This window comes from Aquarana catesbeiana, linkage group LG09 (genome assembly GCF_042186555.1).
Source record: "Aquarana catesbeiana isolate 2022-GZ linkage group LG09, ASM4218655v1, whole genome shotgun sequence".
Taxonomy (NCBI): Eukaryota; Metazoa; Chordata; class Amphibia; order Anura; family Ranidae; genus Aquarana; species Aquarana catesbeiana.
In genome coordinates this window covers 239264705-239408883 of record NC_133332.1, presented here as the reverse complement: position 1 = coordinate 239408883, position 144179 = coordinate 239264705, and the positions used below count along the sequence as shown (strand labels likewise).

The window sequence follows — 144179 nt, the reverse complement described above, 5'->3', positions numbered from 1 at the left end:
CTGAAAACCTCCTGGACAACAGCCTCGCTCGTCTGTGAAACAGTCCCGACATTTGCACCCTACAGCAGACTTGGTAATGGTCACTCCTTCCCCAACCCTGTACTCATTAATGTACACAAAGTCCTTGGGTGGACCCTCTAGATCCACTTCATTTTCTACTGTTATAAGACCTGGGTGGGCCCGTTTTGAATTCAGATGCTGTTCCCACAAACGAAGCCGTTGCCTTTGCTTGGCTTTAAGCACCACGTAGTGTGAGAGGCTGGAGTCTAGTCTGCGGGGGCAGCGTCCAACTACTTTTTTACTGGTTGATGTCCCAGCAGCCTTTGCTCTTCGTAACAGCTCCCGCTCCAAATCCCGGTGAAACTGCCGAATTAGGTTGAAACATCTGAGATGGCGACGCGGTTCCCACGAACAATCAGATTCCGGGTAGCCTTTCCACTTCACAAGGTAAAGTTCTTCCTCCTGAAGGGTGAAAACATCATAAATTATGTGAAGTCTCACTGCACTGCATACTCTAGTGCAGGGATATGCAATTAGCAGACCTCCAGCTGTTTCAAAACTACAAGTCCCATTATGCCTCTGCCCCTGGCTGTCAGATTCTTGTATGCCTCATGGGACTTGTAGTTCTGCAACAGCTGGGAGGTCCGCTAATTGCATATCCCTGATCTAGTGCCATCTGATTCCACTATGCTCTCTGCTGGTCTGAATTGAGTCTTCCCAGTCCTGGCACCATGTATTCTAAAACCTTTTATGCTGCTCTCATGGCAATGTCACAGGCAGTATAGCAAAAAAGAGAAGTGTTTACCACCACAGTCTCTAAACCACCACGAGTCCAACCTGCAGGTTCCTTTAATCTTTAAACACACACTAAATTTTTTTTTTTTGGAAAAGTTCAAACTACTTAAACACCCCCCCCCCAATGATATATTTTCTGAAACAGCAGAGGCCCTGGAGAATAAAATGGTGGCAAGTTGCAATATTTGCGCAGCCATTTAGCAAACACAAGTTCCCAGGAAAAAAAAAAAAACTACATTAAAATTTAATTTTAGTGCACACAAACACAATAGCATACCCAATTTTTTGGTAAAATATAATGTTGTGTCAAGTAAACAGATATGAAACCAGTCAAGATTAAAAATTATGTACACCTGTGTAATGGTGACAAACTTAAAAAAAGCTACCTAAAATTTTTCATAGGGGACACTGTTAAAGTTTTTACAAATTATCATTTTGGAGAGTCAATCATCAATCCAACATTTGCAGCGATACTTCATACTGTTTACATTACATGGGACCTATGAGTGTGTTTACATATATGTAATCCCCCATGTAACTTTGTACTTTACTGCCATCACAAGGGAACGAACAAGCCCCCTATGTGATAAAGCTTTGGGCAGGTGACATGCACGCTCTATGGAGACATCAGGGGTTTATTAGACGCCCAATGTTTACTCTGCTCTCCAATGAGCCTAATCAAGCACAAATCGGGGGGGGGGGGGGGGGGGGGGGGGGGGGGGGTGTTGGCACTAGCGTCTATAGAGCTGCCCAGATCACTTTTACTGAACTGGTCACCAGCTGCAAAAGAGGACACTCATCTCCTGACTGCTGCCTTGAGATTGTTATAACCACTTGCTGCCAGGACATTTTTCTTTCTTTTTTTTTTTTTTTTGCAATTATGTTCGGCAGTCAGCAAGCAGTTAACAATCAGGACACACATACTTTCTATAACCTGTTTGGACAGAAGCCAATTAATTACTTTTCCTAATAAAAGTAAATCTTTACAAAGGATCTGTAATAGTGCATTTACCTGCACCCTCTTATAGTCACACAGATATTCCACTTCAAAATTGCAGATATTTTTCCGGTTCACCCCAAGAGCAGCACAACATACACGCTGAAGTCGACATAACTCCTGAATATGAGACTCTGTGGACAGACATTCAACTGAACAACCTGAAGATAAATGAGAAAAAAAAACAAAAAAAAAAAAAAAACAAAAAAAAAAAAAAACACAAATTCTATCAGCAGTGCATTTCAAGTAATGGGTTACTAACTTACATCCAAAATAAAGCAACAAGAAAAATAAAAATACACAAACATAATGCATTCAGAGAGTTTTTCAAACTTTTTATGTGTATAAAACCCATCTATAGATAGCACATCATGTTACAAAACTATTGCACCATTTTGGAGAAATCTGACATTTTTAAAGTGGTGTTTCTCAAGACCAGAATGCACAATTACTGGCCACCAGGTTGCAAATGCTAATGAAAAACAACTGTGGTGACCAGTCCAATGCCAGTGGGTGGGAGGGCACTGATATACAGCCAGCCCCCTCCCAGGGTTTAGTTCTATTCCCCATGGCTTTTGAATAAATGGGCAAGTACAGACAGCACATCTTCCGCGGCCAGCCTGAGCTCTTGGAGGGACATGCACATCAGCTGGCTTAGGAGTCCCTGGACCTTATGCTGACACTTCCCAAGAAGTGTCGCAAAACAAGCCCTGCGGCTGTCCAGTGGCCTTGTTTGTATAGAGGTGGTGATCAGTCTGCTGTTGGGAAATGGGGAGCACTCCCCAGTGTGGGCAGGTTTTACATAATGTGCTAGTAGGCGATGTATACAAGCACATGACAACATTTTTTTTCTTCTTTTAACCTGAAAGGCAAAACGCCCACAAGGCGGTTTACTACCTTTTTAAGCCTATGTAGTCTGGGCCAAAAAGTTGTCTCCCACCATCTGTATTCCACTCAAGCATATACATTAACTCCGAATGTATGTACAAATATTTCATCAGTCAGATATTCTAACGCCACAAAGATCAGTTTGGTCAACTTCTGTTTTTAATCCCAATACTGCTACAATTAGTACATAGGAAGGTATATTTTAAATTTACTGTTTTAAACCCCCCATCCCCCACCCCTCTTCTTTAGTTGCTGCCTTGGTTTCTGGCCTAAATTGTCATACATCCCAGAAATCTTCATGGGTGTGTTTTTCATGGAGAGAAGGGACTCTCTCAGCCAAGCACACCCGCCCGCCTACATGTCTGAACAAAGGGCAGAGCAATACCAGGAAGTAAATGCTACATGAATCATCTGCCCTTACTCAAGATGGCCACAATTAGAAATGCTAGTGGATGTTGCTTTGAATATTTTAAAATTAAATAGCGTTTTTCAGTTTTTAGTGACGAGATATAATTATGCTGAACAGTTAAAACATTTGTCTTGTCAATTTTTACCGCTTCCGTACTGGGCCAATTCTAGCACTCCTCTCCTACAAGTAAAAATCATAATTTTTTTGCTAGAAAATTACTGAACCCCCAAACATCAGGTTTTTTTGTTAGCAGAGACCCTAGGGAATAAAATGGCTGTCTTGCAACTCTTTATGTCACACATTTTTTGCGCAGCAATTTTTCAAATGCCTCTTGGGGGGGGCGGATTAGGGGGACTGGATCCTGCAATTCCTCTACCAAACTGCAAGAATGACTTCCCTTAACATACTGTCCTGGAATACCAGGGGCTTAAATTCCCAGGTTAAGAGATCTCTGGTCTTTCAGTTCATTAAGGCCCATAGTCCTCATAGCTGTATCCTCCAGGAAACACACCTAGTGGGTAGTAAAACATTGGCCCTCAAAAAGCCATGGATAGGGCACCACTATCACTCCACACACTCAAATTTTGCAAGGGGCGTCAGAATCTTGATTCACAAGTCCCTCCCCTTCAGGCTGCTGGACTTGGTGTTGGACTCGGAGGGCAGATATGTATTAATACACGCACAGATCCATACTGTGAAATGGGTTATAGCGGGACTGTATTTGCCCCCTCCAGCTTCGATGGCTCTCCTAAACCAGATCACCTCTAAGATTGCAGAGCTAGCTAATGACAACATGATACTTCTGGGAGACTTTAACATGGTTCCAGATCTGGACATGGATAGGATGTCGACAAGTGGGCACTCCCATTCAGGACTGGCGGAGTGGGCTGAGCTCTACGGCCTGACAGATGTCTGGCGTTGGAGGAATCCCCACTCCAGTGCATACACCTGTATCTCCGCATCACACAGATCCTTCTCTAGGATTGATTTGGCTTATCTAGGAGGTCTGGCTTTGTCACGGCTGAAGGATATTAAGATACTCCCCAGGGGCATATCTGACCATGCGCTGCTTCTCCTGACCATGAACCTCACGTCGACCCCAGAGAATAATCTGTGGCGCCTGTCTAGGTTTTGGGTGTCGGATGAGGCGGTGGATGGTTACTTTAGAGGGGCACTCCAGGAATACTGGGAAGTTAATCTGGGCACGGCAGGTACACTGACGGTGTGGGATGCCTTTAAGGCATACTAGGGGGAGGTATCAGGCAATTATAGCTAAGGTTCATAGGGAGAGGAGAGCTGAAAAGAAGGCGGACTTGCAGGAGACACTATTCATAAGAATCAAAGACCCTAGAGACTATGCCACATTCCAGTCCCTGACCGGGGAGGTTGTTCGTATTCGCACCTCCCTCACACAGAAACGACTACTTGCCCATTCACACCGCATTTTTGAACCCAATTGACACCCCAGTCCTGACAGAAAAATGCAGTGAACAGCTCGATGCTCCCATAACCTCTGATGAAATAGCTAAAGCTCTAAAAACCATGCAATCTGGTAAGTCCCCAGGACCGGATGGCATACCGGTCGAGTTCTACAAACAGTACGCTGAAGTGCTGACGGGAGCCTTGCATGCAATGCTCTCGGAGACTCAGAAGCTCAAAAGAACTCCCGGACTCCCTGAGCGAGGCAGTGATAGTTGTGATCCCCAAACCAGGTAAAGATCCAACCCTATGCGCCTCATACCGCCCCATCTCCTCGATTAATGTTGATGCGAAACTCCTAGCCAAAGTGCTGGCTAACAGGCTCAACACGGTTATAACTGCCCTAATCCATCCGGACCAAACTGGGTTCATGCCGGGGAGGGGAACAGACATCAACATTAGACAGGGCTCAACCGGGGTCAGCAAGAGTGGTGGCGTCGCTCGACGCTGAAAAAGCCTTTGACTCAGTGGAATGGGGGGGGTTATCTGTGGGAGGTCCTTTCAAAATTTGGGTTTGGGCCTCAATTTATGTCCTGGTTAAAAATGCTCTATGCAAACCCCAAAGCAAGAATCCGTACGAATGGCACGCGCTGAAAGTTTTCCCCTGGGCAGAGGCACTCGACAGGGCTGCCCACTATCGCCTGGACTGTTTGCTCTGGCGGTGGAACCCCTGGCCATTGTTTTGAGGGCTGATCCAGGAGTGAGGGGCATAGAGGTAGGTACGATAGAGGAAAAGGTGTCCCTATATGCTGACGATGCCCTACTCTATCTTGCCGATGCCTCTCAGTCGCTACGGAGGTCACTGGACCTATTTGAGGAGTTCGGCCGATTCTCTGGCACTCGTATAAATTGGAGCAAGTCCGTTCTGTTTCCGCTGCATCCCACGCTTCCGCAGGGGGACACGGGAACCTCTCTTCAGTGGGTGAAGGAATTTACCTATCTGGGAATTGAGATCAGCAACACCACACGTGAATTCATAGACAAGAATGTACAGCCTCTTCTAACTCATCTTACCGTCAAGTGTACAGCTTGGCGCACCCTCCCGCTTACCCCTGTGGGTAGAGTCAATTAAAAATGGTGTTCCTCCCTAAGTTTTTATAGTTTTTTCGTAACATCCCATCCCACATGCTTAAATTTTTCTTTAGACACTTGGAAGACGCGATTGCCTCATTCATCTGGGCTGGGAGGCCGCCTAGGGTGTCGAAACGTATATTATATCTTCCCCTATCAAGTGGAGGCCTAGCTCTCCCCAACTTCTTAATCTATTACTGGGTGGCCGTCTTGGTCACGGTACACTGGTGGCTCTCCCAGCCCAGGCAGAACCCGGCGGTGAGACTGGAGGCGGCAATTTTGGGATCGTACGCAGCGCTGAGCAATTTAGTATACCGGGGATTGAAAGTTCCTTATCTATTGACGAGGTCCATGAAGACAACTATTAGAGCATGGAGGGAGGCCAGGGCTATTTTACTGCATCTCCCCACACACTCCACTGTGGGGAAATCCTATACTACCTCATCTCTGATATACCAGACCAGCACACTGGGCTAAAAGGGGGAGCACTGCCCTCAAACATGTCATGGTAAACGGGGAAATTATGCCCTTTAATGAAATGAAGAGACAATACTCCATACCTGGCTCCTTTGAGTTTGCCATACTGGCAGCTGAGACATGCATTGAGGGCTCAGTTCTCAGACACACTAACTCTGGAGCCGGACTCAGTTGAGCGACTACTGACTTCGAGTGAGATTGGGAAACCCCTCTCCACGCTATATCTTTATCTCACGGTAGCCCATGACGTTGAACCCACCCGCACAATGGATAAATGGAAGGAGAACATACCAGCTCTAGGGGAAGACGAATGGGAGGACTGTTTGTCCACCTTCATCCCCTCTATGATACCTGCCAAAGACAGAGTCCTTCAGCTCAAATTTATACACAGGGCATACTTCACACCACACAGAATTGCAAGAATATACCCCAACCTAGACCCAAACTGCCCCAGATGCAGGACTGAGGAGGGGACCTTCTGGCATATGGTTTGGGTCTGCCCCAGGCTCCGAACATACTGGGAGGGAGTGGCAGAGATACTCAGCGATATGGGGGATCTAGGGTGCCACCAGAGCCCATGGTGCTTCTATTAAGTTACCTGGACGAGGTTGAGGGGGACAGATATACGAAACTCTGCATAACGTTCTCCCTCTTTTATGCTAGGAGAGAGATATTGTTGCATTGGAAATCAGCCAAACCCCCCACCCTCACATCATGGAAAAAGGCTATAGACTCAGTACTTCCCCTCTATAAACTCACATACGAGAGCAGACAATGCCCGGCTAAATTTGATAAGGTATGGTGGGCGTGGGTGGACGCGCGGGGCTAGGGGACGGAGAGGAGGGGGACCAAGTGAGGGATTCTCCCCGTCTAGATGGGGGCATTTCTGCCCCCCCCCCCCCCCCCCCCCCCCCATGCTGGACAACGCCAGACTATGCCACTGAAGAGATCACTGGTGAGGAATACACTTCTGGGTGAGGGGTTCTCATCCACTCAACGGGGGAGAGTTTGTTTGCCCTATTGAGCAATAGGTAGAAACTGCAAACAACATCATCGGCTTTTTACTGGTAAAGGAATGTAAAGAAACGGCTATATTGACCTATAAGGTGCCACTCTCTGATATGAACATACTAACTGACTATGTAACAAAGGAATACTTGATTGTCGAATGCTGATTTGTTCAATAAACTTTTCTGTTGAAAAAAAAAAAAAAAAAATTCTGCTGCAGCTTCTCTCTAGATGGTGCAAAAAAAAAAAAAAAAAAAAAAAAAATAGGTCATCCAAAATAGGACACTACTGGGATTCCCTCTAGACAGAGGCACAAATTCCTCCAAAATGACCCAAGATAAAAAAAGCCTTCTGTGTGCAGAAGCTGCCTCAGCACACCCTGTCACTTATCTGAGGCCCATCTCTATCCAACGATGTCCGGAAATCTCCTCCTGATTGGCTGAGACAAAGCAGCAGTGCCTTTGGCTCCTGCTGCTGTCAGAGTCAGTGAGACAATCAGGAGAGAGAGGGGGTAGGGCTGATCTGGGGCTTTATGTCTGAATTGACACACAGAGCTGCGGCTCGGGTGCCCCCATAGCAAGCTGATTGCTGAGGGGACATTTGACAGGAGGGAGGGAGGGGCCAGGAGAGCCAAAGAGGGACCCGAGAAGTGGAGGATCTGGGCTGCACTGTGCAAAACCACTGGGCTTTACTGGTGCCTGAGCCTGTCCCCACTGCTGCTGATGCTCCCTCTTCCATCACAGAGTCCAGAGCAGAAAGGCTGGATAGGATGCCAGCCCAGTCATGCCTCTTTCCCCTGCGCTTGTGGGCGGAAATTACACTGCGCACCTGACCTGGGAGTACTGCCCCTTCTGGAAGGATTTCACATCCTCTGGATGTGGCTGAGGAGCTCCTCAGCCACCAGAAACATGGCACCCCAGGGAATGCACCAGCCCTCCCCCCACACGAGCAGAACAGAGCAGAAGCTCTGTAGATAGTGGCCAAACACACCAGTCCCTAGAGGGAAAAAAAAAAAAAATGATGGAGCAGCACCCTGCACCAGTACTGGCTCTCCCCAAGCACAGAACAGGGAAAAGGAGCCCATTACACCACAAAAGTATGGGCGGACCGAAGTCTCCCAAAAAAAACGTAAAGTAAAATTGAGGAGCTTATGTCTCTCAAGAGCCCTGAAAGATTCTAGTTCCGCTGGAGATGTTCCTGCCCCTCAGGAGGAAACACAGAAAATTAAAGATGCATGGATGGAGGCTGCCATTTACAGATCTGAGTGATGCTCTTCCTGTCACCTGGTGGGAGAAGCTATGATCTCTCAGGTGCTGTCCTGAAAGACGCTTTGGAAAATTATTCTGTCCTAACCTCAGAAATACTCCTACTGGTAGAGGCACGAGCCTTCTTTTTCCGCTGAGGAGAATACGCTTACCCTCTGATCTCCTTGATGTACCTGTAGGTCTTTGCACTTAACCTTGTTGCCATCACAAAGAGGCTAATAAGCCTTATATAGGTGACAGATTGTCTCTCCCACCCTCTGCTCCAGCCAAACAGACTGTGCTTGATCAGCGAGTAGTTAGGCTGCATTCGCACAGGCATTTAGACACTGTAAATCCTAGCGGTGAGAATCTGATTCCAGCAGCTGGGACTGACAGCTGTATGCCGATAGCTGCCGCCACCAACGTTAAAATAACTTATTATTAAAGTTTTTTTATTGCCATCACATGGAATGTAAACATCCTTGCGACAGCAATAGGGAATGACAGGCACTCTTTATGAAGAGTTCTGGGATCTATTAGACCCCAGATCTCTCCTGTGGCCTCCAATGCAGTCGATCAGACACAGATTGTCTGCTTCTCTGGCTGTTAACCGGCCAGTAAACACAGAACCAAAACAGGAAGTGACTAAATCCTTGTCACTTCCTGTTTCTGATGTCACACATTGGGAATATCAGTTACTCCCACTGTGTCCAGGGGAGTTGATGCCACTGGTTGCATGTTTACTGTGCTCCCCAATCGCACAGGAAAGCCTGGTAAAGGCCACCTGTAAATATAATCAAGCAGCTGCTTAGATTACTAGGGAATCTCCAGCTCTAAAGAATGATACTGGGATCATAGTTGTAGCCTCAACCACGATCCTGGAGTAACTACTTCCTTACCAGGCCGTATATACAGTGCCTTGAAAAAGCATTCATACCCCTTGAGATTTTCCACATTTTGTCAGGTTACAACTAAAAACGTAAGTATATTTTAAATGTGATGGACCAAAACAAAGTGGCATATAATTGTGAAGTGGAAGAAAAATTATCAAATGGTTTGACATTTTTTAGAAAATAAATGTGAAAAAGTGTGGCGTGCATTTGTATAGCGCCCCCCCCTGAGTTAATACTTTGTAGAACCACCTTTCACTGCAATTACAGCTGCAAGTCTTTTTGGGGATGTCACTACCAGCTTTGCACATCTAGAGAGTGACATTTTTTCCCCATTCTTCTTTTCAAAATAGCGCAAGCTCTGTCAGATTGGATAGGGAGCGTCTGAACAGCAATTTTCAAGTCTAGCCACAGATACTCAATTAGATTTAGGTCTGGACTTTGACTGGGCCATTCTAACACATGAATATGCTTTCATCTAAACCATTCCATTGTACCTCTGGCTGTATGTTTAGAGTCATTGTCCTGTTGGAAGGTGAACCTCCGCCCCAATCTCAAGTATTTGGCAGACTAAAAACGGTTTTCTTCTAAGATTGCCCTGTATTTGGCTCCATCCATCTTCCCATCAACTGACGAGTTTCCTTTTCCCTGCTGAAGAAAAGCATCCCCATAACATGATACTGCCATCACCATGTTTCACAGTGGGGATGGGGTGTTCAGGGTGATGTGCAGTGTTAGTTTTCTGCCACACATAGCATTTTACTTTTAGGCCAAAAAGTTACATTTTGGTCCCATCTGACCAGAGCACCTTCTTCCACATGTTTGCTGTGTCCCCCACATGGCTTCTCGCAAACTGCAAACGGAACTTCTTATGACTTTCTTCTTGCCTCTCTTCCATAAAGGCCAGATTTGTGGAGTGCATGACTAATAGTTGTCCTGTGGACAGATTCGCTCACTTGAGCTGTGGATCTCTGCAGCTCCTCCAGAGTTACCATGGGCCTCTTGGCTGCATTCTCTGATTAATGCTCTCCTTGCCCGGCCTGTCAGTTTAGGTGGACGGCTATGTCTTGGTATGTTTGCAGTTGTACCATACTCTTTCCATTTTCAGATGATGAATTGAACAGTGCTCCGTGAGATGTTAAAATGTTCAAAGCTTGGGATATTTTTTTTTTTTTTTTTTTTTATAACCTAACCCCGCTTTAAACTTCTCCACAACTTTATCCCTGACCTGTCTGCTTTTTTCGGCCTTCATGATGCTGCTTGTTCACTAAGGCTCTCCAACAAACCTGAGGGCTTCACAGAACAGCTGTATTTATACCAAGATTAAATTACACACAGGTGGACTATTTACTGATTAGGTGACTTCTGACGGCAATTGGTTCCACTAGATTTTAGTTAGGGGCATCAGGGTAAATGGGGCTGAATACAAATGGACGCCACACTTCAGATATTGTCACAAAATTTGAAAACCATTTATCATTTCCCTTTCACTTCACAATTATGTGCCACTTTGTGTCGGTCTATTACATAAAATCCCATTTACGTTTTTGGTTGCAACATGATAAAATGTGGAAGATTTCAAGGGGTATGAATACTTTTCAAGGCACTGTACATACAGTGGTAGGGAAGTGGCTAAAAGCCAAGAGGAATACAGCCTACAGTGCATCCGGAAAGTATTCAAAGCGCTTCACTTTTTCCACATTTTGTTATGTCACAGCCTTATTCTAAAATGGATTAAATTCATTATTAACCACTTCAGCCCCAGAAGGATTTACCCCCTTAATGACCAGGCCATTTTTTTGCGATTCGGCACTGTCACTTTTACCGACAAGTGCATCGCTGTACCCAAACAAAATTGATGTCTTTTTTTCCAACAAATAGAGCTTTCTTTTTGTGGCATTTGATCACCTCTGCAGTTTTAATTTTTTGCACTATAAACAAAAAAAGACCAAAGTAAAAACACAAAATGTATTCATCAGTTTAGGCCAATATGTATTGTGCTGCATATTTTTTTTCCCCCCAAAATAGCGTATATTGTGCATCCGATTCGACCTGCTGACGTGATGTGCGTCTGACGTCAGCACAGGGGAGGGGCCTAGCGCCGGCTCCACGGGAGGTGGGAGATGAGGCGTCCAGGACCTCGGAGATGCCGTGCGGAGTGAGAGACCGCGAGTGACCGGCATATGATTGAGCGTCCGGCTCTCCCCCGACACCGCTTCCCTTTCCCGCAAAGACCACTGAAGCTATGGCGGTAGCACCCATCCGCCACGGATAACAGGCAGGACCGGCTGGATGTGCCCTCTCCCTTCCTCAGCTCGGCGCTGCGTGCAGCTGACAACCCCAGTGTTCTATGAGCCTCCCTCAGAAGGGACACAGAACGGAGCTACTGCTGATTACTCAAACCGAGTGCGGGACGCTGCAACAGAGAACAAGACCTACGATCTAAAGGACTCAGTGTAGCGTTCAGCGGTACAAGAAGAAGCAAGGTAGGAGAAGCTTCTTTGATATAACTGGATCACTACTGACAAATGTTGGAACGAACAGTAAGGGTCTAACTGGGAAAACCTGAAGTGAGTCAGGGTGACCAGGAAAGCGGGATCAACTGGGGCGCATTGTTTTCCTGTTATTAGCCCAGTTTAAAAAGGACTGGATCACTGGGGGCCCTCTGGTTTCCCCCCCCCCGCCAAATAAACCAGGGGGGGCACCTGAGCCGAGGGGCTGAGATGTTGTAGAGAGGGCCCTATCCCTCCCCTCTCACCTCTCCCCCTCTTTGTTTTTTCCCTTTTCTGTGGGGGGCTCCCATTTATCTTTTCAAGTACGGTCCCAGATTGGGGAGCGGACCCACAAAGAGAAGCAGTCATAAGATTACCACCCAAGGCATCGGGCGGCCTGGAAGGAGGAAGAAAGTGGCATAGTCACCGCAGGGACCCTATACAGTACATAGACCCCAGAGGTACAGCGGACCATCTCCCATACTGTCTGAGGAGGGAGGGGGTCCCCAAAAGAGTAAAGCGTCAAGCGGGGCGACGGTGATACTTCTTAGCACCCAGTCACCATTAGGGGTGAACCGGGATTGGGATCGGAAGTATGAGAGGCCGGTCATCAAGAACAACAGAACCTCATAGCTCAAGAGAGAGTTTAAATACTAGCTCCATACAAAAATGCCTAAAAGAGGCAAGTATAAAGAGCCCAGGAATGGAGGCGAAACACACAGGTGCAAAGAAGAAGGAGCAACAGAAACAAAAGGGGGGACAGGGTGACAGAAATCACGAAGAGCCGGTCCTGGAGGGGGCATCTGCAAGCAGCATGGCTGAGGAGCAGAGAATGATGGCCCTAGCCCCGAGCAAGTTAGACATGAGCGAAATGCTCACCAAACTGGAAAATAGACTAGAAAGTGTGATAAAAGCAGAGATCTCAAATGTCCGCTTCGACATGGGTCATCTCCTCCGTAGGTTGGAAGAAGCTGAAGAGGCCTCTGGCCTCCAAGCCAAGGACATTTCAGATTTAAAAGAACAAGTCAGGAAGGTACAAAACGAAAATCGTCTACTGACGTTTAGACTGGAAGAACAGGAGAACCAGAGCCGTCGTCAAAATCTTCGTATTAGATCTATCCCGGAACAACAAAACGAAGATTTGGGAGAGAAGATGAGGAAGATCTTCAACCCTCTGCTGGGCAGACGAGTAGACGAAGTATTAAGGATTGATAGGGTCCACAGAATAAGGAAGCCCACCCATATAAAGCAAGACACCCCCAGGGACGTCATAGTAAAATTTCATCAATACGAGGACAAAGAAATAATATGGAAAAAATTAAAGGGGGCCCCTCCAATAAACTTCGAAGACAGAGAGCTGCAGATATTTACGGATCTTTCGGCTGGCACCCTGGAGAGGAGAAGACGGATGAGACCAATTCTTGATCAACTTAGGAGGGCAAATCTAAAATATAGCTGGGGGTTCCCAACATCCCTGATAGTAACTAAAGACGGAAGATCCTACAGAATGAGATATATGGAAGAAATGCAGGACTTCTGTAACAATCTGGGCATTCCTGTCCCTGACTTGTTATAGTTATCGTTGGTGGAATGAGGGGGGGGGGGCGCAGGAGGAGAGAGGAGAGTGTGCGGGAGTGGGGGAGGGGGTTTTTCCCTTTTTTTTTTTTTTGATCTGTTTTTGTGTTTCGTTCCCGTTCCCTCTCTCTCTCCTTCTCCGCCTCCTCCCTCTACCATTCACCTTTAAAGGGACGTTTATTCTTCAGAGGCATGAGACTAACGCATTTTGGCTGACACTGAATAATGGGAGGGGTTCGGGAGGGGCCGCCCGCTGGACAGCCCCGAATAAATAGAATAGAATAGAATAGAAGAGAAGGGGGAAAGAAGAAGAGAAGGGGGAAAGAAGAAGAGAAGGGGGAAAGAAGAAGAGAAGGGGGAAAGAAGAAGAGAAGGGGGAAAGAAGAAGAGAAGGGGGAAAGAAGAAGAGAAGGGGGAAAGAAGAAGAGAAGGGGGAAAGAAGAAGAGAAGGGGGAAAGAAGAAGAGAAGGGGGAAAGAAGAAGAGAAGGGGGAAAGAAGAAGAGAAGGGGGAAAGAAGAAGAGAAGGGGGAAAGAAGAAGAGAAGGGGGAAAGAAGAAGAGAAGGGGGAAAGAAGAAGAGAAGGGGGAAAGAAGAAGAGAAGGGGGAAAGAAGAAGAGAAGGGGGAAAGAAGAAGAGAAGGGGGAAAGAAGAAGAGAAGGGGGAAAGAAGAAGAGAAGGGGGAAAGAAGAAGAGAAGGGGGAAAGAAGAAGAGAAGGGGGAAAGAAGAAGAGAAGGGGGAAAGAAGAAGAGAAGGGGGAAAGAAGAAGAGAAGGGGGAAAGAAGAAGAGAAGGGGGAAAGAAGAAGAGAAGGGGGAAAGAAGAAGAGAAGGGGGAAAGAAGAAGAGAAGGGGGAAAGAAGAAGAGAAGGGGGAAAGAAGAAGAGAAGGGGGAAAGAAGAAGAGAAGGGGGAAAGAAGAAAGAGAAGGGGGAAAGAAGAAAGAGAAGGGGGAAAGAAGAAAGAGAAGGGGGAAAGAAGAAAGAGAAGGGGGAAAGAAGAAAGAGAAGGGGGAAAGAAGAAAGAGAAGGGGGAAAGAAGAAAGAGAAGGGGGAAAGAAGAAAGAGGAGGGGGAAAGAAGAAGAGGAGGGGGAAAGAAGAAGAGGAAGGAGGGGAAAAGGAGAAGGAGAAGGGAGAAAAGGAAAGGGAAGGGAAAGGAAGAGAAGGAGAAAAGAAAAGAAAGAAAAAACATGTTCAGGGTCTGGGCGGGGGGAGAGCGGTGGGGGTTGGGGTACATCTCCGAGGGAGGCGCTTCGTGTTTCCATCTCCTATGCCTCCCCCCCCCTTTGGGGGTGGGTGGGTGACGGAGGCCGGTGCTGGAGCTCACCCCTGAGAGAGAAGCCCTGCAGTGTGGAATGGGTAAATTTCCATATGGACGGGCTTTTGGCGAAATGAGCGCCATGGGGTGGTGGGGGGGTGACTGGGTGGAGGGGGAGGTGGGCATCAGGGGAGGGGGAAGGGAAGGGGAGTTAGGGGGTGGAGGGGTATAGGTGGGGGGAGGGATCAGAGGTGGGCGGGGGAGCCGGCAGGATGTGTTCGAGAGGAGCAGAAGACAGACGAACGTTCGCCCTATTAGTTATGCCTGAGATCAAATTTATATCCTACAAATGTTAAAGGGTTAAACTCACCAAGGAAAAGACACAAAATAATGGGGGAACTGAGTCTCCTGCGCGGGGATATAGTCTTCTTACAGGAGACCCATCTGACTCACGACACAAGGGTCAGGTTGTTCTCCTCTAGGATCCCTCAATGGATATATGGGGACTCCCCTACCAAGGGGTCAAGGGGAGTCGCCATAGGGCTGTCCAAGGCATCGAATTTCTCGGTGAGGGATAGATTGGTAGACCCTGATGGTCGTTATATTTTTTTTTAAAAGGTTCAATTGGACCAAGATCGTTTACATTGGCTAATGTCTACTGCCCTAACAGAAGCTCAACTATCTTCCTGGGACAAGTTCTGGAGAAGTTGCTAGCATTCGGAGAAGGGGAGGTGATATTAGCGGGAGATTTAAACTTCTGTTTGGACCCCGTCCTGGACAGTGCGTCCCGTGCCCAGGGGATAAAGAAGGTGTCATTAGGGGCAATTAGGCGAAAACTATTCCACAGCCAGTTAATGGATGTGTGGAGAGTGCAACATGCCAACGAGAGGGATTTCACCTTCTTCTCCCCTGTGCACGGGACGTACTCTAGACTGGACTACATTCTTGTGGATCATAATTTATTGGAGGAGGTCTTAGAAACCAAAATAGAGATAATGTCCCTCTCAGACCACTCCCCAGTTACGATGAGGATGAAGTTACCAGAAGTGGTGACAAGTCCGTTCTCGTGGAAGCTGAACGAGGATTTGTTCAGGGATCCCGAAGTGGTAGAGCAGATCCAGAACGAGGTGAATTTTTTCTTCAAGACAAATGATACGGGAGAGGTATCTCCTGCTATTCTATGGGAGGCGCACAAAGCTTACATCCGAGGCACCCTTATAGCCATAGGTGCAGGCCGGAAAAAGAAAAGGAAGGAAGAAAGGGAAAAACTGATCGAGGCCCTATTCGGATTGGAACAAGCACATAAAAAGACCAATGGGCAGGATCAGGACTGTTACCGTTTATTGGTTGCCAGGAGAGAGGAGTTGAGGGACATGATGGAGCAGGACGCCAGGAGAACCTTCAATTTAATAGCAAGGGACAAATACCTCTGGGCAAATAAATCAAGCAAACACTAGATTAATAAGGATAAAAAGAGGGCGGAATTTTATCGATAAAATAAAAAGCTCAGGAGAGAAAGAGATAGCGACCAGCAGAGGCATGGCAGAGGAGTTTAGAAAATTTTACGCAGATCTCTACTCTCTAGGGCAAAAGAGGGGGGGAGTTAGGGACCGGGCAGCCAGGAGCAAGGAATTCCTAAAAGAAGCAGGTTTAAAGATGCTGCCCACTGAGGATAGGGACTTCCTGGAAAAACCAATCGAGGAAGAGGAAATCATATCAGCTCTAAGAGATTCCCCGAAGGGTAAGAGCCCTGGCCCTGATGGTTTCTCCACTATCTATCTAGAGAAAATGAAACACATACTAGTCCCCAGGTTGTGTCAATACTGGAATGAACTGGGCACCAGGTGTGAGATGGAAGGCGAGGCATTGTCCGCCACGATAACCCTGATACTGAAAGAAGGGAAGGATGCCGGGCTATGCTCCAGCTACCGGCCCATCTCCTTGCTAAACGCAGATGTTAAACTATACGCCAAGGTCATGGCCAATAGACTGAAGAGATACATGGTGGATCTGGTACACCCGGACCAGTTCGGCTTCGTCCCTGGAAGACAGTGCAGGGACAATGGGGTGCGGGCAGTCCTGCTCTCGGAGTTCTGTAGATGCAGGGGACCCCCAGCTCTATTCCTGTCGATAGACGCCGAAAAGGCGTTCGACAGGGTAGACTGGGGGTTCTTGATGAATACTCTGGAAGCCATGGGGTTCGGGCCTAGGTTTATTTCCTGGGTCAAGGTCCTATACAGTAGCCCAACAGCAGTAGTAAGGGTGAACGGAGCTATCTCTAAACCTTTCGGGATGGTAAATGGTACAAGGCAGGGCTGCCCGCTCTCCCCCCTCCTGTTCATCCTGTCTCTCGAACCTCTCCTGGCCTCCATTCGGAACAGTCCGGACTGTAGCGGGGTGAGGGTGGGAACGGAGGAGCATAAGTTGTCGGCATTCGCCGACGACGTTCTATTCTTTATCACAAACCCCAGGATAACACTCCCTAATGTGCTCCGTATCCTTAGAACATATGGAGAAGTCTCCAATTTTAAAATAAACCCCGGTAAGTCCGAAATCTTGAACATCAGCCTACCTAAGCAGGAAGAAGCCCATTTAGCTGCAGTGTTTCCCTTTCCCTGGAAGAGAGTGATTAGGTATCTGGGAATTATGCTAGCCAATACCATTAAAGAGTTATTTCAAAAAAATTATATACCATTGTTAGACGATATTAGGCAAGAGGTTAGAAGTCTGCGGTCTAGGCCGCTCTCATGGTTTGGACGAGCAAACACGGTTAAAATGATGATTACCCCGAAAATCCTGTATAAATTCCAACTGCTGCCGATCCCTTTACCAAGGTATTATCTGAAGGCTTTGAGGAAGTTAATCAGTGAAGCTGTCTGGGGTGGCAGAAAACCACGTATTGCCCTTTCAACACTGAGCAGAGGTAAAAAAAAAAAAAAAAAAGGGGGGAATAGCAGTACCAGACTTAAATAGGTATTATATTGCAGTGGTGCTTTCACGGGTCACGGAATGGAGTAAGAAAGGGACGGATAAACGGTGGGTGGACATCGAGTTTTCTTTAAGTAATAATAATCTAGCACAGTCACTATGGAACCCTCCAAAATTCAGAGCACTTAGCACCAACACATCTTTATTAACGCTAAACACCTTTAAACATTGGGATAAAATACATACACAGCACAAATGAACATATAACTCACCGTTGATACACATGAAAAACAACTTATTTTTTGAACCAGGGAGGAGGGAGGTGGGGGGGAATTGGTTAAAGGAGGATTCCATTCAACTGAAAAACTTCACTGATAAGGGTAAAATACGCACCTTCACGGAATTGAGTAGAGAGTCAGAACTCTGGGTGATTGATAGATGGAGGTACCTCCAGCTCTCCCATTTTATTGGCAACCTACCGAAGCCACCCAGAAGTATGGATGAGCTTAGACCGCTGGAGCAACTCTGTACGAAAGAGCACGCAGGGGGTGTTGTCGCCCAAATATATAGAATATTGGGAGCAGAGCTGGAGGGGGTAGTGCCTCCATATGTTAAAAGGTGGGAGCAGGAACTGGGGACACAGTGTAACAGGAATATGGTAGAAAAAATTTTGAGATTGGCTCACTACACTTCATTAGATAATAGGAGAACGGAAATTCACTACAAAAGTTTTAGCAAGATGGTACGCCACTTCAGAGTAAGTAAAATGGATGGAACAAAGGCTAACACCTGCTGGAGGGGGTGCTCAACTGTGGGCACAATGGCCCACATCTGGTGGGAATGCCCCATCATAAAGGCCTTCTGGAAAAAAATTCTGTCATTGACAAAGGACATTACTGGGAGGGAAATTGAGGAAGATCCATGGGCTTGCCTCCTCCATGGGACTCAGGAACCAGTTAAGAGTTATAGATCCTCACTGGTCCCTATAATATTAGATGAGGCCAAGAGGCAGATCGCCTTAAACTGGGGGAAACCATCGAGCCCCAACACGCGAGATTGGCTCTATGGCCTCAATGAAATATTTAATGTCGAGTGTCTAGATCGGCGGGGAATGGAACCTGACGAGGATTCGGAGGATACAGGGAAGTGGTCAGGCTGGATCAAATTTAAAGGATCATGGTCTTACTTAAAGGAGATTACATAAATTGATATAACAAGAAAGGGATTTATGGTCCGATAGGAGCGACTTAGATGTGATTCGTTCCTAAACGAGCCACGTCCTGCGGGGTGGGGGGGTTCCAGGGGTTAAGTTTGTTTAATCTTTGAGTTTATAAATTGTTTTGTATCTAGAATTGCCCCTGGCGGGAAAAGATTTGTTATGAAAAACGAGAAATAAATATTTAAAAAAAAAAAAAAAAAAAATAGCGTATATTGATTGGTTTGCGCAAAAGTTATTGCGTCTACAAAATAGGGGATCGATTTAAAGACTTAATTTTTTTTAATTGTTTTACTGGTAATGGCGATCTGCGATTTTAGCAGGACTGAGACATTGTGGCAGACAAATCTGACCCCAAGTGACAATTTTTGGTGACCAATGACACCAATACAGTGATCAGTGCAAAAAAAAAAAATGCACTGATCACTGTATAAATATACTGGCAGGGAAGGGGTTAACACTAGGGGTTAAGCGTTCCCTAGGGAGGTGCTTTCTTACTGTTGGGGGGGGGGGGTGTTGGGCTAACAGGAGTAGAGAGATTGCTGTTCCGGATCATTAGGAACAGATTTCTCTCCTCCCCTGTCAGAACGGGGATCAACCTCGGTTACATTGGCAGATCCGCGTTCCGCCTCTGTGAGGAGCAACCACGGGTGGCCAGCGGACAAAGGGTCCGCGGGACGGCGCCCACATGCACAGACCAACGCACGGGTACGTCAGTTCGCGCAGCCAAGCTGCCTTGCCGCAGTATCTGCAGTGGGCGGTTAACAAGTAGTTAAAAAGTAAAAAAAAAAAAAAAAAAAAAAAAACTATGTACATAAAGTATACACAGCCTTTGCTTAATACTTTGTAGTACCTGTGGCATCAATTACAGCATCAAGTCTTTTTGAGTATGATGCTACAAGCTTGGCACACCTATTTTTGGGTAGTTTCTCCCATTCCTCTCGAGCTCCATCAGGTTGGATGGGGAGCATCGATGTACAGCCATTTTTCAGATCTCTCCAGAGAGATTTAATCGGATTCAAGTCTGGGCTCTGGCTGGGCCACTCAAGGACATTCGCAGAGTTGCCCCAGAGCAACTCCTTTTTTATCTTGATTAATAAAAGTGATGCGCTTGTATTATCCATTGGTTAATGTGCTGCCTCTTGTGCCTATTTAATACTTCTAAAAGAGTGAAACATTGCGTCAAACTTTTGTTAAATAGTAGCTTGTGTTTAAGTCATAACAACTCCATAACATACACATATAAAGATATATTCAGGAGAAAATGTGTTCCGAGCCTTTTCTTATTTAACACTCCCATAAACTTTCAGCCAGTGAGTAATAAGATTTTCCAATATATAAAGCTTGTAATTTCAAGATCAAAGTGAAAACATAATTATTAATCCACCAAATTGTATTAGAACGATACCTCCTCCTCTATTAAGCCCAGGTTCAGTGAGACTGTCAGCGGTGGAGCGGCTTGTATATAGTCAGCCGTCAGCATAGACAAGTAGTTTGCTCAGCTCCTTCTCCTCCTATTACCACTCCCAGAAACTTTCAGCCAGTAAAATGAACATTTCCAATATATAAGGCTTATAAATCTTAAGATCAAAAGTCAAAACATAATTATTAATCCACCAGATTAAATTAGCTCCGTGCTGCTGCTCACACACCAAGCAGAGCGTCACAGGCTAATTCTCCTGTGACGCTCTGCTTGGAGTGCGATCTGCCTGTGATTGTGTGAGCAGCAGCACGGAGCTGGATGTGACTATTATCCTGTAGATACGCAATCTATATCCTAGGGAGCATGCGAGTGGAATCAAATTGCTCTTTATGGTATCTAATATTTTGCTGATATCTGCGCAATGGTGTTTTCTTCTTAATTTTATCCTGTATATGGGGCAAGACCAGTAGAAAGAGCTGAGCAAACTACTCTTCTATGCCGGAGGCTGACTATAGACAAGCTCCACCGCTGACAGTCTTACTGAACCTGGGCTTATCAGAGGAGGAGGTATCGTTCTAATTTAATCTGGTGGATTAATAATTATGTTTTGACTTTTGATTTTAAGATTATAAGCCTTATATATTGGAAATGTTCATTTCACTGGCTGAACGTTTCTGGGAGTGTTAACCACTTGACAACTGGGCACTTAAACCCCCTTCCTAACCAGACCAATTTTCAGCTTTTGGTGCTCTCACATTTTGAATGACAATTACTCAGTCATGCAACATTGTATCTTTATGAAATTTTTGTCCTTTTTTTCACACAAATAGAGCTTTCTTTTGGTGGTATTTAATCACTGCTGGGTTCTTTATTTTTTGCGCCGTAAAAGAAAGAAAGACCGAAAAATCTGTAAAAAAATACATTTTTCTTCATTTCTGTTATAATATTTTGCAAATTAGTAATTTTTCTTCATATATTTTGGCCAAAATTTATACCGCTACATATCTTTGGTAAAAATAACCCAAATCGGTGGATATTATTTGGTCTTTTTGAAAGTTATAGAGTCCAAAATCTATGGTGCGAATATCTGAAAATTGATCACACCTGAAGTACTGACGGCCTAGCTCATTTCTTGAGACCCTAACATGCCAGAAAAGTACAAATACCCCCCAAATGACCCCTTTTTGGAAAGAAGACATTCCAAGGTATTTAGAAAGATGCATGGTGAGTTTTTTGAAGTTGTCATTTTTTCCCACAATTCTTTGAAAATCAAGGTTTTTTTTTTACTTTTTTTTTTTCCACAAAATTGTCATATTAGCAGGGTATTTCTCACAGACCGCATATGCATACCACAAATTACACCACAAAACACATTCTGCTATTACTCCCGAGTATGGTGATACCACATGTGTGAGACTTTTACACAGCTTGGCCACATACAGAGGCCCAACATGCAGGGGAGCACCTTCAGGCGTTCTGGAGCACCCAGGCCAATTCTGACATTTCTCTCCTACATGTAAAAATCATAATTTATTAGCTAGAAAATTACTTAGAACCCCAAAACATTATATATGTTTTTTAGCAAAGACCCTAGAGAATACAATGGCGGTCGTTGCAACTTTTTATCTCGCACGGTATTTGCGCAGCAATTTTTTTAACGCGTTTTTTTTTGGAAAAAAAACTGTTTTGTGCTTGACAAAAACCAAAAAATTAAAGTTAGCCCAATGTTTTTGCATAATGTGAAAGATGAAGTTACGCCGAGTAAATAGATACCCAACATGTCACCCTTCAAAATTGCACGCGCTTGTGGAATGGCGCCAAACTTTGCTACTCAAAAATCCCCATAGGCGACGCTTTAAAATTTCTTACTGGTTACATGTTTTGAGTTACAGAGGAGGTCTAGGGCCAAAATTATTGCTCTCGCTCTACCGATCGCAGCGATACCTCACATGTGTGGTTTGAACACCGTTTTCATATGTGGGCGGGACTTACGTATGCGTTCGCTTCTGCATGCGAGCACACAGGGACAGGGGCGCTTTAAAAATTTTTTTTTTTTTTTTTTTTTGTTCATTTTACTTTATTTATTTTAGTTTGATGCTTTTTTCCCAAAAAAAAAAAAAATTGACCACTTTTATTCCTATTACAAGGAATATAAACATCCTTGTAATAGGAATATGGCATGACAGGTCCTCTTTACAGTGAGATATGGGGTCAATAAGACCCCACATCTCACCTCTAGGCTGGGAAGCCTGAAATAAAAAAAAAAAAAAAAAAAAAAAGATCCTGGCTTCGATCGTAGCGGTGAGTTGGTAGAAGCACCGCAAGGCGGCGGGAAGGGGGGACATCCCCTCTCGCCTCCCGTAAGAACGATCAAGCAGTGGAACAGCTGCTATGATCATTCTTATGATGTAGGGAATCGCCGGCTGAAAAAGCTGATATCTGAATGATGCCTGTAGCTGCAACCATCATTCAGATATCTCCGCACAAAGTCAAGGACGTTGTATGACGGCCGGCGGGCGGGAAGTGGTTAAAACGCTTTTTTTTTTTTTTTTTTAACACAAAGTTGTCCATTTATACAATATTTCTACCACATAACATGTACATACCAAAAATGACACCCCAAAATAGATTCTCCTGCTCCTCCTGAGTATGGCGATACCACATGTGTGAGACTTCCACAGCCTGGCCACATACAGAGGGCGAGTACGGCGGGGGCATGGCAGAGTACGGCGGGGGCATGGCAGAGTATTGCACAGCATTGCAGAGTATGGTGGGGGCATTGCAGAGTATTGCACAGCATTGCAGAGTATTGTGGGGGTATTGCAAAGTATTGCACAGCATTGCAGAGTATTGTGGGGGCATTGCAGAGTATTGCACAGCATTGCAGAGTATTGTGGGGGTATTGCAGAGTATTGTGAGGGTATTGCAGAGTATTGTGAGGGTATTGCACAGCATTAGTAGTGAGGGATGGCTGAGCATGGATGGATGGATGTCTCTGTGCAGCGCTGTGGGCACTACACATACAGCCCACAGCGCTGCAGACATCCATCCATCTCCCTCCCCGCTCACTGTGTACCGATCGGTACACAGGAGGGGAGGAGAGGAACCGGCGTCAGATGACGCCGGTCTGTTTACATGTGATCGCGCCGTCATTTGACGGCTCGATCACATGGTAAACGGCCGCGATCAGCAGCCATTTACCGGGATCCGTGATGCGCCGGGTCCCCTGGACCCGGCGGTCACGGATGTGTTCGGGTGCGTGCCCCAGGGGGCGCGCGAGAGGGGAATTCTGGGAGGACGTCATAGTACGTCCTCCCAGAGTTATCCAACCGCCCTGCAGCCGTCATTCGGCTATGGGCCGGTTGGTAACTGGTTAAATAAGAAAAGGCTCGGAACACATTTTCTCCTGAATATATCTTTATGTGTCTCTATGTAATGGAGTTGTTATGACTTAAACACAAGCTACTATTTAACAAAAGTTTGACACAATGTTTCACTCTTTTAGAAGTATTAAATAGGCACAAGAGGCAGCACATTAACCAATAGATAATTCAAGCGCATCACTTTATTTATTTATCTTAACTAATTGTGGGGTGTCACTAATTGATTGCAGCTGTATTACCTTCTATTTATTTATTTTTCACTATTGGATTTTTTTCACTATTGTATTATTTCTAAAAAAATCTTTAGTCCACTTCAGCGCTTTAGGAATTTTATAATTTCCTTTTTTATCTTGGCTGTGTGCTTACAGTCATTGTCCTGTTAGAGGATAAACCTTCGCCCCAGTCTGAGGTCCAGGTCTCAGGAGCAGGTTTTCGTCAAGGATATCTCTGTACATTGCTGCATTCATCTATCCCTCGATCCTGACTAGTCTCCCAATTCCTGCCACTACCATGGTTTACTGTAGGGATGGTATTGGCCAAGTGATGAGCGGTGCCTGGTTTCCTCCAGACATGACGCTTGCCATTCAGACCAAAGAGCTCAATTTTTGTTTCATCAGACCAGAGAATTTTGTTTCTCATAGTCTGAGAGTCCTTCAGGTGCCTTTTGGCAAACTCCAGGTGGACTGTCATGTGCATTTCACTGAGGAGTGGCTTCCGTCTGGCCACTCTTCCATACAGTGTGCGCGACCCGCCTATCAAACCAAATGTTCTTTCAGAACACGATAGGATTTTATAAGTGCAAAAAAAAAAATTATATGTTCTCTTAATGGAGTTAGTAATAAAAAAAAAAAAAGACTACTCAATTTAGCTCTCATAGTACAGCCCAGGTCATTCAAACTTGAACTTTCATTACATGTTCCACTCCTAATGTGGTATATCTTATCTTCCCCTGCGGATTCCAGCAAATTGGACGTACCATATGTACATTACAGGTTAGGCTCAATGAGCATATTGGTAACACAACATTAAGAGAGGTTTCAAAGTCCATCCGGTTTCCAGACATTATCTGGAAGTTCATGATAAAATTCGGTACCAGTTTTCTCAGATTTAATAAGCTGGAAAAACTGCATTGGAGGGGAAGATCAAGGGGATGCAAAATCTCTAAACTTAAAATGAGTTGGATCTATAAAGGTTAAAGGTTTCAGACCATTGGGTCTAAACGCTAATGTAGAAGTGAACACTTGTATTGATCACGTTTGAATTATCAGAATAGCTCATTCAATCTTATCTAGTCATATACTGATTTTTATCTGTATTGGTAATATTACCTTAGTCTTTGGTTGTAGAGGTTATTTTCTTCTTGTTTTTAAATTCTCTTTTTGCCTTTTTTCTGTTCTTGTAATTTGAAGGTTATGTAAACTTTGTAACCAGTTTGTTAGTTGCAAGTCTTACCATTCACTTGTTTTGAATATATTTTTGGTCAATACCCAAGATATCCTCCAGAGGTCCTTGATGTCCTCCATTTGATTTAGGCCGCTTTGAAAGCTAATAATTTCACCATTTGTTTTTATCAATTTTATAAACATTTTTATTAATATATAGTTTGATTTCCCCCTTGAGGTTATTTTTCAATAATAACTACATATGTTTTGATTTGGCGAATAAGCACCAAGTTTTACATGTGAAAGTGGGGTTGAACAGAGGATGGAAAATAGGAAGGAGGCTTGAAGTTGAGCATTATGGATGCCGCATGATAGCGAGGCCTGGTTTCTTCAGGTTCTATTTATAGCGATGGCTCAGTGCATAGCCCGTGCCCCAGGAAGGCGTCACGTGTGACAAAACATGTTGGGCGGTGCTACGCGTTGACGACATCGCGCCCCACATGATCCCAGAGATTTGGGTGTTCCGCTTTGCCGGCGATTGATTTTATACATGTGCATACAGTTTTTTTTTTTTTACTTTGGAAAAAGACATTTTTTTTTTTTTTTAAAGAAAGCCAAACAAACAAAAAACTACTTTAATAGTATTACACTATTGGAGCTTCTTTCTTTGTATGATCATTCTCTGCTCCTGGATGGTTGGGATGTCCCACTGTGAGGGGAGATTACAGTGAAGGATCCATCTACTATCTCATCGCTTGATTTTTGCTACCCCGCAGAGGTCAGTCTGCTTGCCCGTTTGACCAGCCTAGAGATAGGTGGTCCCAACTATCTGGTAAGAGTCCTTGACTACCATGTGTGGTGTACCACAGAAAACTCTGCATCAAGTCATTTGGTGGTGGATATTTGCATTTGAATTTTCATCATATTTAAAAAGGACTCATTTCACATTCATATTTCAAAGTTTTTTTTTTTTTTACTATTTGTTTGTCCTTTTCTGCACAATGCACTTTATGTTTCACCTAATTAGTGTGTCGTGGCACTATTAGTACTTATTCATATCTATTGAGTAGCACGATTTTATTTTTATTTATTTTTGCTCTACGGTTTATATCTCCTAGTTAATCGCTGCAGTCTTCATTTCACATTGTAACACATTATATAATTTAGCGTGGTATACACTCTCTTTTTATGTCCTCTGTTCTAGAGGGTACACCTCTCTTCACAGAGAAATGCTGGAGCTCTGTCAGAGTGATCAGCAGGTTCTTTGCCCTTCTCTTTGGCCCTTCTCCCTCGATCACCCAGTTTGGCCAGGCGGCCCGCCATAGGAAGAGTCCTGGTAGTTCCAAACGTCTTCCATTTACGTATGATGGAGGCCACTATGCTCATTGGGATCTTCTATGCTGCAGACATTTTTCTGTACCCATCCCCAGATCTGTGCCTCGAAACAATCCTGTTTCCGAGGTCTACAGACATTTTTTTTTTACTTCGCAGCTTGGTTTGTGCTCTGACATGCACTGGTAACTGTGGGACCTTATATAGACAGGTGTGTGCCTTTCCAAATCATGTCCAATCACCTGACTTTACCACAGGTGGACTCCAATCAAGTTGTAAAAACATCTCAAGGACGATCATTAGAAACAGGATGCACCAGAGATAAATTTTGAATCTCATGGCAAAGGCTGTGAAAACTTGTGTACATGTGATTTTTAATATATGTACAAAGATTTCAAAACAAAACTTCTTTCATGTCATTATGGGGTATTCTTTGTAGAATCTTGAGGAAAATAATTAATTAAATCCATTTTGGAATAAGGCTGTAACATAAGATGTGGAAAAAGTGAAGCGCTGTGAATACTTTCCGAATTTCCGCACAATGAAGCACCTCTTTCTTTTAAAACACACTATCTTATTCTGCGAGGGGTCTTGCTGGACGGGGGAGATTGTTCCCGATTGCCGCCTTGGAAATTTGAATTACCTGACGTGGAGGGAAGTCCGTCTCTATTCAAAGACCAGCTGTTCCTGACATGGAGGGGAATTTGTTCAGGCTCGTATGATCTGTGGTGGGGATCCATCAATTCTGGTAAGCAGCCCCCCCCCTTTTTTCCTATTGTTACACTGACTCAGAAGATCCAGAGAAGATTCATTGAAGACATTGTGAGGAATTACACCTCCGGTTTTTGATACTATCAATTTCCATATGAACTATATACTTTTATTCACATACTAATTTTGTTCCAATTTGGGTAGCGCACTGAACTTTTTCTTTATATAATACTTCCGAATGCACTGTAAAAAGCGATCATGTGGCTCTGAAGCTACCAAGATCACTTTTAGGCCTTATGCACACCGGGCATTTTTACAGCTGATTTTAGCAGCTTCAGACTTTTTTTTCAGCTTAAAAACGCCTCTCCGTGTTATTCTATGGCCTCGTGCACACACAGGCTTTTAGGAGCTGTAAGTGGCATAGGCATTTTTAAGCTGCAAAAAAAAAAAAAAATCCCAGGACCAGCATGTTCTGAGGCATAGTGTTAGAGCTGTAAAAACGCCTGCCGCTGTTAAAAGCTGCTTAACGCTGGATAAAGCTGCATTGAAGCTTGTCAAGCGTCTCTCATGCCTCTATTCAAAAATTAAGGTTTCCCTATGGGAGCCCATTGATTTGAATAGAAGTCGTACCAGAAGTCAGATCATGGTGATCCAACTTGCGGTGCGGTTTGTGTGCCAAGGATCTTTAAGGGGAACCCCCACATCCATACCAGACCCTTTTCTGAGCATGCAGCCTGGCAGGCCAGGAAAGGGGGGGCAGGCGTGAGCGGGGCCCCCCCATAGCAGGCCACATGCCCCTCAACATGGGGGGGGGGGGAAGCTGCACCCTCCCACCCCAAAGCACCTTGTCTCCATGTTGATGAGGACAAGGGCCTCTCTCTAACAGCCCTGGCCGGTGGTTGTCAGGGTCTGCGGGCGGAGGGGCTTATTGGAATCTGGAAGCCCACCCTTTAACAAGGGGGCCCCCAGATCCCCCACCCTATGAGAATGAGTAAGGGGTACATTGTACCCATACACCCAAAAAAGTGTCAAGAATGAAAACACTACTCATGTTTTTAAAAGTATTTTATTAAGGCTGCTCTGGTGTCTCCTGATTTCTTCTCCCTCCAGCGATGTCTTCAAGGTCCTGTTTTTCTCCCTCCGCTGCTGATGTCTTCTACCCCCTCTGCTGAGTCTCCTCCCTTCGATGTTGTCTTGAGGCGCTCACCCGGTGTAATGCTAGGGCTGCCGTGTGCTATTACTTATATAGACATGGGGCGGGGCCATACGGTGACATCATCCAGAGGCCCTGCCCCCTTGTGACATCACCGTCCGATGCATGATGGGGCACTGAAGTGACAAGGGGGCAGGGCCTCCGCATGATGTCACCAGATGTCCCCGCCCCATGTCTATATAAGTAACAGCACATGGCGGCCCTAGCATTACACCAGGAGAGCGCATCGAGACATTGGAGGAAGAACAGAGGGAGAAGACAGTGGAGAGAGGAGACCCAGTCGAGGGAGAAGAACTGGACGATGAAGACATTGCTGGAGGGAGAAGAAATCGGAAGAGACGCCGGAGCTGCCTTAATAAAAACACTTTAAAAACCTGTGTAAGATTTTCATTCTTGACACTTTTTGGGTGAATGGGTAGGAGTAAAACATAACCCATACTCAGTCACATAGGGTGGGGGGCCGGAATCTGGCCGCCCCTCCCCCCTTGTTAAAGGGGGCTTCCAGATTACGATAAGCCCCCCCCGCAGACCCCAACAACCAGTGGCCAGGGTTGTCAGGAAGAGGTCCTTGTCCCCATCAACATGTTGAGGGCATGTGTGGCCTGGTATGGTCCAGGAGGCGCGCCCCCCCCCCCCCCTTTCCTGACCTGCATGCTCGGATAAGGGTCCGGTATGGATCTCAAGGTGGGGGGTTCCCCTTAAAATGTATACCAGACCGAAGGGTCTGATATTGTCTTGGGGGGAACCCCTCGCCAGTTTCTCTTCATTTTGCCGAGGGGTTCCACTTCAAGATCCTCAGCACACAAGCCGCGCCGCAAGTCAGATCATCATGATCCAACTTCTGGTGCGACTTCTACTGAAATCAATGGGATTCCATAGGGAACCACTGATTTTGAATAGAGGCAGGGAAACGCTGCTAAAAGTTAGTGTGGCTAAACATGCATTAACGCTAATGAAAAAAGCTACTAAAAGCACATTTTTACAGCCACTTTTTCCTGGCGTTGGTAGTGGCTTTGCAACTCGTTTTTTTCTAACGCCCCGTGTGCATGAGGCCTTACACAAATGCTCAGAGCCTGCTGAGCAACACAAGAACAAAGCTCACAGCTGCTACTGCAGCCATGGGTTTGTTTCAATTCCTTCAGATTTTAGATGTACTAGATATGTTCAAAATGCTGACCTAGCTAACCCAAAAGGATCCTGCTCATGCAGATGAGGAGAAGACTTACTCTTGAGATTTGCCAAAGAGTAAGGCTATAGGTAAAGGGTCTTGCCTATGGACCAAGCCATCTGTTAGGATAGGCCATATGAACAAGAAGCACAATCCTCCTGAGGTAAAAACTTCCTTCAGTAAAACTTCTTATTATGGAACAGAAAGATTCTCCGCTAAAGGTGCATATGATATGCTTACCAGATAGTAGAATCTTACAGGCATGGATTCCATACACTCAGGGTCCCCACTGCTCCGATCCTCTGGTTGACATCACTGATTCCCCACCGGTGACTCTCCACAGCACACATGGAAATCCAATGCAATATGATAAGAGACAAGGGGGAAAAAAAAGGCATCTAAGAGCGGTCCGTATAATCCAACTTCGTTGGAAGGAGAGAGTGCCAGCACCTGCCTAACGAAGTTGGATTATACGGACCGCTCTTAGATGCCTTTTTTCTCCTTGTCTCCTATCATATTGCATTGGATTTCCATGTGTGGAGTGTGCTGTGGAGAATCACCGGTGGGGAATCAGTGATGTCAACCAGAGGATCGGAGCAGTGGGGACCCTGAGTGTATGGAATCCATGCCTGTAAGATTCTACTATCTGGTAAGCATATCATATGCACCTTTAGCAGAGAAGCTTTCTGTTCCATAATAAGAAGAAGTTTTACTGAAGGAAGTTTTTAACTCAGGAGGATTGTGCTTCTTGTTCATATGGACTATCATTTCCAGTACATATCATATAGTTTTATAATATTTGCGCTGCACTTAATTTAGTTTTTAAATATGATTTATGGGCTTGGTGTTAACCCTAAGTGTTCAGCTTGCATTTTTCTCTAAATCTTTCTTGTGTGTTTGCGTTGATTGTTCCCAATTTTGGTAATCTGTTAGGATAGAACTATGATTTAAGGCCATGCGTTTGGTCCAGACAGCAATCATCTAGTGGACCACCATAGAAATACAGGTTGCATGACAGGGTCCAAGGTAAAGAACACGGGATTATCCTTGAGGCGGGCTGTAGGGATCTTAAGTTAAATGGTAGGCTCTACCAAAGAAACTGCTACATTTGTAGGAAATTTTATTCATAAGGATATTGTTGAGCAAAGCTCCTGGTGAAGCCAGTCCCCATACAAGAGAGGCTGCACCACGGAGTGGACCAGAAAAGTCTTTGCTAGTTTAAAGTGATATTAAGACTTTTTTTAAACAAACATGTTATACTTACCTGCTCTGTGCAGTGGTTTTGCACAGAGCAGCCCAGATCCTCTTTTTGGGTCCCCCGCCAGCGCTCCTGGCCCCCTCCCTCCTGCCAAGTATCCCCACAGCAAGCAGCTTGTAATGGGGGCACTCAAGCAGGCTCACACCCGAGTCGCTGCACTGCATACCCATACATACACACACACACACGCGACTCGACTCTGCTCCCTCTTTCCCCTCACTGGCTGTGACTGAAAGCAGCAGAAGCCAATGAGGGGAGAGAGTTCCTGGAGAGCCGGGGCTCTCATGCACATTACTGGATCGTGATGGGGCTCAGATAAGTATGGGGGGGGGGGCTGCTGCTGCACACAGAAGGTTTTTTACCTTTATGCATAAAATTCATGAAGGTAAAAACCCTTGAGCTTTTAGAATCACTAAGTATTTTCAGGGACTTTATGCTTCACACCTTGGAATGAGTGTACAACGCAAGCATTGTTATGCTTGGAATAAATCTCAGCTACAAGAACATCACACTAATCTAATATCCCAGAAGGGGAGCATCAGCCTCACTGCCACTTCCTTAGGCAACATGTGTGGCTCAAGGACAAAATCAAAGACCAATCTAGGAGGGGAGGTAGAAGGGGAAGGGCTGTGACCCTTGCTACCTATGGCTTTGCTACAGCCAGAAACTGTGTCCACGATGGCTGACATTAAGGCAGAAAACTCCTCTTTGGAGAGAGAAAGAAAAAAAAAAAAAAAAAAAAAAAAAAAAAAGGGGGGGGGGGGGGAGCTAATGTGGTAGATGGCCCAGCAGAATAACTAGAGGATAGCAGGGAGTAGAGATTGGGGGCAACCATCCAAGTAAAGCCTCTTTCACATGACTGATTCCGATCAGGTCCACATGTCAGTTTTCAAGGCAGACCTGATCGGATGGTCCATTCACCCCTGTGGACTGGCATATAAACAGACTTGTGTCCATTTACACCCACATACCTCAGATCCAGTCCCCTAAAAACAAACAGGAGGGAATCCCTTCTCTATGTAGGCAGATCAAGGTGGTCGGGTGTAAACAGACAGGCTGATAAACACACACAGTCTCCCCCAACCACTCAAATCGAGGTGAATGGGGGAATCCTCCCTGCTGTGCCATTCAAGGGGTGTCAATCATTAAATCAACTCCTCTTGAATGGGAATGGCCATAGATGAATCAAACTTTGGCCAGTTCCTGCTAAACAGGTCGAATTTCAATCCATCTATCGCAAGCATTCACACTGATCAGTTTTTGCATTACAAAAAGCATGACCATTAAATCCTATGGAACTTTTTTTTACACCAGTCAGTTCCATTTTTAAAACTACTTTCACACTGGGGCGGGGAGGCATTAGCGGTAAAGCACCGCTAGTTTTAGCGGCACTTTACTGTAGTTTTAGCAGCACTTTTTGTCCGCTAGCCGGGCGCTTTTAACCCCCGCTACCAGCCAAAAAAGGGTTAAAAGCACCACTGCTGAAGCACTTTGCAGGTGCTTCGGCAGCGCTGGCCATTGACTTGGCAGGGGCGTTTTAGGAGCGGTGTACTCACCGCAAAGCCCCAAAAATGCTGCTTGCAGGACTCTTTTCTGTCAGCGCACCGTTCCAGTATGAAAGCACTCAGGCTCTCACACTGGGGCTGCAGGGGAGGCGTTTCTCAGGCGCTATTTTTAGCCCAAAAGCGCCTGGAAAACATCTCAGTTTTAAAGTAGCCTAAAAGTCTGATACAAACAAGGTTCTAATGAAGAGAGGGGTATTTTCCTCAAAATGTGTAGGCCGGTGAGGTCTAGATGGCTGCTTCCCAATATTGGGACAGCCGATTTGGAAGCATGGATTGCGTTTCACTCTGTTAAGCTTGCGATATACAGCCGTTTATAAATCTTTTTATTGACATTATAAAAATAAGATACAAAGGAATGTAGACTTTCATCTTTATCCCAAAATGTTCCCATTAGGTTTGCTAAGAAGTTGCTTGCCAAGAAGTTGGTGCGCTATAGTCTCACGGCTACTGGATGTTTAGTGGCCCTCCACTGGAAAAGACATTTTACCCACCACTGTTGAGTTTTATGCCAGGATTAAGGATGTAGAACTTATGGAGTCTCTTACAGCACGCCTCTCTGACAAGCTGAAGTCAGAGTGGTATAGGAACCATGGCACCTGCGGGAGGACCCCCGTGAGGTCCTTAGAGTAAGTGTGTGTGTCATATATATTTTATTTATTTTAAGAGACGATGGTCAGCTCTCTAGTAATAACCAGCTCAGCTGTTATTACCAGCAGCAGGAGGGGGACTCCTCCCCCCCCCACCCCTCTCCGGCCTCTCCCATTCCACCGGGAGACCTGAGCGACCAGCTGGCTGGAGACCTGAACAAACCTGGAAATCGGCTTCGATAGGGCCTCAGATGTAGCAACCTCACTTCCGGTTTACGTGGGAGCCAATGGCGCTAGTATTTAAAAAAAGCCAATCTTGGCGTTTTGAATACTTTCAAGTGCAGAGGCGGGGTTTGGGGTCTTATAGACCCACGATCCCTCAATAATAATATATATAAAAAAAATAAATAAAAAGGGGGGGGTTGGGGGGAGTACCTGTCACAAGGGATGTTTACATTTATTACTGTCAAAAACAAAGTGATCAAAAGATTTATTTTTTTAACCACTTCCCGCCCTATAGCGGATTGACGTCCGGGAAGTGGTTCTGTTATCCTGACTGGACGTCATATGACGTCCAGCAGGATAACATGCCGCAGCGCGCCCCCGGGGGCGCGCTTCGCAGCGATCGGTGGAGCGGTGTGTCAGTCTGACACACCGATCTTGGTAAAAAGCCTCCGGCGGAGGCTCTTTACCACGTGATCAGCCGTGTCCAATCACGGCTGATCACGCTGTCAATAGGAAGAGCCGTTGATCGGCTCTTCCTCACTCGCGTCTGACAGACGCAAGTAGAGGAGAGCCGATCGGCGGCTCTCCTGGCAGGGGGGGGTCTGCGCTGATTGTTTATCAGCGCAGCCCCCCCCCGCAGATCACCACACTGGACCACCAGGGATCGCCACTAGGACCACCAGGGAAGGGGCAACATGTGGATGGCCAGGTATGTACCTCATGGCCATCCACATGTGCCCAGTGTGCCAAATCTGTGCCCACAAATGGGCACTGATTGGCACAATTATGCTGCAGTGATGCCCAGCAATGCCACCCTTAGGGGCATCACTGCAAACAAGTAATGCCATCAGTGCCACCCATCAGTGTCCATTCATGCCACCTGTCAGTGCCCATCTGTGCCAACTATCAGTGCCACCTACGAGTGCCCATCCGTGCCACCTACGAGTGCCCATCCGTGCCACCTACGAGTGCCGCCATATCAGTGCCCCTCAGTGCCGCCATATCAGTGCCCCTCAGTGCCGCCATATCAGTGCCCATCATTGAAGAAGAAAACGAACTTATTTACAAAAAGTTTTAACAGAAACAAAGAAAAACTTGTTTTTTTTCAAAATTTTCGGTCTTTTTTTATTTGTTGCGCAAAAAATAAAAACCGCAAAGGTGATCAAATACCACCAAAAGAAAGCTCTATTTGTGGGAACAAAATGATAAAAAATTTGTTTGGGTACAGTGTAGCATGACCGCGCAATTGTCATTCAAATTGCGACAGCGCTGAAAGCTGAAAATTGGGCTGGGCGGGAAGGTGTCTAAGTGCCTGGTATTGAAGTGGTTAAAGCACCCCACACCTCCGTGCTCGTGTGCCAAAGCAAATGCATACGCAAGTCGCACCCGCATATATAAACAGTGTTCAAACCACACAAGGTATTGCCATGATCGTTAGAGAAGGAGAGCAATAATTCTAGCCAAGACCTCCTCCGTAACTCTAAACTGATAACCGTTAAATTTTTAAAGCACCGCCTATGGAGATTTTTTTTTTTTTTTTTTTTTTTTTTTAAATGTACCATAGTTTGTCACCTATCCACGAGTGTGTACAATTTTAAAGCATGACATGTTCAGTGTCTATTCACTCAGCATAACATCATCTTTCACATTATAGAAATTGGGCTAACTTTACGGTTTTTTATATATATATATATATATATATATATATATATATATATATATATATATATATATATATATATACACACACACATATACACACACATACACATACATACATACACACACACACACACACATACGTAGGTTCTAAGTAATTTTTAAGCAAAAGATACTGATTTTAACTTGTAAGAAACAAAAATGGCAGAAAAAGGCCTGGTCTTCAGATGGTTAAAGCCGCACCTCCCCACAGAAATGCATTGAAAATATATCAATAACACCCCCGCTGTTACGTTTTGAGCCACTTCCCCCCCCCCCCCCCCCCCCCCCCCCCTTTCTTTGAAGATGCTGACTGATGTAAGGCAACCAAAGAACAAAGCAAAAAAAAAAAAAAAAAAAATTTATTTTTTGCAACAGAGCAGCGCTAAAGCAGCCGGAATCCTATGCCCACGTAGGGCCGTTTACCCTTGCCATGATGCGAGGGCAGACGCTGCTCCCCAATCTGCCATCCACGCAGGTGCATTCAAGGACATGTCAGATTAGGAGAAGTGTCTGTCCAGCCACTGAACCCCAAACAACATCAATTGGGCCGCCTGAATGGGACACCTGTGCCCCACCCTCCACAGACATACACTTTAGTACGCCCCGTGTGAAGCGTGTGTGTGTGTGTGTGTGTGTGTGTGTAACTTTGCACATTATGTCTCCCTGATGTGCTGGGGAAATCATTTCCATTTCCAATCCCCTCCTGGAGCTCTGGATTCCTTGCCTGGAACATGGCTGAGATCAGCACCAGGGAAAGGGGAGTCCTGGATGACCCAGGAATACAAACAGCTGCTTTTCTTCCAGCACAGCAATGCCCAGACCCCACACTGAGGACTATGGGAGCACAAGGTTTACTCTGAGGGCCCCCTTTATAAGCACCCCCCTGGTCTCCAGTAAAAGGGTGACAACCCCACCACCCTCCTGGGAGATGTGCCTTGTCCTGTCACAGGTGACCCCACACCATGGAGACCCTGCAGACCAGGAACTGAGGGTGAGGATTAGAAGCCTCAGTCCTTCACACGCCCCTCTCCCTGGAGGTCCCCCCTGAAACCAGCCGCCACCTCCCCTCCTTCCTCTCCCTCACAGCACCCCAAACACCACACCTTGCTCCCCGGGACACTCACCACGGACAGCGTTTAAATTCTCCGCCATGTTGCGCGGGACAGTCTCTGCGCCCCCGGTTGCAGTCTTTATTCTGATTGGCCCCTGAGCCCCGGCGCGGGCAGCATGGCCGGCCTCCGATTGGCCGCGGCCGGCGTGACGTCGCCAAAGAGGCGGGTACGTGAAAATGCGCGCCATTTCATTAGGCTCGGCAAACAGGCGGGAAAAGCGCTTGCGTCCGCCTCAAGGTTGTTGGCAGCCGCAAGAAGCCGAGAGCAAAGTGTCTCCACCCCTGGCGGCCATTTTCGTTAAGCCTTAACATTTAGCGTTGCGGATAGTGGGCTACAGTACGATGGCGGCTATGCAAAATACTGGGTACATGTTGTTAAAAAGTGATTGTATTGTATAAGACTCTAGGAGCCAGGAGAACTTTTATACTAGCGTTATATGTTAAATGTCTGGCCAGACGTAGAAGGGTGTATCGCTGGTGGGCATCTCTCATTATGACAGCTGGTCGTGCTTTGTGTTAGCACTGACAGCCCACTGATTCCCCACCTATAGCCTCTACCCTCAGTGTATTCTTCATGAAAGGGCTGTCAGGGGGCTACCACAGCACTCTTCATTCATACATTTGTGTTACGTCTAAATGACCAAAAAACATTTTTCCAATAAAACGTTTCCATTTGTTAAAGCAGAACTAAGCTGTAACAGAGCACCATAAACTGAAAGCACCGTTTCATTCATTTGTGTTATTCAAAGCAAACCCACCAATCCATCCATGTCTCCGTGCTTTTTGAGAAAAAACACCCTCTTAGCATTTCTGACCACAGCAATCATGAGTGATGCATCTTGAGCAGATAATTCATGGTGCATTTACTTCCTGCAATCCACCTTCCCCTAGCTCAGGCAGGCAGGAGTGTGTGCTTAGCAGAGAAAAAACTCTTCCCCTCCTCCAGATAAATGAAAAAAATGTCCATGAAGACTCCCAGGATGTATGACATCATTTTGGTCTAGGTCAGAAACCAGGAAGCAACTGAAGAAATGTAAAAGAAAACATCCAAACAAGTAAACGCAGTATAACATACCTTCCTATCTATCTACTGTTAGCAGCATAAAGATTTAGGCTGGGTTCGCACTACTGCAACTTGGATGTGGGTTTTCTGCATCCAATTCACATGTTAGGAGATTGTGATTGGCTCTCTGTGGAGCCGGTTCACACATCTCCTGGGCAGCTCTGGTGCAAATTGCACAAGAGTCCTGTGCGTCTTCTGGTTCATTTCCAAATTCAGCCCAAAAAAATCGGACCTGAAACGGTGAACAGCACTTTGGGGCAGTGTGAACCTAACCTGAAAATAATGAAAGGCATAGTTCACCTTTACCAAAAAACTGCCTTTGCAGAAAGGGACATCTGTAGCCCTTGCTATAAGTGTAGGCCATTCCTCTCACCTTGACTGGAATACTTCCAGGACGTTGCTAAGTGAGGCCTAGTCATCACTTCTCACCTCCGCCATCACAGGAGTGAGCGCTTTCTCTTATTCAAACCACCTCACTAAGGCCCCATACACATTATAAATCCTCGTACACAATATACGATTGTTGGCCAACCAAGCGTCTGATTTTTGTCTTAAGGGCATGTGCCAGGATCTTGTATTGCATACTAACGGTACACGGACGACAACACAAAAGTAGTGACGTACTAGATGTACTACAAGACTATAAAGAGGGAGTTAATTTCTCAAGCTCCACCCTTTGGGCTCTTTCTGCTAATTTCGTGTTAGTAGAAGTTTGGTGAGCGTTGATTCGCGCTTTTCAGTTCGTGCTTTTCAGTTAGTTTCTGAACTCGTCAACCAGCCATGTTGCATATTCGGAGGAGAAAACATGTTATTATTGGGCTAGGAGTTATTGCTTTGACCCAAGTCCAGTCCAGGAACAGGAGAAGGAGGAGTTCTTGGACCAAAAACTTGCTTAATCGTGACCAATTATGTCATATGCCATTGCTGCGGGAGCTCCAGGAGAATAATCCGGATGATTTTCGGAATTATCTCCAGATGACGGACCCCTGCTTTCACCAACTCTTGGCATTGGTGATATATATTAAGAAGCAGGATACATGCATTAGGCTTTCCATCACTCCAGAGCAAAGGCTCATAGCCACCTCGCAGTACTTGGAGACGGGGAGAAGTATCCAGAACCTCAAGTTTACCACTGGGATCTCCCCCTAGGGCTCTGGGAGTCATTATTCCAGAAACCTGCTCAGCCATTATTCAAGTCATGCAGAAGGACTATATTAGGGTAAGTTTTTACCTTTATTTTGGCCACTTGCTCCAATAGTGCAAATGTACCTTAATTGCTTCATGAGGTGACAATATCTTCTTCACCTAACTATTATGGTGTGCTGTGGGTCTGCTACACACACACAATGTTTTTGTTCTTAATGGATCTAATGCATGAAGTTCAAAAACATTATGTCTTTACAACTCCTTTATTTTTTTGAGGCCTAAAAATTTCAGGAGTTGTCCACATTTAAGAGCACAATGTCACTGTAACTACAACAACTTACGAAATACACTGGTATAGAGCAATGAAATAATAAGCCACACATTGTTTAGTAAAAAACATTTTACTCAAAGCTCATTCACATGTGTGTTTTAAGGTTTTAAAACAAACCAACATCTTGGTGTATAACATGTATGTTTTGCATTATTTCTCCTTTTTTTGTGGCTAAACAGGCATGTTCTAAAACATTAGATACACATCCCAAACTCAGTAACTTACAAAGTTCGAGTCAAGTAAAGTGAAGGCCAAACGAGACATTAGTATCCCAAGACTGTGTGGATGTTGCCTTCCTCAGATGTGGTGATCTCACCCTTCTAAAAGCCAAAATTTGAAGCCATGTACACGTAGAGGCATAACAATTAAATGTCCCTTATGATCCCATGCCTAAAATGTATTTAGTTACAAACATCAATTTTTCTAAACACACACAACACACAGTGTGTCAACATGTGCTATCTCCCATCACAGGGTATTCATGGATGCGTTTCCGAGGTGCAACCCCTTCCTCTGAGCAACTTTAGTTATGAGGAAGGGGTTGCACCCCCAAAACGCGTCCAATGATACCCTGTGATGGGAGATAGCACATGTTGACACACTGTATGTTTTGGGGTTTTTGAAAAATAGATGTATGGAACTACACACATTTTAGGTATGGGATCATGGGGGAAATAAGAATGTTAAGGCCCAATTTGGGGGCACCTTCAAATTTGGGGTTTTAGATTCTAAAAAACACAAAAACATTACAATTCACATTAGTTAGGGCAGTGTTTCCCAACTCTCCTCCTCAAGATGCAAACCCAGGTCATGTTTTTCATGATTTCTTGAATTTGGCACAGGTGATGTTGTCATTTTCACTGTTAGTAATTTGCACAGTCATTTTTAGACTAAGGAAAATCTAGAAAACAGGACCTGGTGGTGCACCTAGAGGATTGGAGTGTAGAAACACTGGGTTCTGTCACTAAACTTTCACATTAAAAAGTCATAAAAACATGGTAATTATTAAAAGGGCAAACAGGAGCCAACAAGTGAAACAATAAACTTCAGACCAGGCAAGAGGAAATTAAAATTTGGCAAGCATGTCCACAAAATCTCTTATTCTTCGCTGTAAAGCAGTGGTAGGCTCCTTGATTTGCTCCAGGTCCTTCAAACAATGCAACATATCTGCACTCATTCTGCCAACAGTACATCGTGGAAGATCATGACCTAGTAAGAAGAGTAAAAAGTATTAAGGGAACGATGGTCAAGTGGCTGAGGCACTACATAGTGAGTTATGGCCAAGTTACTAGTCAAATTCAGGAAATACTTACCTACCCAATCTATTGTTGCTTGCAACCTGCTTGCCCTTCAGACACCTACACTACTAGGAATGTACACACTGAAACTACTCTATAATCTTGGCCCTGGTGCCTGGGTCTTCCAAATTCGGGTACCTAGCAACACTGCCAGCTCCTTCCACCTCTTCCTTCTCCATGCTTATATTAAGGCACTACATACTTTGGTAATGTGTGGAGTGGGTGTTTGGTTTGGACATCCAAACACTTGACGTGTATGCACATTTGAAGCAAGATTCCAAGAAAACTTACTTGTGCAAACAAAAGGCTCCCGAATACTTTCTTCCTCTTCTGGTTCGCTTTGGCCCTCACTGTGACTCACATCTGGGGATTTGACGACCACAATTGCAATGTCTGTACTGGGTCCAGGAGTTAGATCCCATGGCTCCAAAGAAACACCCTGGGTGAGCTGACCACACTCACTTTCCTCTAAAAAGAGACAATACACCATTCATTAAGCCACCCCAAGTCACATCTGTTTCTAGCATCCATTTTGCTACATTAGTTGACCAACCTTGCACTTGGTCTGATGTCAATGTTTGCTACTGACTAGCGGACTCCACCATGCTGCACTCTGTTTTTTTTTTACTGTGAAAAATGCATAGAAAAGGAAAGGTGATGGCATTTTCCAGAGGGCAAACACTTGGCAAGTGCCAACATTGAAAAAGTCCTGCAGTTGCCCCCCACCCCTCTTGTCTCCTGTGGAATACGGGATATATGATGACCATCCTAGAAGGCGTGACTCTGTGTGACTGGGAGCCCTGGGGCCTCTCCTCTACCCATGTCTACACTGGCAAGGCTGCATTAATGGGCACTGATGAGCCAGGCAGCAACCAGAAAGTGTTCTTTACCCCTTAAGTTCTGCCCTAAGCCCATGGCCTTTGGCCCACCTAGAAACACCCCTGTCGGTGGCTAAATGAGTGTGTTTGAAGTTGGCACTTACTTTTTTGGGGGGGAAGATGGCCTTGTTGCCTCCCCTGTTGGGGCCCGAGCCAGAGTAGCCTCCCTTCGTCCCTTGCAGTGGCTTGGCTGGAGCCTCCTTTTTTGGTGCCTCCCTGTTAAAAAAGAAAAAAACAATAAATTCCAAAAAAAAAAGGAATATCCAAAAACATAACCAAATAAGAATGTTCATATATGCTTTATATTTACCTTCATCTTTGGAATCCCAAGTCATACAAAGATTTAAGTAAAGCTTGTATAGAATTCTCTAGATCTACTTGTTTAAAGAACATATACAGACAGCTAATTTCCACATATACATATAGTTTAGATACAAATATTGCTAACTTTCTTTTATGAGCTGATGTACGTACTCCATCTGGTCTTGTTCATGGTGTTTGAGATCAGACCATCATTTTCGGATTTGGTCCTTTGATCGTTCCACCAAAAATTTGCACTGCAAAACAGCGATCACCTTCTCCAAAATGAGGTCCTTTCGGCTGTTGGGCCTTTCGTAATTGCGTAGCTTGCAGTCGTAATCGTGCTTCTCTAGGATGTGCACCATCTCACCCTTGCTCATGCGGTTTGCTTTGTACCTCCTATGAGCTCCACCACCACTGTAATCTGCCATGTTGTCCCTCCCGAATGTTCCGCCATCTGTGTCGCATGCAGAAGAGAGATGGTCACGCCCCAGCGTCATGATGCAATGAGTGTGGAGTTTTACGCATGTGCAGTGTATATAAAGCCAGAACGCCCGGTCGATGGAACGGCCATCTTGGAGTGAAGGATGAACGATCGCCAACGCAAGAAAAGAGGCATAAAACTAAGGTACAATTGGAAATTGGGGCATCAGTGGGTAGTGGCCTATACTGCTTAGATTGAGGCCTATATTAGGACCAGCTTATGGGTTAAGCCAGACATTATGGTTTGTCTTGTGTTCTGTCTTGCAGGTATCATTTATCATGAAGGACAAATTTACTTCCCCTGAATTTCTACCCCAATTCATTGACTTATACTGGGAGCTGCCCTGTCTCTGGAAGGTCAAGAGTAGAGACTACTGCAATAAAATATTGAGGAAGGCAGCTTTGGAGAAAATGGTCGAGTTGGTCAAACCAGTGTACCCCAGGGCAGAAATCAACTATGTAAAGCGAAAAATTGCTAACCTGAGGACTACATTTAAAAGGAAGCTGAACAAGGTCCTGGAATCTGAGAGATCTGGAGCAGTAGCAGATGACCTATGTGTCCCCAGGCTGTGGTATTACCACAGCCTGCGGTTTTTGACTGACCAGACAGAACCCAGGCCATCGCTGTCTACACTGCCTTCGACATCTGCTGAGGCCACAGCTCCTGAGGTCCGCACAGGTCCTGATGCACAGGATGAAGATGTGGAGGATCCCAGCTTGACCCAGGTATAGCATTGTTGAACATATTTGTATCCAAAAATACAATGATGAAAACTAGACATTATTGGTAAAATATTTCTGCCTTAACAAAGTGGTTTCCATATCAATAGACAGTAGTGATCAAAAAGTATTTGAACAAGAATGAAAAATGCTGTGGTCAGAATGATAGTCTTTTCTATTTCTCCACATTCAATTTGCAACAGTGAGGAGATCAAAACTGTGTGTGACTGATGACCAAACCCTAAAAAAGATTCTAATTATGTCTCATTTTCATACACAGGAAAGTGTTAGTCTGGAGGAGCTAGCGGCCAGCAGCCAGACGGAGTCTCAGTTCCCTCTTTTACGCCCTCCTGCTGCTAAAAGGGCCAGGAAGAGCAGGAATCTGGAGGAGGCCACAGCTTCCTTCCACAGCCAGGCCACTACTGCACTCTGTACAGACCCAGATGAGGCTGAGGCATTTGGGTGTGTGACTGCCAATAAATTAAGGCAGATGGCCGGTGAGCAAAGGAACAGGTGTGCGGAACTCATCCTGCAGCTCCTCAACAAGGGGGTGAGGGGCCAAATTTCTGAAAGCACACACATTTTGGAGTTTGTGGCCCCACTCCCACAGCCAGCCCACACACCACAGCCACCCCACCCACCACAGCAGCATGGCAGTCAGTGTCAATACCAGCCACAAGACCCCCAACAAGGCCACTGGACTGGGGATTTTCACCCCTTCACCAGTTACTAATTTTTTTTTTTTAATAATAATTGTATTTGTTATATTTTCTATAATTTGTATGCATAGAATGCACTTTTTGGTTAAGTTCTTTGTATTTAGATGACAGATAGCATCTCTAATTTAATTTGTTTTATTTTTTTTCTGCACAATAAAAAGAATTTGTAGAATAATACTTGGCTATGTGTTTTACTTCAAATGACAGTTTGGGAGTAGGCAGTTACATTTTAAAAAATACAACGTACAGTGGAACCTTGGATTATGAGCATAATCTGTTCCAGGAGAATGCTTGTAATCCAAAGCACTCGCATATCCGTTTCCCCATTTCCGAATATCGTTTCCCCATTGAAGTCAATGGAAACGAAGATAATTTGTTCTGCATTGACTTCTATTGCATGCAATACCGCATGTGGCCAGAGGTGGGGGGGCGCCGGAGAGCCTTGGAAATACTCGGGGACAGCTCGACTGAACTCGGAAAGGCTCGTAAACACTCGGGAACTGAGAGTTTCCGTGTATTTCCGAAACCGTTCCGAGTGTCACCGGTACCCCTGCACCTCTGGGCAAATGCGGTACCCCATTAGCTTGAATACTGCTCATTTTGCGAGACAACACTTGCAAACCGAGAATTTTATAAAGTTGCTCTTCTTTCAAAACGCTCGTTAACCGCGTTACTCGTTAACCAAGGTTCCACTGTAAAATTAACAAGGGACACCAAGATAGTTGTATCTTTGATCTTAAAAACTACAGGATAATGGTGTTGCGGTAACTTGCCCAACAAAACAAACAACAAGCATTATAATAATATTCTTGATATCACTAGAAAGCAAAAGCTTTTTAAAATACATTTGCCATAACTCCATCAGTATCACCAGTAAAGCAGCTTCATTATTATCCCATTAAAGAAGAAGAGAATGTGCACTGCATTTCGACAATTCATAATTTGCCACGTCACGAATGTTAATTCTCCATTACGAAAGCTAGTTTACAAGACCAACCGCTTCCAGCTCGTTCCTTGCTTCAGATCATGCGTGTTTTGTACGTTCGACTTTTGTATGACGGTCTTGTGTACTGACCATACGAAAATCAGACAACAGACTAGCCTGCCATCCAACATTTGTTAGCCGAAAGTTGGACAACAATTGTCAAAAGGAGTGTACTAAGGGTAAGATTTTAGGACAACAGTCTGTCAATTGACAATCCCCTGCCAACAATCGCATTGTGTGTACGAGGCATTCGATTTTCTGCTGATTTTTGTCTTCAGATTTACCAAAACTATATAATATGCGGTCAAACCTTAATGCCGCGTACACACGGTCGGACTTTTCAGCTACAAAAGTCCGACAGCCCGTCCGACAGACTTTCGACTGACTTTTGGCAGACTTTCAACAGATTTTCTAACGACCGGACTTGCCTACACACGATCACACCAAAGTCCAACGGATTCGTACGTGATGACGAACACCGGACTAAAATAAGGAAGTTGATAGTCAGTAGACAATAGCTGCCCTAACGTCGGTTTTTGTCCGTCGGACTAGCATACAGACGAGCGGATTTCTGGGTCCGGCGTAGTTACGACGTAAAGATTTGAAGCATGTTCCAAATCTAAAGTCCGTCAGATTTGCGACTGGAAAAGTCCGCTGAAGGTCCGGTGAAGCCCACACACGATCGGATTGTCCGCAGGATTTGGTCCGTCGGCGTCCGTTGGACAAGTCCGGTCAAAAAGTTCGACCGTGTGTACGCGGCATAAGAGTTTCAATTTGTATGCAATCAGGCAGGCCCTTGCACTACATGTTTTGGTAAATCTGAAGACGAAAATCTAATACTGTGTATTTCTCTCCCCTGATGCAATAGCCCATTCCTGTGATAGCGAAGGTGAACAGTAACAGCTGGGAGTCTCTTAGCAAAATCCTGGAAGTTTGGCCTACACCTATATCGAGGGCATTATTCAATCTTTATCAATGCTACACAGTTTGTTTTTATCTACAGGCACCACTTATCTGCATAGGCATTTTATTTTGGTAAAGGTGAACTAATTCTTTAGGCTCGGTTGACACTTGTGCGATGTGGGAACCAGCGCGATTCCAGTGCGGGTTCCGGCATCGCACCTGAATCGCCGGCGGTTCACATTGCCCTTGCAAACCGCTTAGGGTTGCCACCTCATCCCTTTAAACCTGAATACATATTAATTATACAGGTTATGTGGCTGATTAAGGTGGTAATTAAACTCACTTGATGCCTTATCTGCATTAAATTAGCCCCAGAACCTGTGTCATTCATATGTGTTCGGGTTTAAATGGATGAGGTGGCAACCCTAGCTGCAGGTATCAATACAAAGGTAATGACACCCCCAGATCGATTCGCAGATTGCAGTGCGAACTGTGAAATGGTGCAAGAATCGGATCGCAGGGTCCTGCACCATTTTGGTGCGAATGCAATGCGAATTCAGCCATACAAACTATATGGCTGAATTTGCATCGCACAGACATCGCATGCGATCTGCACAGCAATGTGTTGCGAATCACATGCGATGTCTGGCATTGCACAAGTGTGAACCGAGCCTTAAAGTGGTTGTATACCCGCTGTCTTTTTTTTTTTCTACACCTGCAAGGGAAAAGACATAATGAGCTAGTATGCACCGCATACTAGCTCATTATGAGGTACTTACCTTAGAACGAGGCGCCGGCATCTCACCTGGTCCACGCCGAGGGAGCTAACATCTCCCCTCGGCGTGTCTTCTGGGTATCGGGGCTCCGGCGCTGTGAGTGGCCGGAGCCGCGATGTCGTCACTGCCGCGCATGCGCGCGGGAGACTTCTGCCAGGCAAGCGCCGGAGTTTGCTGGGCTGTCAGCCGAGAATCCCCTGTGCGCATGCGCCGCTGCAGTCAGCGGCTCATTGCGAGGGGAATATCTCCTAAACCTTACAGGTTTAGGAGATATTTTTTTTACCTACAGGTAAGCCTTATTATAACCGGCCAGTGTGAAAGGGGGTATCTACACTGATAATCAGGGCACTGATCATCAGTGTCTTGATTATCAGTGCAGCCCCAAGAGTGCCCATCAGTGTCGCCTATCATTGTCACCTATGAGTGCCGCCTCATCAGTACCACCTCATAAGTGCAGCCTATCGTTGCCCATCAGTGCAGCCTATCAGTGCCCATCAGTGAAGGAGAAAAATTACTTATTTACAAAACTTTATAACAGAAACTGACAGCATGTGAGAGCCGGTAACTGGCCAGTTTGAAAGGGGAAATCTACACTTATAATCAGGGCACTGATCATAAGTGTCCTGATGATCAGTGCAGCCCCAACAGTGTCCATCAATGCTGCCTATCATTGCTGCCTATCAGTGCCACGTATTAGTGCAGCCCCAACAGTGCCTCCTCATCAGTGCCTATCAGTGCCTCTTCATCAGTGCAGCCTATCAGAGCTCATCAGTGCAGCCTATCAGTGCCCATCAGTGCAGCCTCTTCAGTGCACATTAGTGAAGGACAAAAATTACTTATTTACAGAATTTTATAACAGAAACTAAGAAAAACTTCTTTTTCCCCCAAATTTTCAATCTTTTTTAGTTTGTTTAGCAAAAAATAAAATCCAGTGCTGATTAAATACCACCAAACGAAAGCTCTATTTGTGTGAAAAAAAATGATGAAAGTTTCATATGGGTACAGTGTTGCATGACCAAGCAATTGTCATTCAAACTGTGACATACTGAAAGCTGAATATTGGACTGGGCAGGAAGGGGGTGGTAGTGCCCATTAGGAAAGTGGTTAAAGAGGAATTTTCTTCTTCCCTTCCCTTCCTATCTGCCCCCCCCCCCCCATTACTTCTATAGTCCGGTTTTGCACAAGGAACATACACATCCAGCGATCTGGCGGTGTTCTCTAGGGATCTACACCAAGTCCTGTGCTGCTAATGTCTACTGACATCCTTGGGAGGAGGGGTTGTATGCTCCAGTCTTTGCAGACACCCCCACAGTGCATCATCATGGGACTGGCTACAAAAACAAGGAAGTGACAGCCCTCCCAATAATGTAATGCCATGCATGCATAGTAGAGTACTCTGCGGCCTCCTGGGTTGTGTGTCATGTGTATCCCAGATGACCCTAGGGGAAGTGCAACATCTTACTCACCTAGACCAGAATACAGGAAGTGCAGGGATGGGTCTCTGAAAATGATACTTAACCACTTCCATACCGGGCCATAGTAAAATGACACCGGCAGGAACACTCTCCCGTCCTGGGCGGGGGTGTCATATGACGCCCTCCTGTTCTCGACGCTCCTGGGGGCTCCTGGGGGACCCCCAGCTCGGCGATCGGGGATGAGGCGTGTCTCTCTGGAAACAACCCAGCCCAGATCAGTGTAAAAAGGCAATAAAAATGGCTCTTTACCATGTGACCGGGTGTGTCCAATCACAGCCGGTCACATGCACTGTCCTTTTGCGCGCCCCTAGGGGGGCGCAGAGCATCGATTGGGGACGAGGTTTTCAAACTGACACAGCCCATCCCCGATCGCGGTAAAGAGCCAATTTCATTGGCTCTTTACCACGTGACCGACTGTGTCCAATCACAGCCGGTCACAGAATGTAAACAAACCGCACTAACGAGCTGTTACCGGGTTCTCCTCCTCACACACCGATCGTGTATGAGGAGGAGATTGCGGTAAGAGCTCATTACAGCTTACAGTTCACACCAACATACACTGATTGCCCCCCCCCCCAGTAATAAAGAGGACCTGTCACCAGCCCATCAAAGTACCTGTCACCAGCCCATCAAAGTACCTGTCACCAGCCCATCTGAGTACCTGAGTACCTGTCACCAGCCCATCAGAGTACCCAAGTACCTGCCACAACCCCTCAGATTAGGCAATATATTTACCACCACTCAGGACGATCCAAACCAAGAAATATGTGTCCTCCACCTCCAGGAAAGAGAGAGCCCCAGGTGCTGGCAATTGCTAATGCAGGTATGGATGGATGAAGAGATCTGGACAGCCGCACCCCGGAATAAATTATGTTCGTCTTTATTTGTAAAACAGGATCATGGGGTACACAGGGCACCACTGTGGGTGGTACAGGACAACAGCTCAACAGCTTGTCCTGTACCACCCACAGTGGTGCCCTGTGTACTCTATAATCCTGTTTTACGAATAAAGACGAACATAATTTATTCCGGTGTGCGGCTGTCCAGATCTCTTCATCCATCCCTAACCCCTCAGATTAACCGAGTACCTGTCACCAGCCCATCAGAGTACCTGAGTACCTGTCACCAGCCCATAAGAGTACCCAAGTACCTGTCACCAGCCCATCAGATTACCCGAGTACCTCTCACCAGCCCATCAGATTACCCAAGTACCTGTCACCAGCCCATCAGAGTACCCCAGTATCTGTTACAACCGCTCAAATTACCCGAGTACCTGTCCACAACCCCTCAGATTACCCGAGTACCTGTCACCAGCCTGTCAGAGTTCCTCTGAAAATCGACTTGTCCCATGTCACTACACACTGTAACTTGTATGTTGCATTAGCAGGGGACATGCTGAGCCACTCCACCAGTCCAGCCTATCTCTGTTACCTTAATCCCAGTAACAGAATGGGGTCCCGCCATGCACATAGCGTGGACCTCATGGGTTCACTTATTAACTCTTTCACTTCATGTACCTCATGATCAGGCCATAGATCTCCTTAACATGGGTTTGGATCTGGTTGCTATGGGATACCAACTTTTAGGGAGGGAGCCAGACAACGACCCCTCACTATTGGAGGACCTGTCACCTTTAAAGTGAAACAATAAAAGTGTAATATTCCTTTAAATTTTGTACCTAGGGGGTGTCTATAGTATGCCTGGGGCGCATGTTTCCCGTGTTTAGAACAGTCTGACAGCAAAATGACATTTCTAATGGAAAAAAAGTCATGTAAAACTACTATCGCTACTAGCACTACTACCTGGGGGGCGTCTATAGTATGCCTGTAAAGGGGCGCATGTTTCATGTGTTTAAAACAGTCTGACAACAAAATGACATTTCTAATGGAAAAAAAGTCATGTAAAACTACTATCGCTACTAGCACTACTACCTGGGGGGCGTCTATAGTATGCCTGTAAAGGGGTGCATGTTTCATGTGTTTAGAAACAGTCTGACAACAAAATGACATTTCTAAAGGAAAAAAGTCATGTAAAACTACTATCGCTACCATCACTACTAACTACTGTAAAACTACTATCGCTAGCGCCGGTTATAATGAATTGTCGGTCCGGCAATACACATAAAAGTTCATTGATAAAAACGGCATGGGATTCACCCACAGGGGAACCCTGAACCAAAATTTAAAAAAAAAATGCGTGGGGGTCCCCCTAAATTCCATATCAGGCCCCTCAGGTCTGGTATGGATATTAAGGGGAACCCCGCGCCAAAATTAAAAAAAAAATGGCGTGGGGGTCCCCCTCAAAATTCATACCAGACCCTTCAGGTCTGGTATGGATTTTAAGGGGAACCCCACGCCAAAATTAAAAAAAAGTGGCGTGGGGTCCCCCCAAAAATCCATACCAGACCCTTATCCGAGCACGCAACCTGGCAGGCCGTAGGAAAAGAGGGGGGGACGAGAGAGCACCCCCCCGAACCGTACCAGGCCACTTGCCCTCAACATTGGGAGGGTGCTTTGGGGTATCCCCCCAAAGCACCTTGTCCCTATGTTGATGGGAAGGGCCTCATCCCCACAACCCTTGCCTTGTGGTTGTGGGGGTCTGCGGGCGGGGGGCTTATCGGAATCTGGAAGCCCCCTTTAACGAGTGTCCCTTCCTGTGTGAATTGGTAATGGGGAACACGGGACAAGCCACAGGGAAGTCCCCGTGAAGTCCCCGTGCGTCAGAGGAGGGCGGGGTCACCGGGTGGCCCCGCCCTCCATTATATAAGAAGTGTCAGAAGAACCGAAGCGTCACACGGCGGAAGACTCCCACTGAGGCGGATCGTGCGGACGGAGCGGAGCAGAAGCCAGAGAAAGATGCGGGATGAGAAGAGCAGAGGAAGAAGAAGATGGAGAAGAAGAAGATGGAGAAGAAGATGGAGGAAGAAGAAGAACACCGAAGGAAAACCAGAAGAAAGAAGATGGAAGAAGAAGCGGAAAGAAGAAGAAATGAATAATTAATTTTGGCGCGGGGTTCCCCTTAATACCCATACCAGACCTGAAGTGCCTGGTATGGAATTTAGGGGGACCCCCACGCATTTTTTTTTTAAATTTTGGTTCGGGGTTCCCCTGTGGGGAATCCCATGCCGTTTTCATCAATGAACTTTTATGTGTATTGCCGGACCGACAATTCATTATAGCCGGTGCTAGCGATAGTAGTTTTACAGTAGTTAGTAGTGATAGTAGCGATAGTAGTTTTACATGACTTTTTTTTCTTTAGAAATGTCATTTTGCTGTCAGACTGTTCTAAACATGGGAAACATGCGCCCCTTTACAGGCATACTATAGACACCCCCCAGTCAGAAGTGATAGTAGCAATAGTAGTTTTACATGACTTTTTTTCATTTAGAAATGTCATTTTGCTGTCAGACTGTTCTAAACACGGGAAACATGCGCCCTTTTACAGGCATACTATAGACACTCTCCAGGTACGAAATTTAAAAGAACATTGCACTTGTTTCACTTTAAGCATTATTAAAATCACTGCTCCCGAAAAAACGGCAGTTTTTAATACTTTTTTTTGCATTGATACATGTCCCCTTTGGCAGGACCCAGGTCCCCAAACACTTTTTATGACAATACCATGCATATAAGCCTTTAAAATTAACACTTTTGATTTCTCCCATAGACTTTTAAAGGGTGTTCCGCAGCTTTCGAATTTGTCGTGAACACCCAAAATGGTTCGCTGTTCGGCGAACGGGCGAACAGCCAATGTTCGAGTCGAACTCATGTTCGACCCGAACATAAAGCCCATCCCTATTGGTTACCCTTAGAAACGGTTTTACTCTTCCTTGCCTTGCTGAGTTAACCCCTTGCGACTGACCTGCTTCATACCCTGTATGTGCTTTACTGACCCAAAGTAGTGTAGTGTATCTGCCATAGGACACTCATGCACCCCTTTAGTGACTTCAGGCAAGGCTCAGGAAACAGTTAACAAACTTTATTGAAATTCTACAGCACAACATAATTACTAACATAACTTGCAAGCAAAATTCAATGCATTTATCCCTAACTAGCTACTCTAGCGTATGACTGCCCAGGCATATCTTGCAAAATTGGAAGTCCATTACTTGGTACAAGTCCATGCTGTGGCAGGAGATCGCCAGGGAGCTCCTGGGTGGCTACTGGCAGTAAAGGGTAACATCTTCTTTTGTGAGCCTCTTGCTTCTGTTCTCATGTGGCTGGAGCTGGAGCACAGCCTTGTTTGTAAAGCAGCTGGAGATTACATGTTTATGGATAGTCTTTGTCTTCTTCCTATGCAGACCTCCTGTGTGAGCAGAGCCCTCCCCGCTTTTATAACAGCACAGGGAGAGAGGCAGAGCCCAGAAAGAGTGGAAACTGCAGAACTAGCAATAACTCTTCCCTAACCTTGGCAGACTAGCTAGTTTACTAACATGGTAGATTCCCTTTGTAGGCAGCTGCCTACAGCCTGCCTATATGCTGATTAGTGTATTTTGTCAGGGGGGCGTCCTGCTGTCGGAATACAATCGCACAGTGGGGGAGATCACTGCACCAACATTGTGTTAATACAGCAAACTTTGAGTCCTTTTTTCATTCAACCTGCAGAGTTGAAAAGGAAAACTTGCAGTGTGTACCAGCCTTTAAAAGCGAGGTTTCTTCTAAATGAGAATCTTCGGTCCCACCAAAAAAAAATAAAAATCAGCAGCTACGATACTATAGCTGCAGACTTTTAATAAAAGGGCACTCCCCTGTCCAGGACTCCAGCACTGCACTCACCCAAGCCGGTTCTTTGCCGGTCTTCGGATCCCTGGCTCCAGCATAGTTACTAAGGGAAGCTGGCTGTTATGCCCTGTACACACGGTCGGATTTTCTGATGGAAAAAGTGCAAGAATACTTCTGAAGCTGTGTACATACATGTAAAAATGTCTGTTATGCATTCTGTATAATATTTGTTATATTACTACTGTTTAATGTTGAAATTTAATAAATTACATTGGTATTAATATTTTGTAATATTTTCTCCAAGTGCCTTAAAAGTCCACCATTAGGGGATCCATTGTTTTATTGATGGAAAAAGTGCGATCGGATTGTGTTGTCTGAAATTCCGATCGTGTGTGGGCTCCATCGGACTTTTTCCGTCGGAATTTCCGACACACAAAGTTTGGGAGCAGGATATAAAATTTTCCGACAACAAAATCCGATCGGTTAAATTCCGATCGTGTGTACACAAATCCGATGCACAAAGTGCCACGCATTCTCAGAATAAAAAGAGACGAAAGCTATTGGCTACTGCCCTGTTTATAGTCCCGGCGTACGTGTTTTACGTCACCGCGTTCAGAACGATCGGATTTTCCGACAACTTTGTGCGACCATGTGTATGCAATACAAGTTTGGGCCAAAATCCGTCGGGAAAAAATCAGACGGATTTTGTGGTCGGAATATCCGATCAATGTCCGATCGTGTGTACAGGGCATTACTCTTTGCTGCTTCACAGCTGGCTTCTAACTGGGTGAGCTGAACTGTGCTTTGTGAATGGTCCACAGCCTTCTGTAGGGATAGAGAGATTTCGCGCATAAAATCTATCATAAAAACTATAATCGCATCAGATAAAAATCATAATAATAATGTGCAGGTGTGCAAAACAACAGACGTGGCAGAGAGCAGACTTTACCGGAAGTCACGTAAGGAGGCGCCTTGGACGCCGCTCCTTCTGTTTTTATGCAATTTTTATCTGTTTTTATGTAAGAGACCACTCGTTACAATACTTAATAAATATTTTATCTGAAATACTACACCATCAGAGGCCTCCTCTCTCCTCCCCCTCCTCCCACCGGGCTGGTGCAGCCTAGGTGGAAAAATTCCCCTTTTTATTTCAATAGGTGCCTGTCATAAGCAGAGGGGAACACAGTCATCACTATATCTGCATGCGACAATGTACAACATTTAAAGATATATATCGATGCCTGCTATTTCTTTATCTAAGGTGAGAGTCTAGAGAGCCTGTTTGAGTCGGCAGTTGTTATATGAAGAAGAACACTAGTATCATCTACATCTGCATCTCTATTTATCCCAGCGGTCACTATTTCCTATGAACTTTTTATTGTCTTATTTATGAACTTTTTCATTGCTATATTTACCCATTTGAATCATCCTGCACTTTGGTTTTTTGCAGTTTTGCACACTTGTTGCACGTTTTTTGCATTTTTGCACATTTATTACAGTTTTCCTTTTGTGATTCAATATTGAGATTTATGAATGTTTAACACATTTTTTCCGATTGATGAATTTTTATTATTTCTCTGAGCTGGACTTTAAGATTTGTTGTTTTGCACACCTGCACATTATTATTATGATTTTTATCTGATGCGATTATAGTTTTTATGATAGATTTTATGCGCAAAATCTCTCTATCCCTATTTATCTTTCGAGTGCCATGTGTACACTTGTTGATTTCGCTGCAATCGGTATAGATATCATCATAAACATCACTCATTTTAAGTTTATATACTATTAGGCTATTTACTTGATTTATTTTGTTATTGTCACCACATTCACCTTTTATCTCACTTAAGCGCGAAGGATCATAGCAGTTATATTTTGTCACCACAGCCTTCTGTGACGTGTCCCAGAATGCTGCAGGGGACTAACTTTTGTTTTTTTGTTCAGATTGCCTAGTGAGAGCAGGTACCTATCACTGCCCCCCCCCCCCCCCCCCATAAAAATTTGTCCAAAAGTGTATAGCAGTGTAGTTGCCACTAGTAACAAACATCTACCAAATCACCCCGCTGCCAGACCTTCATATATCACCTCAGAGACAATGAACAGTCATTTGCTTTGTTTTGTTTTTGTTTATTGGGGAAAGGGGTATATGGGATGCCCATAGATCAAATGCTTTGCCATCATATTTATAGATTAGAACATAATTTAAGCCTGAAAAAACGCCTTTGTCCGGGAAAACCGGGAATGTTTTAGGAAAAAACGGCCAGCGGGCTGCAAAGAGATGGCCACCGCCGCCGTCACGAGGATTATTTCCCCTTGTATTCAGTGTAGAGGGGAGGGGCAGCCAATCAGCTTCTTCACTGAACACACACACGAGAAAGCCGGGAACTGCCGGGAACTGTAGCTTCCGCGCCTCTAGGGGACACAGATCGCTCTGTAAGGAGGGCTCCGCTGCTGCTGCCAGGGACACTGAAGTAAGGAGAGCTCTGTTGCTGGGGGACACAGATCGCTCTGAAAGGAGGCCTCAGCTGCTGCTGCCAGGGACACTGAAGTAAGGAGGGCTCTGTTGCTTGGGGACACAGATCGCTCTGTAAGGAGGGCTCAGCTGCTGCTGCCAGGGACACTGAAGTAAGGAGGGCTCTGTTGCTTGGTGACACAGATCGCTCTGTTATGAGGGCTCCGCTGCTGGGGACACTGACGTAAGGAGGGCTCTGTTGCTGGGGAGCAACAGATCTGTAAGGAAGGCTCCGCTGCTGGGGGACACTAGATGTAAAGGAGGGCTCCGCTGCCAGGGACACCGGATGTAAAGGAGGGCTCCGCTGCTGGGAGACACCAGATGTAAAGGAGGGCTCCGCTGCTGGGGGACACCAGATGTAAAGGAGGGCTCCGCTGCTGGGTGACACCAGATGTAAAGGAGGGCTCCGCTGCTGGGGACACCAGATGTAAGGGGGGGCTCCGCTGCCAGGGACACAGATCTGTAAGGAGGGCCTCTTCTTCTGGGGGCACCTGATGTAAGGACGGACTCTGTTGGGGGCACCTGATGTAAGGACGGACTCTGCTGGGGGCACCTGATGTAAGGATGGACTCTGCTGGGGGCACCTGATGTAAGGACAGACTCTGCTGGGGGCACCTGATGCAAGGACGGACTCTGCTGGGGGCACCTGATGGCATCTGGTGGCAGGTGACATGCTCAGGGGTCCCAATGATTCTGGATTATGGTGAGTTGAATGATTTCATTCTATATTACAATGTAATAATAGTAATAATGTGCTTCAATCATCCTGACACCACAACAACCATGGTGCTGGGATGATTGAAGCGCTAAAACCAAGTGTTTGGAGTATCTTTATCTGCTGATTTGTTAAACTCTGGAATACACATTTCTATTGTGGTGTAGAATCTGGGCCTGCTGTCCCTCCATCCCTCTTTCCTTCCTTCTCTCTCCTTCCCTCCTTCTTTCCTTCTTTCTCTCTCCCTCCCTCCCTCCCTCTTTTCTCCTTTCTTTCTCCATCTCTCATTTATCTCAGACTCTAACCACACCCCCATTTAAACCACGCCCATATATGCCACACCCACTATTTGTGTAAACCACGCCCACTTTTTGGCTCCCCACGCATTTTTCTTTTTTGCTATGTCATGCCTACAAACGCATGCCCCACCCCCTAATTATACTAGGACTCCGCCTACAGCCAAAAAGTGTCCCTATAATTTTTTATACAATGTTGGCAACGATGGAAATGATGCACATGTATAACAGCTACAATCTCTTCCCTGCATCACCATGCAGATTATTGCTCCTCCTCTGCGTTACTCCTGCAGACTATTGCTCCTAGGACTTCCTCATCAATGACCTTGTAAAGACAAGGATTTCACCCATGACTGTGTAAGGGTGAAGTTCCCAGAAATCCTTCCCTCCTGCACAAAACTTATACTGAAGCACATCAATTTCTTGTCACATCTTCTTCTATGTGCAAAAGATCCCACTCTGAATAGTCTCTTATGCTGACTCTGATTGGTTGCTGCTACTAGGCCAGAGGCCTGCAGTACCTCTCCCCGGAGGCCTAGTAGTTTAATAGAATGTGTTAAACGGTGGACTACTGCCCAGCCAGTCCAGCTTGCAAATCCTGCGCTCTCAGGCCGCATCGATTTGACACTATTCCCCACAATCTCTTCTCTGATCCAGGACTCTGTAACAACCGTCTGTAAATTTATGGACAGTTTGGAAATTTCAACCCATTTATGGGCTGTCTGTAAATGTCCATTATGGACAGCGGCTATATCTAAAAACATGGCTGCAGGCCGACTTTGGAACTGTGCATGTGCAGCCGGGCTCGGGCAAGCTCAGACATGCTTGGACATTTTCGGCCAGGCAGGCGCATGCACAATGTGTCAGTGATGTCATCGCGCTGCCTGGCGCAATTTTTGAATGATCAGCAGCACATTAACGGGCATGCCTCCTGTCCCGGAGAGCAGACCCCGGATCACACAATCCATCCATGGCTGGAGCCAAGACTCGGTGGTCAGTGAACCTCCGCCTGAACCATGCACTCTGCCACTGTGAGCACGGCGGCTTCTTCTGGACTGCTTCAGAAGGACATTGGAACTGGCACTGCTATGGATGGATTTGAGGAGGCATAGACAGGCCAGCAGACTATTACATTGGACTGACAGGAGGCGGCAGGGCAGGCAGTGGTGAGATTTTATGTCCATCGTCCCTAATCTTCACCTGTATCAACTCCTCCACAGCCTCTAACGATCTCCTGTATCATGTTCTCTGCAGTCTCTAACCATCTCCTGTATCATGTCCTCCACAACCTCCAACCATCTCCTGTATCATGTCATCCACAGCCTCTAACCATCCCCTGTATCATGTCCTCCACAGCAGTGGTCATCAACCCTGTCCTCAGGGCCCACTAACAGGCCAGGTTTGCAAGATAACTGAAATACATCATAGGTGATATCATTTGCTTCTCAGTGATTGCGGTATTCTAGTCTGCATCTCCCCAAGGTAATACATAAAACCTGGCCTGTTAGTGGGCCCTGAGGACAGGGTTGATGACCACTGCTCCACAGCCTCTACGCATCTCCTGTACCATGTCCTCTGCAGCCCCTAACCAACGCCTGTATCATGTCCTCAGCAGCCCCTAACCACCTCCTGTATCATGTCCACTGCAGCCTCTAACCATCTCCTGTATCATGTCTGCAGTCTCTGACCATCTCTTGTATCATATTCACAATCTCTGACCATCTTTTGTATCGTACCTGCAATCTCTGACCATCTTTTGTATCATGTCCACAGTCTCTGACTATCTCTTGTCTTGTATCATGTCTGCAGTCTCTGTGGGAGGGCCTGGAGTGGAGTCAAGAGCAGGAGGGCTACCTAGATGGGGGTCATGGGAGGAGTCAGACGTGTGTGGACTGTGGAGAGGAGACTATAGGATAATACCAGAGCCACCAAGATGGAGCCCAGAAAGGACCGTATGACAGAGCCCTGCACGGTGCACCTGAGAGGAGGTCAGTGACAGTGCCACAAGGCCAGTCTGAGGGAGGGGGTCACTGATGTATGGAGAGAATGAATACAGTAAGGTAAGGGGGGCACTGATATAAAGTTTCCTCATTATATCTGTATCAAAGCCCCCTTTACACAAAAGTCTGCAGCATTCCCCCTTACTCCATGATTCGCAGCGTTCCACTTTACATCAGAGTTCCCCCTCGCACTGTAGGGGGGAATCCTGCAGACTCTGATGTAAGGGGGAACTCTGTGTTGGCTGAGTTATATTGAACTGACCTTCATGTAAATGGAGAAATATGTTTTTTGACTTTTGTTATACCGTAAACGCATTGCTAATAGCACTCGCTACATGTTTGTAGCTTAAATATTGATATTTGCACTTAAAGTGGCCATTTTATGTACTTTTTTCGAGTGTCAGTAAAAAACCATGGCTGTCAGTAAATGGCATGATTTTTGTCAGTAAAAAAATTGTTGCTGTTAGTAAATTTCAGTAAATTTCGGAGGAAAAAATTACATAGAGAGCTTGGACTTTTTAGGCACGACAAAACATAATGTAGGAAAATAATAACTTTAATACAGAAAAAACAGGGGAAACATACATTAAAATCCACGCTAATAGAACAGCCAGTGGTTAAAGTATTGCAACTATGACATAAACCTCATGCACTACATGGAATGGAAAAGAACTTATTTCATAATACAGTAGATCCCAGCCACCGCTGCACAAGAACGCCAGGGAGATGATAGCAAATAGGACAATGAAAGCAGCATCCATTTGTATGCACGTCCCGCCCGTAGTCAACCAATCAGCGTCTGCCGTGGATGACATCATCCGAACCGACCGCAAAACGTCATTGAGCATGCGCCCAGACCCGTGCATGCGTGATGGCCAGTTGGTAAACAGCGCAGTGCAAACAGCAAGGCACCAGGCTGGATATGACAATGGAGGACCAGAAAAGAGGACAAGCGCCCTCTAGCTGGTCCTCCAAGCGCCACAGCCCAAACACCTGTATAGGTGAAATGGAATAAACAGGATGTGGTGCTGGGCAGCCGCATTGTGATGGGATCTAGCCAATTGCCACCAATGAGGAATCCTACCACAGTGACCACCAGGGGGAGAGAGAGCAGAAAGTTAATACTACCATAGAACTACTAACAAATACATAGTAACTTTAATAGAAATATCGTGTAAAGCAGAAAAGCATCCAATATAGAAAAAACAACCCGCATGTTGTATAAATAGTTAATGCGATCATAAAATAGGTTCATATTGCAATGAGCAGAAACATGGATAGAAACTATTTTTGGAGCATGAATGCACACAGAGAAAGAGAGAGATTTGTAAGTATAGGATATGTAGTGCTGTTTTTTTTAATACAGACGCTATAAGTAAAAATGTAGTTGTCTGAAGCTGTAGTTTAGCTCAGACTGCAATTATTGTAAATTCTGGTTCTGTTTCAGCTTGGCTGGTTGTGTGGTTTTCCCCTTGGCCTAGGGATGGCACCCTATTATTTTGGCCAAGGTTGGAAATTGCAACAAGCTGGGTGTATTGAGTGCCTCCTTGCCCAGAAACAGTCAGTGGGTGTGATCTGCCTGCTGTGCATTCTGGGAGAGGGTACTTAAGGGACAGACGCCGTGACACGGAGTAGTTCCGATCTGATGGCCCTCCTGGCCTAAGGTGTGTCGCTGCCATCAAATTGTCTCGGGGCCGGCTGGCCCGAGGCGTCGTTACTGAAGGTAGGCCCAAAAGTCTTGGGGCCTACCGATCCAGGGATGGTCCTGTGCTGTCCTGCCTGCGGGAAGAAGCCGAGCGACTGGAGGATCCATGGGAGGACTTTTCAGGAGAGGACTGCGCAATAAGGCCGGTGCCTCTAGAAGAGCCTGGAGACTCAGTTGGAGGATGCATCCCGGGTCATCTACCATACAGTACCATAGGTTCCAAATAAGGGAACTGGTACTGTGTGATCAAGCCTTGATATTGCAACAAGTCGCTAATTACCCAATCCTGTGGCAGAGGATTGTGTAACAGTTACACCCAATCCTAAAGTCTGTGGCAGAGAATATGACTGAGCATCACATCGGCTGCTAGGTCAGTAAGAGAGGCCTGTCTGGTGGTTGCTGAATCCAGTTGTGGAGCTGTTGCCCTCTGGATCAAAGAGAGTGTTCCTGATCTGAAAATTCAAGGTACCTGAATTCCCCTAAACCTTCCATCCCTCTATTGCATGTGTCTTTCTTAAATAAATCATTGAAGAAAGAGACTGTGTGTCGGAGCTAAAAATACTAAAAAGAAGTCTTTCATGGGACCCCTATGACGGATATGGTGAAACAGTAAAGGAACGGTAAGCCCAATCAAATACCAGCAGCTCCTTTGGGGGTAAGTGCTACAATATATTAGCTCAACATGTTAAACATGAAATGAGCAACATTGCTAGATAAAAATAGAGCTTTCTATGTGGGGGAAAACAGCCAGACAATTTAGTCGATGGATAAAAGACCATATATACTATTCGGCTAACGATAAAATTTTGACTGCTGTCAGTAGGCGTTTGGATCACTCCCTAGAGGGGGGAGTGGAACAAACATATTCTTCATAAGGAAACAACATGGATTGAGCGTCTTAATGCCACACATGCTCCTGGCATCAACGAAGCCCAATCCTACAAACACTTTTTATAAATAGACTACAGCAAATTCCCTTAGAGGTTTGTAGGGTGTCTGGTGCTTTAAGTTCATTTCTTATTTTCATGATTCTTGGACCCATCTGCTTATTGTCTGGTTGGTGTTGGTGCTACCTTCGCTAAAATGTCATATATGGTTTGCTATTAATGTAGCAATGTTTCTCATTTTATGTTAGCATGTTGAGCTAATATTTCATATACTTACAAATCTCTCTCTTTTTCTATATTTTTCTTTATATAACATGCTGGTTGTTTTTTTCTATATTGGATTCTTTTCTGCTTTACACAATATTTCTATCAAAGTTTCTATGTATTTGTTAGTAGTTCTATGGTAGTATTAACTTTCTGCTCTCTCTCCCCCTGGGGGTCACTGTGATAGGATTCCTCATTGGTGTAATCGGTTCGATCCCATCACTATGCAGCCGCCCAGCGCCACATCTTGTTTATTCCATCTCACTTATACAGATGTTCGGGCTGTGGCGCTTGGAGGACCAGCTAGAGGGCGCTCATCCTCTTTTCTGGTATGAAACGTATTTACTGTGGCTTCCTATTACCCCCCTCTCATATCTGTTTTGCACTTTGGAGCTAAGTAAGTTTTACCTGTTGGGCTCAGACAGACTGTCTGAATGATTTCCAATAGTCATTTTACAATATCTTTTGTTTGCTCTTTTCATGATCTTTTAAAGATCCACTTTATATTAATAATACTCTCTGACGGGATTATTTGACTCTTCAGCAGCCGCCCTGCTTCTTTGTTTTTAGCTGCATTACATATCTTTTTACTATACAGTAAGTGTATTTTAGATACATTTTTTAAAATTATTATATATATATGTACATCTTTGTATATACTCTATCTGCAGCTAATTCATTGGGTATTATTTGTATATACATTTGTTCAATAGGCAAATTTAGCCCCGCCTTTTTTGATCTATATATGCTGTTACAATATTAGGGCTATGTAATGCACGCCCCCATAGTTGTTTGGTTTGCCTTTTCCGCTTGTTTGAGTACCTCCTATTTGACCACTTTGGGGTAAGAGAGATGGAATGTTTTAAATATATGGTGTGTATATTATATGTGTAAGTTGTATATATATATTTATGTTTTTTCTTTGCACACTTAATAGTTACCTAAATTCTCCTGAAGAAGCGTTTGGCATGTAACATGTAGAGCAAGATCCAGTTTACATCGCAACGCTGCATCATAACTGCACTCTGGTATCTACTATATTATGAAGTAAGTTCCTTTCCATTCCATGTAGTGCATGAGGTTTATGTCATAGTTGCAATATTTTAACCACTGGCTGTTCTATTAGCGTGGATTTTTAATGTATGTTTCCCCTGTTTTTTCTATATTAAAGTTATTATTTTTCTACATTATGTTTTGTCATGCCTAAAAAGTCCAAGCTCTCTATGCATTTTTTTCCTCCAATCCCAATAGGACGTGGCACTTTTTACTATATGGACTATCCACAGTACCACTCTTTGATGATACATAATTTGTTTAATTTTAGTAAATTTTACTTTGGGGGGTTGGCAACACTGCCGGGCCAGCAAACACTGACTTCAGGATAGAGAGTGGAGAGAGAACGAGGCAAATCCATGCTTCGATTTCACATGTAAACAAAGAATCAATGATTTAGTTACTTCAGGTTTCAGATCAACCATTTCCTAGACAGTACAGCCAGGGGACACATGTAACCAAGCAGATCTGTAGAAGAAGATTTTTACGTGTGTAAAATATAAAAAAATTACTCTAGAGCCGAATTGGTTAAATGTAAAAAATGAGCAGTTCAACAAGTTATCTTCACTACACATTCCTGTACATAATCTTTTAAGTGCCCCTTAGTTATTTTCCTGGTGACCCTGGATGCCCCACAAGGAAGTCATACCTTAAGTAGGTGAGGAAGTCCTTTTTAAGTACAAAGCATAAGTCCATATTCCTGGAACCCTGACCGGGCTCCTACAGGCGGTGGTCAAGTGTAAGAAGTAGTTCACATTCTGTGGGGGAACTGGAACCATAGCTCCAGCTGTCTTTGTCTTGCTGACTACGGTGCCCCCGAGAGGTGGTTCCATCCCTTTTTATGTGTTTGCCCCAGCAGAGGGCAGTACTTCCCTATATATATCCCAGTAAAACCTGGCCAGCAGTGTTAACCCTTACCTCTCAGGGAGTACCACCCCAGCAGCGAAACACAACTACAATAGTGCAATATTCTAACATAGAAATCTAACCATAGAAATCAATTAAAAACACTAGAACCTTTAAATAAAACATATAACATCCATCTGCTTGCACCCTTCCTCCTGTTGGTGATCACTATAGTGATAGCTAAGGATCTACAGTATCTCACAAAAGTGAGTAAACCCCTCACATTTTTGGTAATATTTTCTTCTTTCTTTTCATGTGACAACACTGAAGAAATTACATTTTGCTACAATGTAAAGTAGTGAGTGTACAGCTTGTATAACAGTGTAAATTTGCTGTCCCCTCAAAATAACTCAACACGCAGCCATTAATGTCTAAACCGCTGGCAACAAAAGTGAGTACACCCCTAAGTGAAAATGTCCAAATTGAGCCCAATTAGCCATTTTTCCTCCCCGGTGTCATGTGACTCGTTAGTGTTACAAGGTCTCAGGTGTGAATGGAGAGCAGGTGTGTTAAATTTGGTGTTATCGCTCTCACTCTCTCATACTGGTCACTGGAAGTTCAACATGGCACCTCATGGCAAAGAACACTCTGAGGATCTGAAAAAAAGACTTGTTGCTTTATATAAAGATGGCCTAGGCTATAAGAAGATTGGCAAGACCCTGAAACTGGGCTGCAGCACGGTGGCCAAGACCATACAGCGGTTTAACAGGACAGGTTCTAATCAGAACAGGCCTCACCATGGTCGACCAAAGAAGTTGAGTGCACGTGCTCAGCGTCATATCCAGAGGTTGTCTATGAGAAATAGACGTATGAGTGCTGCCAGCATTGCTGCAGAGGTTGAAGGGGTGGGGGGTCAGCCTGTCAGTGCTCAGACCATACGCCGCACACTGCATCAAATTGGTCTGCATGGCTGTTGTCCCAGAAGGAAGTTTCTTCTAAAGATGATGCACAAGAAAGCCCGCAACAGTTTGCTGAAAACAAGCAGATTAAGGACATGGATTACTGGAAGCGTGTCCTGTGGTCTGATGAGACCAAGATAAACTTATTTGGTTCAGATGGTGTCAAGCGTGTGTCATGGCAACCAGGTGAGGAGTACAAAGACAAGTGTGTCTTGCCTACAGTCAAGCATGGTGGTGGGATTGTCATGGTCTGGGGCTGCATGAGTGATGCCGGCACTGGGGAGCTACAGTTCATTGAGGGAACCATGAATGCCAGCATGTACTGTGACATACTGAAGCAGAGCATGGTCCCCTCCCTTTGGAGACTGGGCCGCAGGGCAGTATTTTCCCAACATGATAACGACCCCAAACACACCTCTAAGACGACCACTGCCTTGCTAAAGAAGCTGAGTAAAGGTGATGGACTGGCCAAGCATGTTTTAAGACCTAATCCCTATTGAGCATCTGTGGGGCATCCTAAAATGGAAGGTGGAGGAGTGCAAGGTCTCTAACATCTACCAGCTCTGTGATGTGGTCATGGAGGAGTGGAAGAGGACTCCGGGGCAACCTGTGAAGCTCTGTTGAACTCCATGCCCAAGAGGGTTAAAGCAGTGCTGGAAAATAATGGTAGCCACACAAAATATTGACACTTTGGGCCCAATTTGGACATTTTCTCTTATGGGTGTACTCACTTTTGTTGTCAGCGGTTTAGACATTAATGGCTGTGTGTTGAGTTATTTTGAGGGGACAGAAAATTTACACTGTAATACAAACTGTACACTCACTACTTTACATTGTAGCAAAGTATAATTTCTTCAGTGTTGTCACATGAAAAGATATAATAAAATATTTACAAAAATGTGAGGTGTGTACTCACTTTTGTGAAATACTGTATATCAGAAAATCAGGACCTCCTTCCTTCAACTGGAGATCCCTCAACAATAAGGTCATGAATAATATATACAGGGAGTGTATAGAGGTATACAGGTGATGAATGGGGGTTTACAGGTGGTGTATGGAGATATACAGGTAATCATGATGGTATATGGGGAGTGTATTGGGGTATATGGGTGATGAAAAGGAGTATAAAGGGGGTGTATGTGGGTAAACAGAGTTTATTGAGGTGTCAAGGTAACTAATGGGGGTACAAAGGTAATAATTGGGGGTGTATTGGTGTTTATAGGAGGCGTAAGGTGGTGTAAAGGTAAAAAATAGGAATATAGAAAGGATGTATTAAAGTATATAGTTAAAGAAATACACAGGAGGTGTATGGGGGTATATAGGTGATGAATAGGGATAAACAGGGGGTTTATAAGGGTATACAGATGATGCATGGGGGTATACAGGGGATGGATGGGGTTATAAGGGTGATGAAGGGGGGTATACGGGGAGTGTATGAAGGTATACAAGTAATGATTGAGGGCATACAGGGGGTGTATGGAGGTATACATGTGATGGATGGGGGTATACAGTGGGTGTATGGAGGTATATAGGTGATCAGTGGGGGTATAAGAATGGTCTATGGAGGTATACAGCTGATGAATGGTGGTTTACAAGGGGTATATGGAGGTATACAGGTGATTTTCAGGGGGTGTATGCATGTATACAGGTGATGGATGGGGGTATACAGGGAGTGTATTAAGGTATGCGGGTGATGAATGGGGTACAGAGGAGGTGTACAAGTGCTTAATGGGGTATACATGTGGTGTATGGAGGTATACAGGTGATGGATGGGGGTATACGGGAGGTGTATGCAGGTTTACAGGGGATGAATGGGGGTGTACAGGGGGTATATGGAGGTATACAGGGTATGAATGGGGGTGAACAAGGTATGTACTAAGGTGAACAGTTAATATATAGGGGGTGTATGGAGGTAAGCAGGTGATGGATGGATGGGGGTATAAGGGGAGTGTGTGAGGTATACAGGTGATGAATAAGGGAACAGAGGTGGTGTATGGAGGTATACAGGTGATTAATGGGTTAAACAGGGAGTGTAAGGAGGTGTACAGGTGATCGATGGGGGTAAACAGCAGGTGTATGGAGGTATACAAGTGATGGATAGGGGTATACAGGGGGTGTATGGAAGTATACAGGTGATCATGGTGGTATACAGGGAGTGTATTGTGGTATATAGGTGATGAAAGGGGGTATAAAGGGGGTGTATGTGGCTAAACAGGGAGCTTATGTGTATAGAGGTGTACAGGTGATAAATGGGAGTATACAAGGGGTGTATGGAGGTATACAGGTGATGGATAGGAGTTTACAGTGGGTGTATGGAGTTATACAATTGATGGATAGGGGTATACAGGGGATGTATGGAGGTATACAATTGATGGATAGGGGTATACAGGGGATGTATGGAGGTATACAGGTGATGGATGGGGATATTTAGAGGGTGTATGGAGGTATATGGATAATGAATTGGGGTATACGGGGGGTGTATGGAGGCTTACAGCTGATAAATGGGGGTATACTAGGAGTGTATGGCGTTATACAGGGGGAGTATGGAAGTATACAGGTGATGAATTGGGTATACAGTGGGTGTATAGAGGAATACTGGTGATGGATGGGGGTATAGAGGGGCTGTATAGAGCTATACAGGCTGTATACAGGTGATGAATGGGAGTACTAAAGAGGTTGTTGTGGTATACAGGTGATGAATGGTGGAATGCATCTTCTGGACAGTTATAACAGATACCCCAGTTAAAAGATTTCTACAATCACTTGTTTCAGTGGCAACAGTGACATTTTAGTCTTCTTCTCACTTTCTGTTTAAATGATAGTGGTCACAAGGACAAATAGAGAGGGGGGAAGCTCATCTGCAGGGACGCAGACAGCAGTGAAACCTTGCAGGGGTTTCAGCTTCTCTCTGCCTCTATCAGATTAAAAAGTTTTGACTTTAGAAAACTTTGAAGGAGATTGAATGAAAATTGAACAATCAGATTCTAGCTTTTATTTAGCCAACTTTTAGGACCACAAATTAATTTAGGCCAATAGAGAGGGCTGGAAAAGGTGAATGACAGACTTTGGTGCTGACTTATCATGGGGAAAGCAACAGTAACTATGATCTAGAATCTTTGTATCTCTGAAGAAGAAGCAGAGTCCCAGCCAAAATTGCATCATATTTTATTAAACATATTTTTTATTTCATTCCAGGTGAAGGGCCTTTGTCAGGACCTGAGTTCCCCTTCCGGCACTGTGTTTTCCAGGGCATAGAGTTGTAATTCCAGTGTTCACCAGCAGGTGTCTCCCAGCAGCCAACAGACCCCAGTTTCCACCTGATGCTGGCTACTGGGAGGATTTTTAGGTGCTTTCCTGCTAAGTGCCTCTCGCTCCAGTGTTTTGCTTGCTGCCAGACACTGCTAGCCATTATCTTGTTCCTGCGCTGTTCTCTGTACCCAGTATCCTGCTGTCCTTTACCTGTTCTCTCTTGTTCCCAGTGTTATTCTGTGTTCTGTGATCCCAGTGTTAGTTCCACCTTGCCATCTGCTCTCTGCACCTCCAATTTTCCTTGCTTCTCTGTGTTCCCTATTGTATATATTGTATGTAGTTAGTTGTAAGTTAGGCTTCTGTTTGTTAGTTATTAGTCAGGTATTCTGTCACTGCGTTTTTTGGTTAACTTATATTTTAATGTTTGCAGTGTGCTGTTGTTTGGAAGGATTTTGTTTCACTGTAGATAAATCTCACTTAGGCCACTTTCACACTGAGGCGTTTTACAGGTGTTTTTGCGCTAAAAACAGCGCCTAAAAAGTGCCTGTAAACTGCCTCTTCTGTAGCCCCAGTGTGAAAGCCTCAGTGCTTTCACACTGGGGTGGTGTGCTTGCAGGACGGGAAAAAAAGTCCTGCAAGCGGCATGTTTGGCGCGGTGCGGGAGCAGTGTATACACCGCTCGATCACTGCCCCTGCCATTGAATGCACTAAAACTAGTGGCGTTTTTCTGCTAACGCCCCCCCCCCCCCTCCGCCCCAGTGTGAAAGAAGCCTATAAGCATATACAGTCTGGTCCCAGTTTCTTGAGTGTAGCCACGCAGATTTGGCCATCTCTGCTACTGATTCCTGACAGTCTGTTGCTAATGTTAATTTTGCACTGTCTGGCTGTTGGAAGAGGAAAAAAAAACAAGAGGCAAATTGCAAAAAGTCTATTTGTATCTAAAAGCTATATAATATTTTATGGCAATTTATGTACTGTTTTCAGATGGATTATATTCACAATTGATAACATTTGTGCATTGTACAAATGGACCCTATTCTGAAGAAGCAGATGCATGAAACGCATTGATAAAGGTTTCGTTACACTGCTGCATATGCGATTATATCTTTGCAAAAAAATTAGTTGTGAAGGACACCTTTATAAAAATCTGTTTTTAAATTCCAATAAGGCCAACACTATTATGATGTGTATACAGTATAAATATTGGTATGTTTTTATATTGTTGTTTTTCTCTGTTGCATAAACTCCTAGTGCTGCCTATAAAGCCCCATACCTTTTAGCTACAGGTAGAGTTTATATATTTCGGGATGCCACTCCTCAATTGTCCACCGGCAGAACTAATCTTCTGTTGAGGGAGTTTGGATTGTACATACATGTTACTAGAAATGTGACATAATAATTTCTGTGGGACATTTTTCATTACTCATTTTATTTCTGTTTATTAGAAAACACTATAAAGCGTGAATCTCAGAGATTCACTCCAAGTCACTTGGCGCAAAGATCTGCAAATGAATATTTGGATGAGAGGATGAAACTCAAGATATAGAAACCCATTGTGCCATAGTTATACGGCAGGTGATCCAGTGATGGCTTGTCATGGAGTCAGTCATCCCATTCGTCATCATCATCGTCATCCCCTGGATCATCTTCATCATCATCTGAAGATACAGAAAGCACAGAAATTTATAAGGGAATATGGGAATGGAAGCAAAGTAATGGAGTAAAAATGCTTATTAGCCTTCATTCTCCAGACAAAGTTTTTTTTTTAGTTTTGGATAGAGGCGGGCGGATTAAAACCTCTGTTGGGATTTCTAATGGTTTAAGAGACGTACAAGACGACGCGGTTCCAGATGTGCATTGACTTTTTCATTGCTCTTATTGCTATGTACCTTTTGACTATCATTGTTCTGCCATGTTTGGCAGACTACTTTCTGTTGTACTGTACCATGTGCTTTGCTGTAGAGCGAAATAAAAACTATAAATGAAAAAAACAAAAAACCTCTGTTGGGTTTTTATTGCTTTCTAAAACCTTGTTGTGGAGTTTCCCCCTATTTCTTGTCCAAAATTGCTACCAAAACAGGAAAAAGTGGAAGTCTTTGAGGCTGCTCAACTTGCAGAGGGGTCCTGATTGGTCCCTTTGGCCTTATTCACATGGGCTTATGAGGTAACGTACAAAGTAACATGAGGCGTACTTCTGCTCTCTGGGTAGCCCTGGTGCTCTGTAAAGCAGCCCATAGGCATGAATGGCTGTGTATTTTGTTTACTGCACAGGGAAGCCATTAGAAATGTTGGGAACTGTTACACAGCTTAAGACCTGCCAAGCCTGACCACCAGCATTTCCCAAGGCCTGCCTACTGGCCATCCCACCGAATCCACCCATTGGCCATCCAGTCTGTTAGTGCACCAACTTTTATTTTAACACTTTTACAACTTAATATTCTCCATCCCATGTCTTCCTCCTCTTCTAGTCTCATCTCCTCCTCCACGAGTCCCATCTCCTCCATCCCATGTCCTTCTCCTCCTCCAGTCCCGTCTCCTCCATCCCATGTCCTCCTTCTGTTCCATCTCCTCCATCCCATGTCCTCCTCCTTCTCCATCCCATGTGCTCCTTCTGTCCCATCTCCTCCATCCCATGTCCTCCTCCTTCTCCATCCCATGTCCTCCTCTTCCAGTCTCATCTCTCCCATTCCATGTCCTCCTCCTCCATTCCATGTCCCCTTCCTCCTCCAGTCCCATTTCCTCCACCCCATGTCCTCCTCCTCCCCCAGTCTCATGTCCTCTATCTCCTCGAGTACCATGTCGTCCTCCTCCTCCTCCTTCAGTCCCATGTCCTCCATATGATGTCCTCCTCCTCCTCCAGTCCCATCCCACCCATCCATGTCCTCCTCTTCCAGTCCCATCTCCTCCACCTCATATCCTCCTCCAGTCCCATCCCATGTTCTCCATGGGGGGTGGTGAGAGACAGAGCGGTAGGGGGATGAAGGGGGGGGGGTGAGAGATATCGGGGGAAGGGTGAGAGAGGGAGGGGGTGAGAGAGAGAGAAAAAGAAGGTGGTGAGAGAGAGGGGGTGAGAGAAAGGGAAGGGGTTAAGAGAGAGAGGGTGGTGAGAGAGAGGAGAGAGAGAGAGAGATGGGGCGTGAGAGAGAGAGGGCAGAGACAGAGAGAGGGGGATGAGAGCGTGGGCAATAGAGAGAGAGGGGAGAGAGAAAGAGAGGGCAGAGAGAGAAAGGGGGTGAGAGCAGGGGGTAAGTGAGAGAGAGAGCAGGGGGGCAATAGAGAGGGGAGATAGATAGAGGGGTGAGAGAGGGAGGGGAGAGAGAGAGAGAGGGGAAGAGAGAGGGGGTATGAGAGAGAGAAAAGAAAGAGCGGGGGTAAAAGAGAGAGGTGAGAGAGAGAGGAAAGAAAAAGAGGGTGGTGAGAGAGGGGGGTGTGAGAAAGGGAAGGGGGTAAGAGAGGGAGGTGGGAGAGGGGGAGAGAGAGAGGACAAAGAAAAAGAGAGAGATGGGGTGTGAGAGAGAGAGAGGGCAGAGAGAGTGGGGGTGATAGCGGGGGGGGGGGGCAAAAGAGACAGAGGGGAGAGAGAGAGGGAATCATAGAGAGAGAGAGGGTTGAGAGCAGGGGGCAAGAGAGAGAGGGGGTGAGAGAGAGAGGAGAGTGAGAGATAGCCCCCTAGCCCTGTCTGCAGTCACTCCTGTGCCCCATGTCCCAGTCCCTGTCTGCGGGTAGGTGACTGTGTGTGATGCCTACCCTGTTTCCCCGAAAATAAGACCTAGCGTGATTGTCAGTGATGGCTGCAATATAAGCCCTAACCCCCAAATAAGCCCTACCCTGTTTCCCTGAAAATAAGCCCTACAAGGACTTTAACTAGGGCTTATTTGGGGGGTAGGGCTTATATTGCAGCCATCACCAACAATCACGCTAGGTCTTATTTTCGGGGAAACAGGGTAGTACCTTCCATGCCAGCAGTAGGATGTTAATGCTGGCCAGCAGCGGGCAGGACTCTTTCTCCTAATGGGTGATGATGAGGGTGCTCTACTCCCTGCAGCAGACCCCAGGCTGCCTGTGCCTCCTGCCAGTCCTCATCTTCCAGGCCGCCGTCACTGTTGATGTTGGAGCAGGGAGCAGAGAGGGGGTTGGAGAGGTCCAAGCTTTGGGAGCTGTTGCTGCTCACCTCTTTGGGTGTCAGGGAGGTCTTCTTCCTCCCCAGGACTAGGTCCTAGCTGCCCTCGCTGTCCTGCTTGCCTTCCCCGCGGCTGGCCGCTCGCTGTGTGGAGATGAACAGCAAGGCACTATCCTGCCCGCATCCCATCATCAAAGACTGCCCTGATTGGGACCTCGTCCCTCGGGACGCCTACATTTGTATGGGCTGTCCACCCCTGATGGTGGCCCTGTTGCTGTATGTTTTATTCTCAGAATGCCTGCCAATGCAGTGTGTACACAATGTTTCTCCAGAGAGGAGCTATAAGCAGGCCTTACCTGAGGAATGGATCACTTTGCTTCTTTTCTGCATGACGTGCATGAGAGCACCCACTAAGCCCTCAGAACTAGCCTCTGGGAGAGGAGAGGATGGGGGTTCCATCTGTTCTGTTACCTAATGTTATAAAGAATAATTTATAGAGAAAACATGCTTGGTTAAAATGTGCCACATTAGACAGCAGCATTTAATGTCAACCTATCACAAACCTGGGAGATTTAAAATAGATACATGAGGAAAATGCACATGCATATGTTACCATCAGTGAAAACAGCAAAACTTTCGGTACATCAAGAGATGTAGGTGACTAAACTTATACCAAAGAGGCTGTTTTACATGATTTAGATGTGTTATGTTTGTGAAAAAACAGGATGTTGGATGTATTGGAACCAATGGAACCCGGGATTTGGGGAAAACGTGGCCAACTTGGAGAGAATTATACTATCAGCGCTTTAAAGTGGAACTTTAGTAAAAAAATTAAGTACTGATAGGTCACTTCAGGCTGGCCCCTTTTGCAGGTATAGCTGTGTAAAACATCAAAAATAAGTGTCTATACTGTTTAAAATCCATTAATACACTGTCTCACCCTGCTCTGCACATGCTCAGTTATTTTCTATTTTCAGCACTGTGCCTAAAATCAGAGCCAGGAGAGGCCAATCTGCTGACAGAATAAAATATTTTCTAATGCTTAGGGGCTGTGGGCTTTAACAAAATGGCAGCCTCCAGCAAGAAGAAACAGGAGCAATGCTAGAGGCAATTTACAGCACACACTAATTTTGGTAGTATAATTATTAATGTGGAATATATGTTCCCTGCTAAAGAAAATAATTTTTTATCATGATGTTATGGGTAAAGTTCCGCTTTAAGACCTTCTGTCTACATAGGGGAGTTCTAAAGAATCAATGTCTGTATGATAGGAGTGCACAGGTGGAAGAGTACATCAAAGTGCATTATTCATAGCACATTATTAATATATGTAGAACATCACTGGGACTGTTTTTAAAATTAAAGTGATACTAAAGTCTCTTTTTTATTTCTTTAAAAAAACAAAACATGTTATACTTACCTGCCCTGTGTAGTGGTTTTGCACAGAGCAGCCCGGATCCTCCTCTTCTCAGGTCCCTCTTCGGCACTCCTGGCCCCTCCCTCCTGTTGAGTGCCCCCACAGCAAGATCACTGGATCGAGATGGGGCACAGGTAAGTATTAGAGGGGCTGAGGGGGGCTGCTGCGCTCAGAAGGTTTTTTATCTTAATGCATAGAATGCATTAACCACTTGCCAACTGCGCCATAGCTAAATGACGGCTACAGCGTGGTTGGCTAATTCTGGAAGGGTGTACAATGGTTTGCCAGAGCCAGCGCATCACAGATCAGGGTAAAGGACCGGGGGACCCTTTACTACGTGATCACTCCATCCAATGACGGAGCGATCACTTGTCAACAAACCAGCACATGTCTGGTTCAGCTTTCTCCTCAAATGCAATCGGTATAGTGTGTGAGGAGAGGAGGGAGTCGGTGCAGCAGCTCTTGTGGGCTGGATCTGAATTGCCAACAGCTCTGATCTGTGCCAATTGACACCTCATCTGTGCCTCAAACATGCCCATCTGTACCTTAAACATGCCAATCCATGCCTCAAACATAATGATACAAAATAAGATCTCACAACGTGCCACAACCCTAGATCTTATCACTGCGCTACAGAGAAACCTAATATAAATAATAAAAGCAGCCACTTTAAAGGAATACTGAAAATAAACAAATACTACCAAACATAACCTCAAGGTAAATAGTAGCGCTGAACACACAATAATGTGAACAATACACGTTACACACCCAGTGAATAGTAGTGCATAAAAAATGAACATAAACATAAATAGTCCACAATAAATGATGTCCAATAATGGAAAAATAATCCGTGATAAAGGTCAGTTCATTGAGTGATTTTACACCACACCACGTGATAGAAAACGTGTCTCTACTTCCCCAATTGGATGTACACTCGCCGCCGACACTATTTGCCTCACACTAGCATAAAATTTGCCGTAATTATAAGTTATTATTGTGCATTTATATAGTATACATTGCATTAGACTAAGTGTATTTTGATTATTGGACATGATATATACTGTAATTGTTATTATGTTTTTTGATCATATGTACAGTGTATGTTTGCTAACCTGTGACAGATGCTAAGCGTATCTCTGCCGCGGGGACTCAGTTTTGGGCAAATAAGCAATTATTCGAAATTTACATATGTGGGAGTATTTAAACATTGTTGCCGTGCCGTACAGCCAATCCCAGGATGAAGTCGTAATGATGAAATGCGTCGGTACGTGGCTGTACGGCAACTGCAAGTGACGTTTATGTATTACCGTAAGTGACGCTCCTTGTGTACTGGCTTCTTGGTCGGGTGAGATACGGTGCCCATCCTTATGTCCGCCGTGACTGGAATATACTTGGTGTCTGTTTACCATACCAATGCGCTTGTAAGAGTCCAGGGCTTACTACACATGCACCAATAGCGCATTACCGCAAGAGGAAATCCGTGCCAACTGAGCATGCACCAAAGACGCCTCAGTGTGCCAACCCACACCTGAGCAGAAGACCTGATGGAAAAAGGCAGGAAAATGCCCAGGAAGTGACCTCATCCTGGTGGAAAGAGGCAGGAAAATGTCCAGGAGGCACACAGGAAGTGACCTCAACTTGATAGAAAAAGGCAGGAAAATACCCAGGAGGCGCACAGGAAGTGACCTCAAACTTCCCTATATAAGCCCAGCCCAGACACTGCAAAATTGCTGGATTATCTTCAGTCCCCCCTTGTTCCTGTGCTAGTGTGTGACTTGTCTGAACTTGTTGTGACCTGGAAACCTATTTGACTACTCTTGATTGCTGCTTGCCATTGACCTCGGATTTGTACCTTGACCATTCTACTTCTTTGCCCCTTTTGTACTCAGCTGCCAGATTGGAACTGACCCCTGCTTGGATCTCGACCATTCTTCTCTGATTAACCCTTTTATACTTTGTTGCCAAACTGGACTTGACCTTGGTTCGGATCTCGGACTAAGGCTTGCACAGTGCTCCGCACCCCTGGCACCTGTGCCAATAGGTGTCCACCAAGTCTCCATCTCCAGAGGCTTCAAGGACCCGAGGTGCAAGGGAGACCTCCCCACAACTTCGGTCTCACCTCAGGTAGGTGGCCCTCGTGACAGAGCTTTTTATTTTGCCTTCTTGTAAGTGTATTACCATTAGGCCTCTTTGGTTTTAATAAATTACGTTTTATTGATGTTATTGCACTATTTGGAGTTCTTTTTCCTTTACATATTATTGATTCCTATTGGTCTTTGGATGCTTGGATCGATTGATGGGATATCCACAACCCTGAGGGGTGCAATGCTCTATTTGCCGAACATGAGAGTGTGATTTGTTTCTTTGGATGTTAATGAGCTGAGTTCTAAGTATAAAATTGATGCGCTTTAAATAAATAGTGCACAATATGCTGCTGCGACTAAGCTTAAATCCAGGAATAAAAAATGCATACATGTGAATAAAATAAATTAATAATTATGGTGCTAATACATGTGTTAAAATTGCCAAAATAAATCTTCAAATTGGTGATGTGACGGTGAGTATAAATAAAATAATAATGACACTCTGAGTACAATGTCCAGGCAGAGATAAATAGTGGGAGAAAGTAAAAAAAAAAAAAAAAAAAAATTTTAAACAGTTCCTTCCCTTAATCCAGATTGATTGACTCACTGGGTTAGATCGTTTGTACCAGGATATTTAGTTTTTCTTGCATCCCACTTCAGCAATTACACTGCTGGTGATTCGGCTCTCAGGATAAAGGTTTGCAGGATAAAGGTGTGCAGTGAACTTACTAGATAGTACATAAGCAAAACAGGGACAAGAGATACACTCACACACTCCCGGTCTATTAGAAGCAAAATAAGCAGATTGCAGTCAGCCGCTGTGGACGAGGTTTCCCATAGAGAAACAGCTGCTGTTAACCTTCAGGTGTATTGCAGCACTGAACGTCCTAAGCTCCTCCCACGCGTTACATCACTGACACGTGAAATTCCGATCGTGTGTGGGCTCCATCGGACTTTTTCCGTCGGAATTTCCGACACACAAAGTTTGAGAGCAGGATATAAAATTTATATATTTATGTTCATTTTTTATGCACTATTATTCACTGGGTGTGTAAAACATATGTGTATTGTTCACATTATTGTGTGTTCAGCGCCACTATTTACCTTGAGGTTATGTTTGGTAAATTTCGAGCCTCAAACATGCCAATACATGCCTCAAACATGCCAATACGTGCCTCAAACATGCCTCATTTGTGCCTCAAACATACCAATCTGTGCCCCAAACATGCCCATCCGTGCCTCAAGCATGCCCATCCATGCCTCAAACATGCCCATTCGTGCTTCATACATGCCCATCCGTGCCTCATACATGCCCATGCATGCTTCACCCGCTGCGTCATCCGTGCCCATTTATGTCTCATCCGTGCCCATCCATGCCTCATCCGTGCTCATCCATGCCTCATCCATGCTCCATCCATGCCACATTAGTGCTCATCCGTGCCTCGTCCATGCCACATCCATGCCTTATTCATGCTAATCCATACCTCATCTGTGCCACATCAGTGCTCATCCATGCCCATCCATGCCACATCAGTGCTCATCCATGCCACATCCATGCCACATCAGTGCTCATCCTGATGATGCTCCCTGCATGTTGGCCTCTGTCTGTGGCCAGGCTGTGTAAAAGTCTCACACATGTGGTATCGCCATACTCAGGAGGAGTAGCAGAATATATTTTGGGGTGTAATTTTTGCTATGTACATGCTATGTGTTAGAAATATTTTATACAGTGACCATTGTGTAAAAAAAAAAAATTTCTTTCCACATTTTCCAAAAACTTGTGGAAAAAAAATGACATGTTCAAAAGACTCATTATGCTTCCTAGGTTATACATTGGGGTGTTTGCTTTCCAAAATCGGGTCATTTTGTGGGCGTTTCCATTGTCCTGGTGCTCCAGGGCCTTCAAAAGTGTATAGGAAGTCAAGAAATTAAATGTGTAATTTATGTTCCTAGAACACCTGACGGTGCTCCCTACATGTTGGGCCTTTGCATGTGTGCTGTGTAAAAAAGTCTCACATGTGGTATCGCCATACTCAGGAGGAGTACAGAATGTGTTTTGGGGTGTAGTTGCAAGAATGCATATGCCATGTGAGTGAAAAAAACTGTTAATTTGACAATTTTGTGAAAAACACATCTGTTCTTTTGTGAAAAGAACTATGGAAAAAAATGACAACTTCAAAAAACTCACCATATACCTTGGAGTGTTTACTTTCTAAAAAGGTGTCATTTGGGGGGTATTTGTACTGTCCTGGCTTGTTAGTGTCTCAAGAAGCCCAGGTTAACACTGAGCTGTGGGAATGAAGCCGTTCGAGTTCAGCTGAACTCGCACAATTTCACTCCCGCATGTCAGTCTCGATTTTGGCTGCGATTTCAGAGACATCTGTGCAGGTGCATGTAAATCGCAGCCCGAAATCGCAAAAAGTAATACAGAAACTACTTTTTGAAATCAGTGCAGCTCCGCAATTAGGACGGTGCCATTGACAGCAATTGCATGTCAAATCGCATGTCAAAATGCTCCAGTGGGAACCAAGGCGAAATGAGGCCGTCAGTACATCAGGTGTGATCAATTTTCAGTGATTGGCACTATAGCTTGTAGACTCTATAACTTTCACACCGACCAAATAATATATACTTATTTTGGTTATTTTTACCAAAGTTATGTAGCAGTAAAAATTTTGGGCAAAATTTATGAAGAAAAATTACCAAATTTGCAAAATGTTATAACAGAAACGAAGAAAAAACAATTTTTTTACAAAGTTTTCGGTCTTTTTTCCTTATATAGTGCAAAAAAATAAAAAACCCAGTGGTGATTAAATACCACCAAAAGAAAGTTCTATTTGTGTGAAAATAAGGACAAAAATTTCATATGGGTACAGTGTAGCATGACTGAGTAATTGTCATTCAAAATGTCAGAGCACTGAAAGCTGAAAATTGGCCTGGTTAGGAAGGGGGTTTAAAGTGATTGTAAAGTGTTGTTTTTGAAAAAAAAACAAAAAGGGGGGCAGGAGGCGGAGCCTAGCAGAGCAGACATGCATTGTTAGAGCTCCACACCGCTGAGGAGAGAAGAGAAGGACAAAGCGGAGCCTGCAGGCTCAAAAGGTATCCATTTGAACCTTTTTGCCCCAGGGAACAAACTGTGAAAGTTTGGGCAGGAAATATGGTACTGGGAGGAAACCGTGGCAGAAATAAAAATCACCTCACAAAGAACTCACAGGCACTCACTGCAGCTGAAGCAGCTCCAGTCACCTCACAAGATACAGCATCAGGGCGCTCTCACAGACAGAAAATGTCACAGCAAGACTCTCCATTTGAGTCAGATACAGAACAAATCCTCTCACAAACTTCTCCACAAGCCTCCTCAGTATCCCCAGTAATATTATTACAATTTGAAAAGATGCTTCATAAGGCTTTAAAACAAACCTCAGACCAAATAACAAAAAGCCTAACCAAAGAAACAAGAGAGCTGGGAAACCGCACCGCAGCCTTAGAAATAAAAATGGATGAAATTGAAATTACAACCCAAGAAAATATAACAGAATTGGAACAATTAAAAAAAGAGAATTTAATACTTCAAACTAAGCTCGAAGATTACGAAAATAGAGCCAGACGTTCAAACTTGCGCATAAGGGGAATACCTGAAACTGTGACAGACCTGCAATCTACTATTACTGCTCTATTACAAGAACTAAAGCCAGATATCCCTATTGAACGTTTAGAACTGGACAGAGTACACAGAGCCCTCACAGCCAAAAAGAAAGATGGACCCCCACGTGATATAATCACAAAATTTCATTATTACAGAACGAAAGAGCAAATACTAATTGCTGCAAGAGAAAAAAAGGAACTTAATTTTCAAGGACACAATTATCAAATTTTTGCTGACCTATCCCAACTTACTATTACTAAAAGACGATCCATGAAACCCCAACTAATGGAACTGCAACGCCACAACATTATGTATCAGTGGGGCTTCCCCTTTTCAGTCAGATTTAACTACCAAGGTACAATTTACAGAAGCAGATCAGCAGATGAACTACAACAAACCCTTTTAAAATTAAATCTGACAGAACCCACAAGCAGCAACACTCCCACACGCAGAAGAATGGCGTCATCTTCACCTTCAGGCAGCACCCAGAAAATTTCAGAACAAAATGGGAATCATCATTCTCACAAAAGAGGCCGTTATGCCACATCATCCATGGACCAAGAAGATTCAATGGACTGACATCCTAATTCCTGATATCTCTTCATTTATTATACTAAGAGATGGTTCTCTATAAAAAACCTGTATTTATAACTGAATGTGACTGCATTCTGATAGTCACACACTGTGCGGGATCATGTTACATTCCAGTTATATTTCTTATTACTTCTGATTCATATAGCCTTAGAATATATAAGTGAAATAAGGAAATTCTTGTTCAGTTATATATTATCAGGTAATAACAATAGATTTATTACTTTTTAGGACAAATATGTTCAATAATCCAGAAGTAATGGAAGCTTTTTCTTTCTTTTCTTAAAACAAATATGTTATTACCTAACTAGTTCCTAGAATTATGTTTTTGTTTATTCTAATCTGAAGCAATACAACCTCGATTTTATGAGTTAACATATCTAAACAGTTGCATATGAATAAAATATGTAATTGTTTACTCTAAAAGGGTTAAAATCCCAAAATAATTCAAACTATCTTCATCAATACCAAAGTTATTAACAGTACCTTTCTAACTGAATTATTTAGGCTAGGGCAAGACTAACCATATACAACCACCCTGGAATAAATAATTTCAACAAAAACTATATTCTGCACTCCAATTAATGAAACATCATTTTGATGTCTTTTGACATAGCACTTCTCTCCTGTAAGCGGAAGATCCGTGTACCCCCATTAGCCCTCCTCATTCTCCCAACCATATTATGTGGGAGTGTGACGAAGGCACTTATTCCCCTGAGAGAGATATTTATTCTCTTTCACGGGTAAATTGTGATTACTTGCAAAAAATAATTTATACAATGTATCATCTAATTTCATATGTTTTTTGTTTACTCTTTACTCCAGAATTCACTGGTTTCTTTTCTATCTATTCATCTCTTCAGTCCACACAGGTTGATCTGCGCAGCCAGCTCTGCACAACAAAAAGTAAGTCAAAACTATTTGATCTATTGCCATGGCACCACTGAATATACTTTCCCTGAATGTTCAGGGAATAAATGTCCCTCAAAAAAGGACCAAAGCCTTCCGTACTTTCCATAACAAGAAGGCTCACATAGTATGCCTCCAAGAAACACACTTCACCAAAGATTCTACTCCAAAATATATTTCTCCTTTTTTTCAACAAATTTACATGGCTTCTGCCTGTACCAAGCAAAGGGGAACTCTAATTGCATTTCACCGATCCACACCATTCACCTTATCATCAGAAATTAAAGACCCAGAAGGTAGATACCTGATACTCATGGGTTATATAATGGATACAGCAATCACTGTGATTTCCTACTACGCTCCTAACAAACAACCTACACCATTCCTCTCACATATATTACAAGTGATTAATACACACAAAATAGGAACAGTGATAATGTGTGGGGATTCGAACCAGGTCCTCCTCCCATTTCTAGATAAATCACCTTTTACACCATCCAAAATAACCTCTAGATTACCTTTTTCTCAACTTCTTTCCAAATACAATCTGGTAGATTCGTGGAGAGAAAGTAACCCAATGAAAAAGAAATTCACTTATTTCTCGCACCCTCATCAAACCTTCACCAGAATAGATCATATTTTTCTAACAATAGGAATGATACCAGAAATTATTGCATCAGATATAATTCCGATTCCGTGGTCTGACCATAATGCAGTATACACTACTATAGAATCAGCCATACCAAAAGCGCATGACCCAACGTGGTACTTACCGGACATAATGCTCAAACACCCACTACATCAGATGGCCATTGAACAAGCTTTAAAGGAATACATATCAATTAATAATACAACAGACATCTCCCCAATAACACTGTGGGAAGCTCATAAGCCTGTCTTGCGTGGTACAATACAAATACAAATGGCACTATTTAAACGGGAACGCAAAAATCTAGCAAAAAAACTAGAACTCAATTTTAATGCAGCCTACATATCATTTCAAGATAATCCATCTCAGAGTACAAAATCTCATCTGGAAAAATCTAGATTGGAATACAATCTATTTCTCACTGAGTCAGTTGATAAATCCCTCAAACGCTCCAAACACAATTTCTACATGAATACAAACAAACCAGGTACATATTTGGCTCGGGCATTAAATTCAACTAACAAATCTTTCAAACCAATACGTTTGAAATTATCAAAAAATGTTTACACTTGTAATCCAGTTAAAATAGTCCATAAATTTCACTCACATCTCGCAACTTTATACAAGACAAACAATGAATTTAATCCTACAGAAGCTGAATCCTTCTTCTCAAAAATAACCTTACCTGAGTTATCGCAGAATCAAAAAAGCAGTTTGGATGAGCCTATAACTATAGATGAAGTTGCTAACGCCATAAAAGACCTAAAACTTAACAAAAGACCAGGCCCAGACGGCTACTCGGCTTTATACTATAAAACATTCTCAGAAATACTCTCTCCCATTCTCACTGAAACTTTTAACAAACTTCTAGATGGACATTCTTTTCGGCAAGAAACACTAATGGCAATTGTTTGTATGATCCCAAAACCCCTTTCTGATGATACTTCCTGTGTGAATTATCGGCCTATCTCTCTGTTAAACCTCGATATTAAATTATTAGCAAAAATAATAGCAAAACGCCTCAATAGCATTATAGGAAAATTAATACATAGAGATCAAGTAGGCTTCATGCCAAATAGACAGGCAGGCGATAATATACGCAGGGCAGTGTTATTGGCACATATTGCTAAAAAACGGAAAATCCCTTTATGTTTTCTATCTCTCGATATTAAGAGGGCATTTGACACAGTATCCTGGCAATATATGCAATATTCATTACAAAAATGGGGTTTTGGACCCCACTTTTTAACATGGATCAAAGCATTATATAATAAACCCAAAGCCTATATAAAATATGCTGGATACAAATCTGAAGCCTTTAATATCGAAAGAGGTACCCGACAGGGTTGCCCACTATCTCCCTTATTATTTGCCCTTATACTCGAACCCATGGCCCAATACATCAGAACAAACCAAACTATAACTGGCATTGAAGTAGGAGGTATTACACACAAATTATGTATATTTGCAGACGATATATTACTTTTTCTATCATCACCACAGGTCTCTGGTCCTAACTTAATACCAGCTCTTGATGGATTTGCAGCCCTATCCGGCCTTATGATTAATCCTAAGAAATGCCTAGTGCTTAATATTTCACTCACAAACATGGAATTGATCCCGGCTAGGGCTGCACTCCCATTCACATGGGCAGAAAAATCAATCCCATATCTTGGAATTCATTTAACAGCATCTCATTCTGACTTATTCTCAACCAATTATCCTCCTGTATTAAGACAGATCACAAATCTAATAAAACAATGGTCGCAACTTCCTTTATCCTGGATAGGGAAGATTAATGCAATCAAAATGACTATTCTACCCAAATTGCTTTATCTATTCAGAGTCCTCCCTATTCCAATTCCTTCCTATTTTTTGAGAATAGTACAAAAAAGAGCAACTTCGTTTATATGGGGCTCTTCTAAACCACGTATACCTATACACACACTACATCTTCCCAAAAATAAAGGAGGCCTGGGATACCCTAATTTTACTAACTACTACAGAGCAGCACATTTGGCCAGTCTGTCCAAATACCATGCAAAACAGGAAATCCCATTATGGGTATTTATAGAGGCTTCAGAAAATGACCCTCTATTAATATCAAATTTATTATGGCTTGATCCTAAAGACCGCTTTAAAATTCATAATCCCATAACTAAACACTTCTTATCTCTCTGGGATAAACTAAAAAACAAATATCAGTTACAATCTCCACACAATCCTGTCCTTTCTTTTATCAGAAATCCGGCCTTTTATCCGGCATGGATCTACCCAAATTCTTTTAAAGCTTGGACAACATCAGGCATTCAGACGCTAAATGACTTCATAGCATCTAAATCATTCCTTTCATTCCCATCGCTTAGAGAAAAATATGATCTACCAAACTCTGAGATATTTAGATATCTCCAAATCAAAAATTTCTATACACCATTCCTAAAGGGGGATACACCATTATCCCAACTATCCATTTTTGAATCAATCTGTACAAAAGATCCATTTGCTAAAAGTACAATTTCATCACTTTATAATCAATTATATGGAGTAGCAAATCTTAATAGACCCTCTTACGTTCAGAGGTGGGAGGAGGACCTGGGACGAACTTTAGAAGACACGGACTGGTCTAATATATGGCTCACATCTAAGTCATCTTCACCCAACATCTTAGCACTGGAGACAAATTATAAAGTCCTAACTCGCTGGTACCTTGTACCCACTAGAGTGGCAAAATATTCACCTAATACCTCAACTCTTTGTTTTCGAGGATGCCCAGAAATAGGCACATATTTACACATATGGTGGATGTGCCCAGTAATCCAAACCTTCTGGAAGGAAGTCTTCGTGATTGCATCTAAAATATTTAAAAAAATAATTCAACCAGATCCATATTTAACTTTACTTAATCTAAAACCGGAATGGTTAACACTCTCTCAATTCAAACTTATGATCCAACTAATAACGGCTGCAAAACAAACAGTGGCCAAGGCATGGAAATCTCCTACATTGGTACTAGCAGAAACAATTCACAGAATGAATAATACAATGTCCCATGCTAAGATGGTAGCCATCGATCAAAATCAAATTCCAAAATTTGAAAAACTTTGGCATCCTTGGATAAAACAACAGTTCCTGTCAAATTTCAATGACTCTGTCCTGTTGCCATGGTAACAGATTAAATGACTTACAGAGACACCCATTCTAAGGCTTCAAAGAGAACTAAAAAGAATAATAAACTGACGAGCGGGACAACCTTGTGGACCATACCTCTACCTTTCAACCCTTTTTCTTCTTTCTCTTTCCTTTTCTCCACCTTACGATTAAAGCTCATTATCAGAATTTATTTGACCTATATACACTCTACTTGTAAACAATATGTATAGTAGGTATAAATCATTTAAATACCTACAAAAGTAACTAAGGAAATTATATATATCTTTAATTTAGGTTTACGTGAACCCAATGTTTAATATTTGAAATTTCATGATATTTACCTATATAAACCCTACTGTAAAACAATGAGCTTACTTTATAGATCCTTGTAAACTTACTTTATGTATCTTTATGTATCTTTATAACATTGTATACTCAATAAACTTCTTTTGACAAGGAAAAAAAAACAAAAAAATAACAAACATGTTATACTTACCTCATCTTTGCAGTTGGTTTTGCACAGAGCAGCCCGGATCCTCCTCTTCTCGGGTCCCTCTTTGCTGCTCCTGGCCCCTCGCTCCTATCGATTGCCCCCTCAGCCAGCAGCTTGCTATGGGGGTACCCGAGCCGAGTCAGAGCTCCGAGTATCCATTCAGACATGGAGCCCCGACCTGGCCCCACCCCTTTTCTCTCCTAATTGGCTGACCAACTTTGATTGACAGCAGCGGGAGCCAATGGCGCCGCTGCTGTGTCTCAGCCAATCAGGAGGAGTGTCCCGGACAGCCGAGGGACTCGTGAACCTCGCTGGAGAGAGAAGGGGCTCAGGGTGCAAGGGAGTGCTGGGGAGGCTGCTACACACAAAAGGTTTTTTTATCTTAATGCATATAATGCATTAAGATAAAAAACCTTCTGCCTTTACAACTCCTTTAAGTGCCCAGTGGGCAAGTGGTTAAAATAAAAAAACCTTCTGAGTTTACAACCACTTTAAGAACTTTTTCACATGGTACTGTGATAAGTTATATTCACAACGTTGTTTGTTATGTGATTCTACAAATGACACTGTATTTATTTATTTGTATATATATATATATATATATATATATATATATATATATATATATATATATATATATATATATATATATATATATTGTATCTTGCATGTAGCTTTGCTGGTTTTAGGGATTGGGGTCGTTGCTTAGTTAAAGCGTTTGTTAACCTAAAAAACAAAAAATATTGATCCTGTTCTCCTAAAGCATGTTATACAGCACAGTACTTGTGCTGTGTAATATGGCCCTGGCTGATCCTGCCTGGCTATGTCCTCCCCTCTGTAAACTGATCATGGTTTATCATGACTGCTGAGCCCTGACACAGTGGTCAGTTTACGTGCCTCCATCATGCGCAGCTCTTCTGTCCTCCTCTGTCCTCTCTCCCCCCTCCCTCCCTGCCTGTCTGTTCCTGTGTCAGTGCCCGCCCCCTCTCCCCTCTTGCTGTTGAAGTTACATTTAAACTTTATACCATCCTGTCTGTTTAATAATCCTATGTGCCTGTGTTTTATAAAAATAAGCCGTTCTTTACCAGTTTTCGGAGCGTCGATCACCGCTCACGTGACCCACCGTCTCTCTCCTCCTCTCCTCCTCCCCCTCGGACTGACGTCAGCGGGGAATCCCTGGCCAGGCCCGCTGCAGCTGTCAGACGGGGAGAGGAGAGAGGCGGCGGGTCACGTGAGCGGCGATCGGCGCTCTGAAAACTGATAAAGAACGGCTTATTTTTATAAAACACAGACATGGGCACATAGGATTATTAAACAGATAGGATGGTATAAAGTTGTAGGACTAGCCTCGTTTTGAGATTTTGATGTTTACAAGTTTAAAAGAGTTTTGTTTGCTAGAAAATTACTTAGAACCCCCAAACATTATATATTTTTTTTTCTAACACCCTAGAGAATAAAATGGCGGTCATTGCAATACTTTTTTTCACACCGTATTTGCGCAGCGGTCTTACAAGCGCACTATTTTTGGAAAAAATTCACTTTTTTTAATAAAAAATAAGACAACAGTAAAGTTAGCCCAATTTTTTTTTATATTGTGAAAGATAATGTTACGGCAAGTAAATTGATGCCCAACATGTCATGCTTCAAAATTGCGCCCGCTCGTGGAATGGCGTCAAACTTTTACCCTTAAAAATCTCCATAGGCGACATTTAAAAAATTCTACAGGTTGCATGTTTTGAGTTACAGAGGAGGTTTAGGGCTAGAATTATTGCTCTCGCTCTAACAATTGCGGCGATATCTAACGTGTGGTTTGACCACCGTTTTCATATGCAGGCGCTACTCACGTATGCATTCGCTTCTGCGCGCGAGCTCGTCGGAGAGCCTACGTCAGGATAACTTAACCACTTTCCAGTGGTCATTCTGCTTTATGGCAGGCAGGAAGTGGTTAACTATACAATTTACGACTATATTAGGGGCAAAAGAGCTGGAGCCAGGTTTAGTTTAATATGAAAAGTCATCATTTGCATACAAAATTAAGCTGCCTGTATTTAGGGTGGCTCTAGGGGACCAATTTAAAATGAAGAGCGGATACCAAAATATATACACAAAATTCTTGTTATATCCCATTCATAAAAGGAACATATACCAAAAATGCATTTTATATCCCAATCATAAAATGAACATTTGTAAAGCACAATGACTTTTTTTTTAAATAAGGCCACACAGCTGCTTTACAAGTGGAGCCCGAGGTCTTTGAAAATGGGTTTTCTAGTTATATCCAGAAGGAGGTGTATTTGTTGAAAAATATTCATATTAGTTACAGTATGTAAGAGATAGAGAGAGAAGATGGTAATAGGGCATGAGAGACAAGAGTGCAGTGGCGGAATTACCAGGGTCGCAACAGTCGCACTTGCGATGGGGCCCTGGCACTCCGTCACTGTCGGGGGGCCCCAGCGGGGTTGCTATTCGCATGGCTCTGAGTGGAGAGCATGTCTCTCATGGAACAGTAGCACAGAACTGGCATTGACAGTTCTATCTCCCCCTCCGTCCGTCCTCTCTCGCATGGGATGACAGAGGACACAGCTCACAGCTGATCTGCTCCCCCTTCTCCCCCCTCCCCTCTCCTGTGTGTGCTCCGCGGGAGATGTGAGCTTGTTAGCTTCGCACTTGACTGCCTGTGGAGCACACACAGGAGAGGGAATGTGGGAAAGGGGGAGCGAGAGAGGATGGACGACGGGGGAGATAGAACTGTCAATGCCGGCTCTGTGCTGCTGTTCCATGAGAGACGGACTCTCCGCTCAGAGCCGTGCTGTCTTGAGAAGGAAGATGGCACGGATAGGATTCAATGATTGGCACTGATAGAAGACACTGATGGGCACTGTTAAGAGGCACTGATCGGCACTGATAAGAGGCACTGATGGGAGACACTGATAAGAGGCACTGATGGGCACTGATAGGATTCACTAATGAGCACTGAGAGAAGGTACTGATAGAAGGCACTGATGGGCACTGATAGGAGGCACTGATGGGCATTGGTAGGAGGCACTGATGAGCACTGATAGGAGGCATTGATGGGCACTGATAAGAGGTACTGATGGGCACTGATGGGGCACTGATAGGAGGCATTGATGGGCACTGATGGGAGGCACTAATGGGCACAGATAGGCTGCATTGATGAGCACTGATAGGAGACACTAATGTGCACTGATAGGCTGCACTGATAGGTGGTATAGGTGGCACTGATGGGCATTGATGAGCACTGATGGGCACTGAGGAACACTGATAGGCAGAACTTAGGCAGTATTGATGAGCACTGATAGATGGCACTGATGGGCAGCATTAAAGAGCACTGATAGGTGGCACTGATGAATGTTGTTAGGTGGCATTAATGAGCACCGATAGGTGGTGCTGATAGGCAGAATTTATGGGCACTAATAGGCGGCATTAATGAGCACTGATAGGTAACACTTGTAGGCGGAATTGATAGGCACTGATGGGCACTAATAGGTGGCATTGATTAGCACCGATTGATGGCACTGATGATTGGGGCACTGATTATCAGTGTGAACAATTTATTGACATTCTTGACGGTTAACGGCAGTCCTTTCCTCACACAGACACAGCGTGGGAGGAAACGGCTGCAGATAACCAGCAAGTCTGTTTACATGTGATCAGCTGATGCGGGAGGCAGGGTTCTGGGATGATTTCCATGGACACCCTACCAAAATTGGAAAGCCTCAGATGGAAGGGGGGCCCATCATGGTTTCTTGCACTAAGGCCCTGAAGGTTCTAGTTACGCCTCTGGCAATGTCTCTACACATCCATGTACTGTATACGTTCTGTTCAGGTAGAAAATGCAGAATTAGTGATATGAAACATGTATCCTCCATGTCTCCTAAGCCATCTCTCACACATACACATCTCAATCTACTGTATAACAAAGGCAACACTGAGACATTCCTTCACAATACTTATTAGGCCCAGCGTATTGTTTTGAAGTTGTGTTCACAGGAAGAAGTGACCGCATGAGACCAGGACCTCTATCAAAGTGTTTTTTTAATTCTAGAATAGATAGATAGCTAAACCCCAGCCAGCACTTATAATAATCAGGTTACCTTTATGTTCATGTAGCACCCTCCTAGGTAGGTGCTAGGAATTAGATAAGTTAGACTTTTGTGTTTTGATAGGAAAATTTAGTTGCCTCACTGTAGTCAGTGTGGCTTATTTGGTTTGACAGGCAAAAGCATATTCTGCTCTTGTAATCAGTGAAGCTGCAATCTGCTAGTGAGGTCTGCTCGGTGTGTTCAGCTACTGCCAGTCTGGTCTATAGCTTCCTCTGTATACATGAGACTTGAGAAGTTTCTGGATAGTAGGTGTGAAGCTATGCAGATGGTAGCTTGAATATGTATACCGCCCCAGCCTATCCAGAGAGGCAGGCTCTGATGGCATGCTGAAAGAATGTATTTATTCAGTGAACACACTGAGCTCTAGGTCCTGTCCCAGAGTAGAGGAATCCAGCCTGAGAGGGGCACACTGCCCTCTCAGGCACAGGCTGCCACGTGGAGGCCTCAGGTAGGCCACCTTGATGGAGGAAAGAAGAGACCCAGGTGCTTAGAAGAAGCTCACCTGGGGTAGCTGTCTGCCATAGATTTGACTGGCATCACTGGAGGGCATCACTTCGAAGATTGGAAGGAGGAATCCATCTGTCCTTGGGCCTTGTGGGTACAGACATTGGGAAGATCTTGGGGACCTTGTGCTCTAGCTATCCCTCTGGTGCCTAGTTATAGTCAGCTGTGGGTCTATTAAATGGGACACTGGTGTCCAGAAGAGCGCTGTCCAGATAGTGTTGACTAAAGAGAAAAGATTTTACTCTACTTGTTCTATTAATACTTAAAGAAGGAAGTCCTTAAGTCCTAAGTCCTCAGCGTACATAGTTTTCATTCTTGGAGTATCCCACCACTACCCTCACCCCTATTCAAGTTCTCCAAAAATAAAAACAACAAAAACAACATCCCCTAGACTGGTCTTTGGAGAAAGAGTGAATGAGCCTGTTGTGTGTCTGGCTGCGGTTCTGAGATTGGGTAGACCTGGACAAGTAATCCCTGTGGCTTCTACAGGAGTAGCGCTACATTCACATAAAACAGGGCTTACTAGATTTGTGAACCACCTTTTTTGTACAAAAGAAAGTTCTCTAAGGCGTACTTAAATATACACCGTGTGAGGTCCGTCTTTGCACAGAGATACACAGTTGCCCAACCGCTATCAGATTGGTTACAGTGGCTGTGTCCATGCAGCCATTGCGTCCCAAATGTCATGAATGGGACTGCCTGCACAGGGATGCATGGAACATCTGTGCATCTCCGTGAGGGCAAACATGGCCCTTGTGTGGGTGTACACTTAAATATGCCCGAGTGAATACAGCCTAAACATTATTAGTCTTCTTGCTGCAAAAAAACTATTTGTAAATTTCAAATGCAATGGTGGCAAATAACTTTGAAACTAGGCTTCCAGGTATCAGAAATAACCATGCATATTCCGTGTTAAGCTTTGATTATCTTACAGGAAAAATGCACCCAGTGAATTATGAAGGCTGCTAATGCTTAAATCGATTTGAAAGAAAATTCGAAAGATTCGCACCTACTATGAACAGCACCAAAGGGTAGTATCCCTATGGGCTACACTAGAGGCTTAGTCCACTAGTTAGCCACTGATTGTGTCATTATAATCCTCCACTGTGTCCAGTGCTCTGGTCATGTGTTATTATTAGTGTGATAGAATTGTAATGTGATCCTGTCTAATGGCCAGTTAATGCTGTGCTCTATGTCTGTAATTATCTGCAGATTTAGGAAGTACATAAAAATAAAAATTCTGATGGTTACTGAATAAAGAATGTAGTGGCACAGGTCAATGTATTAAATATGCTTTCTACCTGTAGCGCAATGAGAAGCCTCTCCTTACCTTGTTCAGCTGCTTCCCTTGCCTTATCTGGTCCAGAAGTGCCCCTCTACCAGAAGGGATGGAGGGCATCGCCACTGGACTTGCCATTGGACTTACTAATCCAGGAGGTGGCAGAGGTGGAGGACCACCACTGATCTGTGGTGATGGAACTGCCGGTGGAGGTGGTGGAGGCGGGGGAGCAGGTGGATTGGGACTCCCTCGAGGTGGTGGAGGTACTCTTGGTGAGCCAGAAGGTGGTGGAGGAGTGACACGAGTTGGAGGAGGTGGTGGAGGAGCAGTTGACCTGTTTGGTGGAGGAGGCAAGGGACCAGTTCTACTTCTTCCTTGTGATGGTGGAGGTGGCAGTGGAGCATGGCGGGAAGGTGGAGGGGGAGGAGCAGAATCTGTTACATCTGTAGAGAAAGAACATAGAATCATTAGTCTCTAACAGTGTTTTCCAAACTGTGTCCTGGGAGCCAGATGCGGCCCTTTGCATGCTTTTACCTGGCTCTTGGGGCACTATCCCCCCCCCCTCCAAAATCTGAAGGACAGGAAACTGGCCCTCTGTTTAGAAAGTTTGGAGACTCCTGCTCTCTAAGGTGAATCTATCACTTTAAACCCCCTGATAGATTTACTGCCTGTGTGGCCCTGGTAATGTGTCAAGATGACTGACAGCAGATTTGGTAAAGCATAATAAAGAAACCTTTTTTTATTTGGCCACCCCAGCATTCCTCTTATGTAACCCATTTGCTAATACCTGAAGGAGCTGTTAGAGCAGTGAATAGGTAATTGGTCATTATAGTGGATGTACTTATTTTACTTTACACATTTAAAGCCAGGGCAGTGTCAGTGGCGGATACCACCAGAGGCCATTTTTTAACCCCCCCCCCATCTCTCAAGAAGTGTAACTTGGACTTGGACATATGTTATTTGGTCTCACCTCCCTGTCTCATCTCCTGCTTCACAGCTTCAACTCCACCATGCTGCTCAATAAAGTCGTAGATTAGTTTGGATGTCTCTGCATCCTTCAATTGTGCTTCGCTGATTCCTGCTTTAGAAAAGAGGTTCAGCAGTTCTGGGTCCAGAGCATTCACCTTAAAGGAAGTAGAAATATTTGTGACTCTGAGGAGCTGTATGCTTATAAAAGGCTCACTGAATAAGGGGTGAGTAGAGGAAGGAAGAGAAAAAGGGCAATTGGCACAGTGGGCAGTTGTAATGAAGCTCTTTAAGGAGTAACTCCACATTCCCCTCTGTGTGATCTATGTACTGTACATTGCAAGGATTTTAACAAACTTTGTTGCAGATTCCTACCTGTTGTTATTCTGAAGATATAGCTGTGTGTTTGTTTATGCCCATGTGCAAAGTGAATCTAATGGGATGGGGTTTCATAATTATCAGCCAGATGCTGCACCTGCATGGCTCTAATGAGGTAAATTACAGGGTCTGCATCCCTTTAGATGTGATTTCTTATTGGGAGTATCTCACCAAAACTGACATTTTTGTTGCAGGGAATTCCTGAAATCTGACTTGTACCTTAGTGAAGACTTCTTGGAAAGTAAGTATAACCAATCACACAAGTAGGAAATGGTGTTTCTGGTGGGCATTCTGTACACATTCTGTGTATAGAACACTTCCAGGTAGCCATATTGCATTGGAATTTTTAATAACATTCAATTACAATATGACTTGTGTCGCAATTGTATATACTATAATATTATGTTTTTTTATTCGCATGAAAGTGGAGTTACCCTTTAAATATGCTGCTCAGGGACTATAAAATATGATGCTAAAGCTTGACTCCACACAATTTTTTTTTTGTAGTTTTTGGATATAGAGGGGAATGTTTAGAAATTATTTCAGTTTTGTTTTTTTTGTTTTTTTTTAAGCAATCTATGGCTGCATTTGGAAGATTTCCTCTTGCTTCCTGTGTGGGTATTTCAGTGGAAACTTTATTGTGTGTTCTTATTTTGTTATACGGGTCTATAGTGCTGTATATACATTACTTACATCAAAACCATTATTAGGATCCCAACCAATGTGACTCACATGCCTGTAAATGTCAAACAGTTTGATTGAGAAAACATAGAAAATTAGCATTAGACATAGAAGACAAAAAAAAACAACATTTTTTTCTGGGGTATAACAATACTCAAATACGCAAACATCATTTTATTGTGAAAGTGTCATTCCAGTCCAATATTTCTTTAGCTTTGCATAGAATAGGAAAGGCTTAAAACAGGCCCTACCAATCCCCAACTTGGGTTGTCAGAGGGCAACTCAGGGTCAGCCCAGCTGGGGAGGAGAGTTTTGGGTGGAAGCTGGAGATGGAGTGTTAGGCTGTTGTGGCCTTTGGGGGGGCCTTGGACCTGGGCTCAGGTGCGGACCGGACCTTCTCAAAACCCACAGAGGTGTCCTGGCCAGGAGACACTGGGAGCAAGGAGAGGACAGTGGAAGAACACTGTCAAACTAACCTCGCTTTAAGGCTAACTACCCTTGCAGTGGGGCTTCCCCTGCACTGCAAGGGTTGAATGTTGGTTTTGAGTCAGAGTGCCATCAGGATGAATGGCACTCAAACACACGCTTTTTCTGCAATTTGGAAAAGCGGGCATAATGGCGCCAATTTAGCCCACGATTTCTATTCGCCCAAATGTGAACAAGGCCCTAGGCTGGTCTCCCAGAGCTGCTTCTCTTCAGTGCTCTGTCTGTCAGTCACACTCTGACACCAACACGTGCAATGCAGAACCAGCAGTCATTCATAGGAAGGAGGGTGTGGAGAGCCTGCCCACCAACCCAGAGCGCCAGAGAGAAGAGGAGAGAGCTGGGTACTGAGGGAGCAAGGGATAACATAAGAAAAACTGATTTTTAATGGTACTCTAGACAAAAACAAGCTTTTATCCATTCAGTGCGACAAAAGCTCCACTGCAACGGTAGTTTTAAACTTTCTCTGGAGTTCAGCTTTAAAATAGTTAGACCTTGCCACTGAGTTATGCCTGAGCTCTGATAAATATCTTAATAGTATCTTAATCGATATGTTCTTATGATAAGACTATGAATTTAAAAACAAAAAAACTTCAGTAACCCAGATGTCTACATGCATACTTACTTGAAGCCGCTAGGTGCACCAATATCGGCTTTGGAGAACTTCTTCTTGCCCTTTTTGCTTTTGGACTTTTCAGAGGGAAGAGGCAGAGCCCGGTACCTGGCAGAAGTGATGTCTGGATTTTGGATGTTGATGGCAGGCATGCTGAGGCTGGGAGATGGGATTTGGTGCAGTGGACTCTGAGGACCTGGGGCGAAATGCATTATCTTGTCATAAATATAAAGCAGACTGCAATTTACCTAAATGGTGAGTTTCTGCACTTAAATGACACTGTTGTATGTAAAGAAAGGTCACAAATTTGTGGAGAAGACTGTAAAATTCACATAATTCTTTAATCAACCTCATTCTGTAGATCAAAAATATAATTTTAAATCACACAAACTTTCCGTCACTGATCACTACATTGGCTTATTTATGTATATGTTTGCAATGTACCATTGGAGACTGATCCAGGAGGTGGCGGGAGGGGTAAGGTGCTTCTTCTTTCTGAAGGTAGCAGAGATAGAATTAATTAGGATGTAGCCGGACAATCATACAGACAGTAAGCAAAGCACAAACTTACCATCTAAAACTGGCGGAGGTGGTGGAAGATTCTGGCGTTTGTCTGCAAATAGAATAGACAAAATTAGATAGTTTTCAGGGTTGCTTCGCACTGCTCTTTTCATGTATTGAAAACTTTTCAAACAGCAATGTGGAAAATACAGTCCGAGCAGTGCTAACAGATAACAGACTAGGTCTTACACCAATCAGGATTACTGGAGTTTTACTTTACAGTGGAATTGAACGCAAACAGTGAAGGTTAGCTATGTTGTAGGGTAATTTAGAAATGTTAATTATGATTAAGCAATGCCCTGAAAAATCTACCCTTTGTCCGGAATTCCTCCTGAAAAATAGCAATGCATTTCCTGGTATGTGAAGGTGCCTAGGCACTCTTGTGCATACAGCCTCATAGTTGTACATCTGCAGTGTGAGATAACCTAAAGAACTGCTGCTTCTGTGTCCTAATCTTAGGTAATTTGGAGTGAGAGTTGGTAACATCAGTATTTTCTCCTCATTGTTTTTTATTCTGGAGGCTCCTACATGAGGAATTAAAGCCCTGCTTCTACCAAGATGGCCACCTCCATACAAAAAGAGTGTGGAACAAGGCATGGAAAGTCAATAAAGGGAAAAGATCTGCTGCAGGAAGCCCACAGGTAAAACTGGAGCTAAGCCCTTTGCCCTCTGTCTGGCATTTTTGGGCATAGATTTCAGAATTTAGTTCTTCTTTAACATTCACTGAAGACTTAAAGCGTTTGTTACCCTAAATGAAAAAAAAAATTGATCCTGTCCCTTTAAAGCACGAATAACAGCACAGTGCTTGTGCTGTGTCATTTGGCCCCCTGTATCACCTGAAATACTTGGCTGATCCTGCCTGGTTCTGCCCTCCCCCCTGTAAACTGACCACGGTATATCATGGCTGCTGAGCCCTGACACCGTGGTCAGTTTACGTGCCTCTGCCATCCGCTCTCTCCTCTGTCCTCCTCTCCCCCCTCCCTCCCTGCCTGTCAGCTCGTGACAGTGCCCGTCCCTCTCCTCCTGCTGCTATAATAACTTTATAATTTTCTGACAATGCCCCATGTGTTAGATAATGCAATGTCTCTAGTGTATATGCTTTATTAAAAAAATGCCTCTGTATACCTTATTTTCGAGCGCCGCTCACGTGACCAGCCACCTCTCTCCTCTTCTCCTTCCGACTGATGTCAGCAGCGGGGATTCTTGCCCCCTCCTGCTGTAGCTGTCAGATCGGTAGACGGAGCGGCGTCCAGTCATGCGAGCGGCGGTCGAAAATAAGGTATACAGGGACATTTTTTTTATTAAAGCATATACACTGGAGACATTGCATTATTTAACACAGGGGATTGCCAGAAAATGATAAAGTGGGTTTACAACCACTATAAAGTGGTTCTAAAGTCATAATGTATTTTAACCTTAATGCATTCTATGCATTAAGGTAAAAAAAATCTTCCAATAGCTGTTTCTATCCCCATTTCTCTTGGGGGGCTATTTCTTGCTTTTTACATATTCTTTTCTGAGTAGCTCATCCTCCAACCAACATTCTGGCCATTCTAGGACAGAACAACATGTTCTGCTCCAGCAGCTCACTGGTAGACCCCCATCACAAATCCTAGGAGGCTGCAGGTGCCCATTCACAGAGCAACTGGGGGCGGAGCCTCCCACGTCATTGGGGCAAAGCTGCCTGAACCTGGAAGAGGCATCTAGCTGATCTGTGGATCGCTGCAGGACAATGCTGGATCCACTGGGGAGGTAAGTTTGTATTTTCAGGAGAATGCAGCGTAACAGGTAAGGAGGGATGGATGGAAGAAATATAAGGGAAAGTGTGAAGTTCCTCTTTAATGCTTGCAGCATGTTACATGAGAAAAATTAGAAGGACCAGGTTTATACAATAAGGGGATATAGGTAAGTGTAGGGGAGGGATAATACAAAATAGGTTTTAAAGTAGTGTTTTTCACTCCAACAGTGAGCTCATTGTAATCCTCCAGATAAAAAAAACAGTTTTGAAAGCTGTCTGTCCCCAGATTTCAATTGCAGCCTCACTGTACCATCAATCACAGCCACTGTACCATCAATCGCCGCCACTGTGCCCATCAATTGCTTCCACTGTGCCCATCAAACGCAGCCACTGTGCCCCATAAAATGCAGCCACTGTGCCCCATAAAACGCAGCCACTGTGCCCCATAAAATGCAGCCACTGTGCCCCATAAAATGCAGCCACTGTGCCATCAAACGCAGCCACTGTGCCCATCAATTGCCGCCACTGTGCCCATCAATTGCTTCCACTGTGCCCCATCAAACGCAGCCACTGTGCCTTATCGAATGCTGCCAGTGTGCCCCCCGCCGGCCTGCCGTCTGCACTTACCTGTCTTGGTGGGACAGCTCCTCGATGTCTTCTCTCGTCCTCTCTTCCCGTCCTCTGCTATGATTGGACGCCTGGCGTCCAATCACAGCACCTGTCGTTTCAGCCAATCAGGTGACGGGTAACAGATCCGAGCACCTGATTGGTGGAGAGGCGGTTTAGGGTTAGGAAAGCGAATATTCATTCGCTTTTCTAACACAATTGAGTGACCTGCGAGCGCCCTATGGCTCTAATCAGGTGCTTCAAAAACACCCCCCACCGCTGTATTTCAGGCACCCTGTGCCCGAAAAGGGTCCGGGCGCTTGAATAGGGGGTGGCAGCAGTGGCCATAGATGCAATGCATGATGCAATGCATGAATCTATCTATTGGTGCTAGAGGGGGTGGCAGGAGAGAAGGGGCGGCGCCCATGCGCCCTTATGGATGCACCGCCACTGGGTGGCTGTCTTATCTTTGTACCTTGTCTGTGCTGCCGTTTTTGTAACTTCTCCTCCACGACAGAGTGAAATGCGTCAGCTTCTTCCTCATTTGCAAAATTAAGTCCAGCCTGGCAGTCCTGCAGATAGGATGCAAAGGGTAAAAGGTTTATGCATTGCGACAACTAATTCAGTCTTCCCTCTGCAGACAGACTGGGGTTGATTTAATAAAGACAAATTATCTGTTCACTTTTTAAGGGGAGTTGAACTTTGCGAGGGAATTGACCCCAGAACTTAGTGAATATCGTGAAATTTCACTTTGCAAATATTACCCAGTCATGTGCAAGGAAAATAAAGCATTTTTGCTTGCATGTGATTGGATGAATGGAAGTCAGCAGAGCTTCACCTCATTTACTAATTTCTGGGAGTCTATTTGCCCTCAATAAATCAATCCCACTGTGTCCTATAGTGACACAGGGGCAGGTGGATGGGACCACAGCCTACTTTCGCAAAACCGGGATTCTGATACACCGGGAAGTGTGTCAGATATAAAGATTTTGCTGGAGGCCGTAGCTCTTGAATAGAGATACAAGGACAGGTCAACGTTAATGATATTTGAACAAGGTGCAGAGTTTTTATTCACTGATCATGCATTGGTATGATGTTTAAAGTGTTACTAAACCCACAACAGTAAAATCAGCCTGTATATGCAGTAAAGCATGCTTGTTATACTCACTGTGGAACCTAAGGGGTTATTGCTCTGCATTGTGTAAAGAGGCTATTTGATCCTGTTTTCTTTGATCCTACCCTTCTTCCACTGTCCCCAATCCATCTCCTGATAAAACAGAGCCTTGGGGACAAGCTGCACATGCTCAGTTTGGTGTGTATTGCTAGAGAGTTGTTTTTTTTTTTTTTTTTTTTTGGGAGAGTGCATAAGATCAGCACAGGGCCAGTCAGCACTGCTCATACAGAGGGTCAGGGTCCTGCAGCCTCATAGGACAATCAGGGAAGAATGAAAACTCCTCTTACAAGCTTTAACCAGACACTGATAGAAGTCACAAGACTGCTCTAACTGCTGATGAGAAAAGGTATTTAACAGTTTACATTTACTAAAACTATTTACTAAAACCAGGGCTCAAAATTTCAAGTCCTGAGCTACTAGCCAGGCCTTAAGGGTTACTTGCCACCAGTTGCCCCACCCAACCCCTACCCTGCCCCGCTCCTAATTCCACCCCCTAAACATGCCCCTTTATAAATTATCTTATGAAATTACACTTAAATGTTTTATGCAGACTTAAGTTACAAAAATAAATATTAACAACAACTTTATCAGTGCCCAACAATGCAGCCTACCTGTGTCCATCAATGCAGCCTACCTGTGCCCAACAATGCAGCCTACCTGTGCCCAACAATGCAGCCTACCTGTGCCCAACAATGCAGCCTACCTGTGCCCAACAATGCAGCCTACCTGTGCCCAACAATGCAGCCTACCTGTGTCCATTAATGCAGCCTAACTATGTCCATTAATGCAGCCTACCTGTGCCCAACAATGCAGCCTACCTGTGTCCATCAATGCAGCCTACCTGTGCCCAACAATGCAGCCTACCTGTGCCCAACAATGCAGCCTACCTGTGCCCAACAATGCAGCCTCACCTGTGCAGGGGAAGAGAGGAGAGGAAGAGAGCGGGGAACATCACTGTAACTGAATTTCCAAGTGTTCCCGCCACTCGCCGTCACATACAGCCCCGCCTCCTTGCCCGGGTACTTTGATATACGTCACACATCCCGGCATTGGACGGTGATCTGTCTTTCAAAGCACGGGGGCTAGGAGGCGGGGCTGGGTGTGATGGTGAGTGTGGGGAATATTCTGTAATTCTAATGAAAGCTTTTACAACGATGTTCCCTGCTCTCTGATGATCCATCCGCCTGCTCTCCTCTCTCTTCCCCTTTGTAATTGCAGGGAGAACAGCTCCCATTCAACCCCACATGCTGGTGGTGCTCCCCCCCTTTCCGAGGCAGCCCACGCTCGCCAGCCATCATTTTTCCATTGCAAAATGCAAGTAGGCAAGTGGAAAATTTGAAGGCTGCTAAAACTTTTGCATTTCCATGTTCTGTGTACTGTGGAGACCAGATATAGTGAATGCAGGGTAGGGTTGCCACCTTATCCCTTTAAACCTGAACACATATGAATTACACATTTTCAGAGGCTAATTAAATGCAGACAAGGCACCAAGTGAGTTTAATTACCATCTTACAGAACCTGTGTAATTAATATGTGTTCGGTATTAAAGGAATGAGGTGGCAACCCTAATGCAGGGTCCTGGGTTTAGTAACACTTTAAGCGAAATAGTTCATGGTTGGCAGTGGTTTCTGTAACAGTGGTAAAAGAAAGTTAATTGAAGGTATGAAATATATACTTTCAATGCAGAAAGCACTGCTCTGCCTATAACAAAATGTCTAGTCATTTGGTCGTTTGACTTCTACTGCTGGGAAGGTTTAGAGCTTATCAACTAATCCCTCGCTTTTGCAGAGATCATATGACCGAATAGTGGTCAACTGGCCAGCCTCTATGACATCCAAGGCCTACGGTTTCTGCAGCCGAGGTTCCAGGGTGGTGAAATTGAGTTTAAAAAGCAGATAGAATGAGGCATCAAAGAGGATGGGAGAATATGTGGCCTAGTTCAGGGTCTGAATCTGGCTGCTTATTAACAATTGCATCGCATATCATAAAATAAAAATACTACTGCATGTATCCATATGAAAGCATATTTGACACGGGTCATACATAACAAAAAGACACAGGCCTCCCAACACACATGACCCCTCACATCAGTCATTACAAGGAATGTAAAGAAACTCACCTCTGCTGGAAAAGTGTGGAAATATGGACGAGGAGTTTGGTAGGTGAGCTGCTGGTATATTTCCTGTTCCCAAACCAGCTTCTCTTCCTGCAAAACAAAATGTTAGCCTAGTGGAGCTGTGATCACAGACTAGAAACATCCAACACTGTAAGATTTGATCAGGCATAGGACTGCTCATTCACCCCTGCTGCCCAGCCTGTGGCCCTTTGTCACTTTTTATGTGGTCTTTGGGATCTCTGACTCTGAATACAATAATCTGAGTTTTTCTGACCTCTGTGCTTACTCAGGAAACTGAAAATAAAATATTCTTTATCATCTGGCTTCTTGTAGTTAAATGGTTTGGTTTATTTCTTTTATGCTGTCTTATGTTTTTTCAGCTGCCCCTTCCTTTTCTATTTTTATGTTTTTGTATAATTGTATACAGTAATTGATCTTGTTGAAAGAAACATCAAATGTGGCAAACAATTTTAGTGGAAGCATTGATTTGTAAAGGGGCTGTAATAGCAGTGATTTCCAGCAATCTCATATTAAGGGGTTGATTTATTAAAACTAACGAGTGCGAAATCTGGTGTAGCTGTGCATGGTAGTAAATCAGCTTCTAACTTCAGCTTGTTCAATTAAGCTTTGACAAAAAACCCAGAAGCTGATTGGTTACTATGCAGAGCTGCACCAGATTTTGCACTTTCCAGTTTTAATACATCATCCCCTATGTGTCCCCTGCCTATTAATCCTGAAGTATGTCCCCAGTGTTCAACAACTTCTATGACATGTTCACAGTCACTGATTATCTCCTGTAGCATGTCTGCAGTCTCTGATCTGGGCTGGTGCTAACACTAGGCAAACTAGGCAGCTGCCTAGGGCGCCCAGCCACTGGTGTTATTACTCTCTTCTCTCTGCAGCAAGCAACTAAGTCTCAGCATCAGCAGGCAGCCACCGCTCCATTCACACATAGTGTCAGAGGCGCAGTGGCGGCGGAGGACTGTGTCTGTGTTCCAACTCCTGAATGAATGGAAGCAAGTAAACATTCATTGATGGGCGCTGGTGAGGCTGCATTTGATGGGTGCTGGTGAGGCTGCATTTGATGGGTGCTGGTGAGGCTGCATTTGATGGGTGCTGGTGAGGCTGCATTTGATGGGTGCTGGTGAGGCTGCATTTGATGGGTGCTGGTGAGACTGCATTTGATGGGCGCTGGTGAGGCTGCATTTGATGGGCACTGGTGAGGCTGCATTGATGGGCGCTGGTAGGCTGCATTTGATGGGCGCTGGTGAGGCTGCATTTGATGGGCGCTGGTGAGACTGCATTTGATGGGCGCTGGTAGGCTGCATTTGATGGGCGCTGGTAGGCTGCATTTGATTGGCGCTGGTAGGCTGCATTTGATGGGCGCTGGTGAGGCTGCATTTGATGGGTGTTGGTGAGGCTGCATTGATGGGCACTGGTAGGCTGCATTTGATGGACGCTGGCGAGGCTGCATTGATGGGCACTGGTGAGGTTGCATTGATGGGCGCTGGTGAGGCTACATTTGATGGGCGCTGGTGAGGCTGCATTTGATGGGCGCTGGTGAGACTGCATTTGATGGGCGCTGGTGAGACTGCATTTGATGGGCGCTGGTGGGCTGCATTTGATGGGCCCTTCATTAAAAAGGCAGGGTATACATGGGCAGGGCCAAGGGGTGAAGTCAGGGGTGGAGCCAAGGGGGGTGGAAAAATTAGGTTTTGCCTAGCGTGTCAAAACCAGCCCTGTCTCTGATAGTCACTTGTAACATGCCTATAGTCCTTGGTCATTTTCTGTTGCATGTCCACAGCCTTTGACAACTCCTAGTTGCAAGTTGATCCCTCTGGCCTAGCCATTTCTTCCCCTTTTCAGCAGAATGTCAGGCTCACAGAGTTGCAAAAGTTCCCAGATAATTATCTATATGTGATGCCTGGATGTTCCTGATCAGACCCAACCCATGAGAAGGAGGGAATATTATTATTATTTTTATACAGAATGTATATAGCGCCAACAGTTTGCGCAGCGCTTTCCAGCATGGGGATTTATGCAATGTAAGATGCCTATATGAAATAATATAATCCCATCTTCAATTATACCATTCTTGGAACAGACTATATTCCCACTGGCCTCTCATAATTAGTCCTATCATAAAATAGGCAAATGTTACTCTTCTTACAGGCTGTATTACTTCAATTTGCATATTTCCAGCTATTTGAACTGCATTACAACACTGAGGCTGGGTTCACACTATTGCAAATTGAATGCGGCTCCGGTGCGAATTGCACAGAAGGGTCCAGTCCTGCCAACATCATTGCGCTATTCCATGTTTCTGTAAGAGCCTTTATCTACATTTGAAATGTGAGTGTTCCTGTTTACCCTCTTTTTATTAAATCAATTTTTTAAACAATATCACACTATGTTTAACCTTTCTTTAATTTTTGTTTATATCGTGTGAGTACTTGGATACCCTTTGGTCCTCCTTCCCTCCATGTGAACTTCACCCGCATGTTTCACTGTGAACTTGCTGATGACCAGTACTGTTCAGACCCGGAACTGTGATCATAGTGACCTGGATCTGTGATTGTCTTCACTCTAAACGGTGAATATCACCTCAAGCTTGCATCACTTAAGAGGTATATGCTCCTTTAAGTCCACTGTTTCCGGTAAGCCTTCACACCATTGGTGGTGGTTCTCCTTGCAAGTTCTCCTTTCTGCCATGTTCCCATTTGACGCCTCAGTGATGTCAACTTACTGACAGCATCCATTTACATCAGGACTTTTTGACTCAGCCCTTCCTCTCCTGTTTTTGTACATTCTTTTTTTTCACATCAGTAGACATTTCTTTATTCATTTATCTGTTGAATCAATTTTTGTTTTTACATTTTCATCTATGTTTTTACACTCATATTGTGTTATCACTTATATTTGGTCACCCAATTATTATTATTATTTTTTGTGATTGTATATGTGAGCGCTGAATTTTCTTTGTGGGTTATGAATTGCACAGAAGTCCTGTGTGTCTTCTGGTCCATTTCAGGTCCAAATTCAGACAAAAAATTCAGACTGAAATCGGACTTGAAACGGTAAACAAGGACGCACCGGACACCTACTGTGAGCCACTGTGTGCTGCAGTGTGGACCCAGCCCTAAACTACTTACTGGACAACTTATACACTCACTGGCCACTTTATTGGGTAGTCATTGACACCTGTTCAATTGCTTGGTAACACAAATTGCTAATCAGCCAATCATATGGCAGCAACTTAATGCATTTAGGCATCTAGACTTGCTGAAGTTCAAACCAAGCATTAGAATAGGGAAGAAAGGGGATTTAAGTGACTTTGAACGTGGCATGGTTTTTGGTTTCAGACGGGCTGGTCTAAGTATTTCAAAAACTGTTAATCTACTGGGAATAGAAGATTGTAAAAACATTGCCTGGTCTGATGAGTCACGATTTCAGCTGCGACATTCAGCTTAAACAACATGAAAGCATGGATCCATCCTGCCTTGTATCAATGATTCAGGCTGGTGGTGTAATGGTGTGGGGGATATTTTCTTTGCACACTTTGGGCTACTTAGTACCAAAACCATTGTTTAAAGGCCACAGCCTACCTGAGTATTGTTGCTGACCATGTCCATCCCTTTATGACTACAGTGTACCCATCTTCTGATGGCTACTTCCAGCAGGATAATGCACCATGTCACAAAGCTCAAATCATCTCACCACTGGTTTCTTGAGCATGACAATGAGGTCACTGTACACCAATGGTCTCCACAGTCACCAGATCTCAATCCAATAGAGCACCTTTGGGATGTGGTGGAATGGGAGATTTGCATCATGGATGTGCAGCCGACAAATCTGCAGCAACTGCGTGATGCTATCATGTCATATGGATCAAAATCTCTGAGGAATGTTTCCAACACCTTGTTGAATCTATGCCACAAAGACGTAGCCTCCCTGGCAGTTTTCCCGAGTGTGGCTCGGGGTTAAATTTCAGCACCATTAGCGGTAACCCCGAGCCACACTTGGGATTACATCTCAGTATCCTGGTGCGGTGTACTTACCTTGTCCCCAGGATCCTGCGATGTCCCCCGCTGTGTCTGCGGGCTCTGTCCTCCTCCCGAAGCCTCTCCTTGCCAGGCTCCATTCCCTGCGAGTGTCAGGATGCACAGGGGCGGAGCCTGGCGGCAAATTCAAAAAAGTGAAAATTCATAACACATACAGTACACTGTAATCTTACAGATTACAGTACTGTATGAAATTATTTCACATCCCTTTTGTCCCCAGTGCTTTGCCCCATGCCCTGCATGCAGTTTTATATTATATATACTGCTCTTTCTGCCTGGAAACTGGAGATTGTCCATAGCAACCAAAAAGTGTCCCTTTACATCAAAAGTGGCTTTAGACCAGTTGGAAAACAGCGATAGTAAATTAGAACACTTGCAGAATTGAGTGATAGTGAATCGTGGGGAAATTTATTTTATTACTATATTATTATTTTTTATAATTATTTATATTTATTTATTATATTATAATTTATGATTTTGTGTTTCAAACTTCATCATACCCGGGATATCTACTAGACTCTTGGTGGACAGATTTAAGTGTGTTATTGTTAAGAATTACAGGCCTACAATATAAAACACCACATTTCTATGCAAAATAATTGTACCGCTTTGAGACGCAAAAATCTAAAATAATCATACCGCCAGGGAGGTTAAGGCAGTTCTGAAGGACAAAGGGGGTCGAACCCGGTACGAGCAAGGTGTACCTTATAAAGTGGTCGATGAGTGTATGTTTCTATATGAAAGCTTTCTAAAAAAACGTTTTGGTTTTTGGTAAAAAATATATTGAGAAGAAATTGAAACAGGAAGGAAGCACTACTTGCTGTGAGTTAGATGGGAGTTCAATTAAAGGGGCGACGTGAAATGTGTCAGGCAGATTGTTCAGTTGTGTCACCCCAGGATGTAGTCTATTCTAGTCTGGTCTCACTGCACAGGATTTTGTTTTATTCATTGAACAACCTTGTGTCATATGGCAGGATAATTGAAATGAGCATAGCTGCTGGAGGGCAGACTGTGGTGGACCAAAACACATAAGGATAATAGAAAACACATTGTAATTTGTGATTTTTACAGGGAAAAAGTAAAAAAATCTGATCATTTTAAAATGGAAATTTTAGGTTTGTGAATTAAACGGAATAGTAGATTTTTACAAAGTAAATGTAATGGTAATTTTCCCTTTTCTTAGGTTTGCCTAATGCCCCGTACACACGATCGGAAATTCGGCCAGCAAAAGACCGATGAGAGCCTTTGGTCGGAAAATGTGACCGCGTGTATGCTCCATCGGACTTTTGCTGGTGGAATTCCAACCAGCAAAAGATTGAGAGCAGGTTCTCAATTTTTCGGTCGGAACAAGTTCCTATCCGAAAATGCGATCGTCTGTACAAATTCCGACACGCAAAATTCCTACCCATGCTCGGAAACAATTCGACTCATGCTCGGAAGCAGTGAACTTCATTTTCTCGGCTCGTCGTAGTGTTGTACGTCACCGCGTTCTTGACGGTTGAAAGTTCAGAGAACTTTTATGTGACCGTGTGTATGCAAGGCAAGCTTGAGCGGAATTCCATCGGAAAAACCATCCAAGATTTTTCCGACGGAAAATCCGTTCGTGTGTACAGGGCATTAGTCTATAAACATGCTCACTCTTTAATATGAATTTTGGGCTGCAGAATAAATCATACCGTAATATTGTATAACCGGATGAAGTAGGAACGTCTGGGGTTGTCCTTCTCGAGACATAGCACTCCACAGCACTGCTTCACCCAGTGGTCATTGCTTGGTGCTAGGTATAATTGTGCCACAGTTGTTGCCAGTGCCTGAGAAGAAATGCATTAACATTAAGAGATTTTGCAAATTAAAAAAATATTAAACAATATTGGTAATGGTTGGTATTATATCTAAAATTAGAAAATGATGATAAACAGCACAGATAAGCTGAATTTGTCTGCTAGGTCGCTAGTTATAGTGTGGTCACTGTAATATGGAAGAGCCCTGGGGCCATCATAAAAAAAAAAAAAAAAACAGAATTCTGACTTTGAAACTCAGAATTCTGAGATTGAAATTCAGAATTGTAAGTTTAAAAAAAAAAAATTTCTACAGAATTCTGAGATTAAAAGTCAGAATTCTGAGATTAAAAGTCAGAATTCTGAATTTCAAAGTCAGAATTCTGAGATTAAAAGTCCGAATTCTGAGATTCTAAGTCAGAATTCTGAGTTTATAAATATAGTAGTCTATAGGAAGATTTTTGGACCAATGAGCAATAATGTAGTAACACCCACAGACCATCATTCTGCAGACATACATGTCTTCTGCTCTGTATATGGATATGTAAATCTATCTTAGTTGCAGCACACAATATAGGGAAGCAGGCAGTGCTGGATTCTCTGGTTCCTCTGCTGTCTTATCCTTCTCTGTCATCTGCTCCAACATAAAGAGCCATGCTGAAAACATGTGTATTGTGTGTGAGTGGAGGGGACACAGCTTCCATAGATAACAGAACACAATGGCCAGCACAGCACAGCTCTGCACCCCAACTTGTAGGAAACATTGCACTTTTGCCCCTACATGAGGGAATTGTGAATGGCTAGAAAGCAGCAGGACAATGTGTGTCTATGTTCATAACGGCCAGGGCTCTTCCATACTGTAACCCACAAATGTACTAGCCGAAAAAGAACTTGGGTAAAGACAACCAAGTTACTGCAGTGGTTACTTAAGGTAACACACATAGCTTCAAAAATGAACATTATATAACAATTTCCTAAAACAAGTTTATTGGTATTAAAAAAGTATAGATAGTAATAAATATTGAAAATTTAAAAAATGCTCAACATCTTGTATGCTTATAATAAAAACAGCTAAATTGCTACAATGTGTACGGATGTCTGTATCATGCACCAATGGTTGCTGTGCGGTAGATAATTCTCATTTCCCCAAAACATAGTCCACATCGCCGTCAATAGTACATGGAGCTTCCCCTCATAATTCATCATACGCCATATTATTCTTGTCATTAATCAGGTTTATGAATAGTGGCTGATGATTTTAGAACAAACACTGATTATGTGATGGGTTCTACATTGACACAAGGCTTTACTAAGTATCTATACATTCATTAAGCCACAGAGGCCGTATGCACTGTATTTGCCTTATGGGTTATCTCCCCTACAAATTTTTTTCACCTTACCCACTTTGCTAAATTGTCACTGTGGGCATGGGGTATGTAAGAAGCTTTGGTCGTGGGAATCAGGCAGATATTAACCCTGCTAGGCTCAACACGACAAATAATAAGTCTCAATGGTTAAAGTAGAACTATAGGCAAATCTTTTTTTTTAATTCGAGTAAGGGAGGGTCATAACTCTTGTCAAATTATTTTTTGCCATCTGTGTGCCACTGGGGAAATTTCTCTTCACTTCCTGTCCCACAGCCAAAACAGGAAGTGAGAGGAAATCCCTGCAAATTATGTAAATTTCTTATGGAACCCCCAGGTCATCAGGACTAGTGTCCCCATCAGGGAGAGGGTGAATCTCCCCGATGGGGGCACAGACAGCAGGATTTCCTTTGAGGACTGTCGCAGACTGGTTCAAAGTCTGCTCAGAGACTATACCTTGATGGACTTTAAGGAAGAGGACAAGGAGGTGTGAATATTTCCCCTCCCCCCCCACTCTCCCTTGTCTGTCTTTGTCCTTTCAGTAAAGCTTCGGGCCTGTGAACTCTTTCCCCTCTCCTATCCCTTTTCCCTACCCCCCATTACACCCGTTGCTTGTTGAATTGTATTATGTTTATTATGTTTTGGAACGCAGGTTGGATAAAAAGCTATGATTTAAGAAAAAAAATATATAAAAAAATCAGATTTTTTTTTATTTTAGCGACCATAAATCTGGTGGTGGGTACATGGCTTGGCTTAGCTGTGTTGGTATTATAGCCAGAGATATGCATCTTATTCATCATTGCGTATTCTGCGGGTATTACCATTTACACAGCAGACTGTATCTGTAACCTAATTGTGGGGAGGTAAAGGGAGGCTTGCAGCAGACATTTTGTGGTTCATTTAATAAAGACAAATAGACTGTGCACTCTGTAAGTGCAGTTTTACCAAAGCTTAGTAAATGAGGGGAAGCTCTGGTGACTTCCATCATCCAATCATGTGCAAGCGAAAATGCTATTTAAAAAAAAAAAATTCTTGCATGTGATTGCGTGCATTGGTATTATTTGTAAAGTGAAGCTTCACCTCATTTACTAAGCTCTGGCGCAACTGAACTTGCAAAGTGCACCATATATTTGCCTTTAGTAAATCCACCCCAGTGAGTTACACAGCAGGGCAATTGTGCGCTCCTCTAAGATTACGCTTTATGCAGTCTGTTTATTCAGATTTTGATTCTTTAAATTCTTTTTATAAAATCTAGTAAAAACAAAATTCACTTTTTGTTAATTTTACTTGTATACCATGTTGCTGTTCATGGGATTTTATTCACACACTTTGTCAATTAAAAGGGATCCCACAACCTTTGAAAGCAGTTATGTGCGTTTGAAGTATTGTAGATATACATATGGTCGTTTTAAGAAGAATTAGAACTATGCAAATTTTATCTACAGGATAAAGCTCATTTGCCATTGTGACTAGTTAAACCATTACTTCCCACAGAGCTCTAATTGGTAGACATTGTGTCAAAGAATGAATGTTTAGTACCTGAAGGAGTGTCCGACTTATTAAAAAGAAACATGTCAATAATGTTCTATCAATAATCTTCCTTCAATTGAGTACAGCCAGGGCCGCCATCAGGGGGGTACAGCCGGTACACAAGTAAGGGGCCCATGTGTCCGAGGGGCACCAGACCATGGGCCATCTTTAACAGGAGGCAGCTGCCGTCAGAGCGGACTGGCTTCCAGGATGCAGGAAATGGTGGAGAGGTGGGCGGATCCCATGTGTGTGCGGGTTGGGGCCCGCTTTCTAGCGCTGTGCGGGGTGGGGTGAGGTCAGCTGCCAGGTCGGGGGGCCCCATGGAGGAGGATATCAGGGGGGAGGAGCTCCCCGCTCTTTTGTGCATGCAGGTTGGGGCCCGCTGTCACAGGCAGACAGGCTCCGCTACGGTCAGATACCAGTGTGTGCAGGGTTGTGCGGGGTGGGTGAAGCCAGTTGGTGCCAGCGGAGGGCCCCATGGAGGAGGAGGTCAGGGTGGAGAAGCCCCCCGCTCTTTCTTACAGCTGCCGCCAGAGATCCTGGTGGAGATAGGACACAGGCTCAGCTACCCCTCCCCTCCTGGCACTGCTGGACAGGTGAGAGCTGGGAAGAATCTGGGAAGAAAGGTGTGTGTGACACTGCCACCCCACCTGTCCTGCTGTCCCCCACCTGTGACACTGCCTCCCACCTGTCCCGTTGCCCCCCACCTGTGACACTCCCTCCCACCTGTCCCGCTGCCCCTGACATGTCCCACTCGATCACACCTGTGACACTCCTTCCCACCTGTCCCACTGCCCCCCACCTGCGACGCAGCCTCCCACCTGTCCCACTGCCCCCCACCTGCGACGCAACCTCCCACCTGTCCCGTTGCCCTCCACCTGTGACACTCTCTCCCACCTGTCCCGCTGCCCCCAACCTGTCCCACTCCCTCCCACCTGTCCTGCTGCCCCCCACCTGTCCCGCTGCACCCCCACCTGTGACACTCCCTCCCACCTGTCCCATTCCCTCCCACCTGTCCCACTGCTCCCCACCTTTGACACTGCCTCCCATCTGTCCCGCTGCCCCCCACCTGTGACACTCTCTCCCACTTGTCCCACTGTCCCCACCTGTGACACTCCCTCCCATCTGTCCAACACCCTCCCACCTGTCCCGCTGCCCCCTCCTGTGACACTGCCTCCCACCTGTCTCACTCCCTCCCACCTGTCCTGCTCCCCCCCACCTGTGACACTGCCTCTCACCTGCCCCGCTGCCCCCCACCTGAGACACTGCCTCTAATCTGTGATGCTGCCCCTACCTTTCCTGCTGCCCCCTCCACCTTTCCCACTGCCCCCCACCTGCCCCACAGCCTCCCCTTCCATGACACTTTCCCCTCCTGTCCCGCTGACCTCCTCTCATGACACTCCCCCCCCACACCTGTCCCCCTGCTCCCTTCCTGGCCCACTTCCCACCTTCTGTGGTAGGAGAAGATGGGACTGGAGGGGTAGGAGGAAATGGGATGGAGGAGATGGGACTGAAGGAGGACGAAGAGGACATGGGATAGAGAACATGGGATGGAGAAGGAGGAGGACATGGGATGGCCAGTGGGCGTATTCGGTGGGACAGCCAGTGGGAGGGCCCTGGGGAATGTTGGCAGTCAGGCCCAGGGGGGCCCAGGCCTAAAGCTGTGTAAGGGGCCCCACAATTTCTGATGGCTGCCCTGAGTACAGCAGTTTATTTGCCGATTTCTTTGCACCCTAGGTGACTCAAAACAAATCTGGTTCATTAAAGGCCATGTGATTGCTTTGACATTCACATTCACATACAGGCCTGCCATGTAAAACATGGCATTACCCAGAAACCCTTGTTCTGTTTGAATGTTTTTTTTTTTAAATATGCCTATGTGAACACATGAAAGTCAGGTCAAAAATTACTTTCAGATTGCAGATATAAAATGCAGATTGCACTTGCAACCCCTCAACGGTTTTAGTCCAACCCCTCAACAGTTTTGGGGACGGCCATCCTACAGTCACTAGAAGCATTACAACTACTACCTAGTCAGTACTTTGACATTGGCTTCCACTAGGGAAATATTTAAAACAGGCTTATAAGCCAAATGAAGAGTGACTCCCCTTTTAAATATCTGGTTTCCATACGAGATAGGTTGGTGCAATTCAAAATTCTGCACAGGGCCTATTATACACTGCATCGCCTCCATAGGCTAAATCCAGCTTATTTTCCAACATCTTCATGTCCTCATCAGTTGGAAGATTTTATATACATCTTTTGGGACTGTTTGGCTATCTCACAGTATTGGGGAGAAGTTGTGAATGTAAATAATGCAGTGGCTGGTACAGTGGAGCCTTGGATTTCGAGCATAATCCGTTCCAGGAGAATGCTTGTAATCCAAAGCACTCGCATATCAAAGCGAGTTTCCCCATAGAAGTCAATGGAAACAAAGATAATTTGTTCCGCATTGACTTCTATTGCATGCAATACAGCATGTGGCCAGAGGTGGCGGGGGCGCTGGAGAGCCTCGGAAATACTGGGGGACAGCTCGGCTGAACTCGGAAACCCTCAGAAAAGGCTCGGAAACACTCAGGAACGTAGTATTTCCGAGTGGTTCTGAGTATTTCCGAATGGCTCCGAACCATTCCGAGTGTCACCGGTGCCCCCGCACTTCTGGCCAAATGCGGTACTGCACACCCCATTGGCTTGAATCCTGCTCGTTTTGTGAGACAACGCTTGCAAACCGAGTCAGGATCTAAAAAAAAAAGTCACTCATCTTTCAAAACGCTCGTTAACTGCGTTACTCATAAATCAAGGTTCCACTGTACCTCCTTTGCTCCTTCCTCTAGAATTTGTTTACTGAGCCTAGTGGATGACCTTGTCCCCACCACAGCGCAAAGGACCCCACTTAAGTTACTCCTGTTTTACGCTAGGAAGGCAATTACCTTGTCTTGGAAGAAATCATCTCCCCCTTCAACCCAATTTTGGCAACAACTAGTAAACTCCACTCTACCTATGTGCAAAGACACATAAGGTATGCTAACAGGGACTGTCCTAAAAATATTTGCTAGAGTGTGGAGAAGGTGGATAGAAGATGCTACCACCGCTTCCATGCCTAACTCGCTTTGATCTGGTCTGATTGATTTTATATTTTACTTTTAGCCATACAAATGGGGTAATATCCCTATACATATGATGGTCCCTTGATTATTTGGGATTATGCTCTGATGTGCGATTTTGGTATATTATGCATCCTTTATTCTTGGTGATAGCCACACACCTACACATGCAAATTGTTTTTGTTTGGTTGTTCTCAGTTTTAATTTTTGTTAGTTTGGCACCAAGTGACTCAACACTTTTTCTTTTACAGGTTGGTGCTCCCCTGTGTGGGCTGCATCACCGAAGTGTCTTCTGTTTGTGTACTCTACTTTAAATTTAAATAAACAGATAAAAAAATGCAGATTGAAGATATAAAATTTGTTCTACCGGAACATATGCTATAGTAGAATGCACAAGCCGATTTTGAATATTTGGGGGAGATATATGGAGGAGATGCCCACCAGCCTGGGTGAAGGTGCTGCTTGCCCTATTGCAATCGTAGCCGTGCCGTGTTGCTAGGACACAGTGCGACCCTAATCTCTGTAAATAGCCGCTCATGCGGCTATGTTTTCAATCCAGATGTCCTCATCTCCCTGAGCAAGATTTTAAATATTACAATCGAAACACGTTGGAATTTTTTTCTTGGGCAGGAGTACTGTTTTGGAAATTCCTATATAATGTTTAATGCACACATATATGCAGTATCTCATAAAAGTGAGTAAACCCTTCACATTTTTGTAAATATTTTATTATACCTTTTCATGTGACAACACTGAAGAAATGACACTTTGCTACAATGTAAAGTAGTGAGTGTACAGCTTGTATAACAGTGTAAATTTGCTGTTCCCTTTAAAAGAACTCAACACATAGCCATTAATGTCTTAACTGCTGTCAACAAAAGGGAGTACACCCCTAAGTGAAAATGTCCAAATTGGGCCATTTTCCCTCCCCAGTGTCATGTGACTCATTAGTGTTACAAGATCTCAGGTGTGAATGGGGAGCAGGTGTGTTAAATTTGGTGTTATAGCTCTCAACCTCTAATACTGGTCACTGGAAGTTCAACATGGCACCTCATGGCAAAGAACTCTCTGAGGATCTGAAAAAAAGAATTGTTGCTCTACGTAAAGATAGCCTGAGCTATAAGAAGATTGCCAAGACCCTGAAACTGAGCTGCAGCACAGTGACCAAGACCATATGGCAGTTTAACAGGACAGGTTCCATTTAGAACAGGCCTCGCCATGGTTGACCAAAGAAGTTGAGTGTACGTGCTCAGCGTCATATCCAGAAGTTGTCTTTTTTATAAATAGAGGTATGAGTGCTGCCAGCATTGCTGCAGAGGTTGAAGGGGTGGTCAGTGCTCAGACCATACACCACACGCTGCATCAAATTGGTCTGCATGTCTGTCGTCCCAGAAGGAAGCCTCTTCTAATGATGATGCACAAGAAAGCCAGCAAACAGTTTGCTGAATCAAGCAGACTAAGGGCATGGATTACTGGAACCATTTCCTGTGGTCTGATGAGACCAAGATAAACTTATTTGGTTCAGATGGTGTCAAGGGTGTGTGGCGGCAACCAGGTGAGGAGTACAAAGACAAGTGTGTCTTGCCTACAGTCAAGCATTGTGGTGAGAGTGGAATGGTCTGGGGCTGCATGAGTGCTACCGGCACTGGGGAGCTACAGTTCATTGAGGGAACCATGAATGCCAACATGTACTGTGACATACTGAAGCAGAGCATGATCCCCCCCTTCAGAGACTGGGCCGCAGGGCAGTATTCCAACATGATTATGACCCCAAACACACCTCCAAGATACCACTGCCTTGCTAAAGAAGCTGGGGTAAAGGAGATGGTTTGGCCAAGCATGTCTCCAGATCTAAACTCTATTGAGCATCTGTGGGGCATCCTCAAATGGAAGGTGGAGGAGCGCAAGGTCTCTAACATTCACCAATTTCATCAAGGAGGAGTGGAAGAGGACTCCAGTGGCAACCTGTGAAGCTCTGGTGAACTCCATGCCCAAGAGGGTTAAGGCAGTGCTGGAAAATAATGGTGGCCACACAAAATATTGACACTTTGGGCCCAATTTGGACATTATCATTTAGGGGTGAAAGACATTAATGGCTGTGTGTTGAGTTAATTTGAGGGGACAGGAAATTTACACTGTTATACAAGCTGTACACTCACTATTTTACATTGTAGCAAAGTGTCATTTCTTCAGTGTTGTCAAATAAAAACATATACTAAAATATTTACAAAAATGTGAGGAGTTTACTCACTTTTGTGAGATACTGTACCTATAAACCTTGGGCAGTCAGGAAGAAAGTTGTAGATAAGTGTAGGTACCTCTTGGTACCAGCATCTAAATTTTACATAATACCTTCACAACAGGTTCACTTAAAAAAAAAAAAAGCTTAATTGAAAGGCCAACAGGATTTTTTTTCCAGGCCTAGTCAACAGGAGTTAGCCTGAATTGTTTATTCCTTGAGAGCTTGTGTCTCGATTTGCTGTTTATGAGTGCTTATCTGATACTGTTTGTCTATCACCATCTCTATAGAATGAGGGCACAGGAACCAGAGCCCACCCAGCGTCTACCCATCTTACCGTGCACTTCCTCCCCAGCAACTGGAACACCTTCTGGTTCTCCTTATCCAAAAGAAGGACAGAAGAGACATTCTCCTGGGTGCGGCCCGCAGGCTTAGTCGCTCCTCTGCTCATGGCTGGACTTTGTCTCTTGTTGTGAGTGTAAAGTCACAGAAAAGGGGAACTTCCGCACAAAAGTAGATTGAGGCAGAACGGAAGCTGAAAACCACCAGAAATTAAAAAGGGCTTACTAAGTGCAGAGGGAGGGGAAGTTACACAAATTCAGCAATGAACCACTTACATGTCCATGTATAGGTCAGGTGAGACACTGTCATTTCTTAAATATGCCTTGGCTGCCAAACAGGGCTTGTTTAATAACATGGTGGAGCTCCTTTACTGATATCAGCTAATTAATGCTTACATTTCAGCTGCTAAAATGTCGTTTTTCATTTATTGTTATTAGAAAAGAACTAAAAGACCAACCCTGGAAGATTTAAATATCCTTTTTATTCAGCTATAAAATGTAAATACATCTAATATAAGCATCTTAGATGTATTCCTATATTATCCTCCAACAAATCAGAAACAAAGAGTGACATTGGGGTCATGTGAAAAATATTTCAGACACTGTAATGGAGAAGGCAGTGTGTTATCTAATAAAAATGGGGGGGATAGAATGGGATGGAAAATAATAAATGCACATGATTTTGCAGGTAAAAAATATGCATGTATTAATTTTTAACACTGCAGCCTATAAAGCATTACACCTGTTTATAGCAGATTGTGGGCGCAATGTGAGGCTCCTGCAGACACCCAATAAAGCTGTCTGCCCATACCTCCTGTATAGGCAGACAGATACTGGAGAGCAGGAAGAATTAATGAACTACAAGGGCACTCACCAGTGCTCTCACAGTTCACTGAGAGGGACAATAATTAACAAATTAATTACAAACCGCGCTCCCTTTAAAGTGCAAGTGAAAATTTTACATACTAGTGTAAAAAATAAAACATAAATGTGTCAAATGATAATACTCATAAATGACTTTCGATTGGGTGAAGTCAGCAAACGATCAAACATCAAAAAATTGGAAAATCAAAATCAAGTGAAAGCAACAGTTCAAGATATGGCTTTCAACTGAGTGAAATCAGCAAAAAATTCAAAATAAATTAAAAAAAAGTGTTCCAATGATGCGGAAATCAAACATCTAGATAAATCCTCCTGGTTCGGCAAAACATCAGAAAACAGTCATCCACCACCATCACCGGCCACACAGCCTACTCACCAGATTGTGGTGACTCCCATAACAGGAGTCAAAAACGCTTCAAGGACAGCCAGAGAAGCTTCACACGATCAAAAAAGCCAAAAATGTATTGGACAGGCTAAAAACAAGCTAAAACTGCATCAACCACATGTGTGTAAGTGCGGACAAACAAACAAACTGCATAGCGAACGGAAATGGCTGGTCGGTAAGTCCGACCGATTTCGTCAGTGCGTTCTGACGTCATAAGGGATCATACGCAAGGGCACGGCCGCTTCCTTAAATACACACACCAATCGAAGGTATCCAATCACTGAGAACCTACAAGCTGTCTGCCGCAGTGGCAGTAGTTCATTCATTCGGAGGATCAGAGCATCCCCACCTGCTGTCACAGTAAAGGATGGGGGAGGGGGCTTTGGGGAGGCTGGAGCACAGTAGCATGTTACATATTACATCCTATATATCGGTATAACATGTTACAATAGGTGCACCTATCCTTTAAACCAATATGAAATTCAGGGGTTCGGACTTCACTGACTGTATGCTTTTTTCCTGGTTAGTGATTCAGAATGCATTGAAGGCAGATGTAGCACACTGATGTTCAGGCAGGGCTGCTAGTAAATTTAGTTGCCAGGCTATAATTGCCTTGGCCAATTGTTAGGAGATCAATTGATTTCCCCCTAATTCTGGAATTTGCTGCACTTCTCCTTTCTGTCACTGGCTGGCCAGGATAAGACAAGGGCATAGTAAGAACAGATTAAGGCCAACAAAGGTGACGCTTGTGGAGCATCAGTGAGTGCTAAGCCAGGGACCTAACGTGTCAGCGGGGGTGAAGCTTGAGGAGTATCTGTGAGTGCCAAGCCAGGGACCCAGCAAGGAAGCGGGGGTGAAGCTTGAGGAAGATACTGAGTGCTAAAGTGGAAGAGCTCAAGGAGATCCAGTGGCTAGTGGATCTGAATTCCGGTGAGAGAGAGACTGGGAGCTCGTTGAGTGAAGACCCATAGTGAGTGAGTGTGGGGTAAGGAGAACTGTTCGTGTTGCAAAAAGTTGAATACAATTGCCGTTAGTAACAGCTACAAGATTGTTGCCATAGGAGACAGCGGTCCTACCTATACAGAAGTGGTGTCCGGCTGGAAGCCCTCACCTGTATAGCTGTCTATCTATAGAAGTCTCGGAGTCTGCTAATTATCTTTGCATCTACCTAAAGGTGTCCTGATCCTAACCCTCTCTCCCCCAGTTCTGTTCAAGAGACAATACATCTCTTTCCATTTAAAAAGTGTCTTGCACCCACCTGTTCATCTTGCATTACACCCACCATGCCTTGTAACACACTCTACACTAAAGGATGTCAGCTCTCCCTAACTCTGGAGGTAACCATTAGGCCTAAAGAGGCTCGGGACCTTGCTACATTTGGAGACCAATGTGGGGCAAAGGTGTTATTCCTGCAGCAGTCGCCCATGGCAACCAGTTACAGCTGCATCTGGATTTTGTCTGGCTCCATGAGAAAGTGACAAGTAACATCTGTACTTCATATAGACTGTGCATTCCAACAACGTGGGGAAGAACCAGCAGGTCTCATTGCTCATGGGAGAGTATCAGCCTGGTCTTTTGACACTTTACGTCAGTGCTGCAAGGGTTAAAATGGACGCCATTAAAGTTTTGGCACGCCGTGAAAAGAAAGAGGCGGGCACTGAAGTTTCCAGAAAGTATCTGCACCAATCCGTTGGCAGGGGGAGGAGCCCCCGCTCTGCAGAGGAGGATAAGGAAGTGCTGCTATGTGTGCCTGGTTGTGGGATGGAGAAGATGGCGCAGATTGGAAGTACAATGGCGGAATGGAAAACGTATGCTCCGGGCGCTGGCTTTGGTCTGAATGAGGCGTTTTGACTGACATCGGAGTGCGGTATACACCTAAGGGTAGTCTTGCCGTATACACGGCTGGAGGCTATGAGGCCTTGGGACTGATCTGCGGGAAGTGTTCTGGTTTGGCCACGCATCTGAGGCCTTGGATCATCTGTGGACGCTGCTTGAGGTAGTCGCACCAGCCCAAGCTCTGCGGACACTGCAAGCAGATTGGAACAAGAATGTCGCCGTCCCGGCTGGGAGTGGCATTGAGAGTCCACGTGCTGTCACCCGGCTCATGAGAGAAGCTGCTCCTCTTGCTTCTGTGGCTGCTCCAGGACCCAGCGCTCCGGTCTCCCCTTGAGGCCATGGTCGGGCCCACCTGCTCTCCTTGATGGCTGAATCACAGAGGAAAAGGGCACGGAGTCGGGTAAGCCTGCAAGGGGTGAAAGTGGTGTGCTAGCAGAGGGTTTCTCAACCGGGTTGAATGTAAACCCTCTATGGGTGACCCAAAAACCTGTTGTCCTGGTTTACCCAGAGTTTGTGGCTTCCTTTAAAGGGGTAGTTGATGTTCCGCACGCTCCACTTCTGCTGCCAAAAGCCTCATGTCCATCAAACAGGGTGCGAGAACTGTTGCCGATTACACCATTGACTTCTGTACTCTGGCAGCAGTGGTTGCATGGAACAATGAGGACCTCGTGGCTGCTTTTTCTCAAAGATGAGATAGCAAATGCGCGGCTTTCGACTATGTCGTGTCAGGACTGCGCTCTGGATCCCGTCTGCTCTCCAGGCCCCCGCACCGCATACAATTCGCCACGGGGGTAAGCTTGCCTATGCAGGCGGACCCGTTCGCTACTGTGGATCCTTCGCTAGGGTCTGATTACACCGATGACGCTACATCGCTCACTCTGGCAGCAGAGGTTGCATGGAACAATGAGGCCCTCGTGGCTGTTTTTTCTCATGGTCTCTTGGATAACATCAAAGATGAGATAGCAAAGGCGCATGCACGGCTTTCGACTATGGCGGACGTGTCAGGACTGCACTCCGGATCCCGTCTGCTCTCCAGGCCTCCGTACCACATACAATTTGCCACGGGGGGTAAGCTACCTCACTCCCTCCATGCTCTGGGCACCCAATGGGTAAGATTGGCCAGCAAAAGCACTGTTACAGGCCACTGCTAGACCCGCATTACTGAGCTGTGATGGACAGGTTCGTCACTAGGCCACAATCCCCGGCCTTGCATGCGGACCTGTTCGCTACTATGGATCCTTCGCTAGGGGCTGATGACACCGATGACGCCACATCACTCACCCTGGGCGCCCCTGTAATACCCCCCGAGCTAGACAGACTAGTTTTAACCCCTGAATTACTGGACGAAAAGCTCCAAACCCTTCTCCACCAACTAACCCGCAACATTGCTGCAGAGGTGGGTAAAGTATCCCTGGATTACGGGGGGAGGGGTGGGGGTGGAATTACCCAAATAGGGGAACGAACTGATGCATTGGAAACTAAGTTTGAAAATCTTGTCCAATATGTCCAGGAATTAGAGGTGGAGTCCTCCTCATTAAAGAACTCTGTGTCTCAGCTCCAACTGCAACAGGAGGACCTAGAAAACAGAGAACAAATCTACGTTTCCGTGGTATACCAGAAACTGGGCGACAATACCCTACGCTCTTATCTGATGGGGCTTTTCAATGCACTGCCTCCGAAAATCACTGATATCGATATTGATATTGGTGTCTGGACAGGGCTCATAGGTCCCTGGGCCCCAAACCGCCCTCTGGAGCTAGACCTAGGGATGCCATAGTCAGATTTCGTTTTTATGACAGCAAGGAGGCCCTAACTGTAGCTACATGCAATAAATCATCGATCGAATATAAGGGGGTAAAGATTCAGATCTACAGTGATCTCTCTCCTATTACTATTGCTACTGTAAATGTAGAAACCTCCGTCCAGTCACCACCCACTTGCAAAATCATTGCATTCAATACTACTGGGGTTTTCCGTTTCACCTGATTGTCTCTCGGATGGATTTCAACATTGCCTTCGAGATCTACATGAAGGAGATGCTTTCATAAAAAGCCTGGGTCTACCTCCTTTATCAGAAGATTTGCTGCTCCCACCTGCTGCTTCGTCTGGTCGGCCAGCTCCAACCACGTTAAACTGGCTCTGGATCCCTGTTCAGAGTAAGCAGAAGAAGTCCCTCTCTACTCCACAATGCTCTCAAACCTCCAGACAACATCCCTGATTCACTGAAGATTGTCCATGGCTCCCAGGTAAAGGCATGCCTGTCTTTGTGCAAATTTGTTTTTGTTCTGGACTTTAGGTTGTAATAATCTCCTTGAATTGGAGATGTTCTTACAAATACCCACGAGGTAAAGTTTTTTTATTTTTATTTAACTTTTATTTGCTACATACCTGCTGGAGAACGGGTGGATCCACACTCCTTACACTCCCATCTGATGGAGGTCACCATGTTGCCCCATATGTCCAAGACTCAAGTCTAGGACTCCTGAGACGCAATCGCCTCTCAGGCTTAAAGATTATGTTTTTCTAGACCCATCCTGGGTCTCTCTACTGATGTTTTTTTATTTTTGTTTGTTCTAAGGGCAGTTTGTAGGATATATATTCTTGTTACAGTATTGGGTTCTTTGTCTAATTAGAGAATTACAGGTACCCGGGTTTATTGCTTCAATTAGCAGATACACTGTTAAATTGTTATGGCATTGAAACTTGTTTCTCATGAAGTTAAAAGTTTGAACTGCATTCAAAAGCGATGGCTTGTTCTTAAAGATTTTCTAATGTCTGGTGCAGATGTAGTCATGGTCCAGGAGACCCACTTTCATGCTGGGGGTTCGATGAAATTTGCAGCAAAATATTTTCCTACTTCCTATGTGGCCTCAGATTCATCTGGAAAGGCCAGTGTAGCTATTCTTATTAAAAAATCTTGCCCCCTTTGGGTCAGGGACAAACATATCGACCCCCACGGAAGATTTATCATCTTAGTATATGACTACATGTCCTCCTCGTTCACGTTGGTTAATGTATATGCTCCTAACTCTGGGCAAATTGGTTTCCTTGATGAGCTCTTTCTCCTTATTCAGCGCTATTCGCAACCTTTTATGATAATTAGAGGTGATTTCAATCTGGTTATGTCCCACAATAGAGACAGACACACACTGTTTAGAGACATCCCATCACAGAAGGTCATGTCTCAAGCCACCTCTTTTCAAACATGTACTAGGTCCCACCGCCTGTTTGACGCCTGGAGAGTTAAACATCCAACACATAGGCAATATACCTTTTATTCTATGTCTCATAAAATGTACTCTAGATTGGACCACTTTTTCATTTCAGCACCATTACTTCCTCATACCGTAGACTCTAATATTTCACCCATTACTTGGTCCGACCATGCTCCTATTTCCTTAGATCTCTCCTTACATCATTCCACTTCCAAGACCTGTCACTGTCGGCTTAATGATCACCTTCTTAACTCCACTGTCATCAGGGAAAGACTAGCCAGAGATCTGGGTGAGTTTTTTCAACTGAATGTGGGTTCAGTACAGGAAGTCTTGACCCTCTGGGAAGCTCACAAGGCCTACTTCCGGGGCTTATGTATTGCTGAGGGATCTCGCCTAAAAAGAGATAGCGAGGGCCTTCAAGTATCTTTAATAGCGGATTTGAAGCTTGCGGACCGTGGGCTTGTGGGTGCTCCTACGGTTTAGGGCCTACATCTCTAGCATTGAACAAGGCAGCTAAATCCCTGATGTGGGCTTAACAAAAATTTTATGAGTTTTCTAATAAACCACACAGAATGTTGGTTAATAAGCTTCGCCCCCGCCCTTTCCAATCTTTTCCAGATCTACTCATTCAAATGGATGGTACTCCTACCCACTGTCCTCAAACCATGATTAAGGTTTTTGGAGCTTTCTATCGTAAACTTTATAATTGTCTTACCCCGGAAAATCACTTAAACTTTACACAAGATAATTTTGACCAATTTGTCAAAGATCTTTATCTACCTAAACTAACCTCCTCGGACCTTGTAAAACTTAATGCCCCTATTTTCCCTGAGAAACTTGCTAAAACAGTCAAAGATCTTCCCCTTCATAAATCCCCAGGCCCCGATGGTCTCACATATCACTACTATAAAACTTTCCTGCCCACTTTGACACCATATATGCTGGTGCTGTTTAGAACATTGTTCCATGGAGACACCTCACACACCCAGTTTACTCATTCCTATAGTTTAGTCATACCCAAACTGGGCAAAGATCCCTCTATACCGAACAATTACAGAGCTATAGCCCTACTAAACTGATTATAAGATCTTTACTAAAATCTTGTTCTCCAGACTGTCCCAATTTATACCTAAACTGGTTAATAGGGATCAAGTGGGTTTTGTGCCCTCCAGACATGCTGGAGACAACACAAGGTGCACCATTGATCTGATTGACCTATTGAACAAATTCCCTCTCCCGGCGCTTATACTGAGTTTAGATGCCCAAAAGGCTTTTGATCGATTAAGCTGGCCCTACAGGTTTTCCACGCTTCGACAATTTGGGTTCAAAGGTCCTTTCCTTAAAGCTTTGCAGGCTCTGCATTCACAAACGTCTGCCCAGGTACAGATGGCCTCCTTTGTGTCGCCTCTTTTCCCCATGTCAAACGGTACCAGACTGGGGTGCCCTTTGTCCCCCCTCCTCTTTATTCTATGTTTGGAGCCTTTGGCCGAAGCCATCCGAATACATCCGGACATTACTGGGGTATTGATGAGACAGCGGGAGTACATCTTATGCCTTTTTGCCGATAATATTCTATTAACACTGATGAACCCTATCATTTCACTCCCTTCCCTACACGCTCTTCTGCATTCATTTGGGGCCATATCGCAAAAAATCACGCATGCTCGGAAACAATTCGACGCATGCTCAGAAGCATTGAACTTCATTTTCTCGGCTCATCTTAGTGTTGTACGTCACCGCGTTCTTGGCGGTCGAAAGTTCAGAGAACTTTTGTGTGACCTTGTGTATGCAAGCCAAGCTTGAGCGGATCCAAGATTTTTACGACGGAAATTCCGCTCGTGTGTACGGGGCATAACCCTTTTGCTGCCAGAGCCGTTTTTACGTTTTTTTTGCACACATGTTTAAAAAATCATTTTAGGCCTGAAGGTTACACAAAACCCCAAATATTATATATTTTCTGAAAGCAGACACCCTAGAGAATAAAGTAGCGGTAGTTACAATTTTTTATGTCGCATGATATTACCGCAAAGGTCTAGGAAAAACACACTAATGTAAATTTTAGGGCGAACAAACGCAATAAATGACCCAAATTTTTGGTAAAATATAAAAGACGAGGTTGTGCCGAGTAAATATATACCCAACATGCCAAACCTTTAATTTTTTTTTGCGCCCGAGAAATAGCATCAAACTTCAGTACCCTATATTTTCTATAGGCGACACTTCAAAGGCCCCCTATAGGTATCAGTTTAGTGTTACGGAGGAAGTCTGGTGCTAGAATGATTGCTTTCACTCCGGCGTACGCGGCGATATGTAACATGTGTATCGCAATTGAAGTTTTCAGGACGCATGCATTTACGTTCATGCGTGTGTATATATGGGGGTGGCGGGGCCTCAAAATTTCTTTGGGGGGGGGGTATTATGTGCTTGAGTGTAACTTTATTTTTTTTGCAAATAAATAAAATAATTTTTTTTACTTAACTTTTTTTCATTATAACAGTCCCCTATGTGATGATTTTTTGGTGACAAGTTCTCTTTATTGAGATATGTCTCCCCTGTATTTCACTGAATATTTTGCAGTGCAGATCGCATTGCAAAACATCCTACACCGGCAAAGCGAGGGCACCGAGAACCTGACCCAGAAGTGACGTCAGAGACGTCGCTTTCCGGGTCACTGCAAGAAGGGGAGGAGAGCGGACGTGCATCCACTCTTCTCCTTCCCCTCTACCCCTCCCCTCTACATGACTGTCCCAGGCCTGCTGATGGGCAAGCGGAGCTCAGTAAGCATGGCGGGAGCCCCTGAGCGGGTGGGCGCCGGTACCGGGGGGGTGAGAGCAATAGGGCGGCAGCGCCGCCGCCCAAAGGCTCTCACCTGACAGGCAGAAGGCTGCCTGTCAGTTTCATGCTCATTCTGGTGTCTGCAGCCACCGAATTGTGTGCAATACCCCCCACCGGCGAAAGGGTTAAGGTCATCACAAAGGACAAGGGGGCACTCTTTACGTATAGAGGAAAAAGATTTCATCTCCAAATATGGAAAGATTTATTCACAGTAAGATCTGTGAAAATGTGGAAGAGAATCCCTCCAGGGGTTGTTCTGTCCAGCACAGATTGCTTTAAAAAAGGCCTGGATTCTTTCCTAAATGTACATAATATAACTGGGTACTAACATTTATAGGTAAAGTTGATCCAGGGAAAATCTAATTGCCTCTCGGGGGATCAGGAAAGATTTTGTCCCCTACTGTAGCAAATAGGATAATGCTTTGCTGGGGTTTTTTGCCTTCCTCTGGATCAACTGTGGGCAAAGGATTGTGTATATGGCATTGTATGATTTTTTTTTTTTGGTTGACCTAGATGGACTTGTGCCTTTTTTCAACTTGACTATGTAACTATGTAAGATTGGGGTAGAGAATTCCAGAGGATGGGGGATGCTCGGGAGGAGTCTTGGAAGAAAGCATAGGAGGAGGCGACAAGGAACCTAGAGAGCAGGAGGTCTTGAGAGAAACAAAGAGAACGATTTGGTTGGTATTTTGAGACTAGGTTAGTGATGTAGCTGGGAATTGTGGATGGCTTTGTAAGTCATTGTTAGTATTTTGAACTTAATTTTTCAGGTGAGTGGAATCCAGTGGAGGGAGTGGCAGACACTGAACAGTGGGTAAGCTGAATGAGTCTGGCAGCAGCATTCATGATAAACTGAAGGGGATGGCCTATATAAGGCTGGGTTCACACTGGTGCGACACGACAGCCGTCCTACTTTGGATCCGACTTTGCCCTGCGACATGAAGCCGGCATGTGTCCGACTTTCAATGAACGGGGATCCGACTTGGATCCCCGCCAATGCCGGCACTGTGTTTGGTATGAATCTTTAGGGGGGAACTCCGCGCCAAATTTTAAATAAAAAACCGGCATGGGTTCCCCCTCCAGAGGCATACCAGGCCCTTGGGTCTGGTATGGACCTTGAGGGGAACCCCCTACGCCGAAAAAACGGCGTGGGGGGTCGCCCCCAATCCATACCAGACCCTTATCCGAGCACGCAGCCCGGCCGGACAGGAATGGGGGTGGGGACGAGCGAGCGCCCCCCCCCCTCCTGAACCGTACCAGGCCGCATGCCCTCAACATGGGGGGTGGTGCCTTGGGGGAGGGGGGCGCGCTGCGGCCCCCCCACCCCAAAGCACCTTGTCCCCATGTCGATGAGGACAAGGGCCTCTTCCCGACAACCCTGGCCGTTGGTTGTCGGGGTCTGCGGGCGGGGGGCTTATCGGAATCCGGGAGCCCCCTTTAATAAGGGAGCCCCCAGATCCCGGCCCCCCACCCTATGTGAATGAGTATGGGGTACAGCGTACCCCTACCCATTCACCTAGGAAAAAAGTGTCAATTTAAAAAAAAAACACTACACAAATTTTTAAAGCATTTTATTAGACAGCTCCGGGGGTCTTCTTCCGACTTCGGGGGTCTCTCCGGTTCTTCTCCACGCTCTCCGGATCTTCTGCCGGGCTCCTCCGCTCTCTTCTGCTCTTTTGCCGCTCTTTTGCTAAAACAGAGGAGCCCGGTCTTCGGTCTTCAATCTTCTGCCTTCTGCCTTCTGCCTTCTGCCTTCTGCCCTCTTCTCCTGATGTTGACACGACGCTCTCTGGGGCTAGAATGCTCTCTGTGCGCTCTGCTCTGACTTATATAGGCGGTGACCCCGCCCCCTTATGCCGTCACAGTCCCTGGGCATGCTGGGACTGTGACGTTTTAGGGGGCGTGGTCATCACCCGATGACCACGCCCCCTAAAACGTCACAGTCCCAGCATGCCCAGGGACTGTGACGGCATAAGGGGGCGGGGTCACCGCCTATATAAGTCAGAGCAGAGCGCACAGAGAGCATTCTAGCCCCAGAGAGCGTCGTGTCAACATCAGGAGAAGAGGGCAGAAGGCAGAAGGCAGAAGGCAGAAGGCAGAAGATTGAAGACCGAAGACCGGGCTCCTCCGCTTTAGCAAAAGAGCGGCAAAAGAGCAGAAGAGAGCGGAGGAGCCCGGCAGAAGATCCGGAGAGCGTGGAGAAGAACCGGAGAGACCCCCGAAGTCGGAAGAAGACCCCCGGAGCTGTCTAATAAAATGCTTTAAAAATTTGTGTAGTGTTTTTTTTTTAAATTGACACTTTTTTCCTAGGTGAATGGGTAGGGGTACGCTGTACCCCATACTCATTCACATAGGGTGGGGGGCCGGGATCTGGGGGCTCCCTTATTAAAGGGGGCTCCCGGATTCCGATAAGCCCCCCGCCCGCAGACCCCGACAACCAACGGCCAGGGTTGTCGGGAAGAGGCCCTTGTCCTCATCAACATGGGGACAAGGTGCTTTGGGGTGGGGGGCCGCAGCGCGCCCCCTCCCCCAAAGCACCAACCCCCCATGTTGAGGGCATGCGGCCTGGTACGGCTCAGGAGGGGGGGGGGTGCTCGCTCGTCCCCACCCCCATTCCTGTCCGGCCGGGCTGCGTGCTCGGATAAGGGTCTGGTATGGATTGGGGGGGACCCCCACGCCGTTTTTATCGGCGTAGGGGGTTCCCCTCAAGGTCCATACCAGACCCAAGGGCCTGGTATGCTCTTGGAGGGGGAACCCATGCCGGTTTTTTATTTAAAATTTGGCGCGGAGTTCCCCCTCAAGAACATCTGAGCACAAGTCGCGTGCCAAAGTCGGATCATGCAAGACGGCAATCCGACTTTGATCCGACTTCAATGATAGTCAATAGACTGAAGTAGGATCAAAGTCGGACCAAAGTAGTACAGGGAGCATTTCTAAAGTCGGAACGACTTGTGTCGGACCAGTTAGGACGGCTCCCATAGGGAAACATTAAATTTCACACGTCATGCGACATGAGCTCCCAATGTCGGAGCGTTTGTCGGACCAGTGTGAACCCAGCCTCAAGGTAATCCAATGAGGAGGGAGTTACAGTAGTCAAGGCAAGAGATAATCAGGGAGTGAATTAGAAGTAGACATGTGCATATAGTTTCGGTCCGAATACAAATTCAGATGAATTTTTGGTTTTATTGAAATTCTTTAAAATTTGTTTTGTTTATTCATTTTCTAATGAATTCCACATTTTTAGAATGGTTGGAATTCGGATTGGTCGAAAAATTATCGACTTATTCAAATTCCGTGTGAAGAATAGCTGGTTGTTACGCAGCTGGGCCGGGAAGCCGGCTGTCGTATCCTTAACAACCGATGACTCATTGGATGTCAGCGGGCTTCCCCACTGAAATGTAAACAAAACAATGTGGGCAATAGAAAATTCCAAATAAAATCAGCCTGTCCCCGCTCCAAAGCACCCACCCCCTCATGTTGAGGGCATGTGGCCTGGTATAGTTCCGGAGGAGGGGTGCTCGCTTGCCCCCTTCCTTTCCTGGAAAATGTAAAAAATATACCGCGCTGTCTCTTAAAAAAGTCAACAGCAGCACGCACAGCAAAAGAACAATTGCAAACAACGAAAATAGATAAATAAAAGTGCAGCGTTAATATGCAATTTCAGAGTGAACTAAAATTAAATAGTGATTATGAGATAATGTGAAGGGCAGGGGCGTAACTAGAAATAGCAGGGCCCCATAGCAAAATGTTGTATGGGGCCCCCTGCAAACAGCCCCCCCCCCACAGCTTCCCTAGTGTCAATGCAGCGTGACCTGTGCCACATACAGCGTGACCTGTGTCCAATGCAGCGTGACCTGTGCCCAATACAGCGTGACCTGTGCCCAATACAGCATGACCTGTGCCCCATACAGCGTGACCTGTGCCCAATACAGCCTGGTCTGCCTGTGCCCCATACAGCCCCACCTATGCAGAGGAAGAGGCAAGCCACCCGGATCAGCAGAGAGCGGGATTGCTGTAATAGCTTTCATTTGAATTTCCCGTCTTCCCGGGGCTCATCGTCACATAGCCCGACCTCTTGGCCCGATGCCTTTGATGATGTCACATGTCCCACAGTGGATCAGCGTTCTGTCTATCAAAGGCACCGGGCCAAAAGGTGGAGCTATGTGACATGAGCCCCGGGAACACTGGAAGTTCTAATGAAAGCTTTTACATTGGGCAATTCAGTTCTCTGCTGATACGGACAGCTCGCCTCTTCCTCTCCTCTCTCTTCCCCTGGCTGGGAGACTGTGCCGGCGGTGCTCTTATCCTCACTGGACCCCACTTGGCTGCGGGCCCCATAGCGCCCGTATGGGTCGCTATGGTGGTAGTTACGCCCCTGGTGAAGGGACATAACACTTACTACATAGATCAACGATACAAATATATTGTGTTCAAAAAAGTGAACGTGATATCCACAGAAAAGAAGATCAGACATGTGAATGAGTCAAAGTCCATAGATGAATTGTCATGGCATTGTTGTGACTTCAAAGAGAGAATGTATAGAAAGGTTGCAAGTAGATAGTCCACCGCCAATTGGTTAAAGGCTTACCGGAGGACTTGGACTCAGACAGGCATACGCCTAATGAGTCTACCAAGCTTGTGGTGAGACACACCAAGAAATGTAGGCATCCATATAGACAACCTCTGGCTGGGAATCAAATATTCCTATGGTCTTTTCAATAGCTCTCCAGATTAGTAATCCACAGAATGGTTAAACGATGAGCAGGATGAATATACTCTCCCGTGTGGTATGGTTAAGAAGGAAAAAAAATAGAGGGCCATATAGTGTAATTCCATTAAGAAAAGGAGTATTTTATTTAAAAAAAGGGAACACTCACATTTGTGAAGATAAAAAGCGTTTCAGTAAGATTGACACAATGGCTTCAGCAGAGCTCGTCCCGACGCGTTTAGTCTAATGAGACATCATCTGGTCTACCGGACTGCATGCTTGGATAAGGGTCTGGTATGGATTTTGCTGGGACCCCATGCCGTTTTTTTTTTTTTTTTTTTAATTTTGGCATGGGGTTCCCTTTAGAATCTAGATCCGTCATTGTTTTGTTTACATTTCAGCCGTCAGTGGGGTTGATGAGTCATCGGTTTTTAAGGATGCGGCGGTCGCTTCCTGGATCCCCTGCTTAACAACCAGCTATTCTTCCCACAGAATTCTAATTGGTCGATCATTTTTCGACCAACCCGAATACCAATCATTCTGAAAATTTGTAATGCATTAGAAAATGAATAAACTAAACTAAATTTTACGAAACGAAATATAACAATATGGAAACAAAATGTGATGATTAATGAATACTAAACCAAAGTAACAAATTCCAAAACGACACTAAACGAATTCCAAAATGAAACAAAATTAGTAACATAACGAATATATCCGAAATTAAACTAAACACATTTTTCCGTATTGCACATGTCTAATTAAAAGGCTTTGTGGTGTCATTGGTTATGAAGGAGTATTGTAGAGATGTTGCAGAGGTTGAGGCGGCAAGATGTAGACAGTGATTGGATGTGGGGCCTAAAGGAGAGCTCAGAGTCAAGCATTACACCTAACACCCTGGCATGTGGGGATGGGTTGATGATGGTTGTGCCATTGATCTTGACAGAGACGTCGGGGGAAAGGGCACATGGGGGAGGAAATATTATGAGTTTGGTTTTAAATGTCAGTTTCCATAGTTTTCTGCATTTTGCTTATACTTTATGAATAAGCCTCATAATACTTACACTTCTTGTGCCAGGAAAGGTGATTGTCACCTTTATGTTTTTTCCGGTTTTGTCCTTTTTGTAGCAGTGCATTTTTTCCCCTTATAGTATGTCAGTTGAACTTCACAGAAAACCACTATAACATCATTGTGTTTTACAAGCCTTAGCAAGGAAGATACGAACTTGGCAGTAATAGGTGTGAAAAAGACATTTCCCCTGTAATGAAATATGCTGTTTTAGGTGTGAAAACATTTATTTTTTCCCCTTGCTTCTGGATACCTAATTAATCACCACCTTTCGCTGCTGTGATTGAAATATGTTTCCTGTGGCTGTTGGCCTACAAGCATTTTGACCTACTCCTCCATGTAGACCTACGTGGTTCCATGTATTGGAATTTCGGTACCTTGTTTTACGTTGCGGTTACACCCACAGTGCTGCTAAAAAATTACTACTTCTAAGCTTTCGTTCCAAAGATGAATGTATAGTATAATGTACTCCACACTGTAAGTGATAAGTGACCATACAAATATGCAAAGCTGCAAATGTCTTTTTATAAAGGTCACAAAACACTAAGGTGAACGCTATATTTATAAAGCTTAACTCTGACCACATTATAAAGATTTCCTTCCCCCTTCCCTCGCTCTTGACCAATCTATTGCTCTTTTTTTGCAAAGTGATGGCCTAGCACAAAGTAAGGATGGCCATACATTATAACATTTTTTTGAACAATTTTCCTTTAGATTTACCAAAACCATATAATATGAGACCAAACCTAAACACTTTTAATTTGTATGCAATCAGGCAAGCGCTTGCACTACATAGTTGAAGGTAAATCTAAAGGAAATTGAATAAGAGAATTGTATAATGTATGGCTAGCTTTATAATACTCACCATACTACACAGTACTGCAACAGCCAGGGGTCCGGTCTTCTGCTGTCCAGAGCTGGAATGTGAGCAAATACTCCTATAAATGGTCATTTTCCATTGTGACAGACCTAACCAAGATAGGGGCTTCTGGAGAGAACTAGGAGCAAGCCTCTTACCCACTGACCCACAGGGAGAGAGCAGATCATTTTCTAATGATGGATCACCACTTAATGGACACTGAGAATGTGGTTTGGATAACTTCAGATGGGACAGTAATATTTATCCACAATATCTCCCAGTAAATATATAAAGACTATTCCTGGTTTGTTTGATTCTGAACTATACATGTTAATTGAAAGAGCTGGTCACATTGGCCTCTGTTCAATGTAGGAGCCGGACAGTCTGCTACTGGGGTCTCCTGCTATTGTCTGTATCAGGAAAGTACTTACCAAGTCCGAAATGCCGAGAGCGGTTCACCCTTGCGACTAAGCGCAGTCCGCCCCCTGGAGATGAGACTGGAGGGAGTGGATGCATGAAGAGGCACAGGCTACCTCAGGGAGCAGGAGGCAGCTGACGTGAAGCCCTTAGTAGAGGGAGGTAGCTGTGCAGTGACTGGCAGGTGGATGATTTGCTGGAGCGGGTACAAGAGAAAGTTCAGAACCAGGCTGAGGGTCACACACAGGATCAGTAAATTCACAATAGGCTGAGGTAATGTGGCAGGAAGACACAAGGACAGTCCAGGATACAGGCAGAGGATCAAGGGCAAGGAGACAGCAGGCAAATCTGGGTCACAGGCAGAGGGTCAAACACTGGAGAAGGGCGGAAGTCTGTGTAACAAGCCAAGGGTCAGGTTCAGGAGACAAGCAGAATAGTCGAGGTCAATCCGGGTCAAAACGGGTAATCAGGTAACAACAACAGGAAGCAGAGATTTCACAGGAAGCTGAAGACAAACCAGCAATTGATCTGTGTGCCAGAGTCCCTTTTATAGGCCAGCCCAAGGGTCACGTAGGGCGTGCGCTATTGCACATGTGTGTGCGCCGGATTGCCGACCCGCGAATGCGCCAGGACGCCTTTCCGCCGCGCATGCGCGCAGGGACACGGTTTTGATGTCTGGAAGCCATATTCTCCTGACAGTCTGAAGGTGCTCTGTGTTTATAGTTAGTTATGATAATGTGTATTGTTCTGTGTGAGTTCGGTGACAGCAAGTTTGACCTGGAATGAGACTTCTGAGTCATCCATGTGGCCAATTAATGTAATGTTTATAAATAGATTAGCAGAGAGCTTGCCTTGTCACAGCACAGGTCTGCGCATTCCTTCCTTCCTCTGCCTATATGAAGGGAGGGGAGGTGTGCCTTCCCTCCAATCAGCTGTCTTGGCTGTATGCCAAGAATCCACTCCCAGTGCTGAACAGGAAGAGAAAATCTCTAACATGATGTGCACTTTCTAAGGAATATATAAAGCTGAAGATAGCTGATATACATGTAAAACCTATGCAGGGAGATTTGTTTCATCTCTGTGTATCATCTGAGGCTGTTCTTTTCACCGGGTATAGGAGAGGGTTTACATTCACTTCTAGTAAGCCCACTGTTGAACATCCTGGTTGTATGGTAACCCACTATGGAATCTTGGCTCCTGATAACCATCCATCCTAGGGGGATACTGGGATAAAGTGCAGCCAGACCCCCATCTTGGGGTCAGAGAAGCTGGTAAGCGGCTTCAGTGTGCACTTTTGGGTGTGAAGATTTTGCTATCCCCACTGAAATATTTTTGTTGATACACAAGTATAAATTAAATTAACTTTTTGCACAAGAGCACTTCTCTTCTTTTCTGACTTTACTGGATTATGAATGTTTAACACATTCTTATTTACAGTTTTTGATATATATGAATGTTTTACTTGACTGATTTGTTATGAATGTATGCACCCTACATTGATAGCTCAACACGTTTTTAGTAATATTAATTTTTAATGTTACTTGCGTTATACTTTAACACTTTGGCGCTGGTGGCTCCTGGTTCTTTAAAGCGTTTTAGATGCCGAGAGGGGTTTAGGATCATGTGACCACTGTGGTTGGCTGTCACGTGATCGCAAGCAGCAATCGGGAGCTTTCCATTAGCCACCGGTAACTGTGCCGGCACAGCTTTTTTTTGCAATATTGCACTCAAATATGCGGCCGCTCTGCGCCAAGGCCTACCCGCTGAGAGGTTGCATATTTGCGTGCTATCAGCACCAAGAGATGAAAAGTTTGGAATAATGTTGGGTTTTTACTGCTTTTTTTGTTTCTCCTCAATTTCTGACCTGCTGACATCCTATCACACCCAGATACAAAGTGTGGTTGATTTAGTAATACTATAGAGTGCAAAATCTGATGCAGCTCTGCAAAGAAAGCAATCAGCTTTCAGGTTTTATTGTCAAAGCTTAATTGAACAAGCTGAAGTTAGAAGCTGATTGGCTACTATGCACAGCTGCACCAGATTTTGCACTCTCCACTTTTAGTAAATCAACCCCAGTGAGCCACCAGGACAGTAAGTGGAGCAAACCTCCATCAAAGGAACACAGACAGCAAACAAAACCTGACAGAGGTCCTAACCTTTCCCTACCCTACCAAAACGAAGTACCTTTATTGCTGGGTCCCTGTTAGAGAGATTTAGCACACTGGAGGGGAGAGGAATTCTCCCAAGTGGAGACACATACAGCAATTATAAGCCGTCAGATGTTCTCAGATGTTATACCCTTTCTAACTCTCATTGTCCCAACTGTAAAACATTTTGGCTGGATCTGGGCTTTACGTTACCCATAGACATACAATGGTGTTTGGAAATACAAACTACTAGGGAATTATTTTTAAAATTGTTAACATGAATGTTCCTACAAGATAACTAGGTAAGTCTTATCCCAAAAAAAAAAAAAATGGTGGGAAGGATTTGAAGTGGAACTTCACTCTCTCAATCAACATTGACTATTTGAAATCCTTTTTACTTGTGGTAACTTTTTTTTTTACATTTTTTCAGTTACTTTCTAGGCAAATGATGTCATACAGCCCAAGAGTTTTCAGGATGGTAAGAGGGGTGTTCCCAGTTTAGCACACCCTTCTGCCTGTGCTCCGTCAGATTAGGCGACCCGTCAGATTTCGTAACGGAAGTGACTTTGCATCACGGCTATCTTGGTACACCCCGCACTCGGCCACACTAAGCCTACAGTCTGAAGTCGCCAAGCGGACATCTTTTTAGACCCACCGAACTCTTGCATTTCACAATTATTTTTTACCACTAAACTGAGCTTATATTGTCAAATACAGTATTTAGAAATCCGTGACACTGTTTTAATGTTGAATTTCAAAAGCAGCGGCAAGCCTGCTGATCTCACACGTCTGCTGATCTGACAGAAGAGCGCTGCTTTAAAAATTCAACATCAAAACAGTGTCACGGACTTCTAAATACTGTATGTCACTATATAAGCTCAGTTTAGAGGTAAAAATAAGTGTTACATGCAAGATTTCGGTGGGTGTAAAAACATGTCCGCTTGGTGAATTCAGACTGTAGGCTTACTTCGGCTGAGTGCGGGGTGTACCAAGATGGCCGTGACGGAATGTCACTTCTGTTACAAGTTTTGGTGGGTCGCCTAATCTTTTTTATGCAAAGAAAAAAGTTTTATTGAGGTAAAAAAACATACATCTCAAGCTAGTACATCCAATCAAGAAAACTGCATGTTAAGCGTAAACACATATCAATATTAACAGCTCCATACCCCAAATAGGTTACAAAGTTGAACTCTTCCAAACATATGCTTTTTCCAGTCCCTTAACCATATTAAAACACATTATCAAGATAACCCATTCAGTTACTTTTTACCTCATTCTCAACCAGTATTCATGCCAAGTAACCTGTCCATAACCAGATCCACCGGGGCAAGCACAGGCACATCCAGCCATGGACCCCAGAGTTTTTCAAATTTAACGTGCAACCCCTCTGTTGATAGATCAATTTCTCCATCCGGAGCGCATTACCCACAGCATTGATCCATTCCGCGACTGACTTCAAATGTGTCATTATTAACTTACGAGCCAAGAATAAGGTTCTAACAATTGTAACTCTAATACACTCTTCCCATTCAAATTCCTCAAGCAGATTGAGCAAGCAGGGTTTAGGATCTAGAGCGATAGAGATCTGAAGTATCCTGTTAAGAGTGTCCACCACTCCCTTCCAATAGGAATGTAATTTTGGGCACCTCCACAGTAGATGAATCAGGTCTCCATGATCCCGGTTTGTCAGAAACCATGAACCAGACCGAGACATAAGTACAGTAAAATCACACTTGTTTATAAATAAAAAGGTAAATAGAGTAAGCGTAGTCAAAGCATAGCCAGAGTCCAGTAACCGGATTGGGTAGTCAGCCAAGCCAAATTTCAGTAACCAGATCGGGTAATCAGCCAAGCCAGAGTTCAGTAACCAGATCGGGTAATCAGCCAGGCCAGAAGTCAGGGATCCAAGTAGAGGAACAGCAAGCAGGATAAGGAGCCAGAAGGGATGTCAGCAAAGTCAGTCTTTAAACAGGAACGCAGGAGATGGTTTCTTGTGATGTGACCAAGGCGAAGGCAGAGATCAAGTGAGCTGGATGGCTTTAAGTAGGCAGGACTGACGAGCGTAATCAACAACAGCTGGTTAACTGTGGAGAGAGATGGGAGCTGGCAAATAGCTGACAGCTGAGCGGCCATCTTAGAGAATGAAGGGCTGAGCCCAGCTCTGACAGTACCCCCTCCTCAATGACCCCTCCCCCTCGGAGGACCACCGGACTTGAGGGGAAAACATCTAGAGAAATCACAGAGGAGGACAGGGGCATGTACGTCCGAGGATGAAATACATATGAAGTACATACTCCGGACCATACCCCTTCCAATGCACCAGGTACTGTATGCGCCCACGGAACCTACGGGAGTCAACAATGGATTGTACTTCATACTCCTCATGGTTCTCAACCTGTATAGGGTGAGAACGTGGCACCGAGGTGGTAAAGCGGTTGCAGACCAAAGGTTTCAGTAGGGAGATATGAAACACATTTGAGATGCGCATACTAGGAGGAAGGTCCAACACATAAGCCACTGGGTTAATCCTGCGAAGGATACGGAAAGGCCCAATAAACCGAGATGCGAACTTCAAAGAAGGAACACGAAGTCGGAGGTTGCGAGATGACAGCCAGACCCTGTCCCCAACCTGGTAGGAAGGCACAGGCAGGCGTCTGCGTTCAGCATGGAGTCTGTACCTATCATTAGCATGACGCAAAGCCTACTGGACTTGTGCCCAAGTGGAACGAAGACCACGGAGATGCTCCTCTAGTGCAGGAATACTCTGTGGAACAAATGAGTCAAGCAACATGGAAGGTTGGAAACCATAATTCGCCATAAACGGAGACAATCGGGAAGCAGAATTCAAGGTACTGTTGTGCGCAAACACTACCCAAGGCAATAGGTCTGACCAGTTGTTGTGATGGTCAGAAACATAGCAACATAGGAATTGCTCCAAGGACTGATTGGCTTGTTCTGCGGCCCCATTAGACTGTGGGTGATATGCAGAGAAGAACGCAAGCTGAATTCCCAGCTGTGCACAAAAGGCTCGCCAGAACCGGGACACAAACTGACTACCCCTGTCCGAGACAATCACTTTGGGTAGCCCATGTAAGCGAAAGATCTCAAGAGCAAAAATGGAAGCCAGTTCCTTAGAAGTGGGCAACTTCTTAAGTGGAATACAATGACACATCTTTGAGAAACGGTCAACCACCATAAGGATAACTGTGTTGCCTTGGGAGTTGGGCAACTCCACAGACAGATGGGTCCAGGGCCTCTCTCCATTGGGTATGGGTTGTAGGAGGCCCACTGGAAGGTGTCGTGGAGTCTTACTCTTAGCACACATGGAACAGGCCGCTACGAAGGCAGCTACATCAGCACGTAGATAAGGCCACCAGAATTGTTGGGAAATGGCCCAAACGAGTTGATTCTTACCAGGGTGGCCAGCTGCCTTGGGAGAATGGTAATTCTGGAGCATGGCAGTACGGAGACACTCTGGAACAAAGCAGCGGTCACAATGTTTCTTAGGAGGAGCATCGACCTGAGCAGCAAGAATTTTGTCACCCAAAGGAGAAGTAAGACTGGTGTGAACCGTAGCCAGAATACGATCAGGAGGAATCATAGGAACTGGAACCGACTCCAACTTGGAAGTGGAGGAAAATTGTCGTGACAAGGCATCAGCCCTTACATTCTTAGTACCAAGTAAGAATGAGACAATGTAATTGTAACTTGACAAGAAAAGAGCCCATCGCACCCTTCTGGGAGAGAGGCCTTTAGCCTCAGACAAGAATGTGAGATTCTTATGGTCAGTAAGAATGAGAACCAGCACAGTGGTACCTTCAAGGATATGTCTCCATTCTTTCAGGGCTGAAATGATTGCCAACATCACTCTGTCACCAATCTCGTAATTGCACTCGGCAGGTGACAATTTCTTGGAAAAGTAGCCACAAGGACGTTGACAGAAGGGCACCAGTCTCAGAATCATCAACCTCAAGGATAAAAGGTAATGTAGGATCAGGATGTGCCAACACAGGAGCAGAAACAAAGGCAGCCTTAAGACTTTCAAAGGCCTTAATGGACTCCGGAGACCAACTCTGTGGGTTACTGTTCTTTCTGGTCATATTGGTCAGGGGCTTGACCAGAGACGAGAAGTTACGAATAAACTTCCGATATTAGTTGGCAAAACCCAGGAAACGCTGCAGAGGATGTAACCCCATGGGTCGAGGCCACTGTAGGACTGCCGAAAGTTTCTCTGGGTCCATCGAAAAACCAGCAGTGGAGCCCAGGAATTTAACCTGTTCCCGATGGAACTCACACTTCTCCAGTTTACAATAGAGATTGTTCTCTCTTAATTTTTGAAGCACACGACAGACATCTGTGTGGTGGCTCTCCAGGGACTTGGAAAATATGAGGATATCATCGAGATAAACCACCACACATAACTGCAACAAATCTCGGAAGACATCATTAATAAATTCCTGGAAAACTGCTGGGGCGTTACAAAGGCCAAAAGGCATTACAAGATACTCATAATTAGGGATGAGCTTCGTGTTCGAGTCGAACCCATGTTCGACTCGAACATCGGCTGTTCGATCGTTCGCCGAATTGCGAACGATATGGGCCGTTCGCGCCAAATTCGTGTGGCGCGTCACGGCCCATAATTCACTGCGGCATCGCAGTGCATTGCTTGCTGATGATTGGCCAAGCATGCACTATGACCCGCATGCTTGGCCAATCACAGCGCCGCCTTAACAGAGAGCCATAATTGGCCAAAGCCAAGGAGGCTTTGGCCAATTATGGCTCAGGGGATTTAGTACACGCCCCACACTATATAAGGCCGCCTGCACGGTGGCCCTGTGCAGTGTGTTCCGGTGTGCTTAGAGAGAGAGAGAGACAGTGTCATTTCATTTGAGTTAGCTAGATTAGGCAGGACAGTCAGTCAGTTAGCTGCACTTAAAGTGTATTGTGTATATATATATGCATCCCAGGTGTTGCATATATATATATATACACTGTATTCAGTTTAGCTAGATCCGTTCCTGTTATCTTCTAGACTATTTACATTTAGTGCAGTGCGTCCTGCTCACAGTGTTCAGCTAGATCCGTTCCTGTTATATTCCTACTGACAGGCAGGCTTGTCTTGTTACAGTATTTTGAAGAAAATTACTGGTGTTCTTTTGATCCTATTAGTACCACAGTCAGGCAGCTAGACTATTTACATTTAGTGCAGTGCGTCCTGCTCACAGTGTTCAGCTAGATCCGTTCCTGTTATCTTCTTACTGACAGGCAGGCTTGTCTTGTTACAGTATTTTAAAGAAAATTACTGGTGTTCTTTTGATCCTATTAGTACCACAGTCAGGCAGCTAGACTATTTACAGTTAGTGCAGTGCGTCCTGCCCACAGTGTTCTGCTAAACCTACAAGTAAGTGGGGTGCGTCCTGCTCACAGTGTTCAGCTAAACCTACAAGTTAGTGGGGTGCGTCCACCTCACAGTGTTCAGCTAAACCTACAAGCTAGTGGGGTGCGTCCTGCTCACAGTGTTCAGCTAGATCCGTTTCTGTTGTCTTCTTACTGACAGGCAGGCTTGTCTTGTTACAGTAAATACAGCTACCTGAAGAAAATTGCTGGTGTTCTTTTGATCCTATTAGTACCACAGTCAGGCAGCTAGACTATTTACAGTTAGTGCAGTGCGTCCTGCTCACAGTGTTCTGCTAAACCTACAAGTTAGTGGGGTGCGTCCTGCTCACAGTGTTCAGCTAAACCTACAAGTTAGTGGGGTGCGTCCACCTCACAGTGTTCAGCTAAACCTACAAGCTAGTGGGGTGCGTCCTGCTCACAGTGTTCAGCTAGATCCGTTCCTGTTATCTTCTTACTGACAGGCAGGCTTGTCTTGTTACAGTATTTTAAAGAAAATTGCTGGTGTTCTTTTGATCCTATTAGTACCACAGTCAGGCAGCTAGACTATTTACAGTTAGTGCAGTGCGTCCTGCTCACAGTGTTCTGCTAAACCTACAAGTTAGTGGGGTGCGTCCTGCTCACAGTGTTCAGCAAAACCTACAAGTTAGTGGGGTGCGTCCACCTCACAGTGTTCAGCTAAACCTACAAGCTAGTGGTGTGCGTCCTGCTCACAGTGTTCAGCTAGATCCGTTCCTGTTATCTTCTTACTGACAGGCAGGCTTGTCTTGTTACAGTATTTTAAAGAAAATTACTGATGTTCTTTTGATCCTATTAGTACCACAGTCAGACAGCTAGACTATTTACAGTTAGTGCAGTGCGTCCTGCTCACAGTGTTCTGCTAAACCTACAAGTTAGTGGGGTGCGTCCTGCTCACAGTGTTCAGCTAAACCTACAAGTTAGTGGGGTGCGTCCACCTCACAGTGTTCAGCTAAACCTACAAGCTAGTGGGGTGCGTCCTGCTCACAGTGTTCAGCTAGATCCGTTTCTGTTATCTTCTTACTGACAGGCAGGCTTGTCTTGTTACAGTAAATACAGCTACCTGAAGAAAATTGCTGGTGTTCTTTTGATCCTATTAGTACCACAGTCAGGCAGCTAGACTATTTACAGTTAGTGCAGTGCGTCCTGCTCACAGTGTTCTGCTAAACCTACAAGTTAGTGGGGTGCGTCCACCTCACAGTGTTCAGCTAAAGCTACCTGTAGAAGGTTGGTGGTGTTCTCATACTACAGGCAGGCAGTTGATTTTGCTAGCTGCAGTATCAGTACATATATATATATATATATACAGTATATCCCAGCTTAGTGCAGCTACAGGCCATTAGTATGTCTGGAAGGCCAAGAAGGAGAGGCAGACAGTCACAAGCCAATAAGAGAGGGCAAGCAGGCTCTGTGTCTAGTGCTGGTCGTGGAGACGGTGCATCCTCATCAGCACGTGACCATGGGACACGCTTGGCCTTTTTTTCGGCAGCTGGCCATGTTGAGCCGCAACATGCGGAAGACTTGGTCGAGTGGATGACCAAGCCGTCCTCATCCTCCTCATCCTCTCTCACCCATGCCCAGGGTACTTTGTCTGGCAAAGCAGCGGCCTCTTCCCTCGGCTCAATGTCATCAGTGACTCCTTCCCTAGCCCCACCATGTCCTCCTGAGGAGTCCCTCGAACTGTTTGACCACAGTGTTGGGTACATGCTCCAGGAGGATGCCCAGCGTTTGGAAGGCTCTGATGATGATACTGAGCTCGATGAAGGCAGTAACACGAGCACGGACAGAGGGGGTGCCCAAGAAGGACAGCAATCTGGCAGTCATGCTCCCCCTGCTGCAGCATACTGCCAGGTTTGCTCCAGTGATGAGAAGGGAGGGGATGATGAGGTCACTGACTCAACGTGGGTGCCTGATAGGAGAGAGGAGGAGGAGGAGGAGGCGGCACATCACCAACGAGGCAGGATGCCCTCCAGGGGCCAGCCTAAGGGCAGCACACCCCAAAGCTCCACATGTGCAGGGCGCTGCAGTCTCTGCGCGTTATTCAAAAAGTTCTTTGGTGTGGGCCTTTTTTGAGACGAGTGCATCAGATCGCACCGCTGCTATTTGCAACATATGTCTCAAGCGTATCTCGCGTGGCCAAAACATCTCCCGCTTGGGTACCACATGCTTGACCAGACATATGTTGACCCGCCATGCAGTTCGTTGGCAAGCATATCTAAAAGACCCACACCAAAGAACAAAGAGGACCTCTGCTTGCTCCTCATCAGCTGAGATTTCCAACCCCACTAGACCTTCAGTCCTAACTGAGACCTGCACTGAGAGGAATGAAGGTGTAGAATTAGGTGTGTCACAGCCACGTACTTGTGGGCAATCTGATTTTGGTACACCGACGTCAGATTGTACCAGGCAAATTTCCCTGCCCCAGCTGCTGCACCGCCGAAAGAAGTTTGCTCCCAGCCATCCACATGCCCAACGGTTGAGTCATATAATGCCAGTGCTCGGCTGACGGACCTCCAAAAGGAGTTTAACCTGCCCAAGAACCGCCTAATCTGTGACATGCCCACCAGGTGGAACTCAACGTTGGCCATGCTGCAGCGGCTGCACACGCAGCAGAGGGCCATCAATGAGTACCTGTGCGACTATGGCACCAGGACAGGGTCAGGGGAGCTTGGTTTTTTTTCCCCACGCCAGTGGGCCATGATCAGGGATGCATGCACTGTCCTGTCACCATTTGAGGAGGCCACGAGGATGGTGAGCAGTGACAGTGCATGCATCAGTGACACTGTCCCCCTTGTCCACCTGTTGGAGCACACGCTGCGTGGAATAATGGACAGGGCACTTGAGGCAGAACAGAGGCAGGAAGAGGAGGACTTCCTTAGCTCTCAAGGCCCCCTTTATCCAGACAGTGTTCCTGCGTGCCCGCCGATCACACAGGAAGAGGACGAGGAGGAAGAGGAGGAGGAGGAGGAGGAAGATTGTGTCAGTATGGAGGTGGAGCCTGGCACTCAGCATCAGCAGCAGTCTTTAAGGGATCAGTCCCAAGAAACACATGGACTTGTACGTGGCTGGGAGGAGGTGGCTGCGGACCATGTCGTCCTTAGTGACCCAGAGGACTCCGGACCGAATGCCTCAGCAAACCTACGCTGCATGGCCTCCCTGATCCTGCAAAGCCTGCGTAAGGATCCTCGTATTCGTGGTATCAAGGAGAAGGACCAATACTGGCTGGCAACCCTCCTTGATCCACGTTACAAGGGTAAGGTTGCGGACCTTATCTTGCCATCGCAGAGGGAGCAGAGGATGAAACATCTTCGGGAGGCCTTGCAGAAAGGTCTGTGCAACGCGTTCCCAGAGACTGGGAGGTTACAAACTCCTGTTTCTGGACAACGTGTTGCTGAGGCTTCGGTCAGTCAAAGAAGGAACGGTGGAGAAGGTGGCCGTCTGACCGATGCGTTCAGACAATTTTTTGGTCCGCAGCCCCAAGGTATGATCGGTTCCAGCAACCATCGCCAGCGTCTGTTTTACATGGTGAAGGAATACCTAGGGGCAAGATCAGACTTGGACACCTTTCCCACCGAAAATCCTCTGGGTTACTGGGTCTTGAGGATGAATCACTGGCCAGAGCTTGCACAGTATGCAATTGAGCTACTGGCCTGTCCTGCATCCAGCGTTCTTTCGGAACGCACATTCAGTGCTGCTGGAGGCGTGGTAACCGATCACAGGGTGCGTCTGTCCACTGACTCGGTCGATCGACTGACCTTCATAAAAATGAATGAGTCTTGGATCACCACCAGCTACCAAGCACCTGATGCTGATGTAACCGAATAATTTTTTTTGAAATCTCAGATCCCTTCAAAGACTGCCTATGCTGATGCTGAGTGACTATCCCTGAGTAATTATCCTCTTCCTCCTCAATCATCACGCTGATAGCTTGTAAGAACATTTTTGGTTCTGGGTGCCACCACCAGTGCCTAAGGCACAATTTTTCAGCCCCTGTTTAACAGGGGCGTGTAATTACGATTTTTGATGTAATACTTTGCAGCAGGGCTCGTTCCTGCATTTCAACTAGAGTGTCTGTGAGGGGTTGCAGTGTTGTGGCACCAGCACCAGTGCCTAAGGCCCAATTTTTCAGCCCTTGTTTAACAGGGGCGTGTAATTACAATTTTTGATGCAATACTTTGCAGCAGGGCTCGTTCCTGCATTCCAACTAGAGTGTCTGTGAGGGGTTGCAGTGTTGTGGCACCAGCACCAGTGCCTAAGGCCCAATTTTTCAGCCCTTGTTTAACAGGGGCGTGTAATTACAATTTTTGATGCAATACTTTGCAGCAGGGCTCGTTCCTGCATTCCAACTAGAGTGTCTGTGAGGGGTTGCAGTGTTGTGGCACCAGCACCAGTGCCTAAGGCCTAATTTTTCAGCTCCTGTTCAACAGGGGCATGTAATTACAATTCTTGATCTAATATTTCACAGCAGAGCCCTGTGAGGGCTTACAGTGTTGTGGCCACAGCAACACCTAAGGCCCAAATTTCTGCTGAGTATATAGGGCAGGACCCTACTTTCAAACAACTAACTTACAAACGACTCCTACTTGCAAACGGAAGGAGACAACAGGAAGTGAGAATAAATCTACCCCTAGGAAGGGAAATTCTCTCCTGTAAGAGTTAATATGGGAAAAACATTTCTCCTTTCCACTGATGCTTTCCAATCCATTGGGACAAAAAGTGAGGTGAAATCTTCTGAAGAGGAGGAAAGACAGCAAAACAAATGTCACAGGGGTGATAACCCTTCCCTATGTTTTCCAAAAAGCTTAAAAAAGATTTTTTGGCTGGAGCTAAACACGTTAAAAATGTACCCGTTCAAAATTACAAAGAGATTCTACTTAACAACAAACCTACAGCCTGTATACTGCTGTTCAGAGTATATAGGGCCTGGTGGCCCCACACCTTTCCTTATTTTAATTTGGGTGCGGGGTTCCCCTTAATATCCATACAAGACCCAAAGGGCCTGGTAATGGACTGGGGGGTACCCATGCCGTTTGTCTCACTGATTTTCATCCATATTGCCAGGACCCGACATTACATTAAACCCGCAAGCAGTTTTAAATGAGATTTTTTCCTTTAAAAATGACATTTGGTGCAGGGACTGTTCTAAACACGGGAAACACGCGTCACTTTACAGGCATACTAAAGACACCCCTCAGGTACGATATTTAAAGGAATATTTCACTTTTTTTTTTTTTACTTTAAGCATCATAAAAATCACTGCTCCCGAAAAAACGGCCGTTTTTAAAAGTTTTTTTTGCATTGATACATGTCCCCTGGGGTAGGACCCGGGTCCCCAAACCCTTTTTAGGACAATACCATGCAAATTAGCCTTTAAAATGAGCACTTTTGATTTCGAACGTTCGAGTCCCATAGACGTCAATGGGGTTCTAACGTTCGTGCGAACTTTCGGTCCGTTCGCAGGTTCTGGTGCGAACCGAACCGGGGGGTGTTCGGCCCATCCCTACTCATAATGGCCTGTTCTGGTATTAAACACAGTTTCCACTCCTTGCCCTCCTTAATCCTCACGAGATTGTAAGCCCCTCTCAGATCAAACTTAGTGAAAACCATTGCTCCCTTGAGGCATCAAATAACTCTGTAATCAACGGGATCGGGTAGGCATTCTTAATCGTGAAACGATTGAGACCCCTATAAGCAATACAAGGTCTCAGTTCACCGCTCTTCTTCTTCACAAAGAAGAAACCAGCACCAGCAGGAGACGAGGATTTGCGAATGAAACCCAGAGAAAGTACGTCTGCAACATACACCTCCATGGCTTTATCCTCCAAGACCGACAAAGGGTAAACCCGGCCACGAGGGGGAGTGGCACCAGGCTGAAGGTCAATTGCGCAATCATAAGGCCGGTGTCGAGGCACACTACTAGCTTGACCTTTGTCAAAGACATCACTAAAATCACGGTACTCCTCTGGCAGGGAGGAGAGTGAAGAGGTACACAGGACATCTCCCTCCTGGGACTAATCTGCCCCTGCATGGGACCCCTGCTCCCTCCCACAGCGATCCCAGGCTCACAGGGACAGAACCCCCTCTCTCTTTCCTCATCAGAGGGATCCATCCCAGGCTCTAGCACCTCCCCAAGCTCCACAGTCACCAGGGCTCCAGGGGGCTCATTCACATGCTGAGCAATTGCAAGGATCCTCCAAAAAAACGAAGCTTAAAGCTATCACTCCCCCACAACCACCCCGGGGAGGTTACCCCTTATCTACACCCACAGCGCAGGATTTTTATGCCCACACCGCAACGGACTCTGATGCTGAACACGAGGCGTACACGTCCTGGCAAGACTATGTCCGCTGCATGCCCACAAAGCAGGACTTCCGCATGCTCATCCAAGAAGTACCCAAAACATGCAGATCTGAGATCAACATGCTATGCACTGACCTCCACCAGCTATCTACTAAAGTCACATCTCTGGAGGAGGAAGCATGCGACACTAAGCTTGAACTCTCACAAATACACGAGTGCATGACCTCACAAGCCTCTACTCTCAGGGACTTTCAGCGCCATCTCGAGGACCTCGACAATAGAGGCAGGCGTAACAACATCAGGGTCCGCGGCATCCCAGAGGCGACCCAGGACAAAGATTTACATGTGACTCTGCAAGCTATTTTCAACAATATACTGGGCCGCCCGGTACACCAAAGAGTTAAATTAGACCGAGCCCACCACGCTCTCCGCCCCCACAGACTGGGGTCCAGACCTTGAGATGTGATCTGTAGGGTGCACAACTACGCCCTCAAGGAGGACATCATGAGAAAAGTGCGCAACATGCATACCATTGACTTTGATGGCGCCTCCATACAGCTCTTCCCGAATCTGTCGTGGATTACCCTCCAGCAACGACGCTCCTGACAACCACTTCTCACCTCATTAAGAGAACATGATTTCTGATACCACTGGTGTTTCTCCTTCAGCCTCACGGCAAAGAGAGACGGAAGATCCACCTTCTTACGATATCCTGAAGATCTCCAATCTTTCTGCAGAGAACTGGATACCCCGGTTCCACCCACTCCTGGCTGGGACCCTCTACCGGCCCCTCCGTCTCGTCCAGATCCCTGGATTCAAGTTACCAGAAGAAAGCGCCTGAGGCCGCATCCCGCTGGCCTTCCCCTGCCATCCCACCAGAAATAAACCTCTGCTTCTCTGAAGTCCCTTTTCACACTGGTGACTTGTTAACTGGATCTTCCCACCCTACTCCCCCCATAGGGCTCCTGAACGTGTCCTGCTAGCCCCCTTAACCAATTGCTTGGATTTACCTAACAAGATTATAGGCCTATGATCTCACCTTGTATATTGCTATGGTTACAGGTACTCGATAGGACCCCCTCAGGTTACAGAGGTATCCCCCTCCACCCATCCTACTCCCCACACCACCCCCTTCCTACCCTTTCCCCCTCCCCCTTTCGCCCCCCTTCCTCCCCTTCCCCCCATACTAAGCCTGGGAGGACCTCCCCCTCCTCCAGGTGCTCTTTTGTGGAGCATCGGGAAGGAGGACATACCTGTCCCAAATTCTGAGGCCTCTAGACTGCACCCCCTACTACTGATCCCCCCGAGCAAATAGTTCTATCAGTTCTTTTTGGGTTATAGTTATGGTT

General features: G+C 45.0%; 2 protein-coding genes and 1 long non-coding RNA gene across 4 annotated transcripts in view; 1 reads left to right on the top strand and 2 right to left on the bottom strand.

Moving 5' to 3' along the window:
• SUV39H1 (SUV39H1 histone lysine methyltransferase) overlaps positions 1-35940 on the bottom strand; it is a 49605-nt gene extending 13665 nt beyond the window's left edge. Inside the window, exons 1-3 of the mRNA XM_073600006.1 lie at positions 35796-35940; positions 1808-1953; positions 1-462 (exon numbers count right to left, since the gene is read on the bottom strand). The exon at positions 1-462 is cut by the window's left edge and continues 228 nt beyond it. Coding sequence (XP_073456107.1) covers positions 1-462; positions 1808-1953; positions 35796-35823 — 636 coding nt within the window. The 5' untranslated portion in view covers positions 35824-35940. The remainder of the gene's footprint in view (positions 463-1807; positions 1954-35795) is intronic.
• Positions 35941-60281: 24341 nt separating this feature from the next.
• LOC141108414 (uncharacterized) lies at positions 60282-68064 on the top strand. Of its 2 annotated transcripts, XR_012236061.1 has the most exons (4): positions 60282-60356; positions 60897-61006; positions 66013-66163; positions 67512-68064. It is a non-coding gene; the product is annotated as an uncharacterized lncRNA (long non-coding RNA). The 2 variants fall into 2 exon arrangements; XR_012236060.1 differs by having other exon boundaries at positions 66013-68064.
• WAS (WASP actin nucleation promoting factor) lies at positions 67479-112965 on the bottom strand. Its single transcript, XM_073600005.1, has 12 exons — positions 112762-112965; positions 104086-104220; positions 98352-98438; positions 95534-95630; positions 92725-92766; positions 92598-92648; positions 92166-92349; positions 91070-91112; positions 90003-90156; positions 89084-89475; positions 70543-70657; positions 67479-67724 (listed from the first exon to the last, which is right to left on the bottom strand). The coding sequence occupies exons 1-12, from the start codon at positions 112873-112875 to the stop codon at positions 67669-67671; spliced, it is 1470 nt and encodes a 489-aa protein (XP_073456106.1). The 5' UTR covers positions 112876-112965; the 3' UTR covers positions 67479-67668.
• Positions 112966-144179: the final 31214 nt, after the last annotated feature.

Excerpts from the sequence above, each read along its gene's own strand:
- WAS (XM_073600005.1), bottom strand. The coding sequence starts at position 112,875 with ATGAGCAGAGGAGCGACTAAGCCTGCGGGCCGCACCCAGGAGAATGTC. Across the intron at positions 92,350-92,597 it reads TCCTGGATCAGTCTCCAATG|GTCCTCAGAGTCCACTGCAC; the intron begins GTACATTGCAAA and ends ATTTCGCCCCAG. Across the intron at positions 91,113-92,165 it reads GGTGCACCTAGCGGCTTCAA|GCATGTGAGTCACATTGGTT; the intron begins GTAAGTATGCAT and ends TGACATTTACAG.